The sequence below is a fragment of the Phascolarctos cinereus genome, unplaced genomic scaffold, assembly GCF_003287225.1.
Source record: "Phascolarctos cinereus isolate Bilbo 61053 unplaced genomic scaffold, phaCin_HiC Scaffold_3;HRSCAF=262, whole genome shotgun sequence".
Classification (NCBI taxonomy): Eukaryota; Metazoa; Chordata; class Mammalia; order Diprotodontia; family Phascolarctidae; genus Phascolarctos; species Phascolarctos cinereus.
The window spans coordinates 75,467,554-75,574,288 of NW_027555736.1; the positions used below are offsets into that span (position 1 = coordinate 75,467,554).

General features: G+C 39.8%; 1 protein-coding gene across 3 annotated transcripts; it reads left to right on the forward strand.

The window, feature by feature from the left end:
- The first annotated feature begins 7,654 nt into the window (after positions 1 to 7,654).
- BLNK (B cell linker) lies at positions 7,655 to 103,245 on the forward strand. 3 transcript variants are annotated; one of them, XM_020997075.2, is made up of 19 exons: positions 7,655 to 7,886; positions 37,845 to 37,910; positions 48,853 to 48,902; positions 57,661 to 57,701; positions 59,649 to 59,805; positions 64,916 to 65,073; positions 67,771 to 67,852; positions 73,972 to 74,052; positions 76,201 to 76,229; positions 77,377 to 77,419; positions 80,247 to 80,325; positions 82,369 to 82,396; positions 86,277 to 86,319; positions 88,467 to 88,557; positions 90,116 to 90,147; positions 92,718 to 92,794; positions 95,157 to 95,240; positions 98,640 to 98,795; positions 102,036 to 103,245. In XM_020997075.2, the coding sequence occupies exons 1-19, from the start codon at positions 7,840 to 7,842 to the stop codon at positions 102,153 to 102,155; spliced, it is 1,464 nt and encodes a 487-aa protein (XP_020852734.1). In that variant the 5' UTR covers positions 7,655 to 7,839; the 3' UTR covers positions 102,156 to 103,245. The 3 variants fall into 3 exon arrangements, with proteins under 3 accessions (XP_020852734.1, XP_020852737.1, XP_078007071.1); XM_020997078.2 differs by lacking the exon at positions 98,640 to 98,795; XM_078150945.1 differs by lacking the exon at positions 37,845 to 37,910.
- The last annotated feature ends 3,490 nt before the right edge of the window (positions 103,246 to 106,735 follow it).

Here is a 106,735-nt window from a genome sequence, read left to right on the forward strand (position 1 = left end):
TAGCAGTGCTTAACACTTAAGAAATGCTTTTAATTAATTAGGCAATTAATTATAATTAGCTGAAATGTTTTCTTGTTACTTCTAATTATGAAGAGGGAATTTTGGTTTCTTGCCTTCTCTCCTCTGACACTTCTACCACCCTCCTAAGACCCTCACCAGCTCACCCCTGGATTATACTCTGATGCCTGCTGGTTGGTCTCCCAGTCTTAGATCTCTCCCCATTTCCAGTCCATCCTCTACTCAGTTATCAAATTAATCTTCCTAAAGCACAGATCTGACCATGTTATCTGCCTGTTTCACAAATACCTGTGGCTCCCTGTCACCAAAGGATCAAATATAAAATCCTTTGCTTGACATTCAAAGCCTTCCACAACCTGGAAGCCTCCTATTATACCCTTATACCCTGATCCATCCTACGTACTCTGTGATCCAGAGACACTGGCCTCCCTCCTGTTCCTTGCATGTGACCCTCCATCTCTAGGCTCTGGGCATTTTCACTCACTGTTCTGAATGCCTAAAATTAACTCTCCCTCCCTCCTCCCCTCCTCCTTCTCCTCCTCCTCCTCCTTCTTCTCTCTCCCTCCCTCTCTCTCTCCCTCCCTCTCTCTCTCCCTCCCTCCCTCTCTCTCTCTCTCTCTCTCTCCTCCTTCTCTCTCTTCCCTCCTCTCTCTTCCTCTCTCTCTCTCTCTCTCTCTCTCTCTCTCTCTCTCTCTCTCTCTCTCTCTCTCTCCCTCTCCCCTCCCTCTCTCTCTCCCTCTCCCTCTCCCTCTCTCCCTCTCCCTCTCCCTCTCCCTCTCTCTCTCTCTCCCTTTCTCCCTCTCCCTCTTCTCTCCTCTCCCTCTCTCTCTCTCTCTCTCTCTCTCTCTCTCTCTCCTCTTCCTCTCCCTCTCCCTCTCCCTCTCCCTCTCCCTCTCTCTCTCTCTCCCTCTCTCCCTCTCCCTCTCCTTTTTTCTTCCTGGTTCTCCTGACTTCTTTCAAGTCCTGGCTAAATCTCATCTTCTGCGGGAAGCCTTTCCTCATCCCGCCTAATGTTAGTGCCTCCCCTCTATTGATTACCTCCAACATATCTTCCTCTAGTGTATGTGTGTGAGTATTCTTATTTCGCATTATCTTGTTTGCACACACTTGTTTGCATGTCGTTCCCCTTCTTTTCTTCTCCCCCCCACCCAATTAGACAGTAAACTACTTGAGGATAGGGACTGTCTTTAGTCTTTCTTTGTATCCCCAGAACTTAGCACAGTGCCTGGCACACAGTAAGTGCTTAATAAATGCTTATTAACTGACTGACATTGATGCTTGATAAACTTTTTCTTGCTCTTTCCTCCCAAGATGCTTAGTACTCAGAGGACTGGACTCTGAATAAATGAATATGGAATTTTTGAAAGGAACATTTTGGAAGGAGAAAAAAAGGGACAAAGGACTAATATTGCTGTAGATACATGAACTTTATCCTACCAAAGCTTCGGGAGACTGAGATTTTTGTCTCTCTTTCTGCTAAGTCAGTCAATCAACAAACATTGATTAAGCATTTATTATGTGCCAAGTACTGTTCCAAGTGCTGCAGATACAAAGAAAAGCAAAAAACACCATTCTTGCCCTCAAGGAGCTCACAGTCTAGTGGAAGATAATAAACAAACAACAATACATACAAAATATAGTTACATTGATGGATCAATTGATGAATACATAGAGCAATGAGGAGGTCTCATTAATCCTGTTGATGCCTGGCCCACACCAGAAAGGAGATTCAACTACTTTGGCCAGGTCACTTCTACTCACTGGGTCTCAGTTTCCTCCTTTATATAATGAGGAGAGTGAATTGGATGATACCACCTCCCTTCCTCCTCTAAAATTTGTTCTTTTTCTGGAGTCAGAGGACCTGAGTTTGAATCCTGCCTCATATCCCCCCCTAACTCTGGGCCTTTGGGGAAATCACTTAACCTACCTAGGTTTCAATTTCCTCATCTGTAACATGAGGCGATTGGACGAATGGGCCTCTGAATCTGAGGTCCTTCCAATTCTAGATCTAGGGTCCTTTGAAATCCCATGACAAAAGTCAGACTTCTTAGAGAACCAGAAATTTATCATTACTGAAGTCAGTTCTTACCTTGTATATGCAGCAGCCAACACAGGGTCATGTGATCCTTAGATTTTTAATAATGTTTGTGGAATTAGATTAAAGAAAGTCCTCTACCTGGGCTCTCTGAACATGGATAGAGGGAAAATTACCTCCTTATTTTCACTAACTGCCAACTGAAATTTAGCATTTCCTTCATTTATTTAAAACATTATTCTGAGATGGGATCCATAGACTTCACCAGACTACCAAAGAACTCTAAAAACCCCTGTTCTAGACACTTGCCATGTCACTGAGAGATGTCTATTCCAACAGTGAGTTACCGTAATGCCCTTGATCAATGGGACTTTGACTGTTGTAGTGAATTAAGGCTTATGTTAACTTAAGCCACAGAATTTTAAATTGTTAGAATCAATAAAGTAGGGAATGACTTTACTTTTCTTCAGGTAACCACTCAAAGACACAAACTTCATACTGAGTCTTTCACTTGGATCCTTCACATGTACTCCCTCATTGAGTCTAGTAAAAGCCATAACTCTTCTCTCTTCCCTTTTCTGAAATTACAGTGGGTCATCTTTGATTATTTTTAATTGTACCTTTTAAAACAGGAGAGTGAAAATGCTTGCTCTCGGGGCAGCCAGGTGGCGCAGTGGATAGAGCACCAGCCCTGAAGTCAGGAGGACCTGAGTTCAAATCTGACCTCAGACCAAAACACTTAACACTTACTAGCTGTGTGACTCCGGGCAAGTCACTTAACCTGAATTGCCTAAAAAAAAGAAAATGCTTGCTGTCTACTCCACTTCCTTCTCCCTCCCCCTTTTTCTGTTATCCTACCAAACTCCCCCACTTCCTCTTGCTGCCGCTTCTCTCCTTCCAGACAACGCTTTGATCTGTATACACCTCTTTCCAGCAGCCAGCACCAAGAGCTATCATCCTGGATGCTATAGCCAAAATGCCTTGTGAGAGGTTCCTCCTCAGAAGATAAAAGAAAAAGGGAGGGATAAAGAGAGGGAGAAGGGGAGCCAGCAAGGAAGGAGGACTAGAGAATGAAGTAAAGGAGCAGAGGAAGGAGAGGCAAGCAGAGAAAATAAACAGGGAAGGAGGGAGGCAAGAGGAGAATATAATTTGGGTATTATACTAAATGCTCCCAATTAATCAAAAGTACATCCTGAAAAGTAGAACAAAAAACCTTTTTTACATGAACTTTTCCATAAAAAGACTGTAGTAAAGTTTGAATGAGAGGATAGGAGGGGTGGAGTAAGGCAAAGGGCAGGGAGAACCCTGGAGACAAATGTTGCCTACTTCCTCATTTTCCCCAAAGCTGTCCCTGGTCATGCTTTTGCTGACCTTCCAAGCAGGAGCTCCAGATGACATGCTCTCCTGCCTCAGCCCAAACTAGCTGGACCCTGGCTCTATAGGATAGTGTTGAAGTGAGGCTCTGAGACTCTTGGCATAAGGGGAGTAGAAGGATAAAAGAGAGTAAGAGAGATTGTCTTTCTGGGAGCTTTGCCCCACCTCCATGAAGGCAGCGGCCCCGATTCTGAAAACGTGTGCTCTTGTTTGGCCGTGAAACTGTCTACACAGCTGGAACTGGGTCACCAAACACAGCCACAGGATGCTAGAACGGTCAGGGGACTGAGAGCTCATCTCACCCTGCCCCCTCATGTCACAGATGAGGAATCAGAGGCTCCAAGTACTTGGTGAATTGCATAATAGCAAGTTGGTGGCAGGACTGGGATGTGAGTCTGGTTTGGGCCCTTTTCCTCCAGGCCTGGTTTATTTTTATGTGAGGAGTAGCTCAGCAGTGCAGACAGACAGGGCCTGAGAAGCATATTCAGATGCAAACTGGCCTCATTTCAGCTCTCTCTGGATCTCTTACTCATTTCAAGAAACCCAACAACAGCACGGCACCATGGAAAAAGCCCTGAACGTGGTTCTAGTCTTGTCTGTTCTACTTAATAGCTATGTGACCCGGGACAAGACCCTTCATCACTGACCTTCAGTTTCCTCTGCTATATAAAATCTGAATGATAATACTAATACTAACCACCTCTAATTGAGAGGATTACTATAAGTTAATATATGTTCATTTGCTTCTATATTAATATAACTGATATTTTTCTATTTGAAAAATTAATATTTAAAACATTTAGTAGCCCATAAAGTGCTGAATTTGTATATGTATATATGTACCTACATATATATATATATGTATACACACACATACATGCCTAATTTGTATCTAATGGTAGCCATCACTAGGGTGGAGAGAGAAAAAAAAGAAAAAAATTTACATGATAACTTTATCACATGTTTAAAAGGAATAAGCAAATTGCACATACTAGATTTGCAGTTTCATGTGCAATCACCTTTTTAAATGATACTATGTTATGGAAATACTTGTTTGATTTCATAAATTAAAGTAAATAAAAACTTTAAAAAATAAAATAATTATTAATCCATATGGCCAATCAAAGCTCATTTTTACATTGCCACAAATGTGGCCAACCCATCTTTGATGCCAAAATTATAGTTTAATTCCATTGACCCAATTCACTCAATTACACATTTCCTACTCATAGTCTATGAAGATTATGAAAACATAGCCTCAAAGTTCATTTCTTAGATTAAAAAGTTCCTTAAGGGCAGGGATAAAGTGTTACTTCATATCTTCAGGGGAGGTCTAGCACAGTGCTTTGCGTATATACAAGATTCTCGATGAATATTGAATTATGTGCCTCCTTCCCTGTTCATATGGAAACATGAGCTGATTACCTGTATATACTGCATCTACTACCTTGTGATTGCCAAGTGTATTTCTTGGTGTCTTTGATTTTCATTTTCATGATTTGCTAATTGATCATCAAAGATGGCTGCAATGGACAATAGTCCACTGTGATGCTCCTTCATGTTCTAACGCGGTCCATTCCATGCTTAACTGGAGATTTGAAAACTCAGACTTTCATTTTCATCAAGCAGGACACATGACAGTAAAAATAAGAAAGACAAATGATGGCAAAAAATAAAAAGCAGAAGTGTGATCTTCAGCATCAGGTTTCATTCTCTGGGGAAATAAAGGCTGCTTCTACAGGTGCTCCGCAGGGGAGTTGGTTTAAGTAGGCTGTCTGACTCTCAAAGTGATTCAGTTGAAATTCAGCTTTCTGCCTCTCTAAATCTAGGACAGATCTAGCATTGAGGCTCAGACCGGCAAGGTCTTTCTTACCTCTTATTTCTTTAAAAATAATGTGTATTGATATATTTTATTTTTATGAAACTTCATTTCCAATACAACCCCCCCCTTGCCCACCACAGAGTCATATTTCAAAACGAAGAATCAAAAAGAAAGAGAGGAGGGAGGAGAAGCTGTCCAGAAAATTATGCAATACAAAAGCCAGTCTGGTAGGCATAATTAATAATGCCTCTTGTCAACAATTTAATTCAATGAGCACCTAAGTACCTTCTAAGTGTCCAGCAAGCACTCCGTTCTAGGTGTTGGAGATATTTCTAAGCCTGTCCCTGAATTTCACAGATGAGGAAACAGAGGCTCCAGTTATTGGCAAAAAGTCCTTGCCTAAAAGAACTTATCTACTTTTCTTTAATATTTTTCCGTTTTTGTTTTTTCATTGAAAGAGCATCTTGACGAATTTTCTGAAACAAACAGTTTCAGGACTTAGTATTCCCTCAAAACCATGTAAAAGCAATCTTTTTTTTTCTTAATTGGAGGAGAGTGGAACAGGAGGCAAGGCTATATTCAGAGATGGTTAGCTTAGCAACTTTGATTTGCCAATCCTCTCTATTGCTGGTAACCTAGGTAGGAAACCGGGGATCCACCCCTAAGAAATGCCACTGTGCTCCTGAACTTCTGGTTGAACAAGAAATGAGGCAGAGTTGGGATGTGACTAAGCGAGGCAGCTCCAGCTTCCAAGTTTCATTGAAGAGAATTAGCAACTCTCTTAAGAGAGAAGCTTTCCACTCACCCTTCTCTCTGTGATTCAATTCAATTCCTCCCTTATCCACCCTTCAATTTCAGGAACAGGTCCCTAGGGGAAAAAATGAATAATGAAAAAGCACCTTCATCACTAGAAGAGGAGAGCCCTTTTTCTTAATAGTAAGTGTAAGATGTTCTTAGTTGAATGTATGCAAAACGGATATGGAGAAAAAAATTAGTAAAAGATTTCCTCATCTGTAAAATGAGGGGGCTAGACGTGAGGGCCTCTAGGGTTTCATCCAGCTCTTACTCTATGACCTCGGGGCCGAAGGTGAAATGCCCCCACATGGAAAAAGGAGGGTTGTTCCCCCTTTCTTCTCCCCATGATTTTTTGAAACCAAGCCATCCTCCCACTCCTGGGAAGAAGTTGGGGGTAGGGATCCAAATGACTTTTTCACTCCTTCAGAAGGAGTAAAATAAAGTAGAATTCTCAGGCCCTCACCCCCTATACTCCCATCCTCTTCCACCTCTGGTTCAGAGCCAGGGGGAATAGTTCAATCCTACCAGGATCCTGCTATATGAGGTTCCTCATTTCTGTTTCCAGGGAAGGAAGTTAGCATCACCCCAATCCTTCCTCTCTCTTTTCAACCGAGCCCTCAGTGGGGCAATTGGCACAGGTGGTAGAAACTAAAGTCAAATGTAGGCAGAAGTGAGCCCTGACTATTGTCTTTGCCCAGGTGCTTAGGGTCAGGTAGATTGGAAAAGTGCCATCCATTCAATTCTGGTGAACAGGTGCCCATCCTTGCATAGAGACATAAAAAATGTCCTTAGATAAAAATCCTTTTGCTTAGGGGAGCTCAATGTTTTCTTTGGGGGCATTTGGTCGAATTTTGTCTTTGAAACATACAGCTAGCAGTTGGTAGCTCAACCTACTTCTATCCAGATACAAGGAAAACACAATCATATCACTGCAGTCATCTCATTGCATGCAGGCCAGGAGGAAAACCCCTAAGTTATCTTGAACACCGGGAGGGTAATTCAATTCAAAAAACTCTCGGGCATTTGCTCAATAAGCTCCTTATATTAACTCGTCCTATGCCTGCTATCTTTTTTTTTTAAGAAGTTTTGTTTGTTTGTTTGTTTTTTGGCATTGGGGAAAAACTAGGTTAGTGCAAATAGACCATCTATATATAAAGGGGGAGTTGGTTTATTTAGATGGGCTTAAAACAAAAAAAACTAGCACAATTCCAGCAAAGCTACTTAGTACCTTTGCGAGCTGGGGCATCATTTGATTTTACTGAGCCCCAGTGTCCTCACTGTAAAAGGGAGGGAGCTGGACCAGACGTCCTCTCCTGCTCAAGATCTTTCTGTCATTCCACCAGAACAGCCCCTCCCGATTTCTCCTCCAAAATTTCCCGCAGCAAAGCGTCAATGCCCGGAAGTAATGGCCAGCGAGTCGAGACAGATAGATCCCAGTTCTGGTTACAAATCTCTGTGTGTATGAGAGAGAGAAGGAGAGAAGGAGGGAGGGCAGCTGGAGGAAAATTTGCATGCCCAATCAGTTTCAGAATTAAAGTTTACACAATGCCAAGTGAGTGGGCAAGGCTGATGAGATCACATGACTGTGTAGAGACATGAAACTTGCCTGCGTGCTCCTGCGAGTTTTACTTCTCCTAGAGCAGGAGCGGAGCGCTCCCGGGCTAGACTCTGCAGCTCATCCTCTGCTCCTTGAACCAGGGGCTCTCCGCCATGCTTTCTGCTAGTGTCAAAACCGACTGATGTTGCTTCTGGAGGGTTTTTGGTCTACCTGGTGATTGGGAAAAGAAAAAGAAAAATGGAGAGGTTTAACAGGATAGCTGTGCCAGCTGGACAGAAGCTGAGGTGAGTTTCCGCTCGTGCAGTCCTTCGTTTGCGGTACTAAAAACCAGTCACCTAAAGACAGCGACAGCTCCCATAGGGAAAAAAGTTTTCTTTCTACTTGTCTTTTTTTCTTTTTATTTATCCTTTTTTTTTGCTATTTTTTCTTTTATTTTTTTCTCTACCGTTTCTTTCTCTCTTCCTTTTTTCTTTTTTCCTACAATTCTTCTATTTTATTTTCTTCCTACCTATCTTTTTAAAAGTTTTATCTTTGCTGTTTTCTTCCTACCTGTTTTTAAAAATTTTTTATCTACATTGTTTTCTTCCTATTTTTTTTCATTCTACTTACCTACCTACCACGTTGCTTTCTTCCTACTTATCTTCTCTATTGATATTGGTTTCTTTTCATCTTTGTCCAAGTGGATCTGCTAAGTGGTCTTTACTCCACGGCCACTTTAAAGAGCAAAGGTAGACAGCACAAAGTGAAAGCTAAAGAAACTTAGGTGCTTTCTTTTTTTTTTCTTTTTTTTGTTGTTGTTAGGTGCTTTCTAAGAGCTGATTTTCACCCTCTCTGATCCCAAGAAATTGTCAAAGAGGCTTGCTCATTGATTCTGTTATTTTTGTTACGATTCTAATTCTCTGGCTAGATTGTGGTCTAGGGCCAATGAGTTCAGCTATGGATACGTTTGACATGTATGTTAGGATGATAGAGTCCCTGTGACTAAATAGGCCTGGCATCATGAAGATCTGGAATCAAATTCTAACACCTCAACCTTGTGACCCTGTGCAAGTCACTTATCCTCTGTGTGCTCTGTGCAACCCCTAGTACTAAATCATAGATGGGTTGCAGTCTTTTAATTACAGACACTTTGCATATTCAATATATTTTAGGATTAGATGTTGTTTTCCCTACATCACACCAGTCTAAGTAAAATCAAGGAGGCAAAATCCTATTGTAGTGTTTGATTTTTTAAAAAGTCTAAATATCATCAAATAGATGTGGGTCAAAAGGGGTCTCTTAAAGGATAGAAAATGTTTCTAAACTGTAGAAAAGACAATTCCAAGCTTTGGTTTTAAAGACTTTTATATAAGAATATTCTAACATCAAGGCAATTCACTAATTATTGCTTACAGTTTGGCTTGAGAGAGAGGCATTTTAAAGAAGGGTGTGTTCTATCAAATTTCACGTGGGATTTTATGATGAAATTGCATATTAGAAATCCTCCTCCCATCTTAGGGATGCTCTGATGTATACAACAGAAACAGTCATTACTACTTAGGATAGCAATTCAATAAAACTAGCACCTCTCTGAAGTTCTTAGGACTATGGAGGGCCTTTGTGTCTCTTAAACACTGATTCAGTAATGACAGTAATTCAGTTCAACCTATTATAGGCTAACAGAATGCTAGAATGAGAGAGGGAGAAGGGAAGGGAAGAGGGTATGAAAGTAGAGGTCTATAGTCTCTGTTCTCTCAAGGAATTTAACATCTCACTTAAGGGGTAAGCCATATGTTAATTGATTAAATCATACAGGGGAGGATTAGATGCAAATGTGAGTGTTACAGATGGTGATTCTTGTCAGACTTCAGAGAAAGTAGACATCAATGAGGAATAGACTGAGAAAGTTTGAGAGGACTTCCTGAAGGTGGCATTTGAGCTGAATAGTAAGGGACAAGCAGGTTTGAGATGGAAAAGAGGAAGGAGAGAGAGAATGCTAGGAAATTGAAACAAAATGGTCAGAGGCATGGACATGAAGTGTTTGCAGGACAATAAGACCTTATGACCTTTCCAAAGGGTTCAAGTTGGGGAATAGTAGGAGAGAAGGTTGACTAGATGGGTAAGGATAAATTACAGAGAGTCTTGAAAGACAATGGAAAACTTGGACCTTACTCTTTAGGCCAGTGGTTCCCAGCCTGAATAGGCTGCAGAACACTGGGAAGCTATTAATTATCAGATCCCCATCTGTGTGCACGAATCACTAATGTTACTTCACTGTGTATATTCTTAATCAGTGGGTGCTGGGGCAGCTAGGTGGCGCAGTGGATAGAGCACCGGCCCTGGAGTCAGGAAGACCTGAGTTCAAACCCAGCCTCAGACACATAACACTTACTAGCTGTGTGACCTTGGGCAAGTCTCTTAACCCCATTGCCTCGCCAAAATTAAAAAAAAATCAGTGGGTGCTAATAGTAATAACACGTAGATCCATGGATCCTCTTACTCTAAGGTTGGGCCACAATTGCTGTCTACAATACAGTGCCCTTGAAGGTGGTCGAACAGTGGAGAGAAGATTAATCTGGCAGCTTGTGGGCTATAGCCTGGGGGGATAAATTGCTGGGAGATAACTTCTGAGAACTTAGCTGGGTGGCTGATCTTGGTCATCCAGCCATGAAGTTTTGATGTCCTGGAGAGAGAATAAAAAGAAGAGCATTGATATGAGAGAGATTTCACAGTGCGACTAGATGAGCCCTGATGAATTTAAAGGAAGCATCTTTAATGACTTACCTGAAATGAATGGAGGCTTGCAATGTGCCGCTTCGTAGATGGGTGTCCATGACCTAGAACTACCACTACCTTAAGTAATAATTAGTGTTGTGTTTTTTTTTCTAGTGAATTCAGATAAGAGACTAAGTAAAGGGCATGAAATCTCTACCATTTTGTGCCCTGCCCTCCCCTTCAAGTACAAGGTCCAGGCTGATTACAGAGTAGAAAGGGGAAGATATTTTTTGGTAGATTACAGGGTAGTAAATGGTAGTTCTATTGTGAATAATCATAAACTGGATTTGGCCTGAATTTTTCTCTTAGGAGACCACTGTAGACACTGTGGGCCTTCTTAGTTAGTTAGACTATAAATGGCACTTACCAAAGAAACAAAACCAAACTGAGGGGGGAAGGAATCAGCCCAATAACATGCTTTCTATTAAATGGATACATGTTTTATAAGATAGAAATATGGCCACTTGTGATTGAACATACATGCTACTTAATGTGCTTTACATGTGCTCCACCATTTGCAACTGATTTTTAAGATTTTTATTGAATTAAATTCCTTGTGAGAGCTGGTTGTTCAATTGAAGTGAAGGCTTGGGACATGTCTACCTAAGTATTTCCATCCATTTTATATTTCATTATGTTTATCATATCCATTCCTTTCCACATAACTTGCCAAGCAAGGAAATGGTGCAGATAAAATGTTGGGCCCAATTAAATGATATTCCTACTTTTGGAGGCCTCTGGGAGCAGCTTTGAAGAGTTAGTTCTCAATGTCATTGTGATTAGGGAAAACTGGTGGCCTTTTCGTTTTATAATTAAGAAAATTAAAGCATGGAGACAGTAAGAGGCTTGCTCAATCTACATAGGGTCTAGTACATCAGTAATTCAGGGTAAATAATGTGAGAATTTTGGGGTGGAGGGACAGGTATCTAATTTTGTTGTTGGACCAAATTCACAAGATAGGAGTCATCTCCATTACAGCTTAGTAAATCTGGCCACATAATGAGATTGTCTCTGTTGGAAAGTGGAGGGGCATTAAAATTTGGGGGACAACAGGGAGATGGCTTTCAATACTATTCCAAGATCAGACAGAGAAAAAAACCAACCTAGATAAAAATTAAGTTTGTTTTTCTCCCTTCTGCATCTATCATGACTTTCTTGGCCCCATTAAGGCCGTAAAGTGGGAGAATGCCAATAGTAATAACAGACATTTAGATCATGTTTTGAGGTTTCCAGAGTGATTTTTATATATGATCTCACTTCTTTTTTACATCTACCCTTTTAAGTAAGTGCTCTAAGTGCCCCTAATTTACAGATGAGAAAACTGAGGTGAAGAGAAGTTAAGAGAATTGTTCAGAGTCCTAGAGAAGAAATGGCAGTGAGGAGTATCTCTTCTCTCCCACCGTATGAATTATATGTATTATGTGTATGTAATTATGAAGACATAATCACAATTCTCTGCTCTCCTGCCAGGGTCACTCAGTCAGTCCACGTTTATAGTGCCTATTATGTGCCAGGCACTGGGCTAAGGTCTGAGGATGCACAGAAAGGCAGAAGGCTGTCTCCTCTCAAGCAGCCCACAGTCTAATGGAAGAGATAACATGCAAAGAGCTATATACAAATATGCTATACACAGGATAAATTGGAAATAATCAATAGAGAGAAACACACTAAAACACGCTAAAATTAAGGGAGATCAAGAAAAGCTTCCTGTAAAAGGTGGGGTTTTGGCTTGGACTTGAAGGAAGCTAAGGGGTGGAAATGAAGAGGGAGAGTACTCTAGGTAGGAGAACAGTGAGTGAAAATGCCTAGAATTATGAGATGGAAGTGTGTGCAGGGTCAAGCCCACATTAGCATTTGAGATTTTTCCCAGTTTCCTAGGATAGAAGAAATTAGATGAATTAAGGAAAATGTAGCTGAGAGTTCTTCCTGAGGTTGACCCTGAGATATGAGAGAAGGCAGAGAAAAAGGTTGTTGATGTATATCACTGTCATGGAGGAAACCCAGAAAAAACCAAGCAAATAGACAAAGCTTGGCTAAGCACTTAAACAAGATGAGACAATTGAAGAACCTTCATATTGTAGACATTTTATCATATTTGCTTAAATGGATGAGTTCATTCTATATTAGATAATGCCAGATGTTAAATGTGTAAAAAGAGATAGGTCTGACCCTTCAAGGAAGGTGTCCGTTTAGAATGTACCTAGGGACAGGAATTTAGGCTGTGAAAAGCAGAGAAAGGAGAATTCTAGAGGGGGCTAAAGAGAGATGTGGTGAGTCCTTGGGTCTAGAACCAGAAGAAACTTTGGAGATTGGTTAGCCTAAATCCTTCATTTCATAGATGAGGAAATAAAGGCCTAAGTAGTCAGTAGCAAAGGTACATTTTAAAACTAGGTCTTCCAAGTCTATGCCTAGTGTTCTTACCATACATTATACTGCCCTGGAAGAGAGAACTACATCAATGCAAAGAGAGTATGGATATCCCTGAGTGATCATGCTAGCTTTTAATTTAGCAGCGAGCATATCTCTGAAGTAATTCAGTCAAAGGGAGATTTGTTGAGGAAATCATTTCTGAATCTTTCTGAAAGACAGTTCTGAGGGAGAGAGAACAGTTTAAAAGCATTGTTTTATCCCCAGGCCCCTTTCAGACAATGAAAAGAGTTCCTTGGGCAGAGGGATGATTCTAACCTCTCTCAGCCCCATTTTCTTCATTGAAATGAGAAAAAAGTTTCTGAAGTACCTAGCATAATTCACAGGGTTGCTATTAGGTTCAAGTGAAGTAATGTAGGGGGAAAATTGTAACTTTAAAAAGGCTGTATGAATTTCAGTTATAATAAAATGACTACAGTAAATGAAAATGGAGTCAATAGCTTTAAATATGGTGTATAGTTTCTCTATAAGGGACTCCTTTCACTTTCAAAATTTGTTATTAGTTAATAAATAACTTTTTTGCTAAGATATATGAATTATTGAGTCATTGGCATGTTTTCTCTATGTTTGTACAAGTCTCAAATGTACCATTCTGTTCCACAAAAACTCCCTTGCTAGCACATGGTGGCAATAAAATTAAAGGCTATTAGCAAAGTGATTTGCTAGCTTTTTAGAAGCCTCAGCAGGATCTTCTTCTCTAGACCTTAACAATAGTGAGTAGTGGTGAATGCCACTTGTGGTGGGTACCATCCCACGGGTATATTTAGCAGAGCTGAAAAGATGAAGAGGACACAGGGGAAAGGCACAGAATGGGAGAGGAATTGGGACTCCCAGAAGGCTCCAGTATGGGTCAGAGGACTTTGAGATGAAGAGAGATTTGGAGCTTTCCTGGGAAGCTTTTGTACCATGAGGGAAACTTCACCATGGAAAAAATCTGGGGTCATGCCATCACCTCCAAGGACACGTGGTGACAGGTGTATGGGCAGATCCACGCTGACTGTTTCACCCTTCAAGGACAAGTTTATCCATGGATACAAAACAAAGGTATTTATATATACTACAAAAGCCAATACACAGGCACAGGGAAGGCATGGTTGGTGAGCCAATAGACAGGTATTTCCCTTCCAGTTTAATTCAATATATTAAAAAAAATTTTTAAACTAGTATTCAGTGTGATTTATAATTAATAAATTTCGAGGCTTTTGTATGGAATGATGAAATATGCATGATCATAGGTATATTTAGTTAAAAACTCAAGTGGGCTGTTCATTTAAGGCTCAGCTGGATTTTTCTTGATCTTATTACCTCATAAAAATAAAAGTAAATCTAACATACTTATTCAGAGTTACTTGAAGTAAATACACACAGATAAAGAAAAATCCATAGAAAAGAATGTATTTTCAAAAAAACTTCTGACAAGTGTCTACATCAAAATCTGGCTTAAAAAGAAAACTGAAGTATTATGTAGGAATGGAGAAATATTTTGTCCTGGTTAGGAACTAGTGTAGACCAGAAACAGATTAGGGATGAACAGGCACTGAAGAATTGTAACTCACGTAATTGCCCCAGAGCCAACAGTATGGTTTAACTTCCTCCATTTTGGCAAAAGTGACCTGGATAAGAGTTTAAGAGGCTTCTAACTCTGTAGATAAGCCCCTCAGATAATGAAAGTGATTTTGCCAGCAAAGGGCAAGCTTCAGGAAGCTCCCACCAGACAGGGCCTGGACCAGAAAATGGTGGAGGATCCTCCTCTTGGGCAAATACAAGGTGGTGAGTTTAGAGAGAAAGTGTTTCAGCCAAGATCACTGCACATTGCTGCCTAAAGAGAAGCAATCACTCCACACGGCACTCCAGACTCCTTAAAGGGAAGGAATCTTCTTGCAAAATAGTTTTTATTATTAAACCTTTTGTTTAAAAACTGAATATTGAACATTAATACAGCCCATTAAATTTGCTTGGTAACTATTGACATTTAAGTTGATTTCAACCAAAAGTATGACTTTTTGTTCACTTCAAAACGTTCCCATCAGAGTTCTTTGTTTATTCTCTTTTATTCCCTTTTCTTCTTCTGTGGACATAGTTTATGTGCCCTCCATTTTTGTGGTCAACAAACAGTTTTGGTTTTTTTATTTTTAGTGCCAGACACTGAGCTAAGCACCAAAAATACAAATGTAAACAGAGAGAAAGCCCTCTAGAAGCTTACAATCTAATAGAGGAAGACAATACATAAGAGTGTATTTAAGAGATGAGGGGTTGGGAATCTCACAAGGGATCAGAGGAAAGTGAGGCACAGTCTGGAGAGAAATGACAGCATGGATGACCTGGATGCCCTCCTTAAAAGGAGGTTTTGTGAGGAGGTATCCAATATAAGGAAGACACCATTGGGACTGGTGGGTCCCCCAATGTGTGAACTCCAGTTTTGGAGTTAGTTTCCAGGTTGCAGAGCTTTCTGGGACATGGTAGAGAAAGTCCAGAGTGCAGTCTACGGAGGCATGCATTATATTGTCAGTTATACTCGTTTTCTTTGCCTTCTTTCATAGAAGTCTTTCTAGATTCTTGGTATTCCTCATCTGCATCAGTCTTAATGGTATGATGATAGCACATTGAATTAACATATATATATTTTTAAAAACCAGATGCATGATTACACTGGTGTAGGGGGCTCCCAGTCAGAAACTCTTTCTGCCCATTGGACTCTATTGAGTCCTTCTCTGCAGTTCATAGTCCTTAGAGATTTATCTCAGGCTTGGAAAAATTAAATGACTTGCCTAGGGTCACATAGCTAGTATGTGATCGAGGCAGGGCTTTAATCCAAATCTTCCTGGGCCTGAAGCCTTCTTTCAATCCAGTATGTATGTCCTTTCAAGATGAACAAACCATAATTTATTTCATCATTCACGACATATAATATTTTTAGGTAAATCAGATGCACATTTATGAAGCTATTTATAATTTCCCTGGTGCCACTTCTTGGGGCTAACAAATTCCATAAATGTCCGTCCTCCTTTGCCTTCAAGTTGGCATTTTCAAACTTTTCAGGGGTTCTCTTCATTCTGTAACCTACTATTGAAGGAAAAAATCTAAATTTACTTTCTTGGTGCCTCTCATGCCATATCTACCACCTTACTGTTCTATTACTTGAGGATGCAGCGTTCCATACTCTTCAACTTGAAACTCTGATTGTCCTTAGTCTATTCCCATACAGAAATCCCTGGATTACCTTAATCGTTTGTCTTTCTCACGGAGGCCAGAGCAGTATGAAGTGTTCTGAATATACCCATGGGTTTATTCTTTACAAGGCTTTCTATTTTATATATGACATTAAGGGAAGGGAAGGATGCTTGGTGATAAATAGAACAAAGAACAAACTTCTACAAAATTTCCCTTGATACTACTGTCAGAGTGGCTATTGTGGACCATTGGTCTAAACAATTATGGCGTTTCTTAACTTTTTATTGTCCATTCACATAATGTTTTTTCAGAAAGTGTCATTTCAAGATCATAAGAAATAGAGGGCAATTGCTCACTTCCCTAAGTGTGGACTCCTCTCAGTAGAAGGAAGACTCCCATGCCTTATTTTTGGCATCTCCTGCAAGCCTTTATCATAACCTTATGACCACTGTAATATAAAATAGCTCCAGCCAATGCCTTGGTTCACCCCTTTTCTTTCCCCACTTGCATAGACTGAGGGCCTCTCCTAAAAGAATCTATCCTGCATAAGACTCTGTCATGGGACCAGTATATTTGGTCCAGGAATCCAAGGAGACACAGATGAGGAAGGGAACCCTCAAACTGTTAAATAGGAGAAGTTGCTCAGTTGCTGAGCTCAGAACAAAAGTCGAAATAGCCAAATGTAGATAACTCACATGAAAGCTGTTGCTAGTAAGGAAGACTTAGAGGACTGTGATTACTGGGTCACCAGTGGAGAATTTGCTTCTTATAGTGGCTTCTGTAAGCATGTTGGCAATGGGTCCTATGGGAAGGAAGCAGGGAGTGAAAGAGATGTCCAGTATCATACACAGGGAGTCCCTGGGCCAATTTATGCAGTAGGATCCTTCTTCTCTCTGACCTAGGCTCCCTCTCTCCCTGCCCAAGCCTCCTCTAGCACTTTGGCTGCCTGATTGTGTAGTAGCCTCACCAAAAGCTTGCTTGTGTTCTCCTGCCAATCTGTTCTCCAGAAGTCCTATTGACATTTTGATTTAAGAGGGTCCTTACTCTTTACAAGCAGTAGTTATCCATCCCTAGAGGAATTCAGAGAGCAGGACAAATTGTAGTGTCTGTGCCTCTACTACAAAAGTTCTGTTTTGCTTTGTTTTGAAACCTGGTTAAGATTAATATAGGCAGCCTTAAAGGAGATGGACATCATGCCACTTGAAGGATATGTTGAAAAGGGGAGGCAGGAGGGTGTGTGTGTGTGTGTGTGTGTGTGTGTGTGTGTGTGTGTGTGTGTGTGTATACTTCTTTTCTCTTTTAGCAACAGCAGACATGTCCCTTTCCTTCCCTTCCACCACATGCAGCTTCTATCACCGGTCCTGACAATGGCACAGGAACTACTCCCAATCGTTAGACCTGAGGAGAATGACTTAGTTTGTTATGCTCATGGAATTACTCTGGGCAGCAGAGAATGGCATGAATGCAGGGCACAGAGACTAGGAAAACTAAAGTTGAGGGGCTCTGAGGTAGTCTGGGGCTCCAGGCTGCTAGAATCAAGACAAGCAGGGGGCCACTAAGGCTGCGGTCAAGCATGACTCGATTGGAGGAGCAGAGCAAGAGGACAGTCCACAACTGAGAACACCATCAAAGACCAGGGAGGAGTAAGAAGTGCACTATTACTAGAGGTCAAAGTAGAACGAGTCAGGAAGCTAGAGAGACAGCGATAAAATCAGTATAAGGTGTGGTTCTAGCCCAGCCACAAGTCTCTAATGTATTTTATTTTGGAGCTCATGCCTTGAGATGAGTTTCTGCTCTTACATGAAATATATAAAAAACTCACGGTTGGGCTAGAACCACACCTCAGAATCAAGGTAACTCTGTCTCCTGGTTGTTGGTTACTTATATTGATTTTCTTTTATTTTTTAAAATAAGTTTTCATTGATATTTCTTGTATTTATATATTTTTTTAAATTTATTTTATTTTTAATGTACAGGACAAAACAAGTATTTCTATAACATAGTACAATAAAAAAGATGACTGCACATGAAATTGCAAATCTACATGTACTACTTGCTATTCCCTCCAATTTATTGATTGCTATTGATTTTCTTATTATCTCTCTAGATTCCTTCATCTTGGATATTAAATTCCTTGTTAGCCATTTTTGCTTGAACATTTCCATCATACAGATTCTTTTTGGCAGAGAAAATAGAGACAAAATGAGTTTTGAGCTGCTGTTTTCTCACTCTTTCATCCCATACAACCCAAGCATTAGGTCCTATTTTTTCTTTCATTTCTCACATTTGGTTCCTTATAGCTAAAAACAAACAACAACAAACCTTATGACTGACTAAGCCAGCCTCAGTTCAGGAGCTTCAACACTCCTGTCACTATTTTTACATTCATCTTTTTGTTACTTGTTCTTGCTTCCATCCCCTTTACGTTTCTTTTTAAAAATCTGTTGGTTAGTGAATTCACTGTGCATCCACATTGGTCTCATCAGGCACTTCCTATTTTTTCCTCCCCATTGGAATTATTTCCCTTTCTGTCTTGAGAATTTCATTCTTGAGACTGACTTCTGTAACATGTTATTCCAAGAGATCTACCTATCCATCTACTTTGAACTCTGGTGGTATTGGGTTTCTCTCTCTCTCTCTCTCTCTCTCTCTCTCTCTCTCTCTCTCTCTCTCTCTCTCTCTCTCTCTCTCTCTTTTTAAGGCAATTGGAATAAAGTGACTTGCCCAGGATCACATAGCTAGTAAGTGTCAAGCATCTGATCTGAGGCCACATTTGAACTCAGGTCCTCCTGACTCCAGGGCTGGTGCTCTACCCACTGCGCCACCTAGCTGCCCCACCTGTTTTTTTGTTTTTAAACAACATCTAAGAGTCATGTTAGACTGATTTACTTTTCCTTTTCTGTCACAAATTCTAGGAGAGAGTGGTCACTACCTTCAAGAATTCTCATTTTAACCCTAGAAACTAGCTCCTTCATTCCTGAGAATCAGATCCAGTATACAATTTCCTCTTGTTTATTTCTCCACCTTTTGAAGAATGGAACTCTTAAGACAAATTAAAAATTATTAGCTGCTCTGCTTTTGGCAGAGAATTCCAGCACATGGCTCGGTAGTTGGAATCTTCCATCACAACTATATCATTCCTCCATGCCGGGCTCCTCATCTATTTCCTCTCTCTGTCTCAGAGGTTTGTAGTGTCCATGGACAACAAAGTCACTTCTCCTTTCTCCCTCCATTTACCCACACCCAAATGTTCTCCATCATCTTCTCCCACTTCTGATTCCTTAATTTCTTCATATAAGTACACCTATTCTGATTCTTTTGAATTATGTATTCGAATTCAGAACCATATTCCAATTATAGGTTTCATCCCACCAAATCTTGGTGTTACCTATGAGGTCAAATTTGTCTTTGCGTTGGGACTTCTTGTTCCTCTTCCTTAATGCCTTTCTTGTTTCTCAGATATTTTTGCAAACTGTGTGTGTGACCATGGACAAGTCACTTAACCTCTCTCAGCCTCAGTTTCCTCATCTGTAAAATAAGGATAAAAATAACATCTGCACAGGGTTGCTATAATGATCAAATAAAATCATCTATGTTAAGCACTTATGCTTAATTATGTTAAGCAAAACTTAATGCTATATAAATGCTAACTAGTTATTATTATTTATCGTTGCTTAAGTGTTGGGCTTCTGTGTATAAATAATTGAACTGATGGGTTTTGCCCCTAACTCCTTTCTTATATTTTGGCTCATATAAATTTCTATGTGCTTCAGCTGTTCTTCCTTCAATGAAGCTATTCAGGGTGGCATTTAACTTGGTAGATATATATTGACAATTTTCTCTCTTCCATCCTTTTTAGTTTAAGCCCTTTTGATGAAATTTGCAAGACAGCAGGCAAATAAATTTCATTGTTATGATGAAAAACAGATTAGTATGTGTGTGTGTGTGGGGGTGTTTTACCCCCAACTAATTCTTCAAGATTCTCTTAAGAACACAAAAGACATATCAGCTAGTGACAAAATTCTAGTTAGAGGTAGAAATTCCTCATAATAGAAAGCTATAACTGGTATTTGTGTGTAATATGATGGTTGGGGAAATCAGATAAAGAATAAAGAGTGGGGAAAACATACGCTTTTCATTAATTCTGTTTAATGGACTACCCTTCATATATAGTAAGGCAATATTACATTACCTTCCATAGCAAGGCATGTGCTTTGAATTTTTTTTCCATTTAAATGAGGATGGTTTATGTACTGTGTTACCTGGATCCCTTCAAGAACAGTAGCATTCCTTTTTGATACTGTTCGTTGGGATTAGAGGTGCAAATTGATTTTTTAAATGATCTATTCCAAGTTGTTGCCTAATGATCATAGATTAAAAGGACAAAGCAGCTTAATTAAGGGTTTCTTAACTTGGGGTCCAAGGACCCCCATGGATAGATTTCAGAGAGTCTGTGAACTTGGATGGGAAAAAATTACATCTTTATTTCAACATAATTGGATCCTCTGTACTTTAATATATTTAAAAACAGTATTCTGAGAAAAGGTCTATAGATTTCATCAGATGGTCAAAGGGATCAATGACACAAAAACATTAAGAACTCCAGGTTTTAAGTATGCTGATTTTGCCAAAGTATTAGAACTAGTTCATCTAATTCTCTTCTGTGTGTGTGTGTGAAAAAGAGAGAAGAGGTGCCTATCAACTCTATCTTGCCCAGGGAGAAGAAAACCCCGGCTCTATTCTCATCTCTCCATTCTTTCCTTAAGCAAGAGGGCCCTGAAGCTATTGGTGATGTGCATGCCTGTGAAATGTCAGATTTCTTACCCTTTTCTTTCACAGACTATGTGGGCCACTGTGACCACAGTTCTGTGGGGGAGAATTACTCATCCTGTTTAACCACATGAGTAGAGAAGAATATGGAGGGAAAATGGGAGGACACAAGGATTCTCCCTCTTCTTTCTCATCTGATAAATCACACACACACACACACACACACACACACACACACACACACACACACGCTTTTCAAAAGGCAAATCTAGTCCATTCACCAGCTTTGAGTCCTAATGGATTCCTGTAGCCCAAGACTCAATCAACATCCCAGACAATTTTGGCATTTTCAAGTTCAAACTTGCATTGTGTGCTGACTTAGAGAGCATTTGGTATCATACCACTCTATATTTTTCAGAAACCATACCCACAATAGTTTCTGTAATTGGAGAGGATGGTAATTATACGGCTAGCTCAGTAGCTGGTCTTATGAGTAGACAGAGTAGACAGCCATTGGCCCCAAACCATTTTTGCCTTGGAGTTATTACAGCATCTATAATTCTACCATTAGAGATTCATTTGTTTCTCTTCAAAGGTTCTGGATTAAAATTTACATGGGAGGAGGCAAGGAGAAGCATATGAAGTTGCATGATATATTCATGTATATATATCCCAGCCCAGCAGCTAGCTCAGAAGGGGCAGGGACATGGCTGCTTTTGTGACTTTGCTCCTACAATGGTCCAGTTCTATGCACGCTCAATAATAACCATAGCTCACATTCATATAGCACTTAGTAGTTGTATGTATCATCTAGAACCATGGCAACTTAAGAGATCTTCTAATTCAGTGTCCTCACCTTGTAGATCTTCAGCCACAAAAATGACACAGCCAAGGTCACATTTGTTAGTGTCAGAGGCAGGATCAGAACCCAGGCTGCTTGACTCTTTTCTGGGCTGTCCTGAGTATGAGGGCAGTAGGCTATGGTATGTGGCAAATACGCTAACTGTCCTGTAAGGAGAAACATATTAATAGCTTCTGTCTTAAAGTAACACTATTTTATCATTTTAATTTTTATATTGTGGCTTTTAAAAATTAAGCAGGCAAAGAGTTCACATTGCTCATGCTTATGTAAGTAACATCTTTACTTTTATGAAGTCCCTTAGAGCCTATGTGAAAGTGCAAATATGCCCATTTTACAGAAGAGAACACAGAAGTTTAACATGGTAGGGGATTTGCCCACAGTCACAGTGAGTAGATACCGTAATGTTACATCTTGAATTCAGTAGATCTGAATCTTCTGACAAATTCACTTGTATTTCCATAATACTACTTTCATTCATTCCTTCAATAAGACAAGCCCTGTACTAGGCATTGGAAATTCAGAGCAGTCTCTGCCTTTAATAAGCTTATATTTTGATGTTGTCTAGAGATGCCAGGTTGTTTCTATTCTATAGTTCCTCCCTCTTTTATCTCTTCTCTGCCAATTGCCAGATCAATCTGCAAATTTACAAGATTTTTTCCCTTTTTTTTTTTTAACTATTTCTAGTGTATCTTTTCCTTTCTGTTGTTCACCTTAAAAACAAACAACCAAAAATTTAACTTGTGCACCTACAGTAAGCAGAGTCTTCCACATAGAACTATAGAAGAAATGGGCCCTGCCCTTAAGGAGTTTACATTCTCTTAGAAAGGTAACCACCACCCATTCAAGCTCTCCGTTGCTACCAACCAGTCAGATTAATGATTGTAGCAAAACTGTCTCTATGAGGAAAAAAGAAAGCTTAGGTGGGTTGTGTTCTTGGGGTCTTTATCTGTTTTCTACAACATTCTTTTAACATAATGTTCTAGATGAGTCATTATAATGTTTCTCTCCATCCCCTCTCATGTAAATGGTATGTGAGGGGAGGGAAGAAAGAAGAAAAAGAATGAGAGGGAATTTTGAGAGGGAAGGAAGATACTAAATTCCTAAGGGACTGCTGCAGCTCAGACCCCCTCCCCACCCCACGTCTGGGTGGGCTCTAGTGCATGCTATTACTAATTTCTACTTTCTTCCAGCAGATGGGCATACTGTTGGATTTCTTTCTTTTCTTTTGGCTGTTATAAGATAGCTGTGGTTTATTAGGGAAAAAGCACTCCATTTTAGAGTCAGAACACCTGAACAAGTCACTGTTAGTCTGTTTCCTTGTCTGTAGAATGATGGTAATACTTCTACCTGCTTCCACAGGGTTGTTAGGAAGGATCAAGAACTTTATAACAGTAAAGGTGCTACTCATACTTTCAAGTCCAAACTCAAATGCCACCTTCATGAAATCTCTCCTAATTTGCTTGGTCTATAATGGCCTTCTCATCCGGACCTTAGCTAATTCTTTGTTTTCATATCTCATTTATGCATTTGTCATGTAAATATGTGTATTTCAGTGTGCCTCTTTGTGTCTTAACCTTCTTCTAGATAGTAAGTTCTGGGAGGCCAGGAATCATATCTTATCTAAATGTTTCTATCTCTCTTAGCCCTGCACACAGTAGATGCTTAATAAGTATTTGTTAAATGAAAGAAATGGCACATTAGTCAGTTGTTCCTGTTACAGTATTAGTTCCCTAAATACTTTATTACCTTAAAAATGATATTTCTATGTTGATAGGGGTTAGCAGGCCATAACATGTCACTAATAACTACTTGTATGCTAGTAGTCAGGTGAAAAGACATTATTGAGATTATATGTAACTGGAAAGGGAGGTGAGCCAGTCATATAACAAGAATGAGACAATAAATGGACAATTTGAGTGGTAAAGAGTTATACTTTAAATTTGGCTTTATTATTTAGATTTGGCTTTATGTGAAGACCTCCATCTAGTAAGGGCCAGGCAACCCATTACATCTCAAGGTAGGCCATTACACTTTGGGATAGCTCTAATTGTTAGGAAGTCTTTTCCCTTATACTAAATCAAAATTTGCATTTTTGCAACTTCCTTCCCTGCTTCTGCCCCTGGGGACAAGTAGAAAATGCCTAATCCATTTTATATCTTATAGCTTTTCACATACTTAAAGACAGCCATCTTAGTCTTCTCTTCTTCAGGCTAAATACCTCCAATTTCCAGTGATTTTCTTACGCCATGAATTCTGGTTCTTCCAGGCACCTAAGCTTGAATGGTGATTTCTTTGGTTTATCTTTTTCGCTTAGTCTTCTACCTTCATATCTCACATCCAATCAGTCACCAAATCCATATTATCTGTGTGAATGTAAGCAAATCACTTCTTGTCTCTGGGTCTATTTTCTCATATGAAGGTAAGATTGTTGTGCTTCAACCATGCTTTCCACCTCCAAATCCAATCCTGTTCATGAGCTTTGAATTGTCTCTCATTAATTGTCAGTTCTTCTCATTCCAACTGCTTCTACTCTGCCACAGATATTTTCTTATGGTCTTAACTACTTAAGTTGTTCTCCTAATTCCTAACTCCTTGCTTTGAATCTTCTCTCTTCATAATTCATTCCACATACTCCTGCCCAACTAAGGTTCCTCAAAAATCTTATTTTGGTCATATCATATTACCTTGCTTAAAAGCCCTCAGTGGTGCTGCCTTGCCTCTAGGATAAAGTCTATGCTGTTTAGTCTGGTATTCAAAACATTCTACAATCTACTTTTCTGGGTTTTCTTCTGTTATTCCTATATATAAATGGTCTACTCCAGCCAAACTTGTTCAGTCATTGCCCTTTAAGATATCTTGCATTCTCTGGTTTCAATGCTGCAGTTTGTGACACTGTCCTGCTCTCCTCTTAAGCTAATTTGAATTTTTTTTTTGGGGGGGAGCAATCAGGGTTAAGTGACTTGCCCAGGTTCACACAGCTAGTAAGTGTCTGAGGCTAGATCTGAACTCAGGTTCTCATGACTCCAGGGCCAGTACTCTATCCACAACCTATTTGAATTTTAATCATCCTTCAGATCAGCTCAAGTCACTCCTAGCTCACACAGTGCATACTGGTATCCTTTTCTAAGATTTGCTAAGTTTTCCTCTTCGTGAAGTCTTTTCTGATCACTCCAGTCCTGCAACCTCTCCATTCTCTGAACTCAGGGTGATTGTTTTTCCTCCTCATCTTTACATTATTCATATTGTACTTCGAGGCATCTTTTTGTCCCCCTTGACCTTTGGCTGTTCATAGACTAGAAGTCCTTGAGGACAGGGGCCATCCCTTATACTTCTTGTTTCCCCTACTCATCCCATCACCCAAAGCACCAATACATGTAGTACATAGTAGCTAAATAAAGAGTAATTGGGTAAGAATATTCAAAGCCATTGATAAGAGAGACTTCAAATATCTTAGAATCAGGAATCCAGCTAAAGAATCAGTGAAATCTCTTAATCATATGAAAGATGCTCATTAATGATAATAGAGTCTTTTTATTTTATTTGACTTTTATATAACTAGCTTTTGAAAGATTTTGTGGAAGGGGGTAACAGAAGGGGCATAGTGTTTCCAGAATACAAAATGTGCACAAAGGTTTGGGATGGGTGACACTGAGGTCCGTGTTGGTAGATAGTGTGTAAGGGCAACAAGCAGTAGAAGAACAGAAATCTTAGGCAGGTTCTTTTTTTAGGTAATCTAGAGAGGAAGCATGGCACAGTGGATCAAAGGGCAGCCTCAGAGTCAGGAAGATCTGGGGCTCAGTTCTGCCTTTGACACATACTAGTCCTGTGAGAACTGGGAAATCATTTAACCTTAGCATCCCAGGCAACACTCAAAGAATGAGTTATAAAAAAGTTGCTAATCTACACTGAAGAAGAGAATTTCCATGCCAGAAGTTCATTATACTGATCAAATCCCAGCTCTGAACCATATCTCTCTCCTCCACCATCACACCCATTCCCTACTCTCACCTGCAAAACAATAATACCCCAAAAAAACTCTGAAGCCTCTCTAGGCTTGTGTAATAAGAACAAGGATAGAATATACTAACTGAGATAATAAAATGGCTCCAGGAATGTTCATTGAGCCTGGGAGACTGTGATATTAGCCTGGAAGTTCCAGTATAGTGAAATCAAATTCTGTAAGTAAGCAGAGGTGGGTAGCATGTGATTGGGACAAAATGTGGAGGGAGGGGCTTGAGACCAGACAGGAGACAGTGTCGGACGTTCTGTGGCTTTAGAAGCTCCAGGAAGGAAGCATCTTGGACTCAGGCCTCAGGAGTGAACAGGAACTGTCTCAGAGTGTGCCATTCTGCAATCACGATCGCTGCACAGTTAGCTTGAGCATGTTGGTGGAGGAGGGGAAGCCAAAGGCATTCAGCTCTTGGCAACTCTGGCAAGAGCCAAGTATTGAGGAAGAAAACAAAGGAAAGGTATTAAGTTTAAAAACAAACAGAAAAGGTCAATTTACAAGAAGCCTGTGGATCACATGAAAACACCGAATAGGAACATCATTGTCATTAAATCAAAGGACTGCAGAGTTGGTAAGGATTTCAAGTTATTTAGCCCATCTCAAAGCAAGAATCAGATCTACAAGATGTTTAACAAGACATCACCTGGGCTTCCTTTAAGCACCTCCACTGATGGACCACCTACTACCTTACAAAGCACTCATTCTATTTTTGAACAGCCTTAGTTATTAGAAGTCAGGCAGGTAGGTGGTGCAGTGGATAGAGTGCTGGGTCTGTAGTCAGGAAGACTCATCTTTCTGAGTTCAAATCTGGCCTCAGACACTTACTGGCTGTGTGACCCTGAAACACAGCCTGTCTCCATTTCCTCATCTATAAAATGAGCTGGAGAATGGAAATGGCAAACCACTCCAGTATCTTTGCCAAGAGAATCCCAAATGGAGTCACAAAGAGTCGGTCATGACTGAAAGTGACCGAACAACAAATAATTAAAATGTCTCCTGGAACTTCTACCCATGGGTCCTATTTCTGACCTATGGGGCCAAGCAGAACAACCTTTAACCCTTCTTCCATATGAAACATGACAGGAAGAGAAACAATCCTCAACTGGGATAATTAGGTCATGAGTAATGATAACGATTTCCAATTTTATTAAATGATTTACAGTTGGGAATGCCAAAGCTGGAAGGAACTGTAGAGATCATCTAGTCTAATCCTAACATTTTACAGGCCTGAAAGGGGAACTGAGTGGTCCAAGGTCTCATAGTTTGTTTCTTAACTTCCAAGCCAAATACTTTTTACACCTGTTTATAACCTGATTTTTCTTTCAGAGGAAGCCTATTTTTTTCAGATTCTAGACCTGTGCTTATGTCATTTGCCATGCCTTTACAGATCAGAATGTATGAGAGAAATTTATATTACAGAAAAAAAGGCAATTTCCTTCTGGTCAGAATTTTCCTAAAGTACAGTGTTAGAAATATTATCACTTCTGGGTGTATTCACAGTGTCCTGGAATTCTTATAGCTGGACAGCTTATGCTTCTGTGTAGTTTCTTTTTCAGAATGCTAAAATGATGAGCCAGATGTTGTCATCTCATGACAGGGCTTCTTTAAGCAAGTATACATAATTAAAGTAAGGAGGACTGCATGGCCTCCCAATGACTAGCTAGTTGATGGGCAGGATTCTGAACCTCTCAGTCCCAAGAGATACATGTACCCAGGACATCAGTGGAGTGGCTTACCTAAGGTGAGGGTGTCATCAAATTTGGGATGCCACTGGGGGCTTCCTGAAACAGCCTTTTATGGGTGTATGTTACTTGCTCTAAAAATGAGCCTGACCATCTGGATGAAGACATGGTCATTATCAGGACCATCTTCATGGTTCCAGGATGAAGACCATCAATGCCAAGAAACTGGGTTTAAGTAATGGGATCATCCAATAAGTGTCTCCTAGAATAACCCTGACCTTCCCCCTCTACAGGATCCTAAGATTTAAGGCTAGAAGGAACTTTTAGACATCATCTAGTACAATCCTCTCTCTTTACACATTAGGAAACTGAGGACCAGAAAATTGGATAAGTTGTCTGAGGTATCATAGCTAGAAAGTAGCAGAACTAGAATTAGGACCATGGGTCCTGAGACTCCAGAACTCATGTCCTTTTCACTCCTCCAACTGTTAATCTTCTACATAAGGCACAAGGAAATTTAGCTATTCACAAGGGTACCTATTACTTAGGAACCTTCTGAATTCTAGAAGAAAAATAAATAAAAGAAAATACTACATAATTACAGATTCTCAGAACGGGAAAGACTTCAGAGGAGCTTAGATTTAGAGCCAGAAGGGACTTTAAAGGACATTATCTGGTTCTACCAGAACCCCGTCTAGATGATTGCCTTCTCTTGCAATCCTCTAATGAGAGGAAACATTACCTCCTGAGGTAGCTGCCACATTTTCCTATTTTTCAACAGAATTGCTAAGGGTTTATCCCCCTTACATGGATCTGCCTGTATAGCACTTTTAATCATTGCCCTTAGTTCTGCTTTTTTTTGAAGCCAAACAGAGCAAGTTTAATTTCTCTCCTAGAACAGCCTTTCAAAAACTTACCTGCCAGGTCTCCATTAAGTGTTTTCTTCCCTAGTAGATAATATGTGTAAAAATCACTTAGCATGGTGCCTTGCTTAGCATACAGTAGGTGCTATGTAAATGTTTATTCCCTTCCTTCCCTCCCTTTCAATGATGCTCATGAAACATGGTCTCAGGGCCTTCCACCATCCTGGTCACTCTCCTCTGATGCTCCACCATTCATCAATGACCCTCCTAACATATGGCACCCAGTGTTGAACACAATACCACCCCAGATGTAGTGTGATCACCTTCCATTTACATGTATATATTTTGCATGTTACCTAGTTATTTATATATTGTCATCCTCCATTAAAATGTAAGCTCCTTGAGGTCAGGGACAATGTTTTTGCCTTTCTTTATGTCTCTATCACTTAACCCAGTGCCTAGCACATAGTTAAAGGCTTAATAAATATTTGTTGATTGACCGAGTGAACAGAGTAAAATAGAGTGGCCTTCTATCCTCCATGGTAGACTGTATGTATGTTAAGGTAGCCTAAGATCACCTAAGAACCTACCCCATTTAACTCCTCTATGCAATGGTGGTGGTTGGTTAGATGTGATGATGGGTCCACAAAAACATAGGTGGAGGTGAGGAGCAGAGCATCCTAAGCCAGAGCAAGGCAACAAACAGGAGACAAAGCGTATCTTTTGTGGAGAAGAACAAGTAGATTTCTATAGCTTGATTGTGAAATGCATGGAAGGAAATAAAATATATGAAGACTAAAAAGGAAAGAAAGAATGAAGAGCTTTTAATGTCAAATAGAGGAGTTGATATTTGATCTTGGTGGTAATAGGGAGCTATTGAGAGCTGAGTGACTTGAGCAGACCTACATTTAGGAGAATTTCTTTGGCAGATGAGTAGAGGATGGGTTGGAGTGGGAAGAGATTTGAGGCACAGAGACTAATTGGAAGGGTGTTACAATAGTTTAGGGCAGAGATGATGAAAACCTGAACTAAAATAATGGCTCTTTCAGGAGATGTATATGAGATATGAGTGAAGTTATAAATGAGAAAATCTGGCACAGGTTATATATGTGGGGTAAATGAAAATGAAAAGTCCAGAGTGATACTGAGATTGTAAATGTGGTTGACTGGAAGGATGGTGGTGCCCTCAACTATAAGAGGGAAACCTCAGATAGGGTTTAAGGGAAATAAAATGAGTTCTATTTAGGACACATTGAGTTTGAAATGCATATATAACATTCAATCCAAGATATCTAAAACCTTTTGGTGATGCAGAATGGGAGCTAAGAAGAATTATGGTTTGGTCCTTCATTCTCAAAGAGGACCATGACATCAGGAAGATGGTGCCATGACTTCTAAGTAAATTGGATTTGAGGGAGGGAGAGCTGTGCAGAGTCACCAGCCTCATTCTCTCCTCTGTAGCCATCCGGGTCCAGAGGCCAGATATAGATCAGGACTACTGGAGATGAACCAGGATGCAGTGGGAGACCTTGGCTTTTTGAAGCTAAGGTCTTTCTGAGTTCTCACTTTGACAGAAGCAACACCCATTCAGTGATAAGGGCTGTTTAAGAAGTAAGCCAAAGGGTGGCCCCTTTAATTAAAAAAAAAAATCGAACTGGGAGGGGAAGACCCTCAGGGTTTCTGACCCGAAGAGAAACAATTACTATTTACATTCACTCTGAGCCATCCTGCCCAAACTGTAACCATTAAGTGGTGCTTAGGTAGGGACCTATTGTTGTCCAATAATGAGAGCCAGAGTGAATTGGGTTTAAGGCATGGTCTTTAAGAAAGAAATGCAGTCAGTAAGTCCCAAGATATCTAGGTAGATTTCAGCCTTCAAAACCTACCCTCCCTTGGGCAGAGCACCCTCAGGTAAAGGTATGACATCCCATGTGGAGAGAAGAGAGGGGAGAATAGGAGAGGAGAGGGGAGGAGCTGAGTTGGCCAACTGGAACTGGCCAGTTGGGTCCACAATGGAGCAGCTTGGACTACCACATTTCACCACATAATCATTGCAGATTTTTTGCCGAAAAGTGGAATGTGACCATTACGCAAAGTTTTAAAATTGTGCCATTATTACTTAAAAATCATTTATCACTAAACTGCCTTTGATGCAAGATTAGGATACACAGAATACTCATGAATATACATTAAATTGAATACTGACAATACCTGTACACTGAAAATTCTAGGCTCACAGCATACAATTTGCAAGAGATAAATGAGTATCCATATGCCACTGGTGAATACATTGCTGTTCTGTTTACCTTTTAAGTGGTGTGAGGAACAGAATTATACCATGCTACAATTTTGCAATGAAAGATTATAAACAGATTTTTGGAATAGAACCCCCCTCCCAGGGGCAACAATTGTGCCATGAAATATGGTACTCACAGGTAGAAGAGACAGTAAAGCTGAAAATCTAGATCTAGGAATCATCTGCATAGAGATAATGGAGGGGAAAGAGAGTTTGACCAAGAACACCCAGAGTTGATGAGTGCTACCATGATAAAGATCAGAGGACACCTAAAGGAGAGGTCAGACAGGTAGGAGGAGAACCAAGAGAGTATTATGCCATGGAAACCTAGAGAGAAGAGAATGTTTGGGAGGAGAAGGTGGTCAAAAGTGGCCCATGCTGCAGGGAGGTTGAGAAGAATAAAGCCATTAGATCTAACAATTTCCTGACTAGGGCCTGGGAAGCTATCCACTTAAGAAATGGTGTCTATGTTGCAGTCTATGTCAGGGAAGAATGAAATCACAGACCTGCTAAAGTTTTGGGAACCAAGGATAAATGTGTATTGAAGATAAGTTACCAAGCACTTGGGTGAGTGGGAGTGGGGCGTAGAAGGAAGACCCACAAAACAGCAACAAAAATACTCTGCATAGCCCATCTACCAATGTTTATTGCAAGGGCATCTTTGAAAACATTAGAAAGATGGCTCAGCCTAGGAGCCCAAGGAAACCCCTGAATTATGGCAGGTCAAATACAAACTAGAAATTAAGCTGCAGAATAGACCTGGAGATTCATGTTGTAACTGATTTCAAAGTCAAAAATAGACTCTTTAAATAGAGAATCAGTGGGACCTCTTAATGATCATTAATGAATCTTTTAGAAAGACTGAATGAATTCCTTGCCCTTGTAGTAATGAAAGAAGAACATTATAAAGAGATCTATTCCTTCCCCCTTGCCATTTTTTTCATGAAAGCAAAAAAAAAATTATTCATGTTTGAAACTACATTTGATAAGCACAAGAAAACCTTTCAGCCTAGGTTGGAATCCCATTAGAAAGTAAGATGATACATTTTTAATATATTTGAATCACCGACACAGAACTTCCTCAATACTCCGTAAGTTGCAGAACAGCATATCAAAAACAAAAAAATAAAAGGCTACAGGGCCCTGACACACAACACGATTTCTAAAGGATAGAAAATTAAAACTTTTTAACATCGTAGGTTTTGTTTTTCTTGCGTTAGCAACAAGATGAAGAAAATTCAAAATATTTCTTATTAATGTACAACAGTTTCACTGACTCTGTGATAAGTTAGGATCCAATATTTCCACTTCACCTTTTTTTTTTAAAGTCACAAATCCTGTTCTGATCTTGTCTTTTTTTTTGGGGGGGGAAACAGAAGAGTAAAAGGCTGTTTATGAGAATTTTTATAAGATTATAATTTTTTCATTTTGTGAATATTGTATGTGGGTTTTTTAAAGTTTACAGAAAACAAAGAATAAATTACAAGACACAAAAAGATAAAGAAGAAGCACAGTGTGGGAATTGTTCTTAATTCGTGGGTGACTGCTCAGAGATAAAGAACATGCTGAAATTCCATTGCTTTGTATAAGTTCTTAAAAATGCACATTTTGGAGGGAGCAGATCAGATAGTAGTAAATGCACAGGTTGTTCTAGACTTAATTGACAGTGATGTAGATAAAGCACAGAGCTGGTGCAACAGCATCTAGCAGAGAGTTCTGAAGGAATTGAAGGATGAACTTGATCAAAGCTGGTCAAAGTTTCTCATCTGACCTTATAAGAGTCACTATGCCAAGTGCTTGGCAGATGGCCAACGGGGCTAGATAACAGACAAGTGATTCTCCTGTCCAAGCAATCAATGGTAAAAGATTATTTGCATGTATAGTTTATAATAAAAGAGAAGCTGGGGCAGCTAGGTGGCACAGTGAATAGAGCACCGGCCCTGGAGTCAGGAGGTCCTGAGTTCAAATCCAGCCTCAGACACTTACTAGCTCTGTGACTCTGGGCAAGTCACTTAATTCCAATTGCCTCACCAAAAAGCAAAAAATAAAATAAAATAAAAATAAACTGAATTATACTGCCTTGTCATGGATAGGAAATCAAATATGAGGGACAAGTTGGCATGTCTGTGGCTGGAGGAGAGGGGGAATGGTATTCCCCAGGAATCTGTGCTGGAACTAATCTTTGTGAAGTTTTGTAAATGATGTGTAGGGTGGGTTATATAGTGAAATCTTCCTGTACGGAGCTGGCACTAAGTGTCTTCTGGGTAGTGACATGCCCCAGTGATGAGGAAAAATTTTGATAGGCTGATCAAGTGGTCAACAGAGCAGAAAATAAGCAAGAGCAAGCATCACCTTGAGGAAAAGGAATCTAAACAGTTTTTAAAGGGTGATAGATTTCCATCTTTCAACTGTGGTCCAGGAAAGGGAACTTGGGGGAATGCTTTGAATCATAGTTGGCGGTATGGTTCAAATCTCTTCACTGACTTGTGATCTCAGACTACCCTTCTGGTGCTCAGTTACCTCCTCTCTAAAATTAAGGATTAGTGATATAAATCCTAGATTTGGAGCCAGGGAAACAAAAGGTTAAATCCCACCCCCAATGCTTTTTTTTGAAACAGGGCAGAGTATGGTACAGGGGAAAGTGTTTTACATCAGGTCAGATGACTTCTGATGCTAACCACCTGTGTGACTTCAAGCAAGGAATTTCACCTCCTGTAGTCTCTGTTTCTTTATTTGTAAAAGGAGGACATTGGACTAGATGGCCTTTTTCAGGTCTGCATCTATAACCTTATGGTTATATGATTTCAAAAGTCCCTTTTAATTATAAAATCTGTGATCCCGTAAAGAGAATCAGCCAGTCACATTCATTGAACACCTATTATCTACTAGACACTTTGAAGGGATGTAAATAAATATAAAACAAGGTCTCTGTTCTCAAAGGAGCTTAATATTTGATAAAGAAAGACACATTTTGAATATTTTATTTTTTCCCAAATATATGCAAACATTTTTAACATTCATTTTTTAAAATTTTGAGTTCCAAATTCTTTCCCTTCTCACCTCCTTAATTGAGAAGGCAAGCAATTTGATACAGGTTATACATGTATGGTCATGCAAAACAATTTCCATATTAGTCAATGTTTTGAAAGAACACACAGACCAAAAAAAAAAAAACAACCAAAAAAATAAAGTTGTTTTTTTTTAAAGGATACTTTGGTCTGCATTCAGGCTCCATCAGTTCTTTCTCTGGATATGAAGAGCATTTTTCATCATGAGTCCTTTGGAATTGTCTTTCATCATGGTACTGCGGAGAATAGCTGAGTCATTTGCAGTTGATTATCATACAATATTGCTGTTACTCTGTGCAGTGTTCTCCTGGTTCTGCTCACTTCGCTTTGTAAGTTCATATAAGTCTTTCAAGGTTTTTCTGAAATCATTTGCTCATCATTTCTTATAACACAATAGTATTCCATTTACAATCATATACCACAACTTGTTCAGCCATTTCCCTTGATGGGCATCATCTCAATTTCCAGTTCTTTACTACTACAAAAAGAGTTGCTATAAATATTTTTGTACATATAGGTCCTTTTCCTTTTTTTTTTTTTAAATCTCAGATACAGAAGTAGTAGTGGTATTGTTGGGTTAAAGGGTAGGCATGGTTTTATAGCCCTTTGGGCATAATTACAGATTGCTCTCTAGAGTGGTTGGATCAGTTCACAACAGAAAGATACATTTCTGTGAAAAATGTAACAATATAGGAGAGTGTGTAATCTGGGCTAAATGAATTATATAGAAATTAATGGCTATCAGAGTATGGAGGTAGGGCAGCTAGGTGGCACAGCAGATAGAGCACTGGTCCTGGAGTCAGGAGGTCCTGAGTTCAAATATGGCCTCAGACACTTCCTAGCTGTGTGACCCTTAAGAAGTCACTTAACCCTATTTGCCTCAGTTTCCTTATCTGTAAAATGATCTGCAGAAGGAAATGGCAAGCCATTCCATTATCTGTCCAGAAAATGGGGTCGTGAAGAGTTGGACATAACCGAAACACGACTCAATAACAACACCAACAGCAGGAGGTAGGAGAGTTCATTTTAAGCTGTGTGGTTAGGGCAGGCAACCTAGAGGAGCTGGAATTTGGGTTAGGCTTTAAAGGATAGGTGGCATTTGGAAAAATGGAATAGAGCAAGGGGGCAGAGCATTCTGGGCCAGGAGTGTCAGCTGGAACAAAGGCATTGGGCCGGCAACGTACAAGGTATCTATCTTTGGGTGAGAATGCTTGCAGGAGGCCAAAGTAGATTATCTGCTTAAGGAAGAAATAGAAGAAAAGGTTAGAAAGGCAAGTCAATGGCCGTAATATCAGATCTGTGCGTATAGAGATAGTAAGAGAAGCCTGAGATTGTGTGAGCCCAAGGTAAGACTGGGAATGAAAAGTAGGGTCAAGCATGGGAGTGGGCCAGACCTGGTAGGTATCTAGAAGCCATCAGCTAGGACAGACTTTGGGCACTGCAATCTGCTGGGCAATCAGGGAACGCCTGCTTTCCAGAAGTCAAAGCAAGGTAGGAGATTGGAAATCATGCAAGGATTGAGGCATCAGAAAAAAACTTGGGTACTGTGAGATGGCACTCCACCTTGGTAGAGGGGACTTCCTCACCCAGGAGTTCCCTACATCAATGAAATCACAGGGTCAGTCCGTGTTCCTTTATTTTGTTTGGGAGAATGAAAGTGCCTTGAGCCTATTTTCATTATTGTCTCCATAGCCTTGTTGCCATGCATAGTGCCTGGCATGTAGTAGGTGCTTAAGAACTTTTTTAATTGAATTTAAATTATTTGAAAGCAGTTAGGAGTCAAAAAGCCCACATGCACCCAAAGTTCAAAGCAATGTGTTACGTAGTATGTGAGCTATTTTGCTGAGTCATTTTTCAGTAGTGTCCAAGCTTTTTCTGACAAACTCTTCCTTTTGGGATTTTCTTAGCAAGGACATTAGAGTGGCTTGCCATTTCCTTTCCGCAGCTGATTTTACAGATGAGGAAACTGAGGCAAACAGAGTTAAGTGACTCGGCCAGGGTCACACAGCTGGTAAGTGTCTGAGGCCAAATTTGAACTCAAAAAGAGAAGTCTTCCTGACTCCAGACCCAGAATTCTGTCCAAGTGCCACCTGGTTGCCCCATCACAGAAGTAGAAGATAGCAAAGGGGAAGAGCATGACAATGGCTTCAAGAATCCCTTTAAACGAAAGCATCTTTTTTTTTCTCAAACAGGAAATTTACACGTCTCCCCCATTAAAATATGAGCTCCTTGAGGGCAGAGGCAATTTTTGCCTTTTTTTTTTGTATCTCCAGCACTTAGTAGGGTGCCTAGCACATCATAAAGCACTTAATAACATGCTTGTCGACTGACTGACTTAATCTTCCTGTGACTCAGTTACCTCATCTGTAAAATGAGGGAGTCAGGACAGATGGCCTCCAAGTTCTCTTCGAGATCTAAATCTACGAATCTGTGATCCATTAGGTAGCATGCAAGCCATGTTAGGGAGGTGGTAAAAAGGCCATTTGATTGGAATGAGGGAATAGGAGGGGCCAGAGACAAGAGCATGAAGACAGGTCGTCTAAGACCATGAATGCCAAGCAGAGGAGTTTGAACTTTAGACTGATAGACAGTGAAGGGCTTCTGTGCAGGGGCATGAGGTGATTTTTAAAAATGTGATATTGCTCACGTTTATTATAGAATATGAAGACTGAGGGAGGAGGCAGTAGATTAGAAGCTTATACATAGTGGTGGTCACCAGTTACCAAGGACTGTGAGCACATCTGCAGTTTGAATGAATGAATGAAGCATTTAATAGATCTGGTGGTTTGGGGAATGCTGCTATTCTCAAGATCCTGGACCCAGAATTTTGAGCTGTCTATCAGAGTCCTAAGGAGAGAAAATAGTCAAGATGGTAGAAGTGGCCTGAGATGAGCCATCTCCCATCCCTCCCTCAGGGTGTCTCTGCCTAGGTCAGACTAGCACTGTAGGATGATACTTTAGTAGAGGGCATTAACTTCCAGATTTTCATGTCTGCATATGTTTTTAATGGTTTATTTATTTAAAAAAATTTGATATCTAATTCTCCTAAAGTTATTATATCACTGACATGAGGATGATTATAATCATAATGATGATAACAAACAACTAGCATTTACACAGGGCTTTAGGGTTTGCACAGTGTTTTATATCTGGACCTGGCCTATTTACTAGCCCTGGAGTCAGGAAGACCTGAGATCAAATGTAACCTCAGATACCTACTACCAGTGTGTTGCTCAGCAAATCACTTAACCACTGTCTGCCTCAGTTTCCTTAATTATAAAAATAGGATTCTAATAGTACCAGGATTGTTGTGAACATTAAATAAGATAAATTTCTAAAGTATTTAGCACAGTGCCTGGCACATAGTAGGTGCTTAAATAAATGTGTTTCCCAGTGCCCAACAAACAGAAGGGATTGGACTAGATCAGGGGTGGGGAACCCGCAACCTTAAGGTCACGTGGCCTTCTAGGTCCTCAAGTGTGGCTCTTTGAATCCAACTTCACAGAACAAATCCCCTTAATAAAAGGATTTGTTCTGTAAAACTCGGACTCAGTCAAAAGGCCTCACCCAAGGACCTAGAAGGCCACATGTTGCCCTGAGGCCACAGGTTCCCACCCCTGGACTAGACTGCTTCTAAATTACTTCCCAGTGTTAAGATTCCATTTACTTCTAGGTAGGGATTAGTTAATTAGCTGAGCTAAAGAATTGCCTCTCAGCTACAACCATTCTTTAGTCTGGAGTCCTTCTCTGCCTAGCATTGTACTTTCCTCTAAGGAAAAGGTTCTTTCAGGGTGTTCTTTGTCTCTCAAAAGCCTCAAACAGAAACTCTGCCTTATTGTCCACCATCCTAAAAATGGCCTCATTAGCTAGTAAGATCATCCACTGAATTCCTTTAGAAGCATAGCATAGACCCCCTCAGAAATTAAGGTTGGTTTATTGAGGCCAGAGTAAGCCACTCTGCCAACACCATGTTCTAACCTTGCTCAAAATGATCCTTTCTCCTGTAGCCTCTAGCATGCCCTTCCTCCTCACCGTTTGAGTCAGCTCCTCCCTTTCCTTGCCAAGGCTAACAATTCATTCTAAAAGGTCACCTCCTTTGTAGAGCTACACACGAAAGCACTTAATTTCTAACCCCATTTAATAGGACAAAATAACATATAGGCACCAACAAACATTGTTTAAACAGAGTTTAGTCCAAAATGGGGTTTAGTTTCTCCTTTCTGTAGTCACGGGAGAGACTGGGACTCCTGAAGAAAGAATTTAAAAAAAAATATGAGCTTCAAACTATAAAGTTGTTATTTATGATAACTGATACTATGTTGTGGTTGGTTTTCTTATAGGCAACTTCAAAAGGTCTTTCATGGTATTACAAACAACGAAGGTGGAATAATGAACAAATTCAAAAAGTAAGTGGGATCTTCACCAATTTTATTGTACTCACAGATACTGAGTGGGAAGGGTGTGGTTTACTTCCTGAAAAACATTCAGTGAGAAGGGAAAAATCAGTGTTTGTTACCAGAATGGTTCTAAGTCTTCTTCAGAAGATGCCCCTTTCTAGTCTCTTCCTTCCTGGTGATGAATGACAGAACTGACTGAATATCTGACTGAATATACCTGGCCAGGAATCCACTCTACACCATACCTAGGAAGTGATCATCCCACCTTTGTTGGAACACACCCACTGGGGAATCAAACTACCTCCCACAGCAGCTCCACTTCAAGATAGCTTTAACTGGGAGTAAGGTTTTGTGACCTCAAGCCTAAATTTGCTTCTGTGCTACCCCACCCCACCCCCACCCTATCCCACTATTGTTCTTAATGTTATCCTCTTGGGCCAAAGAGAATCAGTCTAATCCCTCTTCTGTAGGCCACCCTTCAAATGACAGCTGGCGTCTCAACCTGAAATCTCTTGTATAATCAACATTCCCATTTCCTTCAGTCAATTATCGTATGGCACAATAGATAGAGCCCTGGAGTCAGAAAGACTCATCATCCTGAGTTCAAATCTGGCCTCAGACACTTACTAGCTATGTGACCCTGGGCAAAACCCTGTTTGCCTCACTTTCTTCATCTGTAAAATGAGCTGGAGAAGGAAATGGCAAACCACTCCAGTATCATTGCCATCAAAACCCCAAACAGGGTCACAAAGAGTTGGACGTGACTGAAAAAGACTGAACAGAAACAACATGAGCCCAAGGCTCTTCAATCATCTTATATGCCCTTCTATAGATGATCTCCAGGTGTTTAATGTCCTTCCTAAAATGCAGTGCCCCACACTAAACATATGTGACAAATATGAGCTGATTGAGGCAGATTACAAAAGGAGTGTCTAGTTTTGTATACTGTCCTTTTCTTTACACTACAGGTACCAAGCTGTGTCAATTGATGCAAAATTTCAAAAGTAATTTTATTTTCATTTATTATAGTTTCCATCTGTGCAAGTGTACTTTAGATATAAATCATCATAAGTAAAAGTATAATTTTACTTTAAAATAAAAAATTTTATTCTACTAGCTCTATTTTCTTTGCCTTATGGATTTTTAAAAAATGCACTGCGTCAATGGACACAGCTTGGTCCTTTGAGGTCTTCTTAAATTCTGGGCCTTCAACTCATCACTCTTCCTAAAAGCCAGCCTCCCCCCTTCATTCCCCCATATCCAATCAATTACAAAGTTTATTTGCTTCTACCTCTACATCTCTGTCTCTGTTCCCCTTCTCTCTACTCCCATAGTCACCATGCTAGTTGGGTCCTCAGCACTTCTCACCTGGACTCTTAATTGATATCCTGAGTGGATCCCCAGTGTCCCTAGGATGAAATGCAAACTCCTTTTTGGGCTTTAAGGCCCTTCACAGTTTTGTTCCAACATCTTTGTCCAAACAGACTCATATTACTCCCTTTCATGTTCTACACTTCCCCATATATAACATTCTGTATCTGTATCCTAACTCTGTACCTTTTCATAGACTCTTCCCCCATACCTAGAAAATTCTTCTCACTCACCTTTGTGTCTTTTGTATTTTCTCTTTCCCCCAAAGTTTCACTGATATTAAGCTATTAAAGCTTAAAACCGCAGTAAGATGTTTGGGACAGCGTGTATTTTATATATCCTAATCTGTGTGGATATTGTTTTTCCCAGTAGAATATAAGTGCTTTATGGATGGGAACTGTTTGATCTTTGTATTTATATCCCTATCACCAAACACAGGGTCAGTATTATGAATATATAAGTGTTCAAGAAATGCTTGATGAATTAAATTGAATTAAAGCAACTGAGGATTATGTAAGGTTTCTTGGCCGACACAGTTGATTCATATTTGACTTAAAATCCATTAAAGTTCCCAGATTTTTTTTCAGACAAATTTCTTCTTACCCATACCTTCTCTACCTTGTACCTCTGAAATGGATTTTTGAACCCAAGTGTGAGATTGTGCATTCATCCCTATTGGATTTCATCTTCTTAATTTGCCCCAGTGTTCTAAGGTTTATTTTGGATTTTGACTACCATCAAACATGTTGGCCATCCCTCCTAGCTGTGTGTCATCTGCAAATTTGATGAACATGCCATCTGTATCTTCATTCAAATAATTAATAAAAATGTTAGAACAGGGCCAAAAACAAATCCCTGGGTCACTTCACTGGAAATCTCCTTCCAAGTTGACATTGCACAATTAGTTTTCCAGGTCATGTGACCAACAAGATGGAGGACTAGACACTTTCTCTGATCCTCAGGTCTTCATAACCTCTCAAAACTCTCCAAAATAGGTATGATACACAACAGATAAGTAATTTCAGTTGTCTTCGTGGTCTAAGACATCAAAAACCCTAATAGCAAGGAAAGCTAATCTCCAATTCCTAAAGCACTTGCTCAGCATCCCCTTCCCTTTGGCAGGGCTGTACAAGCCAACCCATGGACTTGCAATAGAATTCAACTCTCTTCCCATCCCTCTGGGTAACGCAGAAGGCCAAAGCCCAGCAACTTGTTCCAAGTGGGACTAAAGTGTGGCAGCACATTATGATTCAATAGAGCTCATGCAAAGAAATGAGTGGAAGAAGGAACTCATCTGGTAGGATGCCAGAGTGCATGGAGGGGACTACCAAGCAAAAAGGGCTAGAGCAGTAGCTCCTAAATGTGATCAGTTGTGTCCTTCCAGAAATAGCTTGGGGATGAAACCAAGGCTGGTGCAACATGAATTGCCCAGCATGGGGAGTAGGGGTGGGGGCTTTGACAGCTTTGAGGTCTAGTCAGGAGAAACCACCATTAAGGGAGGAGTCATAATGTGAGTGATAGGGGAATACAAAGGAAAAAAATCTGAAATTACAAAATAGGAAAAAGAAAACTCAGTTAAAGACTTTGAGTGCAAGCAGATAAACTAAAAGGGATGATATTAATGAAAGAAGAGGAGACGGCCTCCAGATTATCTAAATAAGTCCAGATATCTCTAAATAAATATTACAAGATAAAACAAAATGCAGCAACACCCAGGGAGGCAAAGGATCCTGTGGATTCCCAAGCAACCATGAGACCACAGTGGAGTGTATGGTTTCAGACAGAAATAAGAATTATGAAAGTAATTTTTATGAAAAATAGAGCAAAAATAATTAGAATAAAAAACTTGAATCCACAGTGGCAAACGGCACAAAACAAAACAAAAGAAAGAATAACTGGGGATCTAAATACACAGAAGTAAAAGACAGTCTAGAAGAAGAGAAGGAAAATATAATAATGTTAAAAGAAAGCCTTGATCTCAAAGAGAGGATACTTAGAGACATTGAACCATTAATGACCGTTTGAATCATTTTCAAATTCAACACCTTACACTATAGTCTGACCTACATCTCTCCAGCTTTTCTATAAAAGTAGCGTGAGAGACTTTATCAAATATTTTGAGAAAATTTACATAAATTGTGTTTATACCCCTCTCTATATCTTCCAGTTTAGTAACCTGTTGAAAAAGGGACTAAGATTAGTCTAATACAGTCTGACCTTAAATGAAGCTATGCTGAGTCTCTGTTATCAACACTTCCTTTTCACTAACCATCCTTTCATTATACTTCAGAATTTTGCAAGGAACCAAAAATCAACCTTACTGGCTTATCTTTTTTGAAAATTGGGACAGTTGATCTCTTTATTCCGGTTTTCATCATCTTTAAAGATCTTTAAAGGCAGACATTCAATAACACCATCTGCCAGTCTTATTTGTAATCTAAGATGAAGTCTGTCAAGGCCCAGTGATCAGAACTTGTTAGTTCTGTGCACACAATAGGTACTTAAAAAACTCTTCCTGCACTGGATTCTATCAAAGACAGTTAGATGTTCCCTTAACTTATCTTGAGTTATCAACTCCCTATTAACTATTTTTGTTCTATCTTTTTTAGTCCAAAGACCTTTCTTCCTTCCAAAGAAAACAGAAGTAACATAAGAGTTGAGCCATTTCTTCTTTCTAATTTCATTCCCCCTGAGCAGTGGTGCCCACCTCTTCTTTGATCCTCCTCTTCATCTGAATATACTATTTTTAAATTGTTTTTGTTACTCTGAGATTTTTTTTTTTAGAATTTTAGCTCATTCTGAGCTTTTCTACTCCTGGCACAATTTTCACAGAAGTGTGATGTGTATTTGCATCCATCCTCTGCTATTTACCCTTGCTTTCATCATAAATAGAACACTCACCTTGGAGTCAGGAAGACCTGAGTTCAAATCCTGCCTCTGACATTAGCTGTGTGACTCTCAAAGACTTTAAACTTCATAGAAATTGCTGATCTGCATGAGTAAAGAGAGTTTCCTCCCTGAGAATTCTTTCACCAATGAAATCATAGATCCAGACCAAAAAAAAAAGTATGTTGATATTTCCCATATATTCACATAGGCCTCTTAATACAATTTCAATCAATCAATGCTTATTAAGCGCCTATTATGTATTAGGTACCACTCTCCATTGGAATTGTACTTTGTGCTTTCAGAATTTCGTTCTTGGTTGTTTCCCATCTCTCCTGGTGTGAGATCCCCTGTAGAATTTTAGTTCATGAGATTCATATTTATCCTTTCTCTGAAACCTTTGAAATCTGCTCTCCTATATTGAGGGAGGGTACTTGTGACTTTCCTCTCCCTTGTGATCACAAGTTCTGTGTGCCTCCAAACTTCTCACCAAACATCCTGAAGGAAGCGCTGATGTAAAAATCTAAAACTATGGGGTTTGTGTGTCAACATTCCCTTAATTCTCAGTGTTGGTAATGAGGATTATGAGACGCATCCAAAAATAGAATTGTCTCTTATTGATCTTCTACCTTCTGGAGGATGACGTTATCATTAATGCAAATCAGAACATTCATTAGCAGCTCTGTTGTTAACGGGCATAGATGTCTACATAATTGAAGCCATTTACCATCAAGTGAAGAGATGAAGAATGAAGTGAAAATCTCAGAGTTCTGTTTCTTCCTTCCCACTAAAGAGATGTTGTACAAGATGCAGTAATTGAAGCTATTCACATTCTAAAAATCAGAAAATGAGTCTCCATAGCCAGGGGCCATCCCTCTTAATTCTCCATACTCGAATAGAAGACAGGGAGGGAGCAGGAAAACAGATGAGGAAAGATAATGCAGCACAAACTTAGCTTCCACAGCCAGAAGGGTTCCTGTCCATTTTCCATAGTTTGATTTTTCTTCTTAATTATAGCCTAAGAACTCTTTTTATTATTGGGACTCATAGACTCTGCCACTTACTAGCTGTGCAACCCTAAGGGAGTCATTTAATTTCTCTGAAACTCAGTTTCCTCATCCATAAAATGGGAATAATACATTTGCCCTGACAACTTCATAGGGTTATTGTGAAGAAAATACTTTGTTAATTGTGAAGAGCTATGTGGACATAAGCTGTTACTATTATTTAGGATATTAAAGCCTTGTCCTGATGGCCTCATCATGGTGTTCGGGGGACATCCTAGGTTCTAGAAGCCCATGCCAGTAAAACACAAACTCTCACAGATCCTACCAAGCTGGAAAGGTCTGATGACACAAGCATGCCTGCCATTTTAGTGTCAATCTAGTGAAGTCCAAAGAGGCTTTTTGCCAAGTTGTCCCCAAAGTAATGTATTTTTTAGCCATGGGAACCCTTGTAAACCATAAGTAGTAGAGAGCTCATTATCTGCTTTAGAGAGAAGGGCATCCACACTCACAAAATCACCAGTTCCCACCATATTGAGGGATTATCATTAGAGGTAACAGCTATGGCCACTTGGGACTTCTAACCATCCTTCATGTAGAACTCAAAGTTGGGATGTGAAAGAGGTCCTCTTTGTTTGGGAAAACGTGGTATGTTTCTGCCAAAGAGACAAGAACCTGGGAAGGAGGAAGTATGTTTGTTTTGAGGTTTGTTAATAACTCCCTTACAGGAAGAAGAGATGAGCAGAAAAAATAAATGTGATATAAGAGGTATTTTGTTTTGTCTTTAAAATTCAGAAGTTGGGGGGGGTTTAAATATAGTTACAAAAGGGGGAAAGATTTTAGGACCTCTAAACAGAAGGTTTGTTGGTTTAGATTTAATGCATGGGCTTGTTTCTGTTTTTTAATGAGAGGGAGAGGAGAAAGAGATAGAAATGCCAGGAAGCTTACTGGATACATTTTACTATGAGTTTCAATCATAAAATAACTTTGTCATGGTTCTAACTGGTGAGTTTTGCATAGTATTGGGAGCTTGAAGTACCATAGGATCTGTGAAAACTCTCATTGACATACAAATGAACTGTGTCCTATGCTCAAAAAATGAGGCAGCTGGGACATAGCAGATGGAAGGTTAGACTTGGAGGCAGGGAGATCTGGGTTCAAATGTCACTTCTGTTGCTTAATTTCTCTGGACCTCCTTTTCTTCATCTGTACCTCAATAAAATGAGTAAAATGGGAGGGGGTAGGACAAGATAATCACTCAGGTCCCTCGTAGCTCTAAATATATAATCCTATGATTCTAAGTTAAGGGATTGTGATGATCTGTGTTGGTAGAGGAAGTTCCTATACCAGGAGTCCCCCCCACCTCACATTGACAAATATGTTCTGAAATATATGGAGGGAGGGGATCTTTCTTGAGAATGCAAAAGTAGAGTGCATTGACTCATCATTTCACTGGATGTTCATGCAATGGTCGTGTGGTAGAATGTGCAGTGACTGTGCATATAGTGGCAGAATGTCTTTGAAGTGAAAGGAAATGTTCTTAAATGTCATTCTTAGTATATCTCTGGTTCTGTGAAGGATGATATGCAAGGCCTTGGCTTTGCAGCTCATACTACCTACCCCAGAGGGTCAGCCTCTCTGGGAACTGATCCAGACAACCTTTGACCTTTAGTGGTGTAGAAATACTAGGATATGTCTGTCCTTGCTCTAAACTTTGTTGATCTCTAAACCCCAACCAGATACATACATTTCTTGATCTTCTTGCTCTCTGAACCTTCTTGGATTCCTGGGATCAGTGGTGTGGCATTTGCTTCCTTTCTGCTACTGTAGCTGCTAGTACATCTTCATGCCTGGTTCTAATGCCACCCTCTCCCTTTACCTTCTTCTCTGACCCTACCCATTCCAGACTAAAAGGAGGCTTTCTCTAGAGTTTATTCACAAGAGAATATAACAATAAGATTCAGAAAATTGAAAGTATATCTACTGAAAAAGGATTCTACCCAACACAGACTAGATGCCTCCCAAGAATCCAAAAGTAGCCTTCTGAACTAACATCTACCCAGGAGAAATTGGCCTACCATACTCCCTATCCCCACAGCCTCAAAGTGTCCCATTCCTAAATGACCAAAAAAGGAGAATCTTGTCTTTCTTCTCTGTATTTTCCTAGGTGGTTTGGGATGGACTTAAATAGGTGTTCTAGGCAAAGCTATTATCTAGGATGCTATCTCAGGTTCCCTTTCAACCAGCTAGAACGTTGCCTTCGAACGGAGTATACAAACCCAAAGGGAAGTAGGCATTCTGAGAAAGGTTACAAAGAGTTTCCTGTTTCGTCACAGTGGCCAGAATTTTTTCTTTATATATAGCATATATTCTAATCTTTTTCACATTGAGCTAACAGGTTTAGGATGGTTAAATGACTTGTCCAAGGTCACACATGTTGTTAAGTAGAAGAGCCAGGATTTGAGCCCAGGTCTTCTGACTCCAAGCCCAATGTCTTTTTTATTGTTCCATGATTCTTCTACTAAAAAGGAAAGACTGCCTACATATATCCAAAAAGCTGGAACCTATAAAATAAGAGCACTAATAGGAGGGAAGGCTCCTGGGTAATGAAGCCCTTGACCTTGGCTGCCAACACTCAAGGCTCAAAATAAGGGGAAAAAGCAAAGGAGATTAAAGCTTCTAACACAAGAGGGCAAATTTGATCTCTTTGGTACCACTGACACGTGATTGGATGAGACTCATGCCTGAAATATGGCTCTGAAAGGGTATACTTTATTCAAAAGTAAGAGAATAAGTTGAAAGGGAGACGGGTAAAATAACGCTGTACATTAAGAAAATGTCTTCACGTGAGAAAGGGGGATACGTGGCAGGAGGCATTTGGGCTAAGATCCAAAGAAACCTTAATTATGCAGACATCTGCTGTAGCTCCTTCTCCAGCAGAGCAGTTAGAGAATCAGCTTTTGATTTGTCTTGATGGTAATGTCATCCTTTAAACTAGGGAGGGACCGGGGAGGGGAACTTCTATTTTGGATCTGATTTTTACCCACTAAGGAGGAACTGGCTGCTTGAATGAAAATGACAGGAACTTTTCAGAGGAAGTCACTCCCATCTTAGACTGATTGTGAGATAGAGAAGAACAAGAAAGCCAGATAGGGTTTAACATTTTAAAAAACAATTAATATGTTTTGTTGATTTCAGGGCCAAAAAACAAGTAGCATTTGGTTAGTTATAGGTGAAAGGCATCTTTAAAAAAAAAAAAAACGAAAAACACACCACTACAGGGATGCCATGTTTCAGCCACAGATGTTGGGAAGGGGAAGGAATCTCTTTGGAAGGGGACAATCTTCAAAGTTGTTTTGTTTTGTTTTTAAGGAAAGAAAAAGGATTTTTTACACAGTGTGTAGAAAGAAGGCAAAAACAGAGGATGCATACTTGTACATAGCAGCTGATGATGGCTTTTCCCTTCTTTGTCCTTCTACTGTTTCTTATTTTTTCATGAAGTGACTCTGCTTATAAGCTCTCACCATCCCTCTGTAAGATTTTACAAATGGATTCATATTCTAAACTGATTCTATTTACATAGCACCTAGCTCCTCTTGGAAAGACGTCAAGTGTTTGCTGACGTGCAATTTCTAGGCTCACTGGATTTCCTCATTTTTGGTGATTAATTTGTAAAATGAAACTTCCCTAGAAAAAGATACTATTTCTGTGTCATTGTCTATTCACCCATTTCCCATTATAAATAATTTGTTTGAATAGGCAAGGTCTTAATTGCATGCTATATCATTTTTATTCTTTGAATTTGGCTTGATTTTTATTATTGGCCCAACCAGTCATGGTTACCCTACATTTACAATTAATTTTTAAAAAGCTCCCACACAATTAACCAGTCAAAGAATCATGAGATTTGAAAGTTGGAAGGGACCTCAGTGACCATTTAGTCCAAGGAATCTCCACTTTGACATACCTAACAAATGATAACTCAGCCTCCATTTGAAAACCTCTGAAGAGGAAACTCTTTCCCTAAAATTAACTTCTTATTTGTTAAGACATAATCAATATAATTTTGTGGTGTTATTTATGAAGTCCAACAGCTTCCAACTCTCTTCTAAAAGAAAGCTATAATATTAAAAGGTCATACCCTGAAAAAATTAGAAGAGAATAAGGATGGATACCTTTCATAGCCATCTGTGTCTACGAGGTTAAGATAAATTCTTAACCAAAGGGGCAGCTAGGTGGCACGGTGAATAGAGCACCAGCCCTGGAGTCAGGAGGACCTGAGTTCAAATCTAGCCTCAGACACTTGATACTTACTAGCTGGGTGACCCTGGGCAAGTCACTTAACCCCAATTGCCTAGCCAAAAAAAAAAATTCTTAACCAAACAAGGGACAAAGGTGATCACAAAAGATAAAATAGGTAATTTCAATTACACAAATTTGAAAAATTTTTGCACAAATAAAACCTACTCAACTCCAATAAGAAGGGAAGCTGTCAATAAGAATCTGATATCCAAGTTATATAGAGAACTAACACAAATATAATAAGATCAAGGTCAAAGAACATTAAGGAGTCCACAAAAGAAATTAAAAGTATTAGTAGTCGTTTGAAATATTGCTCCAAATCATTAAAATAAGAGAAATGCACATCAAAATATAACTCTGAGAATTCACTTCATGCTCGGCAAACTTGCAAAGCTGACAAAAGTACTCAGTATAGGAGGGTCTTAGAAAATAAATGGATGTGAATCCACTGTTGGTTGAGCTATGAAGGGATCCAACCATTGTGGACAGCAATTTGCAATCATGCTTTTAAAAAAATCATGGAATATTTCATGCCTTTGACTAGATCCCAAGCTAATTAAGAACAGAAAGGTTTCATAGTCACCCAAATATTCATAGTTAGCAAAGGAATATAAACTAAGTGGATCCCCATTAAGTGAGTAATGGATGAACAAAATATGGTACAGGAATGCCATGAAATATTATTACATCATCACAAATAGTGAAAATGAAGAAAAGAGAAGCATTGGAAGATTTCTATGAACTGATACATAGTAAAGTAAGTAAAACACATAAGTAATGACTAAAACAATGTAAACTGGAAGGACAAAAAAAAAATAAACCTAAGTTTGACCCAAAGAAGAGACTAGAAAACTTATCTAGCTCCCTTCTTTGCAGAGGTTGGAGACTGTGGGTATGGAACATTTCATATACTGTCAGACTTGGTTGATGTGTTGCTTATTTTTGCCAAACTGCTTTCCCCCCCCCCTTTCTTTATATTGTTTTGTTAACAAAAATTGGTTTGCTTGGGAAAGGGAAGGGAAGGATGCATTCAAAAATTAAGGTGATATAACAATAATATCAACAAAAATTTATAAATGATATATTATCATGAGGCTTCTTATATAGTCTAAAAGTTTTTGGCCTTTTTTTTTCTTTCAACTTGTCAAGGAAATTAATTATGGTAAAATACAATTACCAGTTTTAAAAAATATTCATGGGCCCCCTGAAATCTGTCCTTGAATGCCAGATTACAAACTTCTTGTCTAAATAAAGGTGTGACTAGCCTTACAAATATATGACTAACTCCTGTCTTGAGGTGTGAATATTTTTATTTTTTATCAACATTTATAATGGGTCCCAGTAATAGTTGTCTGATTAATTATATATCTAATGATTGTTGTCCACAGGTTAAAAAACAAAGCACCACCCAGTGTGCCTCAAAGAGATTATGTTTCAGGTAAGAGTCACCTAATAAAATATTAATTGAATAGCTCTTAAATATCATTGGCTTATGTTTATCTTGTGGTGGGGGATAACTGCCTATGCCAATATAATATGAAAAAAATGGCATCTGATTTAACTGCTTGACATAGTAAACATAACCAGCATCTGATAATGGAGAAAAATAAAGAATGATGAATTATTAATAACCAGTAATTTGATATTATACTTCCAAAATTCAGTTCAAGGAACTAGGAAGGAAGGGAAGAAGGAAGAAAGGAAGTATGGATAGATAGATGGTTGCAAGGAAGGAAAGAAAATGTCATTTATTAAGCACCAATTATATGCCAGGGACTTTGCTAAGTGCTTTACAAATATTATCTCATTTGATCTGCATAACAGCACCACAGGTAGGTACTATTAGCGCTCATTTTACAGATGAAAAAAAATGAGACAGAAAACAAGTGAATTGCCCAGGGTCACATAGCTCTCTAAGACAAGATTTGAACTTGTATTCCTGACTTCCAAGCTCAGCGCTCTATTCGTTGTGCCACCTAGCTGCCAGATGCAATGGAAAGGGCTGTGGTTCTTGAGTCAGAAAACTCAACCAGAGCTTTTTGGCTTACTACCTTTGGGAATTTGAGCAAGTCTTTTGACATTAATGGGCCCTCCTTTTCACATCTGTGAAATGAGGGAGTTGGATTAGATGGGACCTCTAAGGTTTCTAATGATATGATCCTATGAAGTAGATTCTATTGCAGATGGAAACTCTACAATGGTGGGGCTCGAGACTATGCTGGACAGAATGGAAGAAGGGAGATGTAGAATCTAACATAATTCTTCTCCTGAAAAAAAAACCTTGCAATAATGCTGGTATCTCTATGAACTAGCCTTTAATATAGAAAATCACAACTTTTTAAATGGGGCTGGTTCTATAAATCCTCTCACCAAGAGCAGCATGGGTATTGAAATTATTTGAGGTTGTTTCTACATGACAGCAATAAATCAGTTCAAATCTCTTCCACAATCAAATTTCTTATTACTGGTGGAGATGGTCAATAAACATTTTATTAAGCACCTATTATGTGCTAAGAACTTTACAAAGCACTGAAAATAGTTGTAGCATGATTAGTAGATCCATTTGTGAGTCAGAAACCTGGATCAGAAGTGTTGTCCAACAATCCAACCGCTGTCCAGTGGTTATTAGATATTTTAATATGTATTTCTTGACACTTCTTCCCTCTTTAATTGACAAGTATTAGAAATGTGATCAGGGGTTCCAGAGCAGTATGGAGCTTTGGCTTCATTCATTCATTCAGCAAGCATATATTTGGCACCAACGATGTATCAGAGTCTATGCTAGATACCAAATAATCCTCAAATATGTGATTTAATCAGCATAGGGAATTCGTAGTATGGAAAATGCCTCTGCCAACACAGATCACATTAAGTTCTACCTTCTGCTGGAATCCTTTCCTGATCCACCCAGATTCCAGCACCCTCCCGTAATTTTCCTCGTGTTTATTTTTTCATATGTTTGAACGTACTTATTAATGTTCACGTTGCTCCCCATCAGAATACAAGATCCTCAAGGGCCAGTAAAGTTTCATTCTTCTGTTTCATTCAATATCCCCCGCGCCCTCTCCAGTGCATGGCATGTAGCAGATGCTTCATAAATGCTTGTTGATTGATTGACAGAGATGATAAAAGGCATGGCTGGATCATGGGGAAATTTGTTACATTGTATTTGTTTTGTATTGTACTGCTGTGTCGTGCGACGATATTGATTGCATTGTGGTACAACGGGGAGGCAAGCCTAGCTGGAGGGTGGAGTCTCTTATGTTGTGCAAAACAGCCCTTAGTTCCTAGCAGCACACTCCCTCTAGCCAAGTGTGGCTATTACCTTCTTCCTGGCTGCACAGCTGTGACTAAGTCCTTAGCATGGATGAGACAGAAAGAGATGCACTTTGTACACTAGACATATGGTGAATGGGGAAGAGGAGATGGGCACAGTCCGGGAAGCAACACTGTGATTTCAAGGAAAATGTCCTAAGACCAAATTGAGGATGTTTATAGAGAGGTTGTGGGAGTCATGTCAGTAGCTGAATAACCAATGCTTTGATCATTGTCTATGGTAGAAAAATAGGTACCTAAGTCTGATCGAAGGAAGCTCCTTGAGGCAGGGACTGACTCTACGTGTCTGTCTTTCTGTCCCCGTGGCTAATATGGCAGAAATTTAATAATTGCCTGTTGACTGATAATGAGTAGCAGTTTGAAAGACAAGACCTGGTTGGTGTGGGATGGGTAGGGGGTGTTTCTGACTATGGTGGGTCCCTTACCTGTAAGGCCCAGAACTCCCTGTACATGCAGAGGAGAATCAGGGATAGAGTACCGTGTCATGATAATGGCCATCACAGACTTGCAAGAAGAGGGGGTGGTAAGGTATATTAAGATATATCAAGCACTTTCCCTCACAATAACTCCATGTAGAATATTATTCCCATTTTGTAGATATGGAAACTACAGCTTAGAAAGATGAAATAAGACATTTTCAGGCCCTAAAATGAATAGTGAGCTATCCCCACATTGCACAGTAACGTTAAAGCCCATGGGAAGAAAAGGACAAACTTATTTCTCACTTGGCCATACCTTGCACACACCACCCATAATATCTCACTACAAGGACAGATCAAACAGGGACCATCATAAGTCCTCTAGTCTTTCCAGTCAGAGAAGGTCCTAGAAACCAGCTATGGGGAAGCAAAGTCATCATTCATCCTGTGATGCTATAATCCTTTTATCTTCCAAAGAGAGTTAAAGCTGCTACATTAGCAGGAGGGAATAACAATAGAAATCCTTGACTTGGGCTTTGGGAAAACAAAACAAATAAACCAACCAAACAAACCAAAAGGCAGGTTTATAGGCTAAACAGACTCAATTGATCAAAAATCTCTCTCATGGCCCAGCTTTTCAAGAAATGTGGAAGTTGGAGGAGTAAAATCTGTTTTTCTGTTTCCTCTGAAAACTCTCTTGTCACCCCCACAAACTCTCAAAGACCACTCCCTTTGGCTTCACTCGAATCATAGGGATGTGTCTCCATATCTTCTAATCTGCCAGAGTTGGTTATGATTCACACCAAGCCCAGGTCTCAGACCCACAAAGCCATTCCAATTCCTCACCACCAAGGCCATCGATAGAACCAGAACTTGGAGAGCCCAACGACAGTCAGCAAGTCCTTATGAGCCTTGGAGATCATTCATTGCCTGCTGAAAACTTGAGTTCTAAAAATGAGCCCAAGTGGTAGGCCCTGGCTCTTAGAGACCACAGCAACCATTTATTTCCTGTGAGCCTTAAAACTGGGTCCTCTTTTTTGATCCTCAGGAGCATAACCACTTTCCTAAGCTCTTTGAAAACCACTTCTGTTTTGCCTGAACCTCAGAAATTTGCTGAGGTGGGCAACCTTTGGATAGAGTTCAGAGGACTGAAACATTGATGATTTGGCCAAGGAAGGAAAAACTATCACACTCCACAGAATTCTAGAGTTGGAAGGGTCATCTACTCCAAGTGGCACCTAAATAGGAATTGGTACCACCATCTTCTTACCAGTGGCCATCCAACCTCTGCCTAAAAACCCTTTAGGGATAGAGAATTTTTTACTTTTTAAGGCAATGAATTCCACTTCTGGACAGCTATAATTGTTTGATTTTTTTTTTCCTTTATATCAAGCCAAAATCTGTTTCTGAAGCTTCTATGCATTTTCTCTAGTTCTGCCCCCCAGGGCCAGTAAAAACAAATATAGCCCCTCTTCCACGTGAAAGCCATTTGTTAAACTTTATAAAGGACCATATTCTTTTGTAGCTGAAAGATATCTCAGAAGTCATCTGACACTCCTCCAATTCCACTAATGAGAGAAGTGAGACCCAAGGAAGGAAGAAGGAAGAAAGGGGGTAGGGTAAGAGTGGGGGTGGGGGAGCCAAGGAGAAGGGAGTAAGGAAAAGAAGCAATTACAACAGGTGAAATGATTTGTCCATGAACATACATACAGCAAGAAGTGGGGTGAGGACTCAAAACACATGTACTCTGATTTCGAATCCAATGCTCTTTCCTTTACACCAGGAGTGCTGAACACACATACGCATGCATATGTGTGTCTGTGTGTGTGTGTGTGTGTGTGTGTGTGTGTGTGTGAGAGAGAGAGAGAGAGAGAGAGAGAGAGAGAGAGAGATGGAAGCCTCTTCAAGTCTGGTGAAGAATGAAGCCTTTCTCAGAATGTTTTTAAATGCATGAAATACTATGGATAGGATTCTAAGGAAATTGATTATATTAAAATACAGTCATCAAAATTTTTTTTCAGTTTACAGGTCCTAGGTAAAGAACTCTATCCTATATCAAAGTGACTTGAAGCTACTTATCATGCTCCTCTGCCCCCAGTTATTCTTTTCTCCAGGTTAAATACTCCCAGTTCTTTCAACCAATACATATATAGAATGGCTTCTAGTCTTCTCACCATCTTAAGTCTCCTTCCTTTGGAAACTGTCTACAACATTCCAGATGTCATTGAGCTATGGAAGAATACAACGACACTATCACATCCCATATTCTGGATAGTAATACCTCTTCTAATGTACCCTAAACAAGTTACCATGTCCTAGCAGTGAGTAGAGAAAGGAGAGGATGGAAAGGAGGAAAATGGCAGAAAGTAGGACTCAAGTGGGAATCTTATCCCTAAAGATAGATTAGTATCTACTTTAGTCTTGTCCTGGACCTTTCTAATGTTACAGGACTTCTACCACCACCATCACCATTTCTAGGAAATCTAGCAGTATGATTTCCTTTACCTTTGCTTAATTCTTGGGAAGCAAAGAAGGGCAGGGATTTTTCTCCCTGGCCTGAATCATCACTGTATATCTCAGTGATATGACTGGAATGTTTTGAATGAAGGGAATGTTTTGGTTTTGTCTTTCTAACTCTGGTACCTAGCACTGTGCTTTGCATAGTATATTTATTCTTTATCAAAAAAGAAATTAAACTTTACTAGCATATGTATGCATAATATACATACATATATATACATATACACATACATAATATATAATATGTATATATTTCCATCAATGTTGGGGCCTTCACTCAACCCATGTGTTAGAAGGCAACATATCACAATGTAAAAAGCAACAGATTGGGAGTTAGAGGACCTGTGTTCAAAGCATAGCTCTGCCACTCCCTCACTGTGTGACTTTGGGCAATTGCTTCCCTTAGCCTCCCTGTGCCTCAGTTTCTCCATTAGTAAAATGAGAGAGCTAGACTTGATGACCTCTGAGGTCCCTTTCAGTTCCAAATCTGTGACCCTGTGGTCTTTGGTCCTTTTCTTTCTTTCATCTCTTCTTGTCTAGGCTGTCACCAAATCTCATTAATTCATCAAAGCACCTCTTAGATTTTCCTTCTCACATTTATCATTTCCCCACAAATCAGGTCCATGTGCTCATCACCTTATTTCCATATTATTACAGTAATTTTCTATTTGTCCTCCCTTCTAGATTCTCTCATCTCCATCCCTAATCTAAAAACGTCACTTTCATCATGTTATTGATCTGCTCAATAAACTACAGTGACTCTCTTTTGCCTACTAGATTGAATCCAAAGACAGTCCCTTAAGACCCGTGCAATCTGGCTTCATTCATGTATTTAATCTTTCATCTCAATACTCTCCAAAGCCAATCATTGATACAAGGAATTCTCTTTAATGTCCCCCACCCAATTCTCGGCTTCTATGTACTTGCCTATTGTTCCTGCTCTTTGGACTCTCTCCTCCTCCTCCTCCTCCTCTTCATCTAGCTAAATCTTTTCCATTTTTGACATAGGGATAAAACCATTGCAGCAGGAGTTGGGAGGCCTGGGTTCAGGAGCTAAATCTACCATTTGTTTACCAGGTGACCTTAGACAAGTCACTTAACTTGAATCTCATTTTCCCAATTGATAAAATGAGGAAATCCGAATGAGGTGAACTTTAAAGGCATGACTGACACTCTGAGATTTTCAGTAAAAATTAGTCAGTGAAATTAATTTATTTAGGTCAATAAGTATGTATTAAGTTCCTCCCACGTGCCATGCACTATGCTAGTGCTGGGGCGGGGGGATATAAGGAAAGGCAAAAGACAGTCTCTACTCTCAAAGAGCTCAGTCTGTTGAGGGAGACAACCTGCAAACATTGAGGTACAACTCTGTACCTCAGATATAGATATAGACATGATCTATCAGGGATAATCAATAGAGAGGAGGCGCTAAAATTAAGGGAGATCAGGTAAAGTTTCCTATAGACAGTCTGATTTTCCAACTGGCTTTGAAGGAAGCCAGAGAAGCCAAAAGGTAGAAATGAGGAGGCAGAGAATTCCAGGCATGGAGGAGAGCCAGTGACAATGCTCAGAATTGGGAGATGGAGTGTCTTGTGTGAGGAAAAGCAAGGAGGTCAGTACCACTGGATCTTGGAGTATAGGGGCAGGGGGAGGAGTGGAGAGTGGTGTAAAATGTAAGAAGACTGGAAAGAGGGAGGGCAGGTTATGAATGGCTTTGAACACCAAACAGACAATTTTATATTTGATCCTGGAAGTTATAGAGAGCCACTGAAATTTATGGGGGGGAGGGGTGTCTTCCTGAGTCCAAATCTGGCTTCAGATACTTACTAGGTGTGTGACCCTGGGCAAGTCACTCAACCCTGTTTGCCTCAGTTTCCTTATCTGTAAAATAAGCTGGAGAAGGAAATGGCAAACCACTCCAGTATTATTGCCATGAAAACCCCAAACAGGGTCACAAAGAGTTGGACATGACTGAAAGCAACTGAACATGGACATGCATGACATGGTCAGACCTATGCTTTAGGAAGATCACTTTCGCAGCTGAGTAGAGAATGGACTGATGTAGGGAGAGACTTGTGGCAAGAGGTAGCATTAATTCTGAGCTCTAGATCTGAGTGCCACTTACCTCCTTTTGGAAACTTTCCCCAATTGCTCCAGCCTGCATTGACTTCTCTCTTCTTAAACCTTTCGTTCTACTCTACTTCATTAAACACTTAATTACATGCTGTCTTTAATGGATATTAATAATATGATAGTTTCACATTTTTAGTTGAATTTCTCCAACTATATTTTAAGCTCCTAGAAGGCACAGACATTGTGCTGTCAATTGACCTAGGTCTGAGTGATAAGTTAAGGAGAAGGATAATGTGATAACACTTAATATGGGGCCAAAATGAGAAATTAGATTCTCTTTATTTTGTGGGACTTAATTATCAAATGGTAAATATGAAGGTAAGGCTTTTTTTTTTGAGAATGTGGTACAACCAGAATGCCAACTTCCCAGCAAAGCCTATACAATTACATTCACAAAATTAAACCATCCACTCCATAGAAAGTCCAGGTGTGTCACAGTTCCTAAGTCTGTTCTCCTGCTTCCACCTTACCTTACCTATCTCCACTCTAAGCTTCTTCAGAACAGTGATTTCCAATGTGGGAGTCTGTGGTGATTTCTGACTGCACAGCAGTCCTCATCTTCTTGACCTCTCTGCAGCATTTGACCGCTCTCTCTTTTCTGGGTTGTGTTTTTTTGTTTGTTTTTGTTTTTTGACACTGCTCTCTTTTAGTTTCCCCTTTTACCTTCCTGACCCCTCCTTCACAGTTTTCTTTGCTGTGGTATCATCTGTATTATTCCCCCTAATTGTAGATGTATGCCTAGACCCTATCCTAGCTCTTATCTTCTTTCTCTACACAGTCAACAAGTATTTATTAAATGTTTACCAGGCCCTGTGCTAAGCACTGGAAATATAAACACAAACAAAAAGAGAGACAGTCCCTACCCTCCAGGAGGTTACATTCTCATGAGAAAGGACTATACATAAAAGGAAGTAGAAAAAGAGGAGGAGAAGGGAAGAAAAGAAGAAAGCACTCAGGACCAGTACATGATGAAGAAACGTACCCAGAAGGGTATAGCTTAACAAGAAAGAAGAGATGGCTGATCTATGTACCCTCTTTAAGCCCTCCTTAAATGCAGGTTCTGGGAGGAGCCCTCCAGCCTCTAGTCAGAGGGAGAGGCTTCAGGGGTAGGGGGTACCTCTGAGCTATGAGTTCCAGGGCTGAAGTGATCTTCTAAGAAGAAAAATTTCTGGGGCATGATAGAGAAATCCAGACAAAGGCATGCAGCCTGGTGGAAAATGAAGAGATGACTAGCCTGAGGACCCTCCTTAAATAAAAGTTATAGGAAGAGTCCTCCACCTTCCAGTCAGAGGGCAGTGTCCCAAGAGTACTTCATGTCTTTGTACAGGCTGGATGCCATACCTGGAATGCTTTCTCCCCTTAGACCTGGCTCTAAGGATCTTCATTTACTTTCAGGTTCTTCTCAGGTGTCACCTCCTAAAAGGAGCCTTTCTTGACCTCCACCTCTGGTTGTTAATGTCATCTTCCATCTCAGATTATTTTGTATTTATGTAAATGTTTATATCCACTAGTAGAATGTAAGCTTCTTGAGAGCGGGTTTTTTTTTTTGTCTTTGTATCCTCGGTGCCTAGCACAATTCCTTGCACAAATCACTTGATTAATAATGCTGATTGAATTGAATTGGGGAAAAGGTTTTATTTACCAGGAAAGGGCTTATGCTATGATTTTCCTCAGTTCTATATTTAGGGGGGAGGGCAAAGAGTCATTTGGGAATTTGTTTTTAACTGAAATAGACTGGCCGTTATGTGTGCTCATGTGATCTTCTTTTCCCTCTGATGTCTTCTTTAGAAAGCCCGGTTGATGAAGAGGAACAGTGGTCAGATGACTTTGTAAGTATGTCCTGCTGACATCAGTGGAAGGTATTCTGTCAGTTTGGCTCCTGGAGAAGACAATTATAGCTATTTCCTTCCAAATTATACATTTTGGGTCATTGAATGGGAAGTGACATACCAAGTTCATCTACTTTTTCTGCTATACCATATTGCTTCTTCTGACTCCTTCAGGTAATGACTTCTGACCCATTACCTTTTTGTTAGATATTTTCATGGTGTATAAAGACATCTACGTGTCTACTACACATGTTTGTTGTGTGTTATTGTGTATTTGATTAAAGCCAGACACATTTACTTGAAAGACTATCTATTCAAAGCAAAAACTACTCATTAATTCAGTTTTTTAAATGTCGTTCACAGAACTACAAAATCATACAATCTCAGAGTTGGAAGAGACCTTAGTAGTAGTCATCTGGTCCAACTCATAGCCAAAAATGTAGATAACATCATCCCCTAAATAACATAGTAGAGAAGTGGGCATCCAGCCTTTGTTTGAAAACCTCCATTGAAGGGGGCAACCCCCTCCTTCCTCAGGTGGCTCATTCTATTTTGGAATGGCTCAAATGGTTTGGAATTTTTTCCTTTACAAAGAAATCAAGTCCAAATTTGCCTCTTTGTAACTCTTGCTCCATTGTTCCAAGTTCTTGCCAAACAGAGCCAAACAAAATAAGCGTGAGCCCTCTTATACGTGACCACCTTTTGAACACTTGAAGACAGCTATCATGGTCCCCTAAGCTTTCATCTTTTGCATGCTAAACAGCTCCATTTCCTTCAACCTGCTTCAGCATGGTCTCAAAGCCCTTCAACATTCTAGTTACCCTCTTTCGTACAGTCTTCAAGTCATCAACATACTTCCTAAAATGAGATGCCCAGAACTGACTCCAGTACTTCAGATGTTGGTCTGAGCAAGTCAGAGGCAATAGGATTATCACTTCCTTAACTCTGGAAGCTAGCTTACCGCAACCTTATACTTTAAAGTACTATGTAAATGTGAGTTACTATTATTATTATTATTACTAATTATAATAATAATGAAAAGTTCAGATGTGGCCAGTTATAGAGCAAATCCCAACTGTAACAGAAGAATCAGGGGTGGGGAACCTGTGACCTCAAGGCCACATCTGGCCCTGTAGGTCCTCAAGTGCAGCCCAGGGCTACATGCGGCGTCCAGGCCACAGGTTCCCTACTCCCTGATTTAAAGTCTCACTAAAATGAGGAACTAACTGGTTAAGTAACAACTATAAAAACTGAATATGGTCATTAAAAATCGTGAAGACTCCTTGATAAAGATGCTGGAATACAATGGTTTTTTCAGTTTTGCAGAGTCAGCATTTGAGAAGGGCCTTCAGCAGCTATCTAGTTGCATTCATGCTTGAAAGGAATCCCCAGGGGCAGCTAGGTGGTGCAGTGGATAGAGGGCCGGCCCTGAAGTCAGGAGGACCTGAGTTCAAATCTGGCCTCAGACCAATCACTTGATACTTACCAGCTGTGTGACCCTGAGCAAGTCACTTAACCACAATTGCCTAAAAAGGGAAAAAAAAAAGAATCGAAAAGAATTCCCACTATCATACATACCTAACAAGGTGATGAGAGGCTATCCAATCTCTATTTGAAGGCCTCCAAGAAAGGGGGACCCAACACCTCTCTAGGTAGCCCTTTCCACTCTGGTGTAGTTCTCATTGTTAAACAGTTGTTTTCTTGATGCTGAAGTTACATTCTGAAATGCCTTTCAGAGCATTCTATGCTCTGAAAAATCCTCTTATTTTGTGAATGTGTGATTTTTAGAAATTTGGTCATGGAAATGGCATTCTTTCTCTTTTGAGACATCTCCCACTTTCCAAACATACATCAATGGGGAACAAGACAATTAACAGAACTTCACTTTACAGCTAACTTTTCATGATCACAGCTTTTCCATTGAGTAAAGTCAACCTATGTTTCTAGGACAGTGACTATGAAAATCCAGATGAACCCTCTGATTCAGAAACCTATGTAGTACCTGGAGAAGAAACTACAGATGACAGCTATGAACCTCCTCCTACAGAAAAAGAGAAAAGGAAGCTCCCTCCTGTGCTTCCATTTTCCAAGGGAGAATATGCAGGTAAGACTAATAGTCATCTCTGTAGTATCCATGCTAATGGATATAAATACAAATATATGTGTAAAGTAGAGATTTAATTTATTTCTGGACTCTATGGAGACTAAAGACCTTAGTTTTTAGGCCTGGTTCTGACACTTCCTAGCAGGATGATTATGGGCAAACTATTTAACCACTAAGAGGCTTCTCCATCTTTAAATGAGAATAATAGTATTTATAATGTTGAAAAAGTGCTTTATAAACCTTAAAATTATTTAGCAATGTAAACCATCATTATTATTTTCTTCAAATAAAGTCAATCAATCCATAAACCTTTAAAATAAACACTTACTATGTGCCAGGCACTGCGATAAGTGCTGGGGATTCAAAGAGAAAGAAAAAACGGTCCCTTCCTTTAAGAATTTACATTTAACTGGGGAGACGACACATACCTAAAAGATGCTTAGAGAGTAAAGTAGCTTTAGAGGGCTGACAGTATTAGTAGTTGGGGGCAGGAAAGGTCTCCTTCAGGAAGTGGCCTGTCAGCTGAGTCTTAAAGACAGTGAGATCTTTCTAAGAGGCAGAGCACACCAGGTCTGTAAGGGACAGGCAGAGCAAAGATCAGGATGGCAGATTGAGCATCCTGTGAAAGGAACAGAGTAGAAGGTATGCAGGTGAGTCGTGTGTAAGAAGACCGGAAAGATAGGAAGGGACCAAGCTGTGGAGAATTTTAAATGCTCAACAGATGAGTTTATAGACATAATAGAGAGCTACTGGAAGATGGTGTGGGCAGGAAGTGTGGTGGTGATGACACGGTTGGATATTGTTATTGTTCCTTTAGTCATATCCAACTCTTTGTGATCCCATTTGGGGTTTTCTTGGCAAAGATATTAGAGTGGTTTGCCATTTCCTTCTCTAATTCATTTTACAGATGAGGAAACTGAGGCAAACTGGGTTAAGTGACTTGCCCAGGGTCCCACAGCTAGTAAGTGTCTGAGGCTGAATTTGAACACAGGAAGATGAATCTTGCAGACTCCAGTCCTGGAAGACTTATCTTCCTGAGTTCAAAAATGGTCAGATATACTCTCTAGTAAAATCACTTTGGTAAATGTTTTAGAGGACAGATTGGAATGGGAAGAAAACTGAGGCAGGGAGTCTAGTTAGAAGAATATGGCAGCAGTCCAGGTGAGAGTTGATGAGCGATTGTTGAACTTGGGTGATGGCCATGTGAGTGAAAAGAGCAGAAGATATACAAGAGATTTGTGGAGAATTTATGTATTTTACTTAACAGTGAGTTTATCTCACTCAATGTTATTTCAAGGCAAACCAATTCATTCTTTCTATCAAAGACTCCTCTTAGAAGTCTAGACCAGAAAATACACTGGCCCCTGTAAGTAGGGTTTTGAGTCAAAGTGTCCTTAGAGGTCATGTAATATAACCCCTTTATTTTATGGATAAAGATACTGAGGCCCAAAGAGGTGATTTGGCTCAAGTCACGTAAACAACAGAACCAGGATTCAAACCTCGCTAGGTACTCTAACAAAACATCCAGAGCTCTCTCCACTGTATCATACCCATATGACATCCTCCCCATATTTATAACCATAATAAAACTAGCATTTATTTTTTTAAAAGTTTGCTAAGTGCTGTACATGTTCTCTATCTCCCTGGTATCCCTTCCCAGAAATCTTTTTCCCTTTGAACTTCTCTAACAGCTGCTTCTAAATGAACATTGTCTTCCCATGTTTCCCTTTATTAGTGTAGCTTGAGACAAAGATCTGAAGGTCAGAGTTAGTTTGTAGCCCAAACATGCCTTATTCTGTGTAGGGAAAATGGCATGGTTATAACTCAAAAAACTGGTTTATATTTAAAAACAAAATGTTCAAAAGGCCTAAAAAAAACTGGTTTGGAAAAGTGTCTGAGGGGCAGCTAGGTGGTGAAGTGGATAGAGCACCAGCCCTGAAGTCAGGAGTACCTGAGTTCAAATCCGGCCTCAGACCAAACACTTGACACTTACTAGCTGTGTGACCCTGGGCAAGTCACTTAACCCCAATTACCTAAAAAAAAAAAGTCTGAAAGCTGGAGAAAAGAAATTCATTGGGATGGGGGCAGGGAATGTGAATTAACAGTTTTTAAGTATTTAAAAGGCTATAAGGTGGAAGAGAGATAAAATTTGTCACAATTAGCCCTAAAGGATAGAACTTGTAGCATTGGGTGAAAGTTATTAAGAGGCATATTTAGACTTAATATAAGAAAAAACAACTTCTTAATATTAAGAGTTATCCTCAAATGGAATGGACTGACTTGGAAGGTAGTGCATTCCACCTCTAGGGAGGTCTCCAAACAAAACCTAGATAATGGACCACTTGTTGGATATGATGTAGAGGGGAGTCAGGTATGGATTGAACTGGATGGACTCAGTAATCTTTCTCACTTCGAGATCTGTGACTATGACTTTTAGTAATCCATGATTGATTAATTCCACTGTTTGATTCTTGACCTGAATATTTAGATTATTCTAATAGGAGGATGTGGAAAGTAGAGAGATGGATTCAGAGCCCAGACCTACATCACAATCTAGGAGACATGCAGGGGAAGTGTAAAAATCCTGCTCCATTTTCTTTAAGTCCATTTGCCTTGATTGGGAAAGAAAGCACTTCACTAACAAGAACTAAGAAGGGTTGAACAGTGTCATCCTCCTCCAGTATATCCAAGGAACAGGAGCAGGAGCAGGAACCGTAGTCCTTATCATTCCTTCCCTTTTAGGTACATTGCCTCATTTTAATTGATCTCCCAACAACCTTATGAGATAAAGCAGAACAGGTATTATCTCTATTTTAAAGAGAAGGAAACAGGCTTAGGAAGTCAAATGATTTCCCTGAGACCATATAAATACCAAAACAAGAACTAGAACCCAGGTCTTCCAACTCTCAGCTCAGTACTCTTCTGAATTTATTTAACCCCAAATTTTGTTCAAAGGCTAAGAGTTATTAGAGAAAACATAGTTTATAATAATTATTACTGACAAATAGCATTAATGGATGACATTTATATAGCAACCTAAGTCTTTCTTTTTTCACATTTAATTTTTTCAATAACATGTAAACATTTTTAACATTCATTTTTTAAAATTTTGAGTTCCAAATTCTCTGCCTCCTTTCCTTTCACCCCCTTGAGAATGTGAGCAATTTGATATAGATTATACAGGTACAATCCTGCAAAACATTTCCATATTATCCATGTTGCAAAAGAAAACACTGACCAAAAAAAAAATAAAGGTCCAATCTGCATTCAGAATCCTTCTATTCTTCTGGAAGTGGATAGCTTTTTCTTTTTTCTTTTTTTTTTTTTTTTTTTATCATAAGTCCTTCAGGGTTTTCTTGTATTATTGTATTGCTGAGAGTAGCTAAGTCTTTCACAGTTGATCATCCTTACAATATTCCTGTTACATGTGCAATGTGCTCCTGGTTCTGCTCATTTCACTTTACATCAGTTCATGTGAAGTCTTCCCAGGTTTTTCTTAAAGCATCCTGCTTATCAACAGTACAATAATATTCCATCACAATCATATACCACAACTTGTTCAGCCATTCCAATACTGAATCTTTCAAAGCAATTCACATACATAATCTCATTTGAGACCTACAACAACACCGTGAAGGAAATGCTATTGTTATCCTAATTTTATGGATAAGAAATTGAGACAAGTTAGGTGGCTTGCTAATGATTATGTAGCTAGGAAATACCACAGGTAGAATTCAAACTTAGGCACTCATACTTTAATTCCAGTATTCTTCTTCATTAAAGAGGAAACTCTCCCTCCCCCAAAAGAAAAACAAAGAAACTACTGGTATTTTGCTGCCCAGGTGACTAAAAGGATCAGCAGACCTGAGCACCTTGAAATACTGCCAAAGAAAACTGTAAATGAAGCTAGAATAACACAAATGTTGGATGCAGAGTATAAAACAAGGACCCAGATCCCAATAAGTTAAGACTTATAAAATTGCACATTAGCTTTTCTTATCTCTTTGCTCCAAAAGGGGATTTCTTTCCCCCAAAGTTCAATTGAAACAAGAGTTAAATGTTAGTATCTCTTGACAAGGAAATACAAGATTGCACAAACTTTTTAATCACTGATTGCATAATACAAACATTCCTGTGTGTTTTCAAATCCCCATCTGAAGAAGCAGAGAGCGAATAGGGCTATACCACACCTGTCTGGTAAGGTCGCCCTCCAGTGGTGAGCAAGTATACCAGGACTTTCATTTAAAGTGATAGCTAAAAAAAAAAAATTAGGAAATCTCTGTTATGGTCAGTTGTCAGTTACTCCCAGATGACTCAGATTTCATAGGATGTTAGAGTAGAAGGAACCTCTGAAACATTGTCTACAATATCCTTGTTTTACACGTGAGGAAAATGAGACCCCGGGAAGCTCAAGTGATTTGCTTTAAGTTAGGTCCAGAGGGAGGACTTAGAACCCAGGTTTACTGAATCTTAGCCCAGTGTTCTTCCTACTACACCACACTGTCACCCCCCCAATGTATGGAAAATGATTTATTTGTCAGAAATCTTGCTTTTTAGTTGTTGTAATGTTCATTTATTCTGCTTTATTGAGACACTAAATAGGATTGTGGATGTCTACTTCCATATTCAGTTGGCAGCCTAGCAGAGAAAGCCTTTGAAAATGAAATATTATCTCCCCTTCCAAAGGAAACAGAGAAGAAAGAGAAGGAGGAAGAGGAAGAGAGAGAGAGAGGTGAAGAAAAACATTTCTTCACTATAACCAAGACACTGTTTTCTGAGAAGTCCTGTCTGACCCATGGTTCCTATGAGTTCCCATAAAAATCCTACACCCAGAGGAAGTATAAAGGCTTTGGCTATGGAGACAGAAGGCCTAGGTTCAAACCCCAATCACTTAACGTTTTCAGTTCAATCAGATTTTTTTTCTATAGAAAAGCATCTATTACTTTACGACATAAGGCAATGACAAAATAGGATTCTATGTATGAAATTGTGCTGTATACCTCTCAGGAATGACTTTTATTTAAAAAAAAACACTCAAATGAATTCCAAACACTGAACAATTGGGAGTTAAATTTATGTTGTGTATATGTGTGTGTACTTTCCTTTAAAGATAATCGATCAAACCAGAGACATTCTCCACCTTTCAGCAAGACACTTCCAAATAAAGCAAGTTGGCCTTCCCAGAAAACAAAGCACTCATCTTTGCAGGTACCTCTTCGGCAGAAGCCTCAGCTCTCATCAAAGCCAAAAAACTGCTCAGAAGATGAGGTAATTCTCATGCTAATGGTAAAAGCTCTTCCATACACTTGGTTGCAAAGGCCTCCTTGGTCTCTGGGCTAACCTTTGCAAAACACTGTGTCAGTCAACAAACACATATTAAGCACCAACTTTTTGCTAGACACAAGTGATATGAAGACAAAACCAAAATAGTCCCTGCCCTCAAGGAGCTTATAGTCTGAGTATACAGCATGTACACACATGTAAGGAGATACCAAATATGTACAAAGTAAACAGTGAAGGGGAGGGAGTCTTACCACTCTGGGGTCTTCATCCTCATAACTGCTCAATACTCTTTTATGTATCAATTCCTACAATCCTTCAGTCATAATGCCAGAAACATAGTCCCTGCCTTCAAGGAGGGCCTTCTAGTGGGGGAGGCAAAATAAATTACAAGTTGACACAAGATAGTCTCAAAGGGACTATCTGATTGGGTAGGTGGGGAGCATGTAAAGGCCTCCTATAGAAGGTGAGATTTGAGTTGGGTCTTGAAGGAAGCCAGGAAAGTTAAGAGGCAGAGACAAAGAAAGAGAATATTCTGTGCACAAGAAAAGCTTTATGTAGGATCTCATTTTAGCATTTTCTTAGAAGCAGACTATATGCAGAAATTTTGTACTAATGTGTACTACCCCAGAAATAGTTATGGAACTATTGAAAATATAAATAGTGAATTGATGTGTGGGGACATATACCTGGGACCCAGACATCCCAAAGTAGGGCAGGGTTCCCAAGAGCTTAATAAATGCTCATCAACTGCCTGGCGACATTGGTAATGGCCCTGAGTAATGGTATGATGCCAACTCTGGATCAGTCGCCCTCACCTTTGTCCCCTTCCTATCACCCTTCAATTCCTTTTATCCCTCCATTTTTCTTTTCCCTTCCTTCCCTTTTGCTTTTCTGCTCCACTGAATTTCTTCCTAATTCTGCCTTCTCTCTGATCCTTTGACTGTCTGCTTTCTCTCCCGAGATGGAAAAGAAGAGAAGATGGGGAAAGAGGAGTTTGTGATATGGTGTCCATTTTAAAAGGTATCCCTGGGAGGAATTATGAAGTAGGTACCTTCCCACCTCCTCTAAAAGCTGTTCTTACCCCCTCCTTCTACACCATCCCTCACACATTGGCTCCTTTCCTAAGGTGCTCCATCAACAGAAAGTCAACTTGTCTCTGGCCTGGTAAATAGTTGGTACTTTTTAAACAGTAAGCTATGTGTTTAAAATTCACATTAATTTTCAAGAGAATATGGGTTTCTTTGAAATTATGGTTTAAAGGGAAAGTAATAGGTTTCTAGGGATGATCTTTTTGTTACTTTCTCTTTGTAGTACAATGTAGACAATATCACTACGGGAAAAGGTTTACTTATTATCTAGTACTCCCTAGTATGCTTTCTCACATGTGGGCGTCCTAGAAAATCTAGCCTGTTTTCAACGTACACAATGGGTCAGTATCCATTCAAAGCCATGGGATCATGACATCCCATAGCTAGAACCAGAAAAGCCCTTAGAGACCATTCAGTCCAACTTCCTTTTACAATGAGGAAACAGAAGCCCAGAGAGTGACTTGCCCAAGGTCTCAAAGGAGTGAGTGTCAAGGCAGGATTTGAACTGAGGCACCTTGGTTCCCAAGCCAATGCTCTTTCCACTGTACTCCTCTGATTGTGTTCTTTTGCCAGCCAGATACATATTAGTTCAAACAAAACAAATGTCTATTTGACAGCAAAGCAAACAAAATGACATGAGAAGATTCCTTTTATGCGCACATGAAAGCATACTCTTCCTCAGGGCACCATGCTTTAAGTAAGAAGGGTCCACACATAAGGAACATGTGTACCCTCTCCACTGGTGGTATAATGTATCCACTTATAATGTATAATATAGCCACTTGTGGGATAATGTAACCTATGTGTGCCCATCATAGTGGGGTAGGGGGAGAAGAGGTAAATTTCTTTCTTCACTTCAGTTACTATGCTATTTGACTAAATGTCTTTGAATTAACATGTCCTCTGACACACATTCATAACTACATCAGTAGGGGATCATGAGGTTTTGAGTGGGTACTGACCCACTTAGTATATTAAAGCAAACTTGGGGTAGCTTTTGGGGAGTATCTCCATACAAGTGGAGATGCACGGGGGAACATTCCAATGACCATATTTGTTATCAGTCTATGCAGAATGGGGAGAAATCAATAGGAGAAAATAAGAGGGAAAAGAGGGGGTGAAGGGGACAGGAGGAGGTGCAAGATTTGTAGTAGAGAAGGCTGCAGCAGCCTGGCTAGCTAGGACTGTCTTTTTGCCATGGTGGCATTTGTGGTGAGGAACTAGCTCTTACCACAGCCTGAGGGTGGGAGCCCTGTGGTTGTGGATGACAAAATCCCAGACCAAGGTGGGCTCAGTGCCCAGGTTCCCTTGGCCCCAACCACAAGATTTCATAGTGTTATTTCTCTTGGTCTCAAGGTCCCTTCCCAACCCACCCCTGTGTGTTCTAGGTCCACAAGTCCCATAACCTTATGTCTGATTAAGGCATGGTCCAGTACCAAGGGTGACAATCACATCAAGGAAGGTGGGCAACCAAGAGTCATGTTGAGACAGAAGGATTCTTGAGGTCATCTCCCCTAGAGCTTTTCCTGTCAATGTAGGACTGTCCTCTGGAGAACACTAAGCACTGATTGCTTTTGTCTCTGTATTTTTAAAGACTGATTATGTGGTTCCTGTTGAGGATGAAGATGAAAACTACATCCATCCTACAGAAAGCAGTTCACTCCCGTCTGAGCAAGGTAAGACCATGGACATTTTAGATAAATTCTAGCACATGGTCAGAGCACATGCGGCTATTTGGTGATAAGTGTGGGCTTAAAAACAGACATTTTAACTGAGCAGCTATAATTTTCTTTGGCTGCTAGGCCCCTGGGCTGCAGGTGGGTCAATACCATGTTGAGAATGTACCCTCTCCCTGATCCATGATATTTTCACATTAGCAAATTAAATTCAGGTATGTTGACAGATTGACTCAACGTAACTTAAAATGAGGAATAATTTCATGAATAGTTACACAGGGGATGGAGCCAAGATGGTGGAATGAAAGCAGTGACTTGCTTGAGCTCTCCCCCAAACCCCTCCAAATACCTGTAAAAAATGGCTCTAAACAAATTCTAGAGCAGCAGAACCCACAAAAAGACAGAGTGAAACACATTTCCAGCCCAAGACAACCTGGATGGTTGATTGGAAAGGTCTATTGCACTCAGCTGGAAGAGAAGCGCAGGTCAGCATGGGCTGTGCAGGCAAAAATAGGGCCTCAGTGAACCTAGAGCAGGCCTGAGAAGACTGAATCACAGGCAGCTGTGGCGGTTTCCAGACTTCTCAACCCACAAACGCCAAAGACAGCTTAGAAAGTCAGTAGGAAAGGTCTGTGACTGCAGTGAGAGAAAAGCTCTGTCCCAGCCTCACTCACAGTACAGCCCTGGAGCTGTGGCTGCTTCCAGAGTTCCTGGCCCACAGGGGGAATAGAGTGGCTGATCAGAGGGGGGTTGCAGGGATCTCTTTACTGGTGCTGAAACAGGATTCTCTTGCTTTGCCTGTGCTTGGATCTGGGTCACAGTTCTGGGTGGCAATCCTGGGGCAAGAAGGCGTGCTGGCATGGTGGAGCTTGTGGTGATGGTGAAGAGAAAATCCTTCTCACAGTTCCAAGGCAGAAAAGAGTGCTTGTGGTCATTCGTAGACCAGAGCACAGGCCAGGTATGCTCTTGATCATACCACCTTGGAAGAACTGAAAATTTACAGGTCCCTACAAGTATCTCTGAAAACTGCTGCACAAAACCCCCCAAAGCTTGGGACAGTACATTCTCCACACTGGAAGCAGACCCCTACCTTAACAAAGAGTTTAAAACTCAAGTTATTGGCTGGGAACATGAGCAAACTGTGCAAAAAAAAAAAAAGTCAGACCATAGAATCTTTCTTTGGTGACAAAGAAGATCAAAACATACAACCAGAAGAAGACAACAGAGTCAAAGCTCCTATGTGGAAGAGCTCAAAAAGGATTTTTAAAAAAATATTTTTAGGCAATTGGGGTTAAGTGACTTGTCCAGGGTCACACAGCTAGTAAGTGTCAAGTGTTTGGTCTGAGGCTGGATTTGAACTCACGTTCTCCAGACTTCAGGGCCGGTGCTTTATCTACTGTGCCACCTAGTTGCCCCCGCAAAAAGGATTTTGAGAAGCAAGTAAGAGCAGTAGAGGAAAAAGTGGGAAGAGAAATGAGAGTGATGCAAGAAAATCATGAAAAACAAGTCAACTGCTTGCTAAAAGAGACCCAAAAAAATACTGAAGAAAATAACACTTTCAAAAATAGCCTAACCCAAATGGCAAAAGAGGTCCAAAAAGCCAATGAGAAGAAGAATGCCTTAAAAAGGAGAATTTGCCAAATGGAAAAAGAAGTCCAAAAGGTCACTGAAGAAAATATTTCCCTAAAAGTTAGAATGGAGCAAATGGAAGCTAGTGACTTTATGAGAAATCAAGACATTGTAAAACAAACCACAAGAATGAAAAAATGGAAGACAATGTGAAATATCTTATTGGAAAAAAACAACTGACCTGGAAAATAGATCCAGGAGAGATAATTTAAAAATTATTGGACCATCTGAAAGCCATGATCAAAAAAAAGAGCCTAGACATCATCTTTCAAGAAATTATCAAGGAAAACTGCCCTGATATTCTAGAACCAGAGGGTAAAATAGAAATGGAAATCCACCAATCAGCTCCTGAAAGAGATCCCGAAAGGAAAACTCCTAGGAATATTGTAGCCAAATTCCAGAGTTCCAGGTCAAGGAGAAAATATTGCAAGCAGCCAGAAAGAAACAATTCAAGTATTGTGGAAACACAATCAGGATAACACAAGATTTAGCAGCTTCTACATTAAGGAACTGGAGGGCTCAGAATGTAATATTCCAGAGGTCAAAGGAGATAGGATTACAGCCAAGAATCACCCACCCAGCAAAACTGAGTGTAATCAGGGGAAAAAAATGGACATTCAGTGAAATAGAAGACTTTCAAGCATTCTTGATGAAAAGACCAGAGCTGAATAGAAAATTTAGCTTTCAAATACAAGACTCAAGAGAAGCATGAAGAGGTAAACAGGAAAGAGAAATCATAAGGGATTATGAAGGTTGAACTGTTTACATCCCCTGCATAGAAAGATGATATTTGTAACTCATGAGACCTTTGTTAGTATTAGGATAGTTGGAGGGGAAAAAAATTATGTAGATAGATAGATAGATAGATAGAGGGCACAGGGTGAGTTGAAGATGAAAGGGTGATATCTGGAGAATAAAATTAAGGGGTGAGAGAGGATTATGCTGGGAGAAGGAGAAAGGGAGAGGTAGAATGGGGTGAATTATCTTACACAAAACACAAGAAAAGGCTTTTATAGTAGAGGGGAAGTGGGGGAAGGTGAGAGGAATGAGTGAATCTTGTTCTCATTGGATTTGTTTAAGGAAGGAATACCATACACATTTAATTGGGTACAGAAATCTATCTTACCCTACAGGAAAATAGGGGGAGAAGGGGACAAGACAGCAGGGAGATGATAAAGAGAGGGCAGATTGGAGGAGGAGGTAATCAGAAGCAAACATTTCTGATGAGGGACAGGGTCAAAAGAGAAAATAAAATAAATGAGAAGGCAGGATAGGATGTTTTCCATCACATGACTACTATGGAAGTTTTGCATGACTACACATGTATAATCTGTATTAAGTTGCTTGCCTCCTCAGTGAGGGTGGGTGGGGAGGCAGGAAGGGAGAAATTTTGGGACCCAAAACTTTAAAAACAAATGTTAAAAATTGTTTTCACATGCAGCTGGGAAATAAGATATAGAGGCAGTGGGGTATAGGAATCTATCCTGCCCTACAGGAAAATGGAAGGGGAAGAAAATAAGAGAAGGGGGGAGGGAGATAGAAGGGAGGGCAGATTAGAGAAGGGGGGTGGATGGAGCAATGAGATGGGGAGAAAATTTGGAACTCAAAATCTTATGGAAGTGAATGTTGAATACTAAAAATAAATAAATTAATAAAAGTATAAAGAGATTTAAAGAAGAAAAAACACAAAAAATAGTTACATAAAGTTTAATTCTTTTAAAATTAAATTTTATTTAAATTATTTTATCTATAGTATGGACTTATTAAATGAATACTATATCCTAGGCACTGTGTTTAGTGTTGGGGCTACAAATATACAGTCCCTGCCCTCAAGAAGCTTACATTCTCATGGGAAGATACAACACATATAGGGGACTGGTAGCCAGGGGAAAGTTTTGATCTAGGAAGTTACAGGGATGGCAAGTAGAGCAATTGGCTCTAGATTGATAGACTCTTTCCAAAAGCAATGATGGTATTGATTCCATTAAGGCCTTAGTTTTTGTTGTTCTTCAGTCATTTCAGTCCTGTCTTAGTCTTCATGAGCCCATTTTGGGTTTTCTTGACAAAGATACTAGATTGGTTTGCCATTTCCTTCTCTAATTCATTTTATAGATGAGGAAACTGAGGCAGACAGGGTTAAGTGACCTGCCCCGGGTCACACAGCTAGTAAGTGTCTGTGGCCATACTTGAACTCAGGTCTTCCTGACTCCAGGCCCGGTGTTCTATCTACTGTGCCACCTAGCTGCCCTAACACCTTAGTACAGGAGAGATAATGGGCAGCTAGGAGGCATAGTAGATAGAGTGCTGGACCTGAAGTCAGGAAGGCTTGTTTTCCTGAGTTCAAATCTGACCTCAGACATTTACTAGCTGAGTGACCTTGGGCAAATCACTTAACCCTGTTTGCCTCAGTTTCCTTATCTGTAAAATGAGCTGGAGAAGGAAATGGCAAACCTTTCCAGCATTTTTGCAAAGAAAACCTCAAATGGGGTCATAAATGACTGAACAACAGCAATAGCAACAGATGGGAAACTGAGGGGTGGGGGAAGATGTCAACCTGACCTGGAATGAAGATGAAATGAAAAATCTTATCAGCAGACATTTCAAAATTATATATTTAGAGAGAAAATTATGCTTCTCTTTAGAATTTAAAATACTTCAATAAAATTATTACTAAAACAACAATTCTAATTATAATTTCAATTAAAATATATATATTATATGAAATTGATTACTATATTAAAACTATATTAAAATATAAGCTTTTTGAGAAGAGGGTCTGTCTTGCTTCTGTGTTTGTGTCCCTACTACAAAATACAGGGCATAGTAAGCACTTAATAAATGTTTCTTGTTTGATTATGATGATTTGTTTTTAATACTTTTGAAATATCAAAATGCATGCATATTCTATGCAGACACCGAAAACATTTATCATAAACTGTGCTTTCTTGAGACCAGATTCATGGAAGAGAACAGTGGTCCCTATGGGCCTGATCTGTTCCAATTGTCTTTACCTCTATCTCAAGAAAAATATTCTTTTTCTTTTCTTTTAGGCAAATTGGGGTTAAGTGACTTGCCCAGGGTCACACAGCTAGTAAGTGTCAAGTGTTTGGTCTGAGGCCGGATTTGAACTCAGGTCCTCCTGACTTCAGGACTGGTGCTCTATCCACTGCGCCACTTAGCTGCCCCAAGAAAAATATTATTTTAAAAACTCTCAGTTAAGCAAAGTGAAGTGAGCAGAACTAGGAGAATATGGTACATAATAACAGCAATATTGTAATGACAATCAAGTATGAAAGACTTGGCTATTCTGATCAATGCAATGATCCACAACAATTCCAAAGGACTCATAATGAAACATGCTAACCACCTTGAGAGAGAGAGAACTGATGAACTCTGAGTAAAGACTGAAGGATTTTTTTCACTTTATTTTCTTGCCTTTTTTTCCCCTTGCAATATGACTAACAAGAAAATGTGTTTTGTATGACTTAATATGTATGATGGGTATCACGTTTCTTGCCTTTTCAATGGGTGGGGGAGGGGTGGAGGGAAGGTGAGAATTTGAAACTGAAAATAAAAATTTTAAAAATATTTTTAAAAGAAAGAAAAAAGTAAAAACTCCCATTTAGGAAATTCCATTCTGAAAAATGCAATGACAAAGATGCATTCTGTGTGGCAAAGCTATTTTCATACCTCTTTAGATTATTCTTGGGAATCATTCTTTATATGGCTTCTGAGACTGATGACATGGCACAGCTCTGCCTCACTTAAATGCAATTGACACGCAAGTCCAGATGTCACTTTCCTGTGATGTCACTGGTCCTCTTCTAGAATGAAGGACGAACAACAACAATTCTGGACAATAAATATAGTTAAATGTTTTGTCTGACCTAGTCATGTGATAATTAAGTTAGTTTGCTTTAGAAGGAGACCTGACCTAAGCTTCTGTTCCTCCAGAAAGTAGTAATTGTCCTTACCTGCTATCAGCCTTTATCTTCTCAAATATCACAACCACCTACACAAAATCTGTCTGAGTTCCCAGAACACACATGGAGACAAACACCATCAAAAATAAGGTGTAGATGTGGCAGAGGGGGAAAGTGTGGGCGTGGGTGTGTGTGTGTTGTGTGTGTGTGTATGTGTATGATGTGAGAGAGAAAGATTTTGGAAATTAATCCCATTTTATCTATAGGTCCAGCAATGTTAGTACTGTTATTTCTAGCAAAATTCTATTACAGTAAAATAATTTTAATGTTCCATGGGGTTGTTAAATATGATTTTATTGACATTTTTCTCAAAAGGTTTATTTTTTATTTTTTTCCTAATAACTTACCTACTTTGCTGTTTGGCATTATTTGTAAGGGATTTCATTTGACCCATTCAGTAGGCTATCAGATACTCATGAAAGAATCTTTCCATGATTTGGTTTTGCCATAAATATGAATTTTTCTTAGGTAGGGCATGTCTTTAATAATTAATTATTTATTTTTAAGCTCCCAAGGTGAACAGATCCATCAAGCCTTCTAGTTCTGCACCACCAGCCTCTCCTCCATCCGTACCTGCTTTAGCCCCAGGTAGAGTATAGACTTTTTTTTTTTAAATCGGACTAAGTTGAACAATTTTAGATGGATCGCATATCAGGACAAAGATTAGGACACAAGAATTTTAAAGCTAAAAGAATTTTGACATCTTCTGAAAGGGAGCACTTAGAAGGATATATATTTCTGAGCACCATATAGTATCTTTAGAAAAAATATACTATAAATTAAGGCACAGAAAATTTACAAGTAAATGTAAGAAAGCAGAAATACTGAATATATCCTTTATAGATCATAATGTGACCAAAAAAGTCATCAACACAAGGAACAGAAGCAAAAGACTGATCTAAATGGAGACTGGACAAATAATAATTAATAAATATGTGAAAGGCTTCCTTCCATTACAATTACCTTTCATCAATGTTGGGGTTTATGTGGTTTTTCTGTTTTGTAAAAATTTATTCTGTTTTGTAAAAAAAAAATTATTGGCTCATGTTTTATTCAAATGAAGAATTTTTTAAAACTTTTATAATATATTCATTTTAACATATGATAACCATGATAAGGCTAATCCTGATTATCTGGAGGGAAATAGCTAAAACTTAGAAATATTAATTAGCTTGTCCAGATTAATTTGTGAAAATTAGTTAGAAGTGCTGGATTTATCATTGTACCCCAGGTTCTGTGTCCTTTATTAACCATTACTTATTAGAAGCAGCTCAGAGCCAAAAGCAGCATCTGCATCCACACAACATAGATAGCTCCTATCCAAACTAGCTGACAACTTAAAACCCATGGTGATTTAACTATGGTAAGGAATTTAAGAGGATACATCACAAGTCCTTATTTTTTCAATGGAAGGGCAGGACAAGGCATGTATTTCTGATTCCCTGCAAAGTAGGTACTACAAAAGGATTGTATTTCTCTGTTATTCTTCCAGAGAAAGCAGTGGGTTTTTTGAAATTCCTTTTCATTCTATCAGCTCCTCCATCATCAACTGCCTAGTCAGCATTTCTCATTAGATATACCATAAGCATCTCAAACTCAGCATATCCCAAAACAGGACTCATTTATCTCTCCCAACTACTTGCGACTTACCCACACCTTTATATCCTCTCTATTTATGTCAAGGATACCACCATGCTTCCAGTCACAGTGGTTCCCAAACTTGGATTCGTCATCAACTATCTGCCCCACCCTGCCACTGTCACACACACCTGTAGCCAACCAATTACCAAGGCTTGTCAATTCTACCTGCCCAGTGTCTCTTACATCTGCCCTCTTCTTTCCACTCAAACAGCCTGACTATCCTAACTCAGGTCCTTATCACTCCTCACTTGAACTCTTGCAATCCCCTCTTAACTGGTGTCCTTGCCTTCAGACTCTCCCTTCTCTAATCCATCCTTCTTGACACAGTTACAAAATCGATTTTCCTAAAATTCAAGACCAACTATGTCACTGCTATTCAATAAGTTTCACTGGCTCCTGTTCTCCTTTATGATAAAATAAAAACTCCTTGTTTCCCACGTGAAACTCCTCAAATCCAGCTAAAGCCTACTTTTCCAGGATTGTTACACATTACTCTCCTTCATATGCCTATGTACCAGTTACACTGGCCAACCTGTTATTCTTCATATACAACATTAAATTTCTCACCTCTATGCCTTTGCATAGGTTTGCCCTTTTTCTCTGAATGCATTCCTTCCATACCTCTAAGCACAGTACTTACATATATGTGGGTGCATGTAAGTACTATGTGTATATATGTACATATACATGTCTATATAATATTTACATATATACACATCTTTATAAGCATATAAATGTATGTAGAGATGGATGGATGGAGAGATGGATAGACAGATATAGATAGATGGAGGGATGGATGGATGGATAGATGGATGGATGGATAGTATCCTCTGAACAGAAGCTCTTTGAGAACAAGGACTGTTTGATTTTTGCTTTTGTATCTTCAGCACCCAGCACACTGTTCTGATGTGTAGTAAGTACTTAACAAATACTTTTCTATTACCTCAATAATGAGAGGCTACATTTACATCATGCTTTAAGGTTTACAAAGCATTTTATATATGTCATCTTATTTAATCTTCATAAACTGATTTTTTTGTGTAGAGCCCAAGTGTCTCCCAATTTAATAAATAAAATTTATATTTCTTACTTCAGGAGAAGAGTATGAAGTCCCTGTGACTGAGGTAAGATCCAGTTCAATGTACAAATTCCCCTCTTGAAGGTGAGATTTCTGTTGCAGGTTTAATACCCTACGATCTTAAGTGTTTTTTGAGCTGTACAAAAGAAAAAAAGTTCGTATGTAATCCTGTTTTTCTTTTCTATGTTTATGAAAGAGTTCATATTTATTGATGTCAAAATAATAAATTACAAATTCTTTAAAATAAAAAAGCCAGTTCACCAATATTTTAGGCAGCATTGAAAATGGTATGCTATGCAATACCTATCCTCAAGATCAGATTATGACTGTTGATTATCAGTTTTTACGATATTCCTAATAAGATAGCATAGGGTAGTAGATAGTATAGTGAGTCCTGTCTTGGAGTCAGAAAGTCCTGGGTTCAACATCTGACTCCTGTGAGCTGTATAACCAGGGTAAGATACTTTTCTGCATCTGTAAAACGAAGATCAGGGAGGCAGCTGAGTAGTGCAGTGAATAGAGCACCAGGCCTGGAGTCAGGAGGTCTGAGTTTCAGATCTGACCTCAGACACTTACTGTCTGTATGACCTTGGGCAAGTCACCCTACATCTTAATTTCTTCAAAAAGTAAATAGTGTTGGACCAGAATAAGGTGATGAGGCATCTCTGAGATGACTTCCAGGTCTAGATCTGTGATCCTTTAACTTTTCAAAGCAGTTAACTAATTTTCTATTAATATGAGGTAAGTAGGGAATGTGATGTCCTGATCTTCCAGAGAGGGAAACTGAGGAACAGTGACTAGCTAGTCATTGTTAGAGAGAGAATTGGGACTCGGGTTTCTTGAAATCTAGACCTGTATGTTTTCCATTGAGCTACACAGCTTTCTTCCTCTGTCCCCAAATAAACAGACTAGGGACCACATATGCCACAGCTGTAGAGAGCTGAAGTTCTGATTCTTATTTGAAGAAATTCCTGCTTCTTCTCTGTGTAGAGGGAGGATCAGGAAAGAAGATGAAGAGTTTGGAGACCCTAGATGCAAGATATGACAGAAAGGAAGTTTAGAAATAAAAAACAAAAGATCTGACAAGTCTTCTGTCAAATCACAAAAGAGGTCCTTGGAATTTTTTTTTCAAGTGAAATCACTAATACAAAATTCTCAGCTTATGCTTACTTTTCTTTTTTTTTCTTTTTCAGACACCACCTTTTTCCCCATACCAAAAACCATCCATCAAAACCTGTGAGTAGCTCCTGATATCACAAAGCCCTGTTGTCAAGTTTTGAGTATTTTAAGTAAAGGATCAATTTGCCACTCTTTTAGGAATCTTTTAATTCAACAAATATAAATAAGCTCATATTACATCTATGGATCAAAGATTAAATTTACTTGTCTGGAGAATTAAAAAACCAAGTGTACCAGTTTATTTTAAATGCTATCTGACATATAGGTGTAGGATATGCCCACCTGCCATGAGTTCAGGGATGCTGATGAAGTCGCACCATCCCCACCCCTTATCCCTCCTGAACCTGTTGTTGCCTTAAATTCCAGGCAGATCATAATGAGAGCCAGTAGTAGGATAGTGGCAATGGGAATAAAGATGGATGGATTTAAGGGATACTGTGGAGGTAAAACCACTGGGACTGAGTAACTGAATGCATGTTAGAAGTGGGGAAAACAATCCAAGATGGCGCCCAAATTAGTAACATGGGAGCTGTGGATAATGGTGCTACTACATAGAAATAGTCATTGGTTTCAAAGTCTTATTAGTTGCTCCCACATTGGCCCCAGTGACTGTTGGCCCCCTAGATGCCAACCAGTCAGTAGGAAAAGATGCAGAAAACCCCTTGCAACAGCAGAGGTAAAGCTTATAGTTCCTAGCTTCTTTTCATATGATGCATGTTCAACATCTGACTCCTGTGAGCTGTGTAACTCAGGGCAAGATACTTTTCTGCATTTGTAAAATGAAGATCGGGGGGGCAGATGAGTAGTGCAGTGTTGTCAAATTTTGAGTATTTTATGGAAAGGAAATCTTAATTTCTCTTCCTCATCACCTCCTTTCTCCTCCCTTGATCTCCCCTATCCCAAATTACTCCCTTATAACCCAAGCCCAGTCTTACTGTCTTCCCCCTCTCCTCAGAATAAACACGGGTGCTCTGTGGTCATCTTTCTATTATGAAAGCATGACTTTCATCCTCCTTGGTCACTGAGCAGGCTTTGGAGGACGTCCTCCCTCCCATTTTTTGTCTACCTTCTTTATTTTCCAATTGTCACCATAAAACTACCATGTCCTATCTTGTGAGGTCTCAATTCCACATCATTGTCCCAAGGAGGGATAAGTAACAAGATTCATAGAATCACAGAATTTCTGAGTTAGAATAGCCTAAGCTATAACAGAATTAGAATCCCCATCACAACACGGATGACAAATGGTCATACAGGTTCTGCTGGAAGACCTCCAAGGGGGCAGAACCTTCCACTTCTTCGGGTGGAACCTGCTACCTCCTGAGGAAACCCACTGCACTTTTCGATAGCTCTGATAGTTAAGAAACTGGCTTCTTTGCAACTCTCCTTTCCTCTCCCCATTGTTCCTAGTCCTGCAAAACAGAATGTCTAAAGCCTCTTTTACTTTGCAGCTGTAAATACTTTGACAGTTATGCCCTCCATACTCCTAGCCTTCTCTTTTCCAGGATTTAGCACCCCCATAATTCTTTCCCACACACTAAGACCAGGATTCCTCTAGCATTATATCACAAAGTGACCAGGACCAGGAATCTATTCCACTCACCTCCTCCCAACTTCCATTACTGTCCCAGAAAGTGACTAGGTCGGGGATTTTTCCTTCTGCCCTAAAGCTCAGTCCTTGCTACACTGTCCTGAAAATCTTTCCATATTTGCCATCAGTCTCACATGTGGCAGCCCCAGCATCTCATGACAACTAAAGAGGTTGTAGCGGAAAGGGTAGAGAGTGACCTAGGGTGACATGAGGCTATGGGGTTCTCGTTCTAGGTCCCTCTGTTTTCCCTTAGTGAATTTCTTTTTACCCCCAAACAGATGAACCCATGAAAAACATTTCTAGGAAACTCCTAGCAGGATCCACATCTGGATTCCTACCCATGCAAGTCTTCCCAGGTTTTTCTGAGAGTATCCTGCTCATCATTTTTTAAAGTATAATAGTATTCCATCACAATCACATAGCACAATTTGTTCAGCTATTCCTCAACTGATGGGTATCCCCTCAGTTTCTAATTCTTTGCCCCCAGAAAAGAGCTGCTATAAATATTTTTGTACACATAGTTCCTTTTCCTTTTTGTTTTTCATCTCTTTTGGGATACAGACCTAGTAGTGGTATTGCTAGGTCAAAGGGTATGCATGGTTTTATAGCCCTTTGGGCATAGTTCCAAATTGCTCTACAGAATGGTTTAATTAGTTCACAACTCCATCAACAGTGCCTTAACGTCTCATTTTCCCCACATCCCTTCCAACATTTGTCATTTACCTTTTCTGTTCTATCAGCCAATCTAATAGGTATGAGGTAATACCTCAGAATTGTTTTAATTTGCATTTCTCCAATCAATAGTGAGTTTAGAGTATTTTTCACATGGCTGTAGATAGTTTTGATTACTTCATCTGAAAACTGATCATATCTTTTGATCATTTATCAATTGGAGAATGGCTCTACCCCATATTTTCTATCTACATCCTGGTAGACAAGCCCATGCCCCTCAGCTAAAGACATGAGGTGCGCCTACCCAGAGTTGTGAGAATCAAATGAAATAATATTTGTAAAATGTTCAGTACAATACGTGGCACATAGTAGGTGCTATACGTTTGCTATCATTATTGTTATTATTATTACATGAGATCACAGCAGTAAAGCCCTTTGCAAGTGCTACATCAGTGTTAGCGTTTATGATTGGGATGGTGATGAACTATTACTTAAAAAGGCAGCAAAAGAGTGAATGTGTCCTTCTTCCCTGGCCAAAAAAGTGTTTTTATTTCACTGTGAAAATCCTAGTTAAGGATCTGAAGATTTAGGGCTGACTGTTTTTATGTCTACTGTGCTCAGGTGACAGCAACAGTGCTGCAACTTGGGAATCCAAGTCTCCTTCATCAATTCAAGCCCCATCACCTCTCCCAAGGGCCATGTAAGTACCTGCCAGAAAAAGGAGACCGACGCTGATTATCTTCCCTCAGAGGGCCAGAGCAGCAGCCTCCATGAAAGCAGAGGAGAGGTGTTCTCTCCAGGAAATAATTTAGACAGATAAACAAAAGGAGGCTCTTCTGGCTTTGCTTCTTGTCCAAGTTAAGAGGGAGATGGCCAGGACAGAGAAAGGCCAATGGGCTCTGAGGCTGGGCTTCTATTACTACACTGCACTGAAGCCTTTTCAAGGGAGTCTGGATTCTTAGTACCTCAGTCTCAGGAATTTAGCCCAGCACAGTGCCCAGCATACAGTAAGAGCTAAATTAATGACTATTGTGTGACTGACTGACCTGGAGGGAAGCACGCGCTAGGGAATCTATGCATGCCAACTATCTCACATCAATGAACTTACAGATCTCTTGGTAAAGTAGGGGTGATAGTTCCAACAGCCAAGAGACAGGGAATGTTATATATGATATATGATGTGTCTAGCCAGGTAAGAGATGCCTGTCATTTGTACAGGGCCTATCCTCTTCATGGGGAAGCTTCCTCAGGAACCTAAATTAGAGATCTAAAAATTTGCTCAGTGAGCTTAGAGCCACCACCAAGGAAAACCCACCAGTTGCCCTCCCCGGGACATAGTGACCCAAGATACCACAGGTGCACCCCATCTTATGTAAAAAGTCAGGGGGAAATTAAATCACGTTTCCTTGGAAATTTACATTATTTCTCTGTTATGCTGTGTCAGCATTTCTGGTGACATTTCAACTTTGAGTAGCATCTAGTCTTTTGCTTAGAGACTCAACCCCTATTTTAAGTAATAGGTGCATAAACAAACATCCTTTAAAAAACAAGGATTCTTTAAAAAAAAAAAAGGATTCTTTTAGTCCAAAAGAGATAATGTGGCATATTAGATAGTGTTCTAGACACGGGTTCAGGGAGACCCGAGTTCATATCCTACCTCAGTCACTTACTGTATGATTTTAGGCAAGTCACTCAACCTTTCTGAGCCTCAGTTTCCTCATCTGCAAATTAGCAACCCCTCATTAAGCACTTACTATATGTTTAATTTCCCCATCTTTAAGTCAACAAGGCAAGTCAACCAGCATTTATTAAGCGCTTACTGTAAGTCAGGCATTGTCCTTAGTACTTTCTCCAAAAGAGAAGAGTGATCACATGTACTTAATAGGACTATTATGAGGATTAAATGAGATGATATAAGTAAAGTACATTGTAAACCTTTGAAGTCTGATAGAAATATGAACTATTATCATTGCTGGATATTTGAGCTACTATTATTATAATGATCATTATTATTTTAACAGTATAGATGATCAGCTCATAGCTTTCGTGTGCATTATCTCATTCAATCTTCAGCACAATCCTATGAGGGAAATAGTATAAGCCATATTATTCCTATTTTATGGATGAGGAAACTGAGACTCAGATGTACAGTGACTTGCCCAAGGCCTTTTACTATCCCCTTAAGCAGCAGCACCAAGTCTTCCGATGTAGAACGAAGTTTCTTTTTACTGTGTGCCTGTGTGTACTGTGTGTACATAATGTGTAGATAATACCTCTCTTATCATAGAACATAGGAGAGGTTGATTCCTGGTTCCACCACTTACAAGCATTGTGACCTTGGACTAGTCACTGCACTTTTCCTCGTCTTGGTTCCTCCAACTGTTAACATGGAGATAATTATCTCGGTGCTGCTACTTCACAGGGGTGTTGGGAGGTTCCAATGAGATAGTACATGTGTGTGTCAAGGGTCTTTACATACCATAAAGATGCTACCTTGGCTGGGGAATAGTTAATATTCTCCTGCCAGGCATTTTCCCAAAGCTTCAACTCATTTCCTAGTTCACTAGAGGTATTGGACTCCACTTCCCCTTTCATTCTACTCAAATCAGCAGAGCATAACTCCCCCTTCCGTGGTCCAAAAGAGATAGCTCTCCAGGACAGTTGCTTCAACTGGTCTGGTTTAAATTTACATGAGTTGTTTCACAAGGGTTTTGTCTAATACTGATTTCTTTTTATTTCCCAGAAAGAAAACAGCAACTCAACTGAAAACAGTAAGTTGATTTTGAATTTGTGGTTTTGATTTAAGATGGCATTATCTTTTCTGTAACATCTACTGGTATTGGACAGCTTAACATTGAAGTTAAAAGAGAGATGAACCAGAAGGGTGTCCAGCTCATTCTTACAGGTCACGGAATTTTCTCTGGTCAAATCTAGTGCCCAGGAGTTCTGTTTTATCAGTTTCCTCAGAGGTGATCAAACTCTGAGGGATGGATCCACCCTGATCAAATTCTTTTTTTTTCTTTTTTCTTTTTTTTTGGTTTTAGGCAATTGGGGTTAAGTGACTTGCCCAGAGTCACACAGCCAGTAAGTGTCAAGTGTTTGGTCTGAGGCCGGATTTGAACTCAGGTCCTCCTGACTTCAGGGCCAGTACTCTATCCACTGCGCCATCTAGCTGCCCCCCTTTTCTTTTCTTTTTTTTTTTTTTTTTTTGGTACCCTGATCAAATTCAAGAGACATTGATTTATTGTTGTTTTCTGTAAGACTGGGTCTCTCTGTCTTGCTCAAGCTGGAAATACAGGGGCGCTACTAGTGGATTCATTCCCACTATTGATTGGCACAGAAGCTTTGCTTGACCTGTTCTGTTTCTAAGCTGGATTCAATCACTTCTCTTTAGACAACCTGGTGGTCCCCTGCTCCCAGAAACTCACTTTGTTGATATCAAACTTAGTTCAGATCAGTTAGTTCAAACTTAGTTCAGATCAATAGCCCACTCCAACTCAGAACTACTGAGCTCAAGGTCATCCACCAGGCTCAGCCTCCCTGGTAGCTGGGATTCCAGGTGTGTGCCAAGAAGTTGGAAAGAGACACTAATTTGCAAACTAGAATGTCAATTTGTTAATTTATAACAATGTTGGCTATGTTGATGCTACCCTTTTGCATGGCACACTTTTTCTAGTAGTTCTAGTCCAGAGACCAAATTATAGGTCAGAAAATTGACTGGTAAGCATAAGGATCACAACAAAGCAGTCAGATGCTCTCAAGAGACATTTCTGTCATACTATGATAGCTGGATTAATGGCCTTCTTAACTCTAGGGTTAGTGATTTATGTTTACCAGTTTACCAACTGGTACCAATTAGTGAAATCAGAGGATCTAGTGCTAGATGTGTGCTAGACAAACACTGGCCATCTCTCATTCTTGAGCCTTCTTTTTCTAGACTCAGTACAGACCCCTTAGATTTTGACATTATCTCAAATAGTATCAGCGTACATTCAGCTAGATCATGGCTCACCTTTGAAATTCAGAAAGATAACTTCCACTTGAGAGAGTTTCAGGAGACAACTTGATTTCATCAACTTATGACTTCTAAGGTGGGAAGAGGTGGGAAGAATACTTGGGTAGTTGACTAATCTCATCTTCTTTTTAAAAACATTTAAATTCTCCTTAGCTTCAACTGTAGGGCCTCTTTGTGACTTTGTTTCAAAATTCTAGGAATGCAACCCACTATATAATGACTCCAGTTAAAAGTTAAAGTACTTTCCAAATAAAAGCAAAAACACAGGGAGCCTTTTTTAAGGCGGACATACTCAGCAATGGTAAAAATGCTAGCTGAAGTTACACCTTCTAAGATGAGAACAGTTATAGTGGAAAACCTTGATAATGAGTATAAAACCATGGTGGCCTTAGTAAATATCTCTACTCTCCAGAACAGACTTGCCAAAGAGACTGCTTCTTTCACAGAAATTCTTTTCTGTGTGCTGGGGTATAGATTCCCTATCAAGTAATTATGGAGCTGATTCCAGAGGGTGGCAAAGCTAGCATTACCTGGGCATGAAAAAAAACCTAGGATCCTACCTAAGCAACAATGAATCAAGGCCATATGTTAATAAACTAATATCCACCTTGGCTTATTCCTTCCAAATTATCTAGAAGGTTTGGTTGCCATCTCTAAGAAAAGAAATGACACAGTCATGAGACCTAAATACAGATTCAGGGCAGATCTGGGAAGGAATACTCTGATAGCCAATATGGTTTAGAACCACTGGGCCTATCATCTCGACATTTACAAAAATGAGCAGCCTTTTTAACATCTAAATTTTTATGAGCATTCACATGATAGTGTATGTATCATAAGCAGCCACTGACTAAGAAAAATATATAAGTAAAAGCTACGATAAATTCAGTAATGCTTTAAATTTTATTAATTCTTGATAATGAAAATTCACCTTTAGTTCCTTCCATTTCTCCCCTGCCCTACCCTCAGTGATAAAAGAAAAAAAATCTCTGTTACAAATATGTATAGTTAAGCAAAATGAATTCCCTCATTGGCCATGTCCAAGAAAAAAAGTCTCAATTTGCACCTCTCTATCATTAGATAATCTATCCATCTATCTGTCTATCTATAACACATCTAGCATACGCTATCATAAACCCTCTCAGAGTTCCTAAATCTTTCCAAGTTATTTATAATATTGTCTTTACAACACTGTTGTTGTTATATAAATTGTTTTCCTGGTTCTGCACACTTCACACTGTATCAGTTCATACAAGTCTTCCCCAGTGTTTCTTACACCATCATCTTCATCATTTCTTACAGCACAAAAGTATTCGGTGATATTCATGTACTATTTATTACTTGTTTAGCCATTCCCCAATTGATAATTCTTTGCCATTACAAAAAGAGCTGCTATAAATATTTTTGTAATCCTTGGTTACAGTTTGTTTTGTTTAGGACTAATCTCTTACTTAATCTACCCTCCCTCTTGTTCCTCCCTTTTCCTTTTCCCCTTTTCCTTCTGTTTCCCTGTTGAATGAAATGTATTTCTGTACCCAAATGTATGGGTTCTTCCTTCCTCTGAAGTCTCAGATGAGCATGAGTTTCAAGTGTCAGTTGCTCTCCTCACCCCTTCCTCCTCGTTTTTAGACTCTTATTTATGCATTCTGCTTACGTCAGACAATTTTTCCATCCTGCCTGTCCCCTCCTTTGCCTCTCACTAATGCTTTTAAATGAATTTGGATTTAACTAAGCACTATAGTATCTCCATATATTTGAAAAATAGTAATTAATACATGTAGGCTGCTCTCTGGTTCAGTGGATAGAGTGTTAGATTTGGAATCAGGAAGACCGGAGTTAAATTCCTACCTCAGATGCTTCCTAGCTGTGTGACTCTGGTCAAGTCACTTAATCTCCCTCAGTCTCAGTTTTTTCATCTGTGAAATGGGGATAAGTAATAGCACCTATCTCAAAGGGTTGATGTAAGCATCAAGTAAGGTGACACATGTGGAGTAGTTTGCAAACTTTAACAAGCTATATAAATAGTAAGAAATATTATTATTGATTCAACATACAGAAATGGTCTTTGCTTATTTCTGGAGTTGTGAAGCCCTTACATAACCACTCCTCCCACAGGACCCCAACCTATCATTTAGACCAACTGCCAATAATTATCTTCATAGATTTGTTTTTAGCTATCGGTTACCAGCATTCACTGCCCTCCCCCACCCTTCAGTGCAAAGCACTGTTAGAATAGCCATAAATAAAGACATATCAGTTATTGCCCTTGCCACTGAAAAGCTATATTCTACTTTCAAATGCTGGTTGGTATTTTACATATATATATACATATACATATATGTAAAATTGTATACATACAATCTTGTGCAAAAAAACCATTTTTAAGATTGCAAAAATATTCACCAATTTCACTAACTATATGGTGCACAAGTCCCTAAGGGGACTTAGTGAAATTGGTGAATATTTTTGCAATCTTAAAAATGGTTTTTTTGCACAAGATTGTATGTCAGTATACACAGGGAGGTATGCTCTATTAAAATACCTATTTTAGTAACATTGCCTGGATTTCACACTGCATTATAAACTGTTTATTTTCAAATTCTGTCAAGTTGCATGGCCTTATTTTGTTTTTACAGGCCCCAGGTCTCCCTCCACCGAACACCTTGAGTGGGCATGAAGGTAAATGTATATAAAGCTTTGTTTTGTTTTGTTTTTTGCTTGTTTTGTTTTGTTTTGTTTGGGGGGGGTTGGGGAGGTGCACTCTGGAAATTACTTTGTAAGTAATTATTGTAAACAGGGTATTCATTTCTTAAACCAAAATAAAGCACCCTCTGCAAACAGCAGCAAGTACCTAGATTGTAACAACAAACACTTCTCATTATCAGGTGTCTTGACTATGTCCCAACCCTCACAGCACAATCTGCCCCCTTGCAGAGAGCCATGCTGATTTCCAAGTGAAGATAGAGCAGAAGGGGGCTCAGTGGTCCTCAGATCTAAACCCTGCATTTTACAGATGGGAAACGGAGGCTCAGAGTTGAAATAATCAGATAAGTTCTATTCAAAAGAGAAGAATTACTTATTCAAAACTAGGATTTGAAGTGAGCCAAATAAATTTGAGTTCAAATAGTACTTGTTCTTTTGCCTTTCCAAGAATTTAGAAAAGCATTCTTAATCTGGGGTCCATGCATAGATTTCAGGGGGTCCCTGAACTTAGATGGCAAAAAAAAAATCACTTATTTATTTTCACTAACCTCTAACTGAAATTTAACATTTCCTTTAATTATTTAAAAACATGATTCTAAGAAGGTGTCTCTAGGCTTCACCAGACTGCCAAAGGGGTCCGTGACACAAAGATTAAGAACCCCTGCACTGCTTTCAAAGCCTATCTCATATGTCTTACCTTCCTTCCTTCACTTCTACTGTTTTATTTATTGTGTTTGCCACAAGTGACAGCTAACTTTTTACACTTCCCTTGCTAAGATGACCCATCTTTCAAAATGGCCCCAGAATAGATCTCTGAATTCAGTCAGGGGTATTAGCAAATGGGCACTTTCTAACTCTAGGCCATAGCTGCTGTATAAATTGTCCTTTTTTTCCTGTCTCTGTGCATATGTTTCTCACTGGCTATCTCCTGGTTTCCTCCTTTTTTCTGTTATCTTTTTTGATCACCCTATTTCTGTGTATCTCCCTCCAGGGTTCTCCCTTTCTCTGCCTATCTTTCAATGGTTTTAGCTTTTGGTTCTTCCTTTGTTTCCTTTCCATCTTGTCAAGCAAAAAACACAGGAGCAGCCTGGAGCCTAGACAAGACTTCAACTACAATCTCCCCTCTGGAGCTCACCCACGCGCATCATTAAAGTACTAGGGTCCATGCAGCAGCACCAAGTCTCAGAATATGAAGGGACCTTAGAAAGCTGTCTCATTCAACCTCTACCTGAAGGCACAGGAGTGCAATGGAAAGGGCACTGACTTTATAGTCAGAGGGCCCGAGTTCAAACTGTAACTCTGCCGCCATTTCCTTGCTGTGTGACCCTCTGACCCTCAGTTTCCTCATCTGTAAAACTGAAGGTGGGAGTTGGACTAATTGGCCTTTAATGTCCCCTTCAGCTCCAAATCTGTGATCCTATGAAATGGGAAGCTTCTTCTGCTTGGATACCTCTAGAGTAAGAAGGGAGCTCAGAGACCATGTAATCCAACATGACTTTCCTCTCCTTGCCTCTTTTTACTGATGGTCAAACTGAGACCCAGAAGGGTTTGGTAATTTGCCCAAACAAGTTAAGTAGCTGAGCTGAGACTCCAGTTGCCCCCTCAGTCCACTTTTGGACAGTTCTCATTGTTACAGAATTCTTTCTTATATTGAGCTGAAATCACCCTCCCTGGAACTTCCACCCATTCTTTCATGTGAAATAAGTGTAGCACTGATTCTAACATTTTAGGGACTTGTGCTAAGGGAGAATTAGGGAAGTAGAAGGGTCCTCGTTTCTGCTCCATGATGCAGTGCAGGCCCTGCTGTCCAGAAGGTCCTCTTTCTCACGTTGGTGCAGGAAGGATTGCACCAGTCAGGCAGGGACCCCAAATCTCTAGTTACAAAGGAGTCTGAGCATAGTCCATACAAGCAGCAGACATGGAGCCTGAGCCAACGGGCAGGAGGCCTCATTCTCAGAGTCCTCGGTGACTTGGAGAGCTCAGATAGGACAGACATGCACAACATAGTGAGACTAAGAACAGGCAACGCTGGTGGCAGATCAGCTCTTCCCACTCAGTTTGGTTGTTTTACAGAGAAAATTGCATTTTCTTATAACCCTGAACTGCAAACTTTCCCCATGTAGAAAAGCCCGTACCTGCCGAACGTCACCGAGGCCGAACCCTCAGCCCGAGGCTGGACCTCCCACACCCGTCAGCATTTCCCACAGTCAACAAGTAAGAATTATTCTGTTCCTTGTATTCCCTCCCATCACTATAGTATGTGGTATCTGCAGTGAGGCTGGAAGGCCCAGGGTAGCTTCCTTGTCATGAACTGAGGCTGACTTTAAGCTAATGGGCATTTTCCAGCAAATAAGGTGTTTGATCACCCAACAAATGTGTTGGGCCCAAATAAAATAAAATTCCAACATTTAGCCATTGCATCAAGATTATGAGCCTTGTATGAAAATTATATCCGAAGTCTTCTTTTCATTGAACCAAGTAATAAAGAAAATGGACACTACTGTCAAGGTAGTTGAGATTACAACACCACAACTTTTACCCAGATTTATCCAAGTTACATAGAAAGTGGGTTTGTTTGTTTGTTTCTTGAATTACTGAGGTAATTACTTCAGCTTTCGGGGCGATCTACTAATGAAAAAGGTGTGGTAGAGTGAAGAACATTGGGTTTAGAGTCAGAGAAGATGGGTTCAAATCCCAGCTTTTCCACTTACTACCCACAGGACATTAGGCTACTCACTTAGCTTCCATAAGCCTCAATTTCCTCATCTGTAAAAAGAGTGGCTTGAATTAGATAGCCCCTTAGGTCCCAGCTCTAAGTCTAAGGTCCTATGATTTTTATATCATTTCTTTCTACAAAGCCAAAATACATGGTAGAAAGATCAGAATCTGAGCCAATTAAACTCCAAAAAAGCCACAATCCCTAAGACCAAACTCATTTCTTCCTCTAGATGGGCTCTCTTTCCTGAAATTCATGTTTCTGAAAATGGTAGTAGAATCATTCTCCCAGATTCTGGGGTCTGATAGCCAAGGTTTATCTTCTTTGACTCATGAAGCCCCCTTCAAGGAAAGCCCATCAGCCTTCCTTGTCCTCTTCCAATCAGTCACCAAACCCAGCTGATTCTTCCTTTCTCATTTTATGATTTTATTTTATGATTGCCAAACACTTTGCCTTATTTCCATTGTTTAATTACTCGGGATCATAATATATAGAGGGGAATAAAGAACTTTAGAAATGATTAATTCTGACTCCTAGAGAGGTTAAAAGACTTGGCCAGGGTAAGTAAGAAGAATTTATGTTGCTAGTTAGACATGACTCATTTGATTTATTAATGCAAGCCCGATGGTGCCTCCACTTAGTTCGTGGAACTGTGATGTTAGATTAACCATTTCATAGTCTTTTGAGACCTTGAAAAAGTCCTCCCTGCTAAGCCTCTAGAATCAAGAAAGTCCTCCTGTGGAGCAATCATGATCTTGCTGATAATTTAGAACTATCAGAGAATTTCAGAGAACCACAGAATAGTTCAACCAGAACACAGCTTAAAGACCATCTAGCCCATCCCTCTCATTTTATGGATAAAGAAACTGAGGCACAGAAGGTTTAAGTAACTTGCCCAAGGTCATATAGCTCGTACTCCAGACATGCTCATTGGTAACTGTCTCTGTCTGCATTTACACTCTTTAGAGTTAAATCTTTGTCATTCAAAGAAGAAAAAAAAAAGGTAGATTCATGCTCCATTTCATCCTTAACTGAATCTCTACTGTTTTATTTCAGACCAATCCAACAGAAACCTGTACCTCCACCAAGTAAGTGGAATGAGCTACTGATAATAAAATTAAAGGCAGTTTTATTTACAATAAGATTGTACAGAATTAAGAGATTTGGCCATTTATTTTTCTGGTTAATTCGGTAAATATAAGCAACCAACCAACCAAACAGTATTGAAGCTAGAGAGCTCAGGCTCCGCCCTCGATTCCTCATTCTGGCTTGACAGTAACCCTGAGTTCTTCAAGGGTAGGGTAATAAAGTAGGACCAGGTAGGTCCTACCATGCTGGGACAGTTTTGAATAGTGCTCTTCAATGTATGCCTATCATATGAGGACCAGCCTAGATAAACTCAGAAAAGATCCATCACCAAATTGAATCCAGGACAGTATATTCTGGGGCACAGCAACCTTGAAGGTCATCTTCTAAATCTACTAAACCTTGGAAGGACTGCTATCTGCCTCAAAACTAGGAACACGCTCTGTGATAAAATCAGAAGCTCTTGAAATATTGAGACACAACAAAAGTTCTGAGATGCAGAGGTGTATGTAGCAGTTAGAGAGCTAGTCTTGGAGTCAAGAAGACCTGGGTTCAGGTCCCATAAACTAGTTGTGTGACCTCAGTACCCCAGCTTCTCTTATAGGAAGGGTTCTGATCTGCCTTGGTAGAGGAAATGACAAGTCTAGTCTTAAATAAACTAACTTAAGCTCCACAGTGAGTAAATGCCAAATCCTTAATTTGCCTGAACAATCTGATGCTTTATGTGGGTAAAAAGGAATATTATACTGAACTAACTGGTGAGTATTACATGAGCACTGAAATTATAAAAACATAGGTGGCTGGAGATATAAGGGACTTCCAGAATTGTTTAGTCCAGTATCCCTCACTCCTTGCATTTTAGAAATGAGGAAAGTTGGGGGGAAGGGAGAAGAGTCAGGTATCCAAGATCACAGATTGGATTAGTGGCATAGACAAGACTAGAACCCAGGATTCCTCCCACAGAGTGCAGCTGTCTTGCCATTAAACCAAGGATTATTTGTAATATATCTACACAAAATCATCTCTCACATTCATATTAAGATGGGGGGGGAGAGGGATTTTAATGGGTTTGGGAATCATGTTAGCCAAATGCAATTTTCACTAAATCCTAGGTTTTATAATTAAATTATAAATAAAAACCTTTTGGTCATTATTGAATTTGTGGAAGACATTTAAATGTATATTACACTTATTAAAAAGACAAAGGCAAGGATTTGAGGTCATTCCAAATTTGCTGCAACTTCTATTGAAAGTTTGAAGAAGATCTTTAAGTCAAATTCAGTTACCACCTAATTCTAACTTTTAAAGGTATTCTATAATATGTAATATTTAATAGGTTAGGAATCTAGGGAAATGAATTAGTTCTTTTTGGCCCCAGGGGGAAGAAGTAAGAGCACTGGGTGAAAGTGATGAAGAGGAAAATTTAGGCTTGATATAACGAAAACCTTCCTATGGGCTGCCTCCAGAGCTAAGAGAAAATTCCACTGGAAGTCTTTAAGCAAATGTCTATATGACTGTTGTTATGTTATAACAGAAATTGTTTTTTAGGCATGATTTTGAAGGAGTAAGGCCATCCCCAACTCTGAGACTCTCTAAGACTCAAATATATAGGGACCTATCCAAAGAGCCTGGACCTAATCTCTCTCATGTGGTCCTGGACTACCGTATGTTCTTGGAGGCCTTCCCATAACAAGAAGACTAGTTTTGTTCATTTGCTTCCCAATCTTTGACGTGAAGGACACCATTCTCTGGGTACGGTGGGAAGGAGATAATGAAGGTATCAGTGTACATTAGGATGGATTGGCCTAAATTTTACTGTCATGTTTCAAAGTCTATTCAGATCCTGTTTGGGGCTGAGGGATACCAATGACACTGTTTTAGGTTTTTGTTTTGTTTTTGGTTTTGATTTGTTTTAAGTGAGGCAGGATTCTTACCCATTCTGTGTTCACTTGTCTGCTACTACTGGTGTCAATAAATGCAAATCAAATATTCTAGAACCAACCTCTTTCCAAATAACTGTTCAGGGGGCAGCTAGGTGGTGCAGTGGACGGAGCACTGGGCCTGGATTCAGGAGGACCTGAGTTCAAATCCAGCCTCAGACACAGAACAATTACTCGCTGTGTGACCCTGGCCAAGTCACTTAACCCCACTGCCTAGCCAAAAAAAAAAAACCAAAACAAAACCCAAATAACTGTTCAGTTCTAAAACTGAAGAGACTTCATGAGGTGACAGTATTGTGACACAATTCAGGCTACTCCCTGCCTCTCTTTGCTTATGCTTCTCTCCCAGCCTAGAATGTCCAATCCATTGCATTTACCTCCTCAGCTCCTACAAATCTCACCTCTGCCACGAAGCCCTTTCTGACCACTCAGATCCCTACTGGTTTCTGCCTCCTTCAAACATCTGTTGCACCTTTCACCTGTATACCTTTCCCTATATAATGTTTTATCAGTTCTGTAGTTGTTTGTCATGTTTCTGCCTAATCTCCCAACCACATTCATTGTAAGCTCCTTGCAAGCAGGGACTAAGTCTTATATTTCTCTTTTTGACTGATCTCAAATCCCTTTTTCAGAGCCTCCAGAGGTGTTAAGTCCCAGTATGGATATTCCATTACCCAACTTTCCAGCCAATTCCTGTTTGTCAGATCAGGTATGAAATTATTCCTGTAAGTATCAACTCTTCATCTGGTGGAGGAGCACAGCAACACATAAGAGAGAGTTTTCTAGATAGAACTTGAATGGAGTTACACATGTGGGCATTTAACATACTCTTTCATTTAATTCAATTTAACAAACATGTGCCAGGCACCACATTACACAAATAGGTAAATGAAACAATCTCTGTCTTCAAGAAGCTTATATTTCACTAGAAATGAAAACAAAAACATACATACATACACACACACACACACACATGCACACACATCTATCCACATGCACACACGAATGCATATATGCAATGCACACATGTAAATATAGAAGCACATTGTGTATATGAAGTACACACACAAACACACATGTAATATGCATGTGTGTGCCCTGTGGATATGGTGTGCATATGCATACATACATGTAAATGTATTTGCACATGCACACACAGAGACACACACGGTTTGACAGCTGAAAAACTGAGATAAGTGCAGGGAAGGGATCTAAAGTGTTGCTCTAAATCTGGGATGACTCTCACTGGGAAGGTCAGAGAAGGCTCCATAGAAGAGGTGACACTGAGTGAGGCCTTGAAGGAAAGACTTCAACAGGTGGCAAAGCTAAGGCTCAGCCCAGCAGAAGCAGAGAATGCAGAATGAAGGCAGGGCAAGAGGGGAGGGGTCTAGTTTAGCTGCAGGGCTAGGATCAGGAAGATCCGAGTTCACATCCAGCCTCAGACACTCACTAGCTGTGTTACCTTGGTCAAGTCACTTAACTTCTGTTTGCCTTAATCCATTGGAGAAGGAAATGACAAACCACTCCAGAATTTTTGTCAAGAAAACCCCATTTAACTTCTGCTTACCTTAATCTACTGGAGAAGGAAATGACAAACCACTCCAGAGTTTTTGTCAAGAAAACCCCATAGACAGCATGGTCCAGAGTGTCATGAAGAGTAGACACGACTGAATAACTGAACAACAGCAACAAAGTATGAATATATGACTTGAGAAGCCAGCTTGTCCAGGACCTCAAACACAGAAATAAGAGGTTATATTTTATTCAAAACAATGTTAAAAAAAGAAAAAAAAAGTAAAGATTTTTGGGTAGAGGAATGATGTGATCAAAGTGTATTCTCTTGTGATTCCTACCAATGACTTCTGTTAATTAAAAAAAAAAACATTATAGGTTACAGAGTCCTTTCCCTACGATGACTTTGTAAGGTAGGCAGTACAACCATCATGGACCCAGTTTCATGGATGAAATGATTAAGACTGTATCAGGTTGTCCAAGGTAACACAGTGACAGAATGACTTTCATCTCTGATATCCTGATTCCAAATCCATGGGTCTTTTCTCTGCACAGGGCTGTGTAAGAGGCTCCCTTGGGCAGCAAAATGAAGGCATATGGAGGAGGAGTAAGTAGGCAGGAAGCAGAAAGCCCAACTAGGTGATGATTGTAGCAGTCTGAGCATGAGATAAAGAGGGTCTGAACTAAGGCAGTTGCAATAGGAATAGAAAAAGAGGGAGATATGAGTTATCAAAATAGACTTGGGACCTGATGATATTGGGAGGGAGGGGGGAGGGACAAGATTGGATGAGGAGGGAAAGTTGAGTCCAAAGTTCTAAGTCTAGGTGACATACAGGGAGAATGATCATACCATCAGCAGAAATATAGTTATGGAGAGGGGCACGTTTAGAGAGAGAGTTCAGTTGAGTTTGATGTGGTAGTGGGAAATCTAGATGGTGCTAACCCAACAAGCATTTGGAAAAATTGGACGGGAGCTCCAGGCAGAGATGTGGGAAATAGAGATTTGAAAGCTGATTGCATAGAGGTGATAAATGAAGCCATGGAAGGAGATAAGCCCAATGGTGGATGTGTCCTTTTGCAGTTGACTGTGGGCATTTTTGAGGTCCCAAAGGAGATAAATGGTGATTCCCATTTCTCTAACAAACAGGAAGCATGTCCTTTCCCTGGGTTTCTCACAGACACCAGGGTAGGGAAGGGCTCCACACCACCTTCTGCTGTGCCTTTTTTTTCTCCCTTCCATAAGCTCTCTGTTCCTGTCTTGCAATCTAAATACCCACATGCAGAGTTTCTAGGTTCCTAGGGTCATAAATCTAGAGAGGTTATCTAGTCCAACCCCCCCTTATTTTACAGATGTAAAAACTGAGGGGTTTCCAGGCCCAGAGAGGTTGAAAGACTTTTCCAAAGCCACATACAGATATTCAGTGGTAGAGGTGGGATGTGAACTGAGGGATGTGCCAATCCCACATTCTTTCCAAGGTCCTTTCTACACATCTAAAAGATAGGGTTCTCTCCAGTCTCTCCTACGCGTTAGCATTTTTAATGTGCTCTTGGTTTTGCAGGAAGCTGAAGTTCACTGCCGACCATGGTACGCCGGCTCCTGTGACCGAAAGTCAGCAGAGGCTGCATTATACAAATCCAACAAGGTGTGTTTCTTAATTCCAAAATCTGTGCATAGTCTACCATTGCCATTCCTTTTATGTAACACTGTGCATTTTGATTGACTGTGAGCTATCTTTGGAACACTCTCCTTCCTCGTCTCCACCTCTGGGTTTCCCTCAAGTCCCAGCTAAAATCTCACCTTTCCTATGGCCCCCTAATATTAGTGTTTTCCCTCTAAGATTGCCTCCAAATTTTTATTTATATATAAAACACACATATATACATGTATACATGTGTGTATATATGATATATACACGTGTGTACATGTGTATATGTAACATATATGTACCTATACATATTTATATGGGGGGGGTACGTGTGTGTGTGTGTACCCTAGTTTGCATTTTATCTCCCACATTAGACAGTGACCTCTTTGAGGGCAGGGGCCATTTCTACCTTTCTTTGTATCCCCAGCATTTGGCCCAGGGCCTGGCATAGAGCAAGGGCTCAGCACGTGCTTATTGTTGTCGTGGGGAGACTTTGGCTTAATTTCTTGACGGGACTTATTCAAGGCCACACAGCGAGTCAGGGGTAGGGGTAAGAGCCAGACTCAGGCTTCCTCACTCCATGGCCAGCACTCTTTCTCCCATCTCACACTGCTTCTCTAGAAAAATGTCACATTGGGGCAGCGAGGTGGTGCAGTGGATAGAGCACCAGCCCTGAAGTCAGGAGGACTTGAGTTCAAATCCGGTCTCAGACCAAATACTTACTAGTTGCGTGATCCTGGGCAAGTCACTTAACCCCAGTTGCCTATGGAAAAAAAAAAAGAAAAACGTCATGTCAACAGCCTGGAAGTAGATGCTTACTTAAACAATTTCAGCCCTCTAGAGAAAGGCACCAGGCCATAAGAGACAGAGAGCTGGGCTTGGCCTCAGCAAGTCACAGCACCACTTAGATGTAGCACAGTTCCCCCAAACTCAACATTCTCAAAACAAGGAAGCACTTCCCAGAACTTGATGCTCGCCATAATTTCTTTTATTTCTGCTGATGGCATGACCATTCTACCTGTCAGCCAGTGACTTTGGACTTCTCTGTGCTTCCGTCCGTGTCTCTCACCTGGCCCAATTCCAATGCTTACCAGCTGCGTGACCACTGACAAGTTACTTTACAAGTTCCATTTCCTCACATGTAAAACAGACAACCTAACTCAAATGAGAAACACATAACGAGATCTCCAAACTTTAAAGCCCTGTATAGTCAGTTATTATTTTATCTGCTCCTGTGTTATAAGAATGACTTTCCCCCTTCTCCCCTCAGAATAATGACTTTCACCAGCAGGGTAAATATCTCAGCTCCTTCCAAGAACATTTACACATTTGACTGGGGCTGTTCTCCATTCCTCATGTCTCTCCCTCTGTCCCTCCATCAGCTTTGCTCTTCTTCCAAGTATCCTTCACCTCCTTCCCATCTCTCTGTGAGTATCTGTAGGCATGGTTACCTTCAGACAAGATGAGGTAAGGGACGTGAGAGGTACTGAATACCGTGGGAGGTCAGAGGAGTGAGAAATCACATCCTACTGGGGAACCTGGAAAGTGTTCAACGAAGAGGCATCATTGGAAGTGGGCCTTCAACAAGGAGGAGATAGATTCTAATGGCTAGAAGCAAAAAGGTCTTTCAAGGCAAAAGGGACAGCATGAACAATGCCACGAGGTGGGAAATATACCCTCTAATATTCTGTTACCTCATATTTCACTGCATCCCATTTAAGTGACATATGTACACTCAGAAGTTTCTTCAAGATTTACCTATGAACCAGAATGCTTCATCCTCAGAGCATCATTCTGTGCTGTTTCTAGACCCTGAGAGAGGAAGAGGAGGAAGAATAGACTTCTGTAGACCAGAGGCAGATGGTAGCAGTTTCTCCAACATCTGGTTGGCTGGAACTCTACATCTTGACTTCTGATAGGTCTTCTTCCCCTTCCTGGTAATGAAGATTCCTAGGAGAAATGGGTGAAAGAGTGAGAAAGAACACAGGAGAGGTATCCATCTGTCCTACCCTTACCCCAAGGTTTCAAGGTTTTACTCTTTGTAAAAAAGAGACTGGAAATTATTCTGAGGCAATACAGTGCCTGGATGGGTTTTTATAAAAATTTTAAAAAATAAATGATATTGACTTGATGTTAAGGGAAATTAAAATTAGGATATCCTTTTTAAAAGGTCTACAGACAACATTAATGTGTTCTTTCATGCATATTTACTATTCCTATAACCAAATTGTTCTATTTACTTCCATCAATTTATAACACCATGGTACATGGAAAGATGATGAAAGATGGAACCAGAAGTCCTAGAGTAAAACCTACCTCCAGCTTTACTACCTGAATAACCTTGGAAAAGTCATTCCCTCTCTCTAGATCTTGGTCTCCCCTTCTGTAAACTGAAGGACTTTGACCAAATGACCTCTAAGTTCTCTTTAGCTATAATGACAACAATAGCTCATGTTTCATTAGCACTTTAAGGTTTGAAATGCTGTGTGTGTGTGTGTGTGTGTGTGTGTGTGTGTGTGTGTGTGTGTGTGTATTCATTTGATGTATGACTCCATGCCCCTTTGGTTTCACTTTGTATTCGACTGATATCAAATGTAGAAATCTGTGATTTCATTAGTATTGGTATTTGTACTTCATTAGTATTCCCAGATGAGGAAACACGCTCTACCAATGAAGGCTGGCACATACTCTGTACCTTATAGTTCTAGAGGGTTGTCCAGGGCACTTAGAGATTAAATCCTATTTGCCCAGGGTCACATATCCAGTATGTACCAGAGGTGAGGCTTTAACTCAAGTCCTCCTGAATTAAGACCAATCCTCTGTCCATTATACCACACTGGAATGTTGTTGAAAATGGTAGACCATAAATTCTCATAATTTTTCACATTTCAATAGCATTTTATAGTTTACAAATTACTTCTACACACCTGATTTCATATGACCCTCACAAAGGTAGGGGTGGAAGTAGCAGCATCCCCAGTTTAAGATAAGGAAACAGAGGTTAAGTGACTAGCCCCAGGTCACATAGCCAGCCGCAGAAAGCACACTGGACTTGGAATTAAAGGACCTAGATTCACCTTCTATCTTGGACACTTACTAGCTGTGTGATACTGGCAGCTATACTACCCCTCTGGGCTTCGCTTTCTTTATTTGTAAAATGAAAAGGTTGGACTAGAATTCCAAAGTCCCTTTCAGCTCCAAAATTTGTGACCCTAAGTGAAAGAGCCAAGATTGGAAACCAAGTTTTCTGAGAAGTTCAGTGCCCTTCCCAATGAAAAGACATTCAAGGCCATACATACCTTTCTTTAGTTATCCTTAAAGGTGGTTTCCCATTTGCAGTAAGTAATAGCAATACTAACCATAGTGTGTGGGGTTTTTTTTTTCTTCTATGACTAGGATGGATCATTTCTTATAAGGAAAAGCTCTGGCCACAACTCCAAGCAGCCATATACATTAGTTGTATTCTATAACAGAAGGGTTTATAACATCCCTGTGCGGTATATTGAATCAACAAAACAATATGCTTTGGGCAGTAAGAAAAATGGTGAAGAGGTGAGTAATTCTTTCAGTTCAACTCAACTGTGCCACAGAGTTTCAGCCACTGTGTAAGGCACCCTAGGATATACAAAGGAAGTATCACACATGGGCACTGCTCAGTACTGCCCAGACCTCAGGAGATTCACAGTCTTATTCTGGAAGCACAACTTACATATGACATAATTAAAGAACATACATTCTTGTGCTACAGATCCTATGGGTAGTCAGGAACAAGAGACATAAAGGTCAAGACAACAGCAATGATGAAGTTCATCCAAGTCAAGATCATAATCCTGGACTAGAAACACAGAATTCAAGATCCATATTCCAAAAAGAGTTAATTAGCAAGGCAAGACTAGAAATTGGATTACCAGGACAGGGTTGGAAACATAGAGCTCAAGTGCTCAGAGCCTATGCAAAAGTACTGAAGGTCAGTTTACCAGGCTGGAGTCAGGAATGGAAATTCGAGGAGGGGAACAACTAAGGACCCTAAACACAAGGTCAAACCTGTCTTAAGTCTTTCTCAGTCTAGACAAGTGTTAAAACTTAATTCTTACTTGCTTAGCTAGTTTGCTCTCTCACTGAAAGGTGACCACTGAGTTGGAATAGTAAGAAAAAAGTGCACGGAGGATCCAGAACTTGATCTGGAGGGTGGAGGATAGGTAAAATGTATATAGACATAAAGCTGTGGTCATTTGTCCTCTCTGCTGAGACACTACCAGGAACCAGGGGCTCGCTACTTTTCAAAGCAGCCCATTTCCTGCTAGGTAGCTCTAAGTAATAGAATGTTTTTCCATATGTTCAGCTGAAAGCTTCCTTCAAGTAACTGGTTCACCAGTGTTGCCCCGTGGAGCAACACTCCCAATAAATAAGCCTTCCCCTCTATGTGACCTGACTTCAAACAAATGAATGCAGCTAGTATGTCTCCATGTTATATAATGTAATTCCTTCAAAATGTCACCATAGAAATTATCAAAGTAATTTTGCAGTTTATCAGACTTTCACCAGTAGGATGACTATCTCAGCTCATTCCAAGGGCATTTCCAGTTTGGCCATGAAATGGCCTTGTGAGCTCATCTCTGCTTCTACAGCATTTACTTAGCTTGACCACTAGATGGCATAAATGCCCCTGAAATGTTAGATCTAGAAAGAGTTTAGTGACCACTGACTCTATTCCCCATCGTCCACTTCATTTAAAAGAGGCCCGCAGAAATGAATCACAGAGTGGACATGGTCCTGAGAGGCCATCTAGCCCACCCCACAGTAGAACAAGAGCCATTCTTCTACAATATCCCCAACAGCTGGACATCTAATCTACTCCTGAGGGGCCACCCACTATTCCTTGAGGCAGCTACCCATTCCAATTTGAGATAGCACCAACTATTAGGAAGCTTTTCTTAAAGGACCTATATCTGCTTCATTGCAATTTCTGCCCCTTGCTCCTAGCTCTATCATCTGAATACAAGCAGAATTAAGTCTAGCCACTTTTCCACATGACAGTCTTGAAAGCAACTTGACTATCAGGTTTCCCCTAAGTTTTTTTTTTTCAGCCAAAGACAAGGCCTATTAGAACATCTGCCATATTAGCCAGACTCTTAAGGAATCTGAACATTAGTGATCAGTGGCTAGATTATAAGAATCTGAGCCCCTAAGTCTTTTCTAATACAGTCTAAACATCCCCATTCAGCTGTCCATGATCCTAGAGGTCTTGAGTGTTCAGACTGCTAGATCTGACTCATTCTGACTCCTTCAGGCTCTCATTTATTTTATCTAGTAGCTTTCTAAACAGAAAGCATTTTGAAACTTTTGTAGTTCTCGGTGGATCTTTAAGAAACTCAGAAAACAACTCATTTCTGGTAAACCAATCAACTCTTTATTGTTGAAATGTATGTAACTTTGGGAAGGAAATACTTTTATAACATAAGTCATAGCAAGGTTAAAAAAAATCCTATTTCTTAAGCCCATGATCTCCAGGAAGATCACAGGTTATTATCTCAGTTATTATTTCTGTCTAAGCTTTCAGAGAACCCATGTGTGTCATGTTCCTCTTTATATCTTCTTTCCCCTCCCCTCAGCTTTGCTCCAGACATCTCTTCAGGTTATTCTCTCTCTCTGAGTTGCTTCTTAATGGCTTTTTTCATACTAGTTATGACCTTGTCCTTTGAGAAGAGTGACCAGGGGCTTCCACTATCCTCTAGCTTTAGCTCCAAACTGAATAGGTAAATAGGTAGAAATCGGAGGTTGAAATGGGTTTACTACTTTTTTAAAAAATTTATTCCAAGCTAACTAACTGAAGGCTATGTAAATCAGTCAGGAGTTGTAGTCCAGGAGTCTGGAAGACAACTTAAGCCCTCAGTCTCTCTCCAGTCTGACTTAGAAGACCTGTCTCTTACCTGGGAACCCTTGCTGTTCCTCCCACATGACATGCCATCTCCAGACATTGACCATTTTCGCTAGCTGTCCTCTATGCCTAGAATGCTCTTCCTGCTTATCTGTGCTTCCTGGCTTCTGTGGCTTCCTTCATGTCTCAGCTAAACCTTCTCTTCTTCAAAAGGCCTTTTCCCAGCTCCCCTTAATGTTAGTGCCTTCTCTCTGACATCATCTCCAATTTATCCTGTATAGGTCTTGTTTGAATAGTTATTTGTATATTGTCTCCTCCATTAGACTATGAGATCCTTGAGAGGACTGTTTTTGCCCTTTTTTGTATCTCCAAAGTTTTTCACAGTGCCTGGCACGTAGTAAGCACTTAAGTGCTAGCCGACTGACTCACTGAACAAACGAGTCTTACTCAGTAAGGCCCTATGCTAGGAAGATGGTTTCCTTCTCCAGCCTATCTAATCTGCAAGTATAGTAGAGGTATTTATTGTTCCCTACCCTCTAAGACACTTTGGGGTACAATTCAATGAAATATTAAGTAGAAATCACAGAACCAAAGAATGTTGGAACTATGGAAGGGACCTTAATGGTCACCTAGTCCAATCACATCATTTCACAAGTGAGGAAGCCAAGGTCTAGAGAAGTAAAGTGAATTCTCAAAAGTCACACAATAAGACAGTTGAAGAGCTGAAACTAAAATCCAAGTCCCCCAGCTCAAGGGCAAGTGATCTTTTTGGAAGAAATTCATGAGGATGGTACTTGTGTTGGAACAAGAGTTCACTTAGTTGTAGAAGTTGGTGTAGAAGAGATGGGGCTTGGAGTGGGCTTTTATATGGAATTAAAGTCTTGCTTTAATGTGTCTCTCTTTTCTTCCTCCAGCACTTTAACAGTGTGGCTGATATAATAAAGAATCACCAACATACACCTCTGGTTCTCATCGACAGTCAGAACAATACCAAAGATTCCACTAGACTGAAATATGCTGTTAAAGTTTCATAGGAAGTAAGAAGAGAAGGGAGATTAGTAGAGTTGCCTCAGATGTCTTCAATTCTCTACTTTTTTTCGTGACCCAAGAAACATTCTGAAGACCACTCTTGGATCACAGCTCGTGCACCATGGACTGAGGCAGCTGGCACAGAGGACAGCACTCCTTCAGAAGGAGATCTTGGAGACTGTGCTGTCTGTTGTTTCTGTTAGTATACAGTGTGGTTGAGATGTTATCACCATTGCCATAAGACTCCAAACTAGACTGCAAGAAGCAGTTAGAGAATGAGAATTTTCAGTCATTCAACTACAAATTCTCTTCTATTGATCCATTTTCAGCAGAAGAAAGCAACGCCATCTAGCAAACAAGGTTGCTAAGAAACTGAGGCTGGGAAGAAAGAGCTCTAAACTCAGATGGCTGAGATATCCTGGGTATCTTTTCTCAAACCCTGACAATCACTTCTTGATTAAACTTCTAATGTAAAGGAAGAAAAGATCAGAATATTATGATATATTCTAGACCGTATGTAGCAGGAATGTATTATTGAGTGATTGCTCTGACCTGTCAGCACTCAGTTCCTCCCACAGGGAGGGCAGGACAGGGAGTGTGGATGTGCCCTAAATCATGGGGTCAGCTTTCTAAGAAATCATTGTTCACTTCCAGGTTGGTTGGGGTTGTTCTACTCATTCAAGAGATATCATTCTTCATGCACGTGTCTATCGGTGGACCCAGAAGTGGGATGAACAAAACCCTTGAGTTCACAGCAAACCTTCTCCTAGAGATCCCAAAAAGGGGGTGGGGAGGTGTTATGACAATCAAAATTGGACAAGAATGCGATTATTTAGAAGCTGGCAACTGACCATTGAAGATAACTATATTTTAATAAGATGCTTAATTTTTATACACTCTCCTGCTATGGTTAATGCCGATTGACCTTGCTCTGAATATTCTTAACATTTTTTAAGTAAAATCCTTTTCTAATGTGAATCATGAACCTCCTTCTTCCCAATCAGCCCCCTACCCCACCCCAATCATTTCAGTTTTCTAAGTATGGTTGTTCCTATGTGGTACAATCTCATTAAATCTGAATCTGTAACAACCTGACTTGGACCAGTGAAATTTATTTTTTCACTATTGATAACAAAAAGATTTTTACTAATAAAGATTCATAACAGCAGCAAAATTGATTGGCCCTTGGTTTCTAACTGCAGTTAGACGTGGAGTCACGAAGACCTAGGTTCAAATCCTGCCTTATTCATTAGTGATATGACCCTGGGCAAACTAACTTAACGTCTCTGGGCCTCATTTTCCTCATCTGTAAAGTGAATTTTGATTTGATGACTTCTAAGGTCTAGCTCCTAGGACATGAACCTTCAGGCTACTGAAAGATCTGGCTCTCCAGAGATTAAAAACATACCTCCTCCCTTGAATGTGTGCTAAACTACCCCTTTCTCCCTCCTCTCTATCTCAGACATCCTAGAGCAGTGGTGTTGAACTCAAATAGAAAGAGGGACCATCAGTCTGTACATAAGGATCCCTGCGGGCTGCATACTGATGTAATTTTTCAAAGTAATGTTATCTTTGTTTTATCGTAGTTTTATTTAGTTAAATATTTCCCAATTATATTTAATCTGGTTCTGAGGCACTCGGGGTGGGGGTCCCATGTTTGACACTTCTGTCCTGGAGTACTGGCCCCACCAAAGAAGCAGATAGGAGCCTGGGAAAAGCTTCAGTTTGTCTCCCTGTGTCAAACAGAACTATACAAGTCGGGGTTTGGGATCTTGCTGGGCTGCTCAGACAAATTACTAAACAGGGAAATGGGAGTCAAACTGGTTCCAACACCAGATGAGAAGTAGAAGTCTGTACTCCAAATCTTCTAATTCCTCTTTTTCTACTTAAAGCATTGCATGATGTCTCAGATCTACACCAACGTTACAGGCAAGATGCAGAGGCCTTTAGTTTTAACTTCAATTAGCTACAATAGAACAGAACTTTGTTTCTCATGTTAGAAGTTGGAGGGGAGGAGGCGGTGACAGGGAGAGGGTCAGAATGTACGTCTAGCTACTGGCTGCCAAGTATCTGAAGATGTGTAAATGTTTCTGGGGTTCACTTAAATTTGAAGATCCCTACACTACACGAAGACAAGAGATTACCTTTTTTTTTTTAATTGTACCTGTGGTTTATGTGTACAGATGTTCCAACAGAAAAAGATATGTTGGGATGGGAAGGGAAAATAATTAAATGAATATGACGTAGTGTGAAATAAAGAAATTAAATTCCTCTGGACTGTTACTTCTTTGCAACAGATGAATCAAGCAAGTTTTAAGTGCTTAATTGTGACAGCCACTGTGCAGGGCACTAAAGAGAAAAAATAAAAAAGAAATAGCCCCTGCCCTCACATTAGATCTAGATGGGCAACATGGAAGCAATCTTGGTGTAACTGGCCCTGAAGTCAGAGGACCAGGGTTTAACATCTTACCCGACACTTATTATCTGACCTTGGGCAAATTATTTCAGTTTATTTGGTCTTGGATTAGATGGACCAGATTGCCTTAGGTCCCTCCCCATTCTAAATCATTGATCCTATGATTCTGTGTATAGTCACACATGGGGAGGGAAATGCCATGAGCTAGGGAAGGCAAGAAGGAGAGTACATTCTTGAAGATGGCAGGAACAGTAAGGCCAATTTAGGTTGTAAACTATATGAAGATATAAACCTCAAGCCAGGTTGTAAAGGGCTGAAAGATAAACAGAAGGGGTTGCATTTGACTTTAGATGGATTGTCAAGTTAGACGTCCACTTTAGAAAAATCACTTTGGCAGCAGTATGAAGGATGCCTTGGAAAGGGGAAACTTGAGACCAGTTAGGAGGCTACTGTAGCAGTGTGAGAGGATAAGGCCCAGAACCAAGGCGGTGGCACTGTAAGTGGAAGATGGGGACGAGTGAGATCATCAGTGTCTCATGAGGCACCTGCACTCGTCTACAGTGGTGGTATCTCCTGTTTTAAAACATTACAGGAAAACAAGCTTCCCACAGTAGTTTGCTGTAGTGTTAAACAATAGTTAGCATGCATTTTTCCTAATAAATTTTTCTGCAATGACTAAGTCTATATAATGACCCTCATACAAGTGAAAACCTTTTCATACCTATTTCTCAACATTGGACTTATGCTATGAATCTCTCCCTAGCAATCTACTTGTTTCCCCAAATACACCGAGACATCTCCTGTAACGGCCTGAGCAAAGCCAAATAATTCCTTCACAGACCGAGATGCTTTGTTCCCCTTTACCTGTACGATGACACTGACTGCATAGTATGGCATACGTAATACAGAAGATGCAGTTCCCTGGCATCATCTTGCCTTCTGCTACACTATACTCAGTGCATCAAGATACTTGAGCAAAGGAGGCAATGGAGCAAAGGAGGCAATGAAAGGGGAAATAATCTTAGCTCTTCAGTTTACAAAGGACTGTCACATACATTATTTCTCCATCTGTTGAAATGTTACCTTTTAAGATTCAATTCAAATATCCATTCCTCCATGGTTTCCTGTGATTCCCAACCCCCTACCAGAAATTCTTCCATGTATTTTTATTCACAGCACACTATTATGCTTTACTTAATGTCTACAATGTTCAGATTTCTCCTATAATCACTTGTTTTATTTCTACCATTAGAGTGAGGTAGCATCAAGCAGTGCACGTGTCAGACACTGCCTCAACCAGCTTACAATGCAGCTGGGAAGCCTGACAAACATACAACATTAATTAGTAGTTTTCCCAGCCACTATGCAGCCACAGGGATGTTTCTGTCCTGAGTTTGATTCTACTGGCGTAGTGGATAGAAGAGCAGCTCAAGAAAGAAGAGGATTCCAGTTTCACCTCTGACCCATGCTAGCTGTAAGACCGTGATTCAGTCTCAGTGTCACCCCTCCGTGTCCCACAACTCTAGGACTCCATGTTGAAGGCAGTCTACTTATCTGCATCAGTAAATGGCACTTCTGCATAAGGAATTTCCTACTGATTAAACCATAAGGGCCCGTAATCTGGGGCCCACAGGCCACCAAGAGATCTGTAAACTTGGATGGGAAAAAGTTACATCTTGGTTTTCACTGTCATCTAACTGAAAATTATCATGTCCTTCAACTGTAAAGACAATAAATATTTGGTCTAAAGAGGGGGAAAAAAGTCAACTCAAGTGAAGGCAAAAACTGTCTTAGTGTTGTTTCCTCAGGAACGAAGTGCATTCATTGTACTTAACAGGCGCTTAATAAACATTTGTCATAGTTCAAATGATCTCATTTAATGCCTAGCAGCCCTGTTTCTGTTCTCCCTTCTTTCACCTCATCTTACTCTTTTCCCTTTTCAAAGTCGTAGCTTTAGTTATTTCCAGATCTGTGGCTGTTGTAGACTTCCAAGGGTGTTGGTTCAGTCAATACAGATTATTACAGTTCAAAGACTGTCAGAGGCTTTGTAAGAGTTTCACAAAATAGCCCAAAATTAAAAACACTCAATAAACGTATAAAGATTTGAGACTTTTGTGACCAAATCCTCTCAAGGTAAATAGGTGTTCTAAAAACAAAATGGATTATTTT

Bases quoted from the DNA above. Each gene is read 5' to 3' on its own strand.
- BLNK (XM_020997075.2), top strand. From the start codon at position 7,840: ATGGAGAGGTTTAACAGGATAGCTGTGCCAGCTGGACAGAAGCTGAG. The intron at 76,230-77,376 runs GTAAGATCCAGT...TTTCTTTTTCAG, and splicing joins ATGAAGTCCCTGTGACTGAG to ACACCACCTTTTTCCCCATA. The intron at 82,397-86,276 runs GTAAGTTGATTT...TTGTTTTTACAG, and splicing joins CAGCAACTCAACTGAAAACA to GCCCCAGGTCTCCCTCCACC.